We start from the raw sequence: 144,179 nt of genomic DNA on the forward strand, positions 1-144,179 counted from the left end.
AAAGGAGATTTACCAGGATGCTACCTGGTTTGGAGGGTAGGTCTTATGAGGAAAGGTTGAGGGAACTAGGGCAGAGGAGGTTGAGGGGAGACTTAATAGAGGTTTATAAAATGATGAACGGGATAGATAGAGTGAACGTTCAAAGACTATTTCCTCGGGTGGATGGAGCTATTACAAGGGGGCATAACTATAGGTTTCATGGTGGGAGATATAGGAAGGATGTCTGAGGTAGGTTCTTTACTCAGAGAGTGGTTGGGGTGTGGAATGGACTGCCTGCAGTGATAGTGGAGTCAGACACTTTAGGAACATTTAAGCGGTTATTGGATAGGCACATGGAGCACACCAGGATGATAGGGAGTGGGATAGCTTGATCTTGGTTTCAGATAAAGCTCGGCACAACATCGTGGGCCGAAGGGCCTGTTCTGTTCTATGTTCTATGTTCTAGAAGGGGATGTATGCAGACTCTGGAATTGGAAGGGGAAGGGGTGCTGATAGTGTGGCACAAGAGAAATGGGACATTCAGAGACACTGGAGCAGGGAGTGGTTTGGGAGGGTTGTGAGGGGGTAAGGGGGCACGATGGAAGGCAGAGGGGTGAAGCGAGGGAGGAGGACGGGGAATAATGAAAGGCAGAGGGTGGGTGAAGGGGTGGAAAGCTGGAGTCAGACAAGGGTCCATGAAACGTAGACAAACAAAGGGGTCGTTGGGATTACATATCTTTGAATAGAAGGGGATGTATGCAGACTCTGGAATTGGAAGGGGAAGGGGTGTTGATAGTGTGGCACAAGAGAGATGGGACACTTAGAGACACTGGAGCAGGGAGTGGTTTGGGAGGGAACACTTGAGTACTCAGTAAAGCGTAATGGCGAACTCGATGACAGTCCAAGTCCTTAGTCAGGGGCTTGTAGTCAGGAGTCAGAGAATACAGGCAGCAGGGGTTGTGTGGAACAGAGTCATAGAGTACAGGCAGCAGGGACTGTATGGATCTCCTAGTCAGAGAGTACAGGCAGCAGGGGCTGTGTGAATCTCCTAGTCAGAGAGTACAGGCAGCAGGGGCTGTGTGGAACGCAGTCAGAGAGTACAGGCAGCAGGGACTGTGTGGAATGGAGTCAGAGAGTACAGGCAGCAGGGACTGTGTGGAATGGAGTCAGAGAGTACAGGCAGCAGGGACTGTGTGGAATGGAGTCAGAGAGTACAGGCAGCAGGGACTGTGTGGAATGGAGTCAGAGAGTACAGGCAGCAGGGGCTGTGTGAATCTCCTAGTCAGAGAGTACAGGCAGCAGGGACTGTGTGGAATGGAGTCAGAGAGTACAGGCAGCAGGGACTGTGTGGAATGGAGTCAGAGAGTACAGGCAGCAGGGGCTGTGTGAATCTCCTAGTCAGAGAGTACAGGCAGCAGGGACTGTGTGGAACTCATAGTCAGAGAGTACAGGCAGCAGGGGCTGTGTGGAACACAGTCAGAGAGTACAGGCAGCAGGAACTGTATGGATCTCCTAGTCAGAGAGTACAGGCAGCAGGGGCTGTGTGAATCTCCTAGTCAGAGAGTACAGGCAGCAGGGGCTGTGTGGAACACAGTCAGAGAGTACAGGCAGCAGGGGCTGTGTGGAACGCAGTCAGAGAGTACAGGCAGCAGGGACTGTGTGGAACACAGTCAGAGAGTACAGGCAGCAGGGGCTGTGTGGAACGCAGTCAGAGAGTACAGGCAGCAGGAACTGTGTGGATCTCCTAGTCAGAGAGTACAGGCAGCAGGGGCTGTGTGGAACTCCAAGTCAGAGAGTACAGGCAGCAAGGGCTGTGTGGATCTCCTAGTCAGAGAGTACAGGCAGCAGGGGCTGTGTGGAACGCAGTCAGAGAGTACAGGCAGCAGGGACTGTGTGGAATGGAGTCAGAGAGTACAGGCAGCAGGGACTGTGTGGAACTCATAGTCAGAGAGTACAGGCAGCAGGGACTGTGTGGATCTCCTAGTCAGAGAGTACAGGCAGCAGGGACTGTGTGGATCTCCTAGTCAGAGAGTACAGGCAGCAGGGACTGTGTGGATCTCCTAGTCAGAGAGTACAGGCAGCAGGGACTGTATGGATCTCCTAGTCAGAGAGTACAGGCAGCAGGGGCTGTATGGAACACAGTCAGAGAGTACAGGCAGCAGGGACTGTGTGGAACACAGTCAGAGAGTACAGGCAGCAGGGACTGTGTGGAACACAGTCAGAGAGTACAGGCAGCAGGGGCTGTGTGGAACACAGTCAGAGAGTACAGGCAGCAGGGACTGTGTGGAACACAGTCAGAGAGTACAGGCAGCAGGGACTGTGTGGAACACAGTCAGAGAGTACAGGCAGCAGGGACTGTGTGGAACACAGTCAGAGAGTACAGGCAGCAGGGGCTGTGTGGAACACAGTCAGAGAGTACAGGCAGCAGGGACTGTGTGGAACACAGTCAGAGAGTACAGGCAGCAGGGACTGTGTGGAATGGAGTCAGAGAGTACAGGCAGCAGGGACTGTGTGGAACACAGTCAGAGAGTACAGGCAGCAGGGGCTGTGTGGAACACAGTCAGAGAGTACAGGCAGCAGGGACTGTGTGGAACACAGTCAGAGAGTACAGGCAGCAGGGACTGTGTGGATCTCCTAGTCAGAGAGTACAGGCAGCAGGGGCTGTGTGGAACACAGTCAGAGAGTACAGGCAGCAGGGACTGTGTGGAACACAGTCAGAGAGTACAGGCAGCAGGGACTGTGTGGAACACAGTCAGAGAGTACAGGCAGCAGGGGCTGTGTGGAACACAGTCAGAGAGTACAGGCAGCAGGGACTGTGTGGAACACAGTCAGAGAGTACAGGCAGCAGGGACTGTGTGGAACACAGTCAGAGAGTACAGGCAGCAGGGACTGTGTGGATCTCCTAGTCAGAGAGTACAGGCAGCAGGGGCTGTGTGGAACACAGTCAGAGAGTACAGGCAGCAGGGACTGTGTGGAACACAGTCAGAGAGTACAGGCAGCAGGGACTGTGTGGAACACAGTCAGAGAGTACAGGCAGCAGGGACTGTGTGGAACACAGTCAGAGAGTACAGGCAGCAGGGGCTGTGTGGATCTCCTAGTCAGAGATTTGGGACAGTCCAGGAGTATAACAGAGCCAATCATTGGAAACACAGTGTACTCCAGCTGTGGGGTGGGGGAGGGGCCAAGGCTGCGTGTCCAGATGAGAAATGCTCAGCTTTGTGTTCAGGCCTGTCTCACAGTCACTGTTCCTGGGCCTGTCTGTCTCTGCACGGGACTGCAGCTGGAATGGTGATCACAACTGGAGGCACCTTCACATCTTCACCCTGCAAACTGGAAACACATAAAGGAGGTGGGCGGGGGGGTGAGTATGTGAAGCACTCCTGGGCGAGGGGGGATTCACCTCGGTGGGTGCGCATGCACACAGCCTCGAGGTGGTGTAGATACATGGGTACATCACAATAATGGGCTTGCGGTGGAATGGTGGCGGAGTTGTGGGGGTGGAGGGGAATATTAGGAATGTCCATCACAACAACTACAGACAAGATCCAGCAATAATGAGGGAGGCTGGAGAACAAGGGTCGGGAGCTCTATCTTCACGCTGTGAGGTTCCAGGTATGTACCTGGCACACAGACTGTGAGAGAGGGAGTGTTGAATTCTGCTTCAAAGTAATAGTGAAGAACCACCATCTTGCCGTACCGAGGGAATGACACTACCAAGTCAAAAGTCCCAGTGAATCTGATCGAGAGGTCTCTGAGGCAGTGTGGGAGCGGCGCACTGCTGGGCTGGGCATCTCTTTCTGGGAGCGTCCTCTAACTGCTTCGAGAGAAAGGACACAGCCTTCCTTGGGAGGAAAGCCATTGAAAGCCAAAGCCTTTATTGGTGCTGTTAAAGGACTTCTCAGAACTCAGTGGCTTCACATCTCTATCTCTAGAGTAATAAAGAGGGATGAATTGATAATGCAGAATAGTGAAGGAGACACAGTTACATCATATACGCCATTCCATCAATATCAACCAGTCACATGTTCCCCAGGGTTGGTGTTCATACTCAGTAACCACGAGCAACTGATCAGTAATTACCATGCCTGAATAGAGACTGGAGCAGAGAGCTAGGCTGGGTCACTCATCTCATTTACACCTTATCACCCCATACAGGGCTCCAGATGTTACACATCTGGGATGCAATCTCAGTCACCTCGGTGTGTGTGCTAGCATCTCAGGGACAAGGCTGCAGTAGGTGCTATGCAAGCAGGGCAGGAAAAAGCTAGAGACTCTTACAATTGCTATTCTGAACTTCACTTTCTTTACCCTTTAACCATTAATGTCTTCGATGTTTTATTTCGGAAAGGAGGCAAAAGCACAAATTGATCCCGGGCTCAGTGCTGCATTTGTCAGGATCCTAATGTAATGGAGGAGGCGAAGGAAGGGAGGGATGACACTGAGTGCAGCTCCAACTGGAGACCCTGCCTGAGGGATATGCTCGGGGTGAGGAAGCATTCATGCATTAACAGAGGCAGAGCGTTAACGCATTAGCAGGAGGTTCAAGAGGAGAGATCCAGACAACAGAGGTGAATCACCAGACCCATGGTACACCGTAGAAGAGTTTCCTATTTACAAATGAGCGAGAGACAATGCCGGGCACGTCTGCACTTGTTCCAAGTTCTGGGAAATCACTAGTGTCACATCCTTCCTGAAGGTCTTACACCAGATTGAGTTGGAGGCTACCCCCTCCTAGCAGCATTGAAGGTGACCACAGCACTCAATTTCTTTGCCTCTGGGTCTTTCCAGGGATCAACCTGCGACCTGTGCAACATCTTTCAGTCCACAAAACATTGATAAAGAAAGGGACAAATGTCCTTTATAGAAAGGCACATCCGTATGTGCGGTTTGCTCTGAGTGAAGATATGCAGCCTCCTAGATTCACTGGCTTTGTCACCACCTCAGTGGATTCTAAGTTCCCAAAGTGAACACATTTCTAGGGCACCACAGACCAACGTGGAGATCATGGCTTGGCCGATTCATGAGGCCAGAATGTCCAATTCCAGACTTGCTCTCACTGTAGCTGGTTGGACATCCTCCGAGATGTCAGGGAATGGCATTGAGGGCTGGCATGTGGCCAAATGCCCTCCTTCCCTTGGAACCTGTCAGCAATTAAAGTATCAGAGGTATGTCTCACCACCTCTGAGTGTGCCAAGTACAATAGACATGGCAGCAGAACCAAATGTATTTTCACTGCAGTGTCTACCATTCCATCAATGTACAACTGGTGTGTGACCATTGGAATTGTGTACGGTGCCCTGGAAGTTTCCATAACTCCTACACCCAGAATCACCCCCAGTGCCTGAGATTTCCAAGGGGGCAGTACGTCGGCAGGGATGGCTGCTTGGGGATAATGGTACCCACTGAAACACAAGCTGATGACACCAGTGCTTCACCCTCAGAGTCATTCCGTGGAGTGGTACAACACTGCTCACATCTCCACATGGTCCACACCACAGGACTTCTGAAAATGTGCTTCAGATGCTTGGACTGCTCAGGTGACTCACTGCAATACACTCCCGATAGGGTTTCACTCATTATCAGGATGTGTCACACCCTTCATAATCTGGCAATTCAAAGAGGTGATCCTTGCTTGCGGGTGAAATGGAGGAGGGTGAGAGCTCATCAGAGGATGAAGATTCAGAGGCCCAGGAACTGCAGGGGACTGCTGATGGTCAGTGTGAGTGCAACAATGCCATGCAGGAAGGCAGACGCGGGAGACATACCCCTGATACTTTAATTGCTGACAGGTTCCAGGGGAAGGAGGGCATTTGGCCACATCCCAGCCCTCAATGCCATTCCCTGACATCTCGGGGGACGTCCAATCACCTACAGTGAGAGCAAGTCTGGAATTGGACAGTCTGGCCTCATGAATCTGCCAAGCCATGATCTCCGCATGGGTCTGTGGTTCCCTGGAAATGTGTTCACTTTGGGAACTTCGAATCCCCTGAGGAATGACAGAAATGTGAGAGGAGACTTGAAGCTTTGCCACCAGATAATGATGCAAATGGTGCAGCCACTAAGGTGAGGGCATGCCTGGAGATCTCCTCTTCCTGCGTATGTCTTGTCCTCTGCCACTACCATTGAGGAGAGACAAGTGCCGCTAAAATACCAATGATGATAAGCTGTCCTCATGCAATTGTTTTCCATGGGGAAGAAGGTTTAGCAACGCTTACTTCATACACTTCAAATAAAGATTTAAACTCATTTCCCTGATGTCACACAGGGGTGTGGAGACTAGTTCAATTGAGGTTGACATCACATGAATGTTAATCTCACAGTGGGACACTATCACTGTGTGGGAGGGTGGCTAAACATAAGAGGATTCCAATGTAAAAAATCACAACGCCTTCAGTTGATCAAAGCACTCACGGAAGCATCAAATATATTCACAAAAGTGCAATTCTTTACAGTGATAGCACAGCCATGACCCAAAAGTGACATCAAAATTTCTTAACTTTCCGAACCTTCCCTCTATGTCTGGGTATCCACAGCAGAGGTGGAGGCAGCCTGCTGACTGCTACATCCTCATGTTTGTGATGACCTTGGCAGATGTCCTCTGAAGGCCCAAGGACTGGAGGGCCCTGACCTGATCAGGGTCTCCTGCTCTGGGGCAGATGCACCCTTGGCAGTCTGGTCAGCTGGAGTGGATGTGATCACAGGCAGAGGGGACTGTGAGTAACTGGATACCCTTGTAGTATCCTGAGTGGAGGCCCTCGAGGCGTCTGGCTGATATTCATCCGAGGCTGGAATTGAACCCGGGTCCCTGGCGCTGTGAGGCAGCAGTGCTAACCACTGTGCCGTCGAAGAAATTAATGGCCTGACATTTATGCCAGGGAGATGGAGACAACACACTTAGTGTAAAATTCAGCCCAGTGAGACACCAATAATGACTTACATGGCAATACAATTGAGAAGGGCATCCACTCAGGATTTTTACAGTCTGTTATCATCTTTCCTCACAACAATACATAAGCATTATAAACCACTTTTCACTTTATCAATGCCACATCTTTTACTTTAGCCGTCTGATGCCACTTGCCAGGCATTAATCAATTGCTAATCTTCATCTTATTCATACAATCTCATTGCAGGTCAAACTGAAGCACATTTCCCAAGAAAACCAGGGTTTAATCTTGGCTTTAAGTAACTCACCCCTTTATGAGAAGTGGGCTATTGTGCTCATGGAGATGTGTTTTGGTCTTGCTATGAGAGATTGTGAGTTTGGAGGGATAGTCCCAGTGTCAATTCAGGGACAGAACACCTACGCCATTGCCCTGGGATTTCTGTTAAGCAATGTACATGCTGCCACCACATTCTGTCCTTCGTGCCTTAAAGGAGTGAGAGGTACAAAGATTTCCATAGGGGATTCCAGATCCTCTGTCTGGAGTATAGACAGCTGAAGACATGGCTATCAACAGCTTGGAGAAGAAATTGGAGGATACGCAAGAGACCAGAAATAGATGGGCACAGGGTCAGAGGGCAGTACGTACGGAGGAAATTAGAGATAGGGAGGGCTGAGATCACTTTGACTGAGGGGAGTAGCAGGCCTGTCAATACAGTTGAATTTGAATTAAATGATTTACACAAGCTAATTCTAATCTCATTTACTTTCCAATCACAATTGATTTTAAATTGGCATCAAGAGATGGATGCTTTTACTGAAAAGGGAGACAATTTAAGGAAATCACCTTTAAATTAGAAACAGCTTTAAATGGGGAAGAAAGTTGAGTAAATGGAGAATTATATTCGTAAAGGAATTTCAGCTAATCAGGTCAAGAATCTCATTGGCCACCCGTTCACAAGGCCACTCCTGTCAAAGGAAAATAGTCCAACCAATCATAAACTAGGCTTGTTCCCACTGATCTTTCTACCCATCCTGCCAATAATCATAGAATCCCTACAGTGCAGAAGGAGGCCATTCGGCCCATCGAGCCTGCACCGACCACGAACCCACCCAGGCCCTCTTCCCATAACGTCACATATTTATCCTGCTAATCCCCCGACACTAGAGTCAATTTAGCACGGCCAATCAACCTAACCCGCACACCTTTGGACTGTGGGAGGAAACCGGAGCACCCGGAGGAAACCCACGCAGACACGGGGAGAACATGCAAACTCTACACAGACAGTGACCCAAGCCGGGAATCGAACCCGGGCTCCTTGCACTGTGCTAACCACTGTGCCACCGTGCTACCACCCAATGATAGATGTTCTAAAAATCATTTTCATTGCATTCTGAAAAAAGAATTTCTGTCTGCTTTCCAACATTTGGAAGTTAGTAATTTAGCTTTAAGCAATCCAGTGAGAACCAATAAATTTGAGCGAGAAGGAAAAAAGGCAGACAGAAGCTTCCAGAACACATGCAGAACAGGGTTTCCATGGTAACTTGCAGTTGATCCACAGATCATTCCACCACCTCTTTCCTGAAAGCATGAAGTGGAGTTGGTTAGTGGGTTGATGGGAAGATAATATTGATCTTTTATCATAATCCAGAAAATATCGCTGCTTCTCCAAAGTGAAAGCATTGGAAAGGGTGTGTGATTCACAGCAGAAACTACCCTCAGCGAAACTGGTTACACTGAAAATGTGAATCTGCTGTTTTCTTTATGATGCTGATTGGTTGGCTATGTGTTTTGAGCACTTCCTCTATTTTGTTTTAAACTTCCACCATCCCACCCTGCTTATTATCTTGGAAAACCTTAACCACTTTCTATATTATGATGCAGCATAAACTGTTAAAATCATCAGTGGCTCTGCGCACTTATTTAATACAATTTGTATTTTCGAAACATAGGGGCAGAATTTTCCCAAAGTTGCACAGAGTGCTGGATCCGCTGAGGAAAACTGTGTGAGACTCATTGGTTTCACATTTGCCTTTTCCTCTGTGCAATTTCAAAGGGCTGATGAGGATTACAAGCCAGCTGGAGGGGCGGAGCCTAAACTCAGCAGCAGAGCTGGCATTCATAGATCGGGGTGTCCTTTTTAAAGGATGCTCTGATCTCAAAGTCAAGTTAAAGACCCTCTCCCACCCCCAAGGACATTAGGACCCTCTCAGACATGGGGAACATCCCCAACCCTTGCACTTAGAGGAGCAACACTTCCCACACCACCCAAGCATCAGGGTGACCCAATGCCCCCACCCCTCCACTGGCATCAGACCCTGCCCTCACAGTCTCCACCCTCCCACCTCCAATACAGGCACAACCTCTCCCAATCATCCATTACACCCCTACACATAAGGGGAACCACCCCCCCATGGGGCTACCCAGAGAGCCCACCACTGGCACTGTCACTCTGGCAGTGCCAGCTTGGCACTGTTGGCAGTGCCAGGTTGACAGCATGTTGGCAGTGCCAGGGAGCCAGGGGCACTGCCTTTCCATGTCCCTCACCACACAGTGTCTATATTTACCTCCGTGCTCCCAGCGTGATCATCACGACTAGTTTTTGTTTTTGAAAACCGGCAATGATTCCCACTGGCATGGGAGTGGGGGGGGGGGGGAGGGGGGGGAGCAGTGTGGGGAGCATCTAACACTCCCAGAAGCAATGGCGTTAAGCTGTTTAATGATATTTAAATGCTGTCAATTTTATGGAAATCAGAGTCACACTCTGGGGGGCATGAACTTGATTCCATTGCCTGTGGGGCTAAAGAAGATCTCAAACTGAGATCTCGCTGCCACAAACCTATTATGGCCCTCTTCAAGGTGAGGGGGGGCAAGGTTCAACACAGATGTCAGGGGGACGTATTTTACACAGAGGGTGGTGGGGGCCTGGAATGCACTGCCAAGCAAGGTGATTGAGGCGGACACGCTGGGATCGTTTAAGACTTATCTAGATAGCCACATGAACAGACTGGGAATAGAGGGATACAAACGAATGGTCTAGTTGGGCACATGAGTGGCGTAGGCTTGGAGGGCCAAAGGGCCTGTTCCTGTTCTGTATTGTTCTTTGTTCTTTGTTTGTGAGAGTTAGTGACCAAAACAGGATTTGTGCCCACCTTGAGTGGGCCCTGAGAATGGCACCGGTAGAATTTTATTGAGGATGTATATCCATCACGATAAAAAGTGCTCATCAGTAAGTTAACAAGATGGGAAAAATGTGTTGTACAATGCTGCCCCAGTGTGGTATAAAGCAACTGGATCGAAAGCAAGTCAGGCAAATGCAGTTGCAATTATGATTTGGCAGTGCTTAAATTTATTTGTTAGTTGGAAATATAACTCAATCAATAAAAAGGTGAAACTGAAATATTCTATTAGACAAGCCCAACTAATATTAACTCTGTGTGGGGAAACTTAAAAACAAATGCAATTGCATTGGTGTTGATAACAGAGGAAATAATATTGGATACAATCCGGTATTATCATACAATATGCCCTGTTGATCAAACAATTCCTGCTGAAGGCACAATGATTAGAAATAAAGGCTAATGTTATCCAGGGGACATTTTGTTCAAACTCAGATGCTGCTTTATGCTAATGAAATAATTAAACCAGTTTTTGCAGGAAAAATATAAATACATAAATAATAGTCACCCAATCGATGATGTTGTTAGTCAAGGTAGGTAGCTCCTTGTGCTCCTGTTCAGATATACCTAATACTGAAATGTACAACTGAACCAATAATAATGATAAATTAATCGAGCATCCTCATAAAAGGTACCTTACCACACTGAACACATCAACAAGAATATGAGGATCCGATGCTGCTATTGGCATTGTGCAGCAGAATTCAACTGTGGTTTGAACCATACTGAGCACTATAATACTGTGACCAAATCAGGCCACAAATTGATAATGCTGCCCTTCACATCTCTATGCCTCCAGGTAAACTGGAATTATTCACTGTCAGTTTTCCTCTGTGTTTTAAACTGCAGTCCTACTGCTCATTGAAAGAAAAGGTTGAGTTTAAGGGTAGAGATGAAGGTTGTTTTCTTGATAGAGTGATGGAGTATTCATAATGTATATCAACTTGTACATCCATACACTGAATTGTTACTCCAGGATTTGACTACAGAGTCTTCTTCTAAGCCTTTCTCCTATGTAGTTCTTTTACTGGCACCTGTTGAGGGTTCTGAGCATGTGTGAGCTTTGGTGGGCTTTTCAGTCTGTGAGAGAGTATAGGTTTATTTATTAGTGTCACAAGTAGGCTTACATTAACACTGCAATGGAGTCACTGTGAAAATCCCCTCATCGCCACACTTCGGTGCCTGTCTGGGTACACTGAGGGGCAATTTAGTATGATCAATGCACCTAACCAGCACGTCTTTCAGTCTGTGGGAGGAAACAGGAGCTTCTGGACGAAACCCATGTGGACACGGGGAGAATGTGCAGACTCCGCACAGACAATGACCCAAGCTGGGAATCGAACCCAGCTCCCTGACGCTGTGGGACAGCAGTGCTGACCACTGTGCCATTGAAGCGTAAGCAAGACCTGTTTTACCAGTGCTCCTGTTTTCATAGTTGTTACTATTATTAATGTTCTGTTGAGTTACTGTCATTGTTAAACTTTGATATTTATTTATATATAGAAATTCCTTCTTTTAAATAACGCATTCAATAATCTGATTTTATGAACTCACGGCGAGATTTTATGGCCTCGCTTGACCTGAGACCGGAAAATCCCACCCGAGGTCAACAGACATTTCCATTGTCCGTCCCTCACCCACTCCAATTCCGTGGAGGGCGGGCTTGTAAATTTCTGGCACCCAGATCACCACACTTGTCAACCATCAATTATTGTTTTAACCCCTTCTTATTTACTGATTAGCACAATTTCTGCTAAAGCCAAATAAAATTCGGACATTATTTTAATTCAAATTGGAATATCTTACATTAAAATTGGAAAGGCTACGGTTATGAGATGAGAATGGGATGAGAGAAAATGTGGTTCATTCCCATTGGAATAAGCTTTGCAAAGTGTACTGACTTCAATCAGGCCATTGAGGTTGGCCTATTGGAATATGAACTCCCTGATTAAGGAGTCAATTGATGGGCCAATCAGGAAGTCTTTTCCTTGTATATAACCGGGAGTGTCAGTTCCTCTGGCACTCCCGAAGGCTGATTGCTAGCACTCTGCATACTGCTGTTGGAATTGTAAATAAAGGGATTCTGGTGAAGGGACTTCTGTCTCCGAAGACCTATTACACAAAGAAAGGTGGTGGTGTTTAAATCGAGAGGGTTTTTGATTAATTAAATCAGAAATAATTATGTCCAAAAGGCAGTGGTTGAGTAACTGGAGACTATAAATTGAAAGAACAAAGAGAAAGATTAGAGTATTTTTTCACCAGAGGGCTATTAGAAAAAAAACTCACATTTATATAGCGTGTTTCATGACCTCCAACCTTTTCTAAGGACTTTAAAGTTAATGAAGTACTTTCAAGGTCACTTTTGTAATATACGGCAAGGTGATGGCTAATTCACACATAGTGAACTCCCACAAAAAGTAATTAAATTAGTGAACAGATAAAGGCATAGAATTTCCTGAGAACTTGGAAATATTAATGCATCTACATTGTACGCCAATGGAACACAATTTAATTGAGTCGCGTGAATTTTTTGAGGGGAATGCCACACCAAGGTTCCTGTTCAATGGCTAGAATCATAGAATCCTTACAGTGCAGAAGAAGGCCGTTCAGCCCATCGAGTCTGTACCAATCACAATCCCACCCAGGCCCTATTTCCGTAACCCCACACATTTACCCTACTAATCCCCCTGACACTTGGGTCAATTTTAGCATAGCCAATCAACCTAACCCGCACATCTTTGGACTGTTGGAGGAAACTGGAGCATCCAGAGGAAACCCATGCAGACACAGGGAGTAAGTGCAAACCCCACACAGACAACGACCAAGGTCGGAATCGAACCTGGGTCCCTGGCGTTGTGAGGCAGCAGTGCTAACCATTGTGCCACCGTGCCTCCCACAAGTCTAATCTGAGTGTACAAATTCACTTTTACACTATCAAGTAACTTCATTAATTATTTATGAAGCTAATATTTTAAGACTCCAAATTTGCTGAAAAAATAGTGGCACGTGAATGACCCAAACTATTACTAAATGGCTAACAATTTGTGGCATGGAAGAGATAACGTCAAAAATATCAACTCGCATTTCCTGCAACATTATGAGCAAAAAACGTTTGAGCTGATGGGTGGAGGAGCAAATCCGAATAACGGAGCACATGCCATGAAATGTCCCACTCTTCAAGATCTCTCGCAATTAAATTCAGGGTCCGTCGCAGATACCTGGCATTGGATTCTGAGAATAATTACATAAAACCGTGCATTGCCTGCAAGGCATTCAACCCATTCCACTTACTAACAAACCACATAGTTAACAGAAACCTGAAGGGAAATTAATTAAAATCAGGCCAAGGAGAAGGAAGACTGATTGCCACTTTCACTTAACTAATTCACTGGCATAGGAATTGCACAGAATGTGTTCAGAATGTGGAAAGATAAAGTGATCTCAGCCAGGTTCACTTCCTGACAAGACAGACTGCCAGAAGTGTAATTAACCAGACCTTGTGATGTGCAACAATAATGAGCAGCCTTAGTTTTCCACCCTGTCCTGATTTATAAGCAGCAATAATTAACTGCAAAGTAGGAAAGTAGCCACCTCTATTCATTATTATTTATTTCAAAACCATGAGGCGTCTGTACAGAGTAGATCAGGTAAAGCGTTCCCCGAACAGTTGGTGGTGGAAGGATCAAAGGGCAGCAATTTAAGGTAATGGGTAAAGAGGCAACATCAACACAGGGCAAAACATGAAGTACATGGTTAGGATTTGTAACACGCTGCCTGAGTGTGTGGCGGTAGCAGATACAAGCAGGGCTTTCAAAAAGGAATTGGATAAGTATCTAAAGAGAAAAGAACTTGCAGGGAATCATAGAATCCTACAGTGCAGAAGGAGGCCATTCAGCCCATCGAGTCTGCACAATCCCACTCAGCCCCTATCCCCAAAGCCCCCTGCATTTATCGTAGCTAGTCCCCCTGACACTAAGGGGCAATTGAGCATGGCCAATCCACCTAACCCGCACATCTTTGGACTGTGGGAGGAAACCGGAGCACCCGGAGCAAACCCATGCAGACACGGGGAGAACGTGAAAACTCCACACAGACAGTGATCCAAGCCGGGAATCAAACCCTGGAGCTATGAGGCAGCGGTGCTAACCACTGTGCCACTGTGCCACCCCGGCTACGAGGAAAAGGCAGGGGAGTGGAACTGGGTAAGCTGCTCTTGCAGAGAGCTGACACAGCCACAATGGGCCAAATGGCCTCCTTTTGCACAGTAACCATTCCATGAGCATCCCCTCTGGTAAATCCTTTTAATTTATGAAATTGGAATACCTGCATGAATCGTTCCAATTTATTTTTATGGATCAGTTAAATATTTGTCCAGTATATATCATACCTCAGCACTTTAGATGCGTATTGGACATTGGATTCTGGCTCACTGTTCTACTTGCTGCAGTGTCATTAGTTTTCCGGTGAATTTTCACATAGATTTGCCACTGGAGGATCGGGGAGTACAGCAGTCTGGCATTTGTCTTCATGTTGCTGCAGTGTGGCCCAGGTCAATCTGCTCTGAATGCTGTTGGTTGAAGGGTTATTGGCCAGGACACTGGGAGAGCTATGGTACTCTTCTTTGACATAAAGGCAGATGGGATTTTTTTCACATCCACCTGAGACAGCAGACGCAATCTTGGATTAACTTATCTCATCCAATAGTGCAGCACCCTGAGAGTACAAGTGCAGCACCCTGAGAGTACAGTGCAGCACCCTGAGAGTACAGTGCAGCACCCTGAGAGTACAGTGCAGCACCCTGAGAGTACAGTGCAGCACCCTGAGAGTACAGTGCAGCACCCTGAGAGTACAGTGCAGCACCCTGAGAGTATAATGCAGCACCCTGAGAGTACAGTGCAGCACCCTGAGAGTACAGTGCAGCACCCTGAGAGTACAGTGCAGCACCCTGAGAGTACAGTGCAGCACCCTGAGAGTATAATGCAGCACCCTGAGAGTACAGTGCAGCACCCTGAGAGTACAGTGCAGCACCCTGAGAGTATAATGCAGCACCCTGAGAGTACAGTGCAGCACCCTGAGAGTACAGTGCAGCACCCTGAGAGTACAGTGCAGCACCCTGTGAGTACAGTGCAGCACCCTGAGAGTACAGTGCAGCACCCTGAGAGTACAGTGCAGCACCCTGAGAGTATAATGCAGCACCCTGAGAGTACAGTGCAGCACCCTGAGAGTACAGTGCAGCACCCTGAGAGTATAATGCAGCACCCTGAGAGTACAGTGCAGCACCCTGAGAGTACAGTGCAGCACCCTGAGAGTACAGTGCAGCACCCTGAGAGTACAGTGCAGCACCCTGTGAGTACAGTGCAGCACCCTGAGAGTACAGTGCAGCACCCTGAGAGTACAGTGCAGCACCCTGAGAGTACAGTGCAGCACCCTGTGAGTACAGTGCAGCACCCTGAGAGTACAGTGCAGCACCCTGAGAGCACTACACTAAAGTCTCAGCCTACATTATCTGTTCATGTTTCCAGTTTGACACAGCTATCTGGAACAGAGGCAAAAACACTACTAACTGAGTCAGAGCTGATACAAATGGAACCAAAAGAGAAAATGCTGGAAAATCTCAGCAGGTCTGGCATCCACAGTAATTTGCTTTGATGCAAATGGAGATGGGCTTCTTTATCAGAAGTAATAGTGGAAACAAGGTCCTTAATGGTTTTTTAAAGGGGGCCAGACAGATATTTGAAAAGAGAAATTTAAAAGCACTTCGGAAATGCCAGGGAATAGGGCCATCTAGTTCATTCAGACAGCAGGTCCGGACTCAATCAACCAACTGGCCTCCACCTCTTGAATCCAGTTCTGTGGAGATCATTCTAACTTATGCAGACGTGTAAAATGAACAAAACCACGTCATCCGTGTATTGACTCCAATGGAAAGGACAACCAGGTGACGAGTAAAATGGGCCGACAATGGTTGTCACCTGTCTTACATCATGGGTTAAAGTTGAAATTACACCCCCCATGATCCTGGTTGCAATCCTGGTTTAGTTGGAAGTTGTGGTGAATGGAATTAATTCTTCCCAGTAAGTAGTAAACAGGCATTTGTCTGAAGCATATCGTCAATACCAATCTGAGATGAGAGCATCAAACTTTACTGTGGATGCATGTCATAGTCAGTTTTTGGGAATCGTAGGGTCCCTCAACAGGTGAGCGAAACAAAGTGTTTTTATAGTTAATACTGATACCTTAGTGCAATGTTTAGGCATCAGTTAGCAATACATTAATTAAAAACCAGAACCATTGAAAGTATAGCGACCCTAATTCAGTTGAAATGACACAGCTCTGAGTATTATCCATTAAGGATTAATTTTAAAAATTCACATGCCGGTCCCAAATAAAGTGTAAAAAATCAAAAGGGACTTAAATTTAGAACAGATACAAGAATAGACCCTTGGGGTGTTAGATGCATCCTGTTGTGAGGAGAGGGTGGTTGGGGTGTTGGGGAGTCCCCTGGGGGCTTAGGAGTGTGAAGGTAGTCCAACGGGAGTTCAGTCTGGGCCTGTACAATACTTACACAGAAGGTAGAAGTGGTTTTAACTTTTCTAACTTTTTCTGGTTGACTATTGATGTAATCCTGTCAAAACGCTCCAAAATTTGCAATTTAAATTGCATTTTTGGATCGTTCCCAGCGGAGAGCAATTGCCCAAGGGAAGTTTGCACTTCTGGGCAATTTCTGTTCAAACCTGACCTGTGAACATCTGTGAGGGGTTCCCCAGCACACCTTTGGGGTACTTCCCCAATCTGACACTTGCGAGCTTGGTGGTAACAGCCCAATGTATATGTTTGATATAAACATAAAAGACACATTTGCAGTCTGTGCTGGGCAAGCAACCACAAAAGTATTACAGAAAGGTCTTTTTCAAGATCACTTTCTCAACCTCACTTTCCCATCTGCTCCCTGTGCTCCTTGATTCCCTGGGAGATTAAAGATTTGCTTATCTCTGTCTTAGGTACACTCAACAATGGAACATCTGCAACCCTATGGGAGAGACAATTTCAAAGATTCACAACCTTCTGAGGGAAGAAATTTCTCCTCATCTCGGTCCTAAATAATTGACCTTTTATTCTGGGGCTGTGCTGCCTTTGTTTAGAGATTCCCCAGCCAGGGGAACCAATCTCTCAGTGTTTGAGAGGTAAACAGGGTAGACATTGAGAGATTGTTTCCCCTGGCTGGGGAATCTCTGAATATTGTTGATTTTGTATATTTCATTGAAATCACCTCTAAATTCCAGAAAGTATGGACCTGATTTACTCAGCCTCTCATGATAGGACAACCTTCTCATGTCAGGAAGTAACCTATCCTTCACTGTGCCAGCTGCAAGACAAATATATCCTTTCTTAGATATGGGGACCAAAGCTGTGCATAGTACTCGAGGTGTGGTCTCACACCAAAGCTGTGTACAATTGGAGTAAGTCTTCTTATTCTTGTAGTTAAAACCCCTTGCAATAGAGGTAAACATGCCATAAAAACAGAAAATGCTGGAAAATCTCAACAGGTCTGACAGCATCTGTGGGGAGAGAATAGAGACAATGTTTTGAGTCTTGATAACCCTTCAGGTCATCTTCAGAGACTCACCTAGACTCGAAACATTGGCTGTATTCTCTCTCCACGGATGCTATCAGACCTGCTGAGATTTTCCAGCATTTTCTGTTTTTGGTTCAGATTCCAGCATCCGCTGTATTTTGCTTTTATCAAGGTAAACATGCCATTTACCTTCCTAACCACATTCTACACCTGCATGCTAACTTTGTGTGTTCCTTGTATGAGTACAGCCAAGTCTCTCTGTATTTCAACATTGAAAAATTCCAAGCCTTTTAGAAACTTTTCTGTTTTCTGTTCTAACTATCACAGCCTCACCCTTCCCCCACATTATATTCCATCTGCCATCTTGTTGCCTATTCAATCTCCTTGAAGCCTCTTTGTCTTCTCCTCGCAGCTTACATTACCATCAGCAAACTTGGATACATTACTCTCAGTCTCTTCGCCGAAGTCATTAATATAGATTGTAAATGACTGAGGCCCCAGCACTGATCCTTGCGGCACTCCATTAGTTACAACCTGCCAACTTGAAAATGCCTCCTTTATTTCTATTGTTTACTTCCTGTCTGTTAAACCATGTCCACTAGTTCCAGCCTCTCCCACAAGGGGAAACAACCTTTCAGCATCCACCCCGCCAAGTCGTCTCGGGATCTTAGGTTTCAATAAGGTCACCTTCTAAATCTTCTAAACTCCAATGAATACGGGCCCAACCCATCCAACCTTCCTTCATAAGATCATCCATCCCCCCAGATATTTTTAAATTGAACCTTCTCCAAACTGCTTCAAAAGCATTTATATCCCTTCTGAAATAAGGAGACTAAAACTGTACACAGTACACTGAGATGTGACCTCACCAACATGATGTACAACTGCAGCAAAACATTTCCAGTTTTATATTCTATTCCCCATTAAGTAAACAACAGGATTCCCTTTGCCTTCCTAATGAATTGCTGTACCCGTGTACTCACTTTCCTGGTTCATTTACCAGGACACTCAGATCCCTCTGTATCGCAGAGTTTTATGATTGCTCTCAATTTAAATAATACACTGTTTTTCTATTCTTCCTGCTGAAGTTGGACAAGTTCATATTTCTCTGCATTAGATGATGGGGCGGCACGGTAGCACAGTGGTTAGCACTGCTGCTTCACAGCTCCAGGGTCCCGGGTTCGATTCCTGGCTCGGGTCACTGTCTGTGTGGAGTTTGCACATTCTCCTTGTGTCTGCGCGGGTTTCCTCCGGGTGCTCCGGTTTCCTCCCACAGTCCAAAGATGTGCATGTTAGGTTGATTGGCCAGGTTACAAAAAAAAATTGCCCCTTAGAGTCCTGGGATGCGTAGGTTAGAGGGATTAGCGGGTAAAATATGTGGGGGTAGGGCCTGGGTGGGATTGTGGTCGGTGCAGACTCGATGGGCCGAATGGCCTCCTTCTGCACTGTAGGGTTTCTATGATGATGATCTGCCAATTTTTTCCCACAGTCTGCAGTTGCAACACATCACCTGTCCTGAATCTTTATTATATGGTGAATCAGTTTATTTTTAATTAATTTCTAATTCATAAACACTGCTACTTCCAATATCCTTTACTATTTCTAGTGAGTGTTACTAGAACTAATAAAACCTTACAATTACTAATAAATTACACAATACCCGAAGATAAAAGAGCATAATATTCACCCACCATTCACTTATCTGTTTTCCTATGTTATCGTAATTTGATTTTTCTCAAAACACGGCCACTCCATTCTGGAGCCACAGATTGGATTGAATAGTAAATGCTGCTGACTGCCTCTGGGTTCCAGCTGGTTGTTAATATATCCAGCTCTTGTCTTTTTCAATGGAAGGTTTTTCTATTGAAAACTTTGAACCATTTATTTAAATTTTCCCACTGTTTATTTACTGCCAGACCATTCGACTACCGTTTACAACCTTGCCTGAAAACCCAGGTGCTCTCCAACACAGGGAATATGAGGGCCTTGTGTGGTAAGGTCAAAAAGGCAACAGCTTCATCAGCAAAGAGCACAGCTCCATTCAAAACAAAGGCAGAGGGAGGTTATCGCTGACTGCAATAAACAGTTGGGAACTTTATCTTGAGTTGAGGGAGAATACTGTCACCAGGAAGCTCTAGACACCATAGAGAAAGTGGCGGTCATCGAAGAGCTGGATATTGAAGCCACAGTGAAGGAGCCAAGCAGAACAATCGCCTCGCCTGCCATGACGAAGGACAAGGTGATGCTACTATCCTGCCTGAAGCCATCAAGCACAGGAAACCAGCACTGCTGCAGAATCATAGAATCCCTACAGTGCAGAAGGAGGCCATTTGGCCCATCAACTCTGCACCGAAAACAATACCATCCAGGCCCGATCCCAGTAACCCCACGTATTTACCCCACTAATCCCCCTAACCTACACATCTTGGGACAGTAAGGGGCAATTTAGCATTGCCAATTCACCTAACCAGCACATCTTTGGACTGTGGGAGGAAACCGGAACACCTGGAGGCTGGAGAAAACCCATGCAGACACAGGGAGAGCATACAAACTCCACACATACAGTCACCCAAGGCCAGAATTGAACCAGGGTTCCTGTCGCTGTGAGGCAGCAGTGTTAACCACCGCGCCGCCCCAATATGATCATAGAAAACTGGCTATGCATAAAGGAAGGGGCTTGTTCACCTGTTTCTTTCATTGACAACTTAAACGTTTGTACCACACACTCCGCCAGCCCATTTGATGCCAGGTGGTATGGTGCTGACCTCACTTGGCGAATGTCGTTAGACTTAAGAATTGGGCCTGAGCGGATTGTGGCCATTGCAGACACAATGGGCCGAATGGCCTCCTTCTGCACTGTAGGGATTCCATGATATAACACCACCCCCACGCCAGCCAGATTACTGATGGGACTGTTGTGGGAAAAATGCCACTTTGTGAGTCAGGCTTGAAGGTTTCAACAATACAGTTTTATTTAACGAAGCTTCATGGAGAAAAGGCACTAACAAGCAGCAAAACCTTCTCTCAATGAGACAATAGGAGCGGTCCATCTTTATACCCTTTACACAATAGATGGACCGGACATCTAGCCATTATCACATCATTGTAATCAAGTAGGTGATCGATCGTTAAACACATCGTTATAGACAAAAACAGACAGATACAGACATAAGCATGTTAACATCGCATTGTTCTATGAATGGATACATTTCCGACGTCAGTGACTATCAATGACTTTAGTTTCGGTCTATTCATACAGTAGTTTACAGTAATTGGTTTTCCTGCAGTTATGTATTCCCGATCCCACCTGTAGTTAATCTAATTATCTATCCCTATTGTCCTTATCTTTAAGCCCTGGCTGGCTTTCTGTAAGATTTGATTCCTGCATGTTTAATTTTGGATAGCTGTCTGTCCTTTATGTTTTAATCTCAGGTGGCTGTTTGTACTGAAAGTCAGTGTCTGTTTAATGTCTCGTTCCCAGGTGACTGTTTGTGTGCCAGGCCACCATCTTATGTGTACCCATCTGTATATTTTTCCTCCTTCAGGACCTTGTTTAAGAACATGATTGGCCTTGATATTCCCAAATTTAGCAGGGAGGATGGAGGCCAGGCAAGCCTCCCAGAAGGAAAATCACAAGTCAGGAAGGAAAACCAGAATGTTTAAAGTGGAGGATGCCAGTTTGGTTAGAAACTTTGCAGCAGGCTCAGCATAGATAGCTGGTAAAATTGTGGGGAGAACAGGACCGATCTCCTATATCATGGAGGTACAAGGCTGCAGGCTGAGGAAACACGTGGACCACCTATGGAGGAGAACAGTAATGGACACAAGGGATACACAGGCAACACCTGCAGATAGTTTGAGGATGCCAGGTCTGGTTATGGGGATTTTGGTTGATAATGTGGGACTGGATCAATAGATGGTTGTAGAGTTGGAGAAGCCAGAAACTGCCAAAGAGCACTAGATCCTGGATTAATGAGCCTGCCTTTCTCTCTATCTTGTCCGGCCCTTTAAATGTAAACGTAGAAGAGCCTACCACAAAAGCTCTACCAGAGCCCGGACGTCTCCGGACCGATTAAACTTTTGATGAGTTTTCTAATGGTTCTTCCTGATACCCTCTTTACATAAGAGCCTATTGTGTATCTTAGTCCTTTAAGAGAGGATATTTCCCAAGGTCCATGTTATCGGTGAGGACCCTAGGGATCGTCCCGGTGAGAAGCTGAGCCAATCAACAGGAGGGTACGCACCAGGGGTCAAAGAGGTCTCACAGTTGGAGCCAGGGAGTCGAGTAAAGCAGTCGCATTGTAATTTGGTCTGTCCTTGTTGAAAATATATATATAAAAAAAATTTTTTATTTGGCAATAATTTGAATAGAAGGAATACGCTACCCTTGCCAACCCCCCCCCACAACCTGATCGCTGGCGTCCCGAACCTATCCGAGCAAGCCCCGATGTCTCCCCACAACCCCCCACCCCTCCAGCTCCATTCTTCCTGAACTCCCACTCACCCCCAGCAGTCCTAAATCCTCCCCCACCCCGCCGGCAGCCCCAACCCCCCTGACAGACCGACCAACCCCCCCCCCCGACTCAGATGGCCAACCCCAACCACCCCCTTCCCTCCCTCTGCCACCAATCCCTCTGCGGAGTGGCAGCGGTACCAATTGCCCCCCTATAGGCCCCGCTCCAATAGGCCCCACCACCTCTGGCCCCACCCCCTTGGCACTGCTGATGCCCGGTGGACAGTGCCAAGGTGCCCCTTGGACATTGTCAATTTGCCCCTTGGGCAGTGCCAGGGAGCCGGGCTGGCACTGCCAGGCTGTCACTGCCGAGTGCAAACCCACCCTTACCCCCGACCTCCTGCGGGGGCCTCAATGGTCTCTGTTCCCTCCAGTGGGGTCGGCCGCCAGTTCTCCGTTGGTGGGGAGCTGTTGTAAACCCCACTGGAGTGAACCACTCCTGGCGGGGGAGGAGACATTCCATTTCGGAAGTCCGGAGACTTCAGTCCTGGGCCCGCTAATGATATTGAAATCCAAATTTAAATATTTAAATCGGCTTTGCACCGGTTTCCAGCACAAAGCTGATTACTCCAAAAATCTTCATCTGGGAGATGCGTGGAGGCTGTGGCGCCCAGAAGGGAGCCCACTAACCTTCTCCGCTGATGTCTCCCGGCCCATTGCGCTCCTAGAGCAGCACAGCGGACTGGGAGAATCGTGTCTTAGTCTGATGTAGAAGATGTAGGCATTCACCTAGAGCTTTGGTCTAAGTTTAAATATTGACTTTCCATTTGAGGGATTGATCCATCTAGTCGTACTAACCTTTTCTGTTCAAGTATTCAGGTGTGGATTTGATACTTAATAGCCACAGTAGAAAATAAGAGATTGTAAAAATACTTGATAATATTCCAAGGTGGATTACACAGTACAGCAAATTTTCACTGCTTATAGGAGTGTGATTTGCAAACACCTGAATCATGCATCTTGGTCAATTTATTCAAGCTTAAATCAAATCTACATATGTCAAAAAGGTTCCCTTTATCCAATAAAACTGAAATTACAAAAGGAGAACAAACCATGCCGTTACATACTCAGGTTAACTGTGCTCGAGAGAGAGGAACAGCATGAAGTATCAGCACAGAGCATTCTGAGTATCATATAATCCAGGTTAGGTAACATAAAACTCCCTCAACTCTGCTCCAGCAACAGAGTGCTGAATTAGGGGTAGCTTTATGCTGTGGAAATATGATTATCAAAAATTCAATTGAGTCTGCCCAAGCTCATTTCATCTAGGAGCTTTATAGCCAGGAGACAAATATCTGGAATATCTACAGCTCCCTCCTGATCTCCCACTGTAGCCTCGGGAGAAGATCACAGAATTGTTACGCCACAGAAGGAGGCCATTTGGCCCAGCATGTCTGCACCAGCTCTCCAAACGACCATCATGACTTAGTTCCATTCCCCAGACCTTTCCTCGTACCCCAGCATATTCCTTCTATTCAAATTATCTTCTAATACCCTCTTTAATGCCTCAGTTGAACCTGCCTCCACCACAATTCCAGACTTGAACCGCCCGTTGTGTTGGAAGGTTTTTTCTCACATCACAGCAGAAAGCCTGGACAAATAATGTAAAATGGCAGTTTGTGCCAGTACTGCGGGATTCCTGCTGACCTTCCGTCAAAATTATGGTGGAAAATTTGGAAAGACTCTCCCAATAATGTGGGATGTTTCAATATCTTCATTCTGGGATTGTACACTGGTTCCAATGGTGAAAGAACACTTGTCTCACAATCCAGTTCTTCTCTAACTTTATTATCCTTTTGCAGTTTTCAAAATGACATTAGCCATAGACTATTAATCCAGAAACTCAGCTAATGGTCTGGCCACCTGGGTTCAAATCCAGCCGTGGCAGGTGGTGCAACTCGAATTCAACAAAAAATATCTGGAATTAAGAATCTACTGATGACCATGAAATCATTGTCAATTGTCTGAAAAACCCGTCTGGTTCACTAATGCCCTTTAGGGAAGGAAATCTGCCACCCTTACCTGGTCTGGCCTACATGTGACTCCAGAGCCACAGCAAAGTGGTTGACTCTCAACTGCTCTCTGAAATGGCCTAGCAAACCACTCAGTTGTTCAAGAAGGCAGCCTTCTCCGGGCATCAGCCACCACCTTCTCGAGGGCAACTAGGGATGGGCAATAAATGCTGGCCAGCCAGCGACGCCCATGTCCCACGAATGAATAAAAAAAAGTGAAGTGACACAGGTGTTTGTCTTCATTGCTCAAACATTGCTACATTGTACCTTATACATCCCTTGCAAAGGAAGCAGAATAATTGGAAAAAGTTAATATTCAATTGAATTATTAGTTAACGCAAGATGACAAGTTTGTATCAAGTATGACATATATTCAGAAATACATAAACAAGCTGTTTAGTTTGATGTTGAATAAAAATACAGGTACCCTAAGTGCAGATGGAGCATCAGTTGTTACTTTGCTAAGGTTTGTTAAGTTACATAACACATATCTGTTGGAAAGAACTACACACCTTAGGCCTGCACCCATGGTAAACCTTTTAATGGCATCTTGAACTAGATGCCATTGTTTAAGAACTTTTTGCAGCACAACAGGTCAAAGGTGGCACTTGATGTTTATTATATCTGCTTCAAGTTGCTTCAAGCCAGGAAGTGGAAAATTGCCCGGGTATGTCCTGTTCAACAAAGCAGGACTAATCCACTTCAGCATATTACTGCCCTATCAGTCAACTTGCGATCATCAAGAAAGTGATTTGATTTGATTTGATTTATTGTCACATGTATTAGTATACAGTGAAAAGTATTGGTTCTTGCGTGCTATACAGTCAAAGCATACCATACATAGGGAAGGAAAGAAGAGAATGCAGAATGTAGCCTTACAGTCATAGCTAGGGTGTAGAGAAAGATCAGCTTAATGTGAGGTAGGTCCATTCAAAAATCTGATTGCAGCAGGGGAAAAGTTGTTCTTGAGTCAGTTGGTACGTGTCCTCAGACCTTTGTATATCTCTCTCAACAGAAGAAGGTGGAAGAGAATATGTCCGGGGTACGTGGGGTCCTTAATTCTGCTGGTTGCTTTTCCGAGGCAGCGGGAAGTGTAGACAGTGTCAATGGGTGGGAGGCTGGTTTGAGTGATGGACTGGGCTTCGTTCACGACCCTTTGTAGTGTCTTGCGGTCTTGGACAGAGCAGGAGCCATACCAAGCTGTGATACAACCAGAAAGAATGTTTTCTATAGTGCATCTGTAAAAACTGGTGACAGTCGCAGCAGACATGCCAAATTTCTTTAGTCTTCTGAGAAAGTAAAGGCATTGGCGGACTTTCTTAACTATAGCATTGGCATGGGGGGACCAGGACAGGTTGTTGGTGATCTGGAAGCACTGTAAGTGATGGAAGGTGTTGTAGATATCAAGTGGCACTTGCACGGCAATAACTTGTTTAGCAGGGCCACTGGCTTTTTTTAATATTCATTTATGGGACATGGGCATCGCTGGCTGGCCAGAGGGGAAACACTCCACTGGCTGGAGTCTTACCTATCAGAAATGAAGATAGTTGTGACTTTTGAAGGCTGCAGGAGTTTCTCAAGTTAGTGGCCTCAGCCCAGCCATCTTCAGCTGCTTCATCACTGGTTTTACTCCCATCAGAAGACAGAACCTAACCATCTTGCCTTGAAATTCAACAGCATTTTCATCACTGAATCTCTGACTTGGAAACTTAATGTAGAGGCTGAATAGGGTGGCAGAGAAAAAGATTGAGCACAAGTAGCAAGATATAATTTGTTTACAGAAAATATTATTGTAAATTAATGTTATTTAAATGCTATATATTAATTTGATACTGAACACTATTTTTATTGTCAGCATATATATTCTGCATTTTATGTACTAAGATAGAATCATACCTTATATGCATGATGTGGAGTTACCAGCGTTGGACTGGGGTAGGCGCAGTAAATAGTCTCACAACACCAGGTCAAAGTCCAACAGATTTATTTGGTAACACAAGCTTTTGGAGCACTGCTCCTTCATCAGATGAATGATGAAAGTGTGTGAGTGATCACCTGATGAAAAGCTCGTGCTACCAAATAAACCTGTTGGACTTTAACCTGATGTTGTGAGACTTCTTACTGTACCTTATACGCAGTTTATAATGTGATAAGATGGATCTGAACTTGCTTGGAGAAGAATCAGCATTAGATTGCCTCCGTGCTCAATTTCTTACCTTCATCTTTATTTGAGCCCATCTCTCCTGACCTTCTGACACAGGCCGAGGGAGATCTGGGCTGAGCGGAGCTTTCCCAGTGCCTTGTGGTGAAGTGCAGCTGAGTTGAAGGGAAGGAGGCCATTCCCCCTTTATACAGCACCACTGTCATAAACCAGATACGTTTAAAGGTCCATTGACAGGCCAGGGAGAAGATAAGTGCAGAAGTGAGTGGGGAGGATTTGGGGAATCGGGGGTGGTGGGGGTGGGGGTGGGGGTGGGGGTGGGGGGGGGGGGTCTCAGAAGCCAGGGGCGTCGGTGTTCACTGATGGGCAGTGGTCAGATTGGGTGTCAGCTGTTTGGGGGGTCAGAGGTTGGGAGTGTCAGAGATCGGAGGGCAGAGGGCGTCAGAGGTGAGGGAGCTAGCAAGCGGGGGAGAGGATGGTTGGAGAAGGTGGTGGAAGAGCCCCAAAGGCAGTGGGGTTACCCATCACTTTACTGATGATCAGGAGTAGTCTGCTGGGGTAGTAATTGGCTGAGTTTGATTTATCCTGCTTTTTGTGTACAGGACATACCAGGGCAATTTCCCACATTGCTGGCTAGGTGGCAGTGTTGTAGCTGTACTGGAACAGCTTAGAGAGGCGTGCAGCAAGCGATGGAGCACAAGTTCATACCATTGCTGGAATATTGCCATAGCCTTTGCAGTATTCAGTGCCTTCAGCTGTTTCTTGCTATCACATGGAGTGAATCAAATTCACTGAAGACTGACATCTGTGATACTGGGGACCTCAGGAGGAGGCTGAGATGGATCATCCGCTTAGCACTTCTGGCTGAAGGTCGTTCGTAGGTCGTAGAATCCTGCCATGTAGAATCCCTACAGTGCAGAAGGAAGCCCTTCAGCCAATCAAGTCTGCACCGAATCTTTGACTCTCCGACAAAGCATCTTACCCAAGCTCACTCCCTGCCCTATCCCCATAACTTCACACATTTATCCCCCTAATCCCCCTAACCTACACACCTTGGGACACTAAGGGGCAAATGAACATGATCAATCCACCTGACCTGTACATTCTTGGGAGGAAACCAGCGCACCCGGAGGAAAACCACGCAGACACGGGGAGAATGTGCAAACTCCACACAGACAGTCACCCGAGGCTGGAATTGAATCCGAGTCCCTGGCGCTAGGAGGCAGCAGTGCTAAGCACTGTGCCACCCTGGATTAGAATATTTTTCTCTGCAGACTGTAACAGAGTTTTAACAAAAATACCACCTGCCCGGCTTCATTCCCTAAAATCCGGTCCAGTAGCACCCCATCTCTTGTCGGCCTTTCGATGTGCTGGCTCAGGAACGCTCCTGGATGCACTTTTATGTACTCCACCCCCACTAAGCCTTTCAAACTTTGCCCATCCCAATTAACAATGGCGAGCAGGCAGGAAAGTGGAGTTGAGACCAGGATAAGATCAGCCATGATCATATTTGATTTGATTTGATTTATTATTGTCACGTATTAGTATACAGGGAAAAGTATTATTTTCTTGCTTGCTATACAAACAAAACATACTGTTCATACCGGAAAGGGGAGAGTGCAGAATGTAGTGTTACAATCATAGCTGGGGTGTAGAGAAAGATCAACTCAGTGCGAGGTAGGTCCATTCAAAAGTCTGATGGCAGCAGGGAGGAAGCTGTTCTTGAGTCGGTTGGTACATGACCTCAGACTTTTGTATCTTTTTCCCAACGGAAGAAGGTGGAAGAAAGTATGTCCAGGATGTGTGGGGTCCTTAATTATGCTGGCTGCTTTTCCGAGGCAGCAGCAAGTGTAGACAGAGTCAATGGATGGTGAGAGATGGTGACAGTTGTAGCGGACATGCCAAATTTCTTTAGTCTTCTGAGAAAGTAGAGGCATTGGTGGGCTTTAGAACCATAGAACCATAGAAAATTACAGCTCAGAAACAGGCCTTTTGGCCCTTCTTGTCTGTGCCGAACCATTTTTTGCCTAGTCCCACTGACCTGCACTTGGACCATATCCCTCCACACCCCTCTCATCCATGAACCCGTCCAAGTTTTTCTTAAATGTTAAAATAGAACCATCGTTCTATGTTAAAATAGAACCATAGTTAACCAAAGTTAACTTTCTTAACTATAGTGTCGGCATGGGGGGACCAGAACAGGTTTTTGGTGATCTGGACACCTAAAAACTTGAAGCTCTCGACCATTTCTACTTTGTCCCCTTTGATGAAGACAGGGGCATTTTCTCCACCATGCTTCCTGAAGTCGATGACTCCCTCAATGTCAACAAAATGAAGAAGATAGAGATTATTGTCGTTGCACTAGTTCACCAGGTTCGCTATCTCATTCCTGTACTCTGTCCCATCATTGTTTGAGATCCGACCCACTACAGTGGTGTCATCAGCAAACTTGAAAATGGAATGGGAGGGGAATTTGGCCGCAGTCATTGGCGTATAAGGAGTATAGTAAGGGGCTGAGGACACAGCCTTGAGGGGTACCGGTGTTGAGGATGATTGTGGAGGAGGTGTTGTTGCCTATCCTTACTGATTGCAGCCTGTGGGTCAGGAAGTTCAGGATCCAGTTCAGGGGAAGGAGCCGAGCCCCAGGCCACGGAGATTGGAGAAGTTGAAGGGCTGAATTGCCTACTCCTGCTCCTAATTCCTATGTTCCTATCTTTGTCGTTCCTCATTGGACTTTAAGTTGACAGAGAGAGTGCATTAGCTGGTCACTATTGACCAAAGATCAAATGCTAGTGAGTCACATTCAGGTTTTCTCAGTTTGGCTATACGCTGAGCTGACAAGGAATGGTTTGAAAGGCTAGGGGAAATATTTCCAGATGACCTGATTTAACTTTACTCCTCCTGGAACCTGTCAGCTATTAAAGCATCAAGAGCAGATCTCCCACATTTTCCTTCCTCCATTGCATCAGCACATTCATAGTGTCCCTCAGCAGCCCCCTCATGCCTGCCCTTCACTGATGGGACGGTAGATATGACGCACCAATGCCCCATTCACTATTGCCTTCAGTCTCCAAGGCTGTATTCCTACATTATACTCTGCCAATGTTGAGACTTTGATTTGAGGCTGTTGAATTCTGCCTATCCAGTTGACATTGCTAATTGCAATGCTCGGCTCTCAGTTGTTTCTTGGGCAATGAAGTCTCTCTCCTTTGTAACAGACCTGGATCCTGTTCACTGTAGCCTCGCCAACAAATGAGTGTGCAGGCCAAGGAGGAACCCCATAGCCCCGCTTAGATGTCCACCCACACTGCCTCACCACTCCCAAACAGAACCGATCTTACTTTCATTTTTGCATGGACCTATTGTTCAAGGAACCTCAAGATGGAGTTGCTACACCTGCACTACAGGACCGAGTTTGACCCTCCCTCACTGTCTGCATTCCTCTGATTTATGTGGAGTCTCAAGTAGAATTACCCAGTGGTATTCTCCAACCTCCCCCACTAATATTGGATCCCATCATCATGGGCATTCCGGCCTGTGAAACACCTGTGCTCTACATGGATCTGTACTTACCCCATTTGGTGGCTGTGTGCACAGTAATGTACAGAGGTGATCCCCAGCCCATGAGAGCTTCATATACCACACCTACACCCCATATTACATCCTCCCGATCTCCAGACTGGGGATAACCCCAGTGACCATTACCATTCCCTCTACAGCCCAGTGCAGAGCCTGCCCCTCCCTGCAGCTGGGGTGCACCACACTTCCAGTGATCGTTCCTGCTACCTGCCCATTGCACTTCTGCACTGTATCGTATTTCTGACTTCAGACTGAGGTTCACATAGCCTCTGGACTGCCTATCATCTGTGACTCCTTTCCATTTCACTGGAGGAATCTCTGCACTGTGACTCCTGTCTGCCAGCCCCTGAACTAAAATAATTCCCCTTTCCAAAGAGGACTAAGGACAACAGTAACCGTTCCAAACCACATCACCCCCAACTTCTGACTGTTGATGCAAACCATCCATAATGTGCCACACCCACGCCTCCCCCCCCCCGCCCCCCCGGCCCATTCCGGGGTCTGTGTGTATCCCTTTCCAGTTAACAATGTGGTATCCCTTTTACCCTCTTGTTTGTTAGAGTTTCACGTACCCTTGTCAAGATCCAGTTTCCCTCCCCTCAGTTTTCCCTCTGCCTTCCATTGTTTGTCATCCTCCCTGTCCACTCTGTCTTCCATTATGCCCCCTTGCCCTTACCCCCCACCCTTGCACAGCCCTCCTTACCCATTTCCCTCCTATCTGTATCAGCCCCACCCTCACCTTGCACCTCACTCCCGATTAGAATTTGGTTGGTCAAAGTGCAGGGTCCATGAGTCCCGCAACACAGTGCTGTCGATATAGACAACACAGGCATGGAGCTGGAGGGCACAAACCAGTCTGCACCAGCAAAGGCATGGTGGCACACTGGTTAGCACTGCTGCCTCACAGCGCCAGGGACCCAGGTTCAATTCCGGTCTTGGGAGACTGTGTGGAGTTTGTACGTTCGCCCCATGTCTGTGTGGGTTTCCTCCGGGTGCTCTGGTTTCCTCCCACAGCTGTGCTGGTTAGGCTGACTGGCCATGCTAAATTGCCCCTTAGTGACTCAAGATATACAGGTTAGGGGGATTAGCGGGGTAAACACATGGGGTTATGGTGTGAGTCGGTGTAGACTCGAAGGGTCAAATGGCCTCCTTCTGCAGTGTACAAATTCTACGATTCTATGAAAGGGGGTGTTCGGCCCAGCAGGAGTGACGAACACCATAGCAGGTGGGCTATGTTGCACTCACCCTTGAGTGAATTGAGGTCCAACTTGTACACTCTTTTTCAAAAAGAGTTTGAGGGCGACACAATTTCCCGCTGGCGTGTCACAAACTTGGAAAGCATGGGGAGATTCTGGCGAGCAGCTGCTATAATGAGTATTTATGACATGCAAATGAATGTCTTTGGTGTTCACATCACCAGGCAACGGAAAAACCAACTTGCCGTTGGGAGAATTGCAACATGTTTTCACGCTGCTGGGTTTCTGATTTTTTGGCACCCACTGGATTTTCCATAGCCACCTGTCACCAAAGAAGAAGGATGAGAGAATTCCACCCACAAAGTCTGATCCCAAATTGTATGTTTCTAGTGAGGTGAAGTGCTGACAAGGAATGTAAGCTGGGAAATGATGGGGCACAGCTCCAGACTTTTATATATTTCGATCAATGATGGACAAAAAAAATCAGGGGCTGCAACATTGTGATTCACCAAGCAACACTTTGCATGAATGTAAATCTACAATTTGTGGATTGTCACTAGTCAAGAGTATTAAGGATATGGAGCAGCAGGTGGATGGAGTTGGGATACAGGTTAGATGATTTCATTAAATGGCAAAAAAGGCTAAGGTTGTTAAATGGTCTAATTCTTTATGGAGTGCCAATTTAGCAAGCTGCTTGTCTTGGATGATGTTGAGCTTGTTGTGTGTTGTTGGAGCTGTAATCATCCAGGCAAAGGGACAGCATTCCATCACAGTCCTAACTTGTGTCTTGTAGGCTGTGGACAGACTTTGAAGAATCAGGAAATGAATTTCTCTCTGCAGAATTCAGAGTGTCTGACCTGTTTGGGGCGACACAGTAGCACAGTGGTTAGCACTGCTGCTTCACAGCTCCAGGGACCTGGAATCGATTCCCGGCTTGGGTCACTGTCTGTGTGGAGTTTGCACATTGTCTGCGTGGGTTTCCTCCGGGTGCTCTGGTTTTCTCCCACAGTCTAAAGATGTGCGGGTTAGGTTGATTGGCCATGTTAAAATTACCCTTAGTGTCCTGAGATGCGTAGGTTAGAGGGATTAGTGGGTAAATATGTAGGGATATGGAGGTAGGGCCTGGGTGGGATTGTGGTCGGTGCAGACTCGATGGGCCGAATGGCCTCTTTCTGTACTGTAGGGTTTCTATGATTCTATGACCTGCTCTTGTAGTCACAGTATTTACATGGCTGGCCCAGTTACACTTCTGGTCAACGGTATTCCGCAGGATGTTGATAGTAGGAGATTCAGTGATGGTAATGCCATTGAATGTCAAGTGAAGATGGTTAGATTCTCTCTTGTTGGGGATGGTTATTGTCTCTCACTTTTGTTGTGCGAGTGTTACCTGCCACTTATCAGGCCGTGCCAGAATGTTGTCCATGTATTTGGACATGGGCTGCTTCAGCATCTGAGGAATTGTGAAAAGTGCTGAACATTGTGCAATAATCAGCGAACATCCCAATCCATGTCTTTATGAAGGAGGGTAGGTAATTGATGAGGTAACTGAAGATAATTGGACATAGGACACTACCCTGAGGAATTCCTGCAATGATTTCCTGGAGTTGAGATGATTGATTTCCAAATACTACAACCATCTTCTCTTGTTGATAGCAACACTCCAACCAGTGGAATGATTTTCCCAATTTCCATTAATTTTGACAGGGCTCCTCAATGTCAAATTTAGTTAAATGCTGTCTTGACACTAAGGGTAGTCACTCTCACCTCATCTCAAGTTGTTCTTTTGTCCATGTTTGGACCAAGGCTTAAGGAGGTTAGACGTCAAAAGGCCCTGCATCAGTGAGCAGATTAGCACTGTTGACAACACTTTCTATTATTTGCTGATAATTGCAAGGAATCTGATCATCAGCAGGATTGGATTCATCCTACTTCTTGCGGACAGGACACACCTGGACAAATTTCTCCATTACTGGGTGGATACCAATGTTGTAGGTGTACTGGAACAGCTGGGCTCCGAGCACAGCAAGTCTTGGAGAACAAGTCTTCAGTACGAATGCTGGAATGTCAGGGCTGATTGTCTTTGCAGTATCCAGTGTCTTCATCCTTTCTCTTGGTACCACGTGGAGTGTATCGAAGACTGGCATGTGATGCTGGTAGCTTCAGCAGCAGGCTGAAGATGGCTGCGAATGCTTCAGCCTTGCCTTTTGCACTGATGTGCTGGGCTCCCCATCAATGAGGATGCAAAACCTCCTGCTCCTGTTAGTTGTTCAATGGTTCACCACCATTCACCACTGGATGTGACAAACTGCAAAGCTTTGATCTAATCTGGTAGTTGCAGGATCATTTAGCTCTGTCTACCGCATGCGCCATCCATTGTTTACCATGTCAGTAGTCCTGTGTTGTAGCTTCAGCATGTTCTAGATATACCTAGTGCTGTTCCTGGTATGCTCCCCCGCTACTTTCATTGAACCAGGGTCGATCCCTTGATTTAATGGTAAGGTGAAGGATATGTCAGGCCTTAAGATTAAACATTGTGGTTGAATAGAATTCTGCTGTTCTTGATGAACTTATGGATGCCTAGCTGTGAGCTGACAATTCTGAATCTACTCCACTTAGCACCACACCATCACAATGGAGAGTATGCTCCTTTTGAAGACAGGACATGCTGCTTAAACATATGGCTACCATTACTAGTACAAACATTGCATTTGTTCAATCATTCATCATACATGAACAAATATCATTTGTTCTCAAAAAATGAGTAAAATATAGGCCTCAAAAGTCTATCTTCAGTGTGTTAGTATTCTAAGTTTAAGTTTATTTATTAGTGTCACAAGTAGGCTTACATTAACAGTGCAATGAAGTTACTGTGAAAATCCCCTAATCGCCTCACTCCGCGCCTGTTTGGGTACAGAGGGAGAATTTAGCAGGGCCAATGCACTGAAGCAGCATATCTTTCAAACTGTGGGAGGAAACCGGAGCACCCGGAGGAAACCCGCACAGACATGGGGATAAAGTGCAAACTCCACGCAGTCACCCAAGCCAGGAATCAAACCTGGGTCCCTGGCACTATGCCATGATGCCGTCCCCATATGTTCTTGAGAGTGATAACCCTGCCAATCCGCAAGCATATGAAGAGTCAAAGGGAGCTCATTGCACTCTAATAGTAAGCCTCTCCACCATGAGGAATAATGGCACCTGTCATACCAACTAAGATGAATGGATTTCCTAGGAGAGGAGACAAAGCCATGACCCAGCCTGACCCTCCAACTTGCTCCCACACCTGTTGATTGGTAGCCTTCACATGCTGCATCAGAACATTGGCCGATTGTCAGGACAGGTATCTGAAAATACCCAGCCTAGGACTCCCCTCGCCTGGCTACAGCCGTTTTTTCAGCAGTGAACTGTATTTGGGGCAAGCTCCACCTCAAGTAGGACTGCTAGAACTGTGTGGGAAGCCCAGACTCCAAATATCCATCTTACAGCCTAATCTGCAGGCTCTCCTGTCCTCTTGCCAGGGCTGACAATAATATTGTATCCGAAAGGTCACAGAGGTCTGGCCCCACAGTCAGTGAGGAAATCACTTTCACTGAACACCCACAATCTTAAATTGAACTAATTTCTAGTCATTGGCACGAGCATCACTTTCAGTTTGTACCAATTCATCCTTCCGTGAATTTCCACAGAATGGCAAAACATACAACTTGCATTTATGTATTAAAGTTATTTTTTTTCCCCCCCCAAAGTACCATGGAGTCTGACATATGCTATTTATACGGTTAAGCAGATTGTAGAGACTGCGAAAAGGTAGAAGGATCTGATAAGAGAATGAAGGGCGATCTTAATGTGCCAAAATGGAGGTGTGACAGACAGGGTTTGTAAATGGATTGAATCAGGAACAAAGATTAAAAGGCAAATTCGCTGTTCCGACAAACATCCTACTTCCTTGGGAGCATAAACAAGGCATTCAATGTCTGCATTGTAGAAGCGCATTTCAGTGTAAACACATGAGATTCGGATTAATTGTGTTTATTGTAGAAAAATAGGCAGTACAAGTAACAAAATTTGTGATGACAAAATGTGGTCAATTATATACGAATAGGCTTGGTGTTTTCAAATTAAGCATGAAGTGCATTTCAAGACAGTGGTTTTCACAGCACTGAGTATAGTTAACACTTATGTGAGCTGGTGACTGTGGTTATACATTGCATGCTTGCAAAGTTGTAACACTGCGGAATGTAACACAATGGTTCTCAACCATTATCTCCCATCCATATTTGGAATGATACTAGGGCCTCAACAGGGAAGGGTAAGAAATTAACAAGCAGTCCTTAAGCAGAAATTTTTTTTTTAAAGTGCCAGTCTTTATGAAAGCTAATTCTTAATGTGCACTTTAGACTTTGTAAAAATTGTTTCAGTTCTAAAAATGCCTGCCCTGTGTGGCTGCCACCCGGTGAAATGTGAAAACAGGAAGCAGAACCTGTGGCCAAATGATGGCATGACGCAACCACTTGAACCTGCCTTTGTAAATGGCTGGTGAGATGATGGCAATACAGAGGGTAGCATAGCTGACTGTTATTGTCAGAGGCATCACCAGTCCTACGGTGTACGTTCACTGCAGGAGTTCATGAAGCAGGTGGCAGAATTATCCAGAGAGGCTGCCAACAGAACCAGAACCTGCACAGTCACTACTAGACAGCAACTCCTTTGCCTGTAAATGTGAATGAGGTGCTAACAGTAGGCCAGTCTCTGGCAAATCTATTACTCCCATTTCTTCTTCCAAAAGACATGCAGTAAATAATAGGTGGCCGCCACTGCTCAATATCATGGATATACCATCCAGTAATGCCAGAACACTAGGCACACTGACTCTCCGAAAGAGTATTGTACCTAGGCCCACCTCCCTCCCCACCCTAACCATTTACCATGGCCAATCCACCTAAGCTACACATCTTTGGACACGAAGGGGCAATTTGCATTGCCAATCCACCTAAACTACGCATCCTTGGATACTAAGGGGCAATTTACTGTGGCCAATCCACCTAACCTGCACATCTGTGGGAGGAAACCGGAGCATCCGGAGGAAGCCTTCGGAGGAAACTCATGTAGACATGGGGAGAACGTACAAACTCCACACAGACAGTCACCCAAGGCCGGAAGCGAACCCAGGTCCTTGGCTCTGTGAGGCAACAGTGCTAACCACTGTGCCACCGTGCTGCCCACAAAGAGAAGTAAAATATTTAAAACATGGCTGCAAAATGTGATTGCTAACCCTAACCTATGCTGCCTCCCACACAGCCTATTTCGTATGGTCAGGCAATGATTAAACACTACACCAGGATGTTGCGAGGACAATGCAATAACGAACTCAGTCAAATTACCGCAGAGTCCCTCAAAGACGTAGATTGACTCAATTCACAGACAAAGGCATTGTTCCCTGAAAGCAAGATGGCAACTGCGCCTCTGTAAATAACTTTCCAATTTATCATCCCATCATCATAATGACAGGTAAGTGATTGGAGCCAGAAGCTTTAACTGAAAAAGAGCTTTCTAGGAATTAACAAGAATCTGATGGTGAGATCCATTGAAGTACTGTCCATGGCCAGTGTAAATTATTGTAGGTTGATTTTTTTTAGGTTGGCCATTCTCTTTTGAACTCACTATTTTTCTTGAGTTTTAGAGATATTTAATATAAAAAAATACTGATTTTTTTTCTGAATTGACCCAGATTTCTTTGTAAGATTCAATACCTCTGCACTCATTTTCTCTTGTTTTAAGAATTCTATAACTAGAAAGAGAAAAAAACAGGACATTAAATTGGTGTTAAAAAACTGACTGACCTATTGTTGAGTTACACTGAATACCTGCTTTACTTTGTAAATCATGAGATTAAATCTGACCTGGAAATAACTGACTGGGTAACGGAGGTCAAAGATGTTCCATTACCTGATTAGCCCTGTTGAGCATTAAAAATTAATTCAGAAAAATATTAGTATTCTCAAACATTTAAAGCCCTTTCATTATTCGGCAGGTTAATGGTACTCATAATGCACCCAAGGAGTTTCAACCAGTTAAACTATATTCTTCCTGATGCAGTTTACCAGGATAAACTTTGGAAAATCTTTGTTCTGATGGAACTTTTGACATTTCACAATAAATTTTGCATCTATTACCACAAACATTTAAGACTCTTCGGACCAGCATGTGTTAAGAGTTAAACTGTATAGCCTTTCTAATTATAAACCACTTGACAACAGGGGGCACTGCTACACAATCTTTCCTCAGCTGGTTCTCGACAAATACTGATTGTGGTGCGATTGTGGACAGCAATCCTCCCCAGCAAAAACCAAATCATAGATTAATTGCATAATGTGCAGTGCAGGCATCTGTTTATAACAGTAATGGTGTTTTATACAGAAAAAAAACTAGGCTTGCTGTGTACGGGAACCCTGACAACACATTGAACTTTGTCCCAATTCAATCCACGGATGTAATAATTGACATTTCACCGGTCATCCTTTTGCATAAACAATGAAGACAATTTGATCATTTGTTTGAGAACATGCAAAGAATAGGACACAAAAGTTGGCAATTATTCCTGACTGATGGCAAATGACAGGTTTTGCAAAAACTGAATCATCACAATTGTTATGAGATATTCGTCTACAATCTTTAGCTCCAAGACATAAACCGACAGGGAGGGAAGGAATAAAAAATAAGTTAAAAATAGTAGTTCTTCAATCCATTACCAAGCCATAATTATGGTACATGAATTCCTGGAAGACCAAAATAGGCACTATTATTGAAACCCCCTTATGTATGTTTGGCCGCAATATTTAAACATATTCTGTAAAGATCTTGTTTTTAACCAAATACATATCTGTCGCTGAAAATCCTACAAAACATTTGCAACAATCGTGAGGAATGACTTTTCCTGAAAAACTATTTGCACAAACTTAGGGCTTCTGACGGTCACAGTGTCAAGGATCGACATTTTCCACGGGAAGTCAAACGATGGCATATGGATAGTGTCCTTTATAATTAGGGTTACACTTCAAAACAAGCCTTTTTGCCGAGTTTTGGACAAAGTCTTCAGAGAAGAGTTTAAAAATAAACTTAAAAAAATAACATTTTGGACTTGAACATCAATGTTTTGTTGAACATTCCACAATAGTGAAAAAAGCATTATACAAAACCTTTGATATTTTACAGTTCTATGAATTTGGTCTGCATTTATTTTTCCCATAAGAAAGAGTCATCATCTAGTAGCAAAGCCAGTTTTTCATTAAAGGGCCTATAGAAGTTCTCAAGAATCCTCCTGGTTTCCGGCAACATTGGTCCAAGGCTTTTGTCTTTGGGACGCCTGGTATTTGACGCAGGATTGTTTATGATGGCTGCCTCCTGTTGCTCTGTCAAGTTTCCTGTTGAAAAAGTAGCAGTACAGCTTTAGGAAAATACATCTAATAATAGCACGGCAAATTTAAACCTTTCCTTCTGAATTTGGCACCCTTTTTCTTTCCACTTTGTGAGCTGTCTTTTATTTTTTGCTCCTTACCCTGCCATGATTTAAAAGGGGTAAGATATATTTGGTTTACTTTTGTGTCTGCAAGCTGAGGCTGGAAATGGTGGAAGGAAGCTGTGACTCTCTTCTGTGTTAAATGGCATAGCTCAGTATAGTTACCAGAGTGTAATCTCTTAAACTAACACCAAGATATTCATTAACATTCAGCGACCTATTAATCAGCAAGACTATTAATCTGAAGCACATGCTACCTGTGCTTAATAAACTGTCCCTTTTTACAAAAAAAGAGCGAGGCATTAGGTTACCAATTCAGCATTGTACCCATTCCTATTAGCACTAGTAATGTCTTCAGTAGCTTGGTTAGCCTGATGACCAGGAAAGGAGGGTTTGGGAGTTGACCAAAAAAATTCCAAGCAGCTGCAACGTCCAACTGAAAAGCAGGTTCAATTAAAGGCTGGCATGTCATAGAATCTACAGTACAGAAGGAGGCCATTTGGCCCATCGAGCCTGCACTGACAACAATCCCACCCAGATCCTATCCCCGTAACCTCATGCATTTACCTTGCTAATCGCCCTGACATTAAGGGGCAATATCATGGCCAATCAACCTAACCTGCACATCTTTGGAGTGAGGGAGGAAACCAGAGCACCCGGAGGAAACCCACACGGACACAGGGAGAACATGCAAACTCCACACAAATGGTGACCCAAGGCCAGAATCGATCCCGGGCCCCTGGCGCTGTGAGGCAGCAATGCTAATGCTAACCACTGTGCCACCATGCCGCCCTTCTGTGAATCAGCTTAACAAAATTTTGGTTTAATTCTTGAAGTCAATGGAATTTGTGAATTTATTGTGAAGAGGGCACCAAAAGAGTAAGAGGCTACTAGCTAGTAGGCATGCTACCAAGACTGCATTATCATTTGAACCACTTGTAAATTCAGTTAATCCGGTCAAATTAACATTCAGAAGTATTATGGCCATTAATGTCCAACCTCAATTATGCAGAATGGTTCTTGCTTGTCTGAATTTTAGGAGGGAAAGCATTTCAACAACATGACTCTCCAATTAAGGTATTTGCAAAGTTGATTTAAAACTCAGTGTTTATCAACCATACGCTAGCATGGTCCATGCCATACTATCATGAAATTTAGATTAGAAATCTTTTTTCCCCCCAAATAACAATGAAATATTTGATGCTATTGAAGCACCATTGAATCAGATATATTGCTGTTATTTTATCCAGTAGAAATGCATACCAGCTGTTGGGATACTGGGGCCACATTCACTGACTACGCAAACATAAAGATAAACAAAAACTAAAAGGTTATTCAGCTACAACATCCCAGAATTTGACTTCACAGAATCACAGAATATTACAGTGCAGAAGAGACCCTTCGGCCCATCGAGCCTGCACCGACGCATGAAAGGTCCTGACCTGCCCATCTAATCCCACTTGTCAGCACTTGGCCCATAGCCTCGTTATGTTACGACATGCCAAGTACTCATCCAGGTACTTTTTGAAGGATGTGAGGCATCCCGCCTCCACCACCCTCCCAGGCAGCGCATTCCAGACCGTCACCACCCTCTGGGTAAAAAAGTTTTTCTTCAAATCCTCCCTAAACCTCCCGCCCCTCACTTTTAACTTGTGTCCCCTTGTAACTGACCCCTAAACCCTCCCCCACTTTTAACTTGTGTCCCCTTGTAACTGACCCTTCAACTAAGGGAAACAGCTGCTCCTGATCCACCCTGTCCATGCCCGTCATAACCCTGAACACCTCAATCAGGTCGCCCCTCAGTCTTCTCTGTTCCAGAGAAAACAACCCAAGCCTATCCAACCCCTTCTTATAACTTAAATGTTCCCTCCCAGGCAACAGCCTGGTGAATCTCCTCTGCACCCCTTCCAGTGCGATCACATCCTTCCTATAATGCGGCGACCAGAACTCTGTCTCTTCCTACAACTCCATGCCTATCTTTGGAATACTGCTAGGGACTGGATTCCAACTTAGATTTATAGAATTTTTTTTATATAAGTAGCTGAATGTCTCAGTATTGGAACATAGAGAAGTAGTCCATTCAGCCCCTTGAGCCTGTTCTGCCTTTCAGTTTAATCGTGTTTGATTAGAAGGTAAGACAGGGGAAAGGTTTGGTGGCTACAGCTATAACATGAGAAGTGAAAATAACCAAGCATGTACTGTGAAAACAAAGCTCTACTTTTCTCACGTTACCAGCAACAGTGGCCGGACAACCTGAAAGGATTGGTAACCCTGACACCCCTGGTCCGGACTCTCGAAGCAACTCTCTAAAATAAGAGCTTCGTTGCAATATGCAAAATTACATGGGAAAGGTTGCCTTGGAGGGAAAGGGCTGAAGAACAGCCTTCAGCCAGGAGGGCCTTTAAATGACCAATAGATATTAAGGATATTTTGAGTGTTATTATCACGTTACCATTCAAGTAAGATTAGCACCATAGAATCATAGGGCCCGATTTTACCATTTTCATTCTAAGTGCTGAATTTGGGCGCAATTCAGATCCAACTTGGAAAACTGTTCTCAGGCACTTAATACGCACTTAGCCTGAAAAAAAATCGTGAGTCTGAATCACGCTGTGGGCGGGGCTTATCACGCCCGAAATGCTGCAGCTCCGATCGGAGCCTTCAACTGCCCAGGCGCAGTGAAAAAAATTTTGAAAAACGCGCCCCTGTCACATTGCTCCCGGGCCGCAAAAAGCGGATAAAGCGGCTTGGGAGCAAAAAACAGGAGTGATGGCTCCCATAGACACCGCCCCACCCCCACAGCATAAATGTCCCCATTATCCACCCACCACCCCCACTACCCAGACTGATCTCGACCCTCTGCCCCCCTTCCCCCTCACCAATCGCCCGCAGAGTGGCAGCAGTCCCCCCTGCCCCTGCCCCCCCACTCCCTCACCAGAAATCCATCTGGCTTCCCTTTTCCCCTCCACTAGAGAGCGATTGGACCTCCCTGCCCCCCCACCCCCCCCCCCCCCCCCCCCCCAAAACAGAGATACATCTGACCCGCTTTCCTCCTCCCTCCCCCAGAGAACGATCGGGCCTCCCTCCTCCCCAAAGAATAATCTGGCCTGCCTCCACCCCCCCCCCCCATCCCCCCCCCTCCCCCCACCACCGATCTGAGTCAGAGAACCACCGGAAGCTCTGAATTTACCTCTTCAGAAGCTGGAGCGCCCAAAACAGATCTTTGCCGAGCAGGTCTGTTTCATGTCGAACCTGGACGGGCGAACGCGATGGTAAAGGGGGAAATGTGATAAAGTTGGGTGGGAAGCCCATTAATTCAGTTTAAATGCATGCAAATGCATTTAAATTGGCGTTGCGCCCATTTTGGGTGTGGTTCAGATTGTGGCCATTTTTGGGCCTTGGTAAAGTGGGCATCTGCGCGGACTCGGACGCGAATCGCGCTAATCACCTCATGCCCGACTTTGCCAAGTTTTCGTGCCCGCAATGGTAAAATCTGGCCCATAGAATCCCAACAGTGCAAGAGGAAGCCATTCAGCCCATCGAACCTGCACCGACCCTCTGACACAGCATTTTACCCAGGCCCACCCCCCACCACCCCACGCTATCCCCATCACCTCACGTTATCCCCGTAACCCCACACATTTACCCCACTAATGCCCCTAATCTACACATCTTGGGACACTAAGGGGCAATTTAGCACGGCCAATCAACCCAACCTGCACATCATTGGACAGTGAGGGGAAACCGGAGCATCCGGAGGAAACCCATGCAGACATGGGGATAACGTACAAACTTCATGTAGACAGTCACCTGAGACCAGAAGTGAACCCGGGCCCTGGTGCTGAAAGGCAGCAGTGCAAATCATGAGCCGCCACCAGTTCCAAACTATTTCGAAGCAACCTAATCGGGGGGGGGGTTGAATTCTAGGCCCAGTATGCCCAAACTGACTTCAATTTGAGTATTTGCTGAAATGAATCTTAAGTATTGAATTGGCTGATCCCTCGAGTTTCAACAATATATCTTATGAAGAGTACTGCTATCAACTAATGTGCTCTGGAATGATTTTTTTTCAACAAATGCTTTTAGCAGAGGAATGCAGCTTAATCTGAAAACATACCCAAGCTTAGGAATTCGAAGACTCTGTGCATACTCTTTTTCAAATTCGCGGCATGTTCTTCCAGTCGGAGAATGAGGAACTGGTTTTGGTTATAAACTGCGTACCAGTCCCACAAAAAGACCGCATACAATCCAATTTGCAATCTCACCTAAAAGGATAAAGAAAGACAACATTGGCAAAAACACCCTCCTTCATCTGTTTCTTTTGTGGCCAATCACTTTATGTGGCCAATAGTGAGTATTTTAAAAAGGAGTCCGATCAGGTTTGTCCCTTTGGATTACTAGACAAGAATTTTGTTAAGATCAGCGGCACAACACCAGTGCACTGACGCTCTGCACTAGAGGTGAACGGAGGGCCTGTCTTCAGAAACTCCCACGCCAGGAATTCCCGATGGAGAAAACACAGGAGGAAGGAACAAGACAACAAGGGGAACACTTCCATGAGGTTTTCCCAATCTCCTATTGTAACCTCAGCAGAAATCTTAGTGAAATGGTGCGAATAGCAATGTTTAGCCATTAAGTCCCTCAAGAAATTTCCAACATAGCAAGCCGGGTCAACCCGTGCCACCCTTAAAAAAAACTGTTATTGACCAATTGGAAAGAGATAATGACAAGAGGCCAAAGAAGAGATGATCTAACTGTCTTTTTGGTCATGGAATGCTGCAGTTACCATCAAGTTTCAGTATCAGGCGCTGTCAATTGTTGTGAAAACCCATCTGATTCACTAACATCCTTTAGGGAAGGAAATCTGCCATCCTTACCTGGTCTGGCCTACGTGTAACTCCCGATCCACAGTAATGCGGTTGACTCTCAAATGCCCTCTGGAATGGAGGGCAGTTAGGGACGAGCAATAAATGTGGCCCAGCCAGCGACGTTCACGTCCCATAAAGTAATTTAGATAAAGAAATTTTGCTTGATAAAGTGGACGGCAGCATAGCAATCCTGTTGCCACATGAAGATTATCATTTTGCAGAAAAGAGCAAGTAGATTGCAGCCATTCATTCACAACAGCCTGCATTTTAACTCCAATCCCTCCAGGTAGCCCAATGACACAAGGATGAAGATTGTTATGTTCTTGGTTGGATGACCGAGTGGCCGAGTGGCTAAACTTCACTAAGGAATTTCAATTAATTTTGAATATTTTTTCCAATAATTCATATGAACACATTGAAGGTGAAAATATACAGCTCCTTTTTGGCAAGCAAAAGCAAATCAACAGTTACTCATAGCATTTCAAATGATCGATAGTTGGAAAAACTCTACAGGGATAGAAAAAATAATCGAACACAAGCATTAAAAATAATGTGCCATCAATTGTATTGAGTTATGGACAAGACTTAAGTGCTAGTGAAGGAAGAACTTGAACTTATCACTACAGACATGGTCAATTAGGTAGCATTAATGGTCCCTTATATGGAATGCCAATACTTCTATTAACGCAACATTTTATGTAAATTGAGTGGCTGCTGGCAAATGCATTGCACTCTCAATTTTCCATAGTTAGTCTCCAGGTAGATAAGGCAAAAGAGAACTAGCTTTATTCATTGCCATTCCATCTGTGAGACTAAATGGCGGGCAAGGAATTAGAGGAGATCATTACGTGTCGGATCTTGTCTCAATCTAAGTAAACAAATATGCATTTTACTGCAGGAAATACTGGATGTTGATCAGCAGGAACAGAAACTGGAATCTTGCCCTCGCAACAAAAGATGTCTTTACAGTCAGACAGCCAAGCCCAAACTTGTTTACCTCAAGCTCAGTAGCCAACGGGATGAATAAGTACAAAAGGATAGGGAACAATTTCTGTCAAAAATCTGAGGCTGGGCCATTTGGCCAACAGCAAATAGCGTGGGCGGAGGCAAAAACTGACAGATGCTGATAGTCAAGGTTTACGCTGTAGGTACTGATATATTCCAAAGTCATTAGTGGTAGGAAAACAATCAAAGTCATCAGAGCATTTTCATTTTAATATATTCAGATTTTTTTTTACCATATTGTTTGAAAAATTGGGTGAAAATATGTTCTGTTATACAGAACACTGTATATATGTTTTATTTAGGATCTTTAATAGACAGAGAAGGCATACACTCTCTGGGTTGGATTCTAATACATGGCCTAGAACAGTGGTTCCCAAAGGGTGCGGCGCGCCACACTGGTGCGGCAAGAGAGGATGGCAAGTGTGGCGGGAAGATTCAAGGACAATCAAAGAAACATTTAAACATGGATTAGATATTTTTCCAAAGTGATTGTTTTATACTTTCTGGATGTCCCATGATCATATTATAAAGTAGTTGTGTTCTATGTTATGAATCAAGCACTGCTAGGAGTTGTTTTTTTTTTGTTTTTGAATGTATTTCTTATCAATAAAAAATTCGGTGTGGCCCGAGCAAATTTTTATTCCGAAAGTGCGGCCCAGTGAAAAAAGTTTGGGAACCACTGGCCTAGAAGTAGAAAGTGCATTCTAATGCACTGTGTCATTACATCTTCAAAAACTCTTTAAACTGTTCCGGCTGGTTATTCTTCTCTTGCCATCATACATACCTGCTAAAGAATATTTTTAAAGGAAAAGAAATGTTGTTAGATATCAACACAAATGGGTAAGAAAATAATTGCAATGGGTTGGCAAATCCTGCCTTGCCTTCAATGCCTTGAATTATAATATAGCACAGTGGTTAGCACTGCTGCCTCACAGCGCCAGGGACCCAGGTTCGATTCCTGGCTTGGGTCACTGTCTGTGTGGAGTCTGCATGTGTCTGTGTGGGTTTCCTCCGGGTGCTCCTGTTTCCTCCCATTGTCTGAAATACGTGCTGGTTAGGTGCATTGGCCATGCTAAATTCTCCCTCAGTGTACCCCAAACAGGCACTGGATTGTGGCGACTAGGGGACTTTCGCAGTAACTTCACTGCAGTGTTAATGAAAGCCTACTTGTGACACTAATAAATAAACTTTAAAACATCTCAGAAGATTATGAACTAAAGGACTGGATTGCACATAATGACTTAGCAGACATTTGGGCAATGGCCACTGAGCCACCCAAGACTGATGAGCAGACATTTCCTCCCAGGACCATATATTAGGTTCCTAAGTGACGTGACATTTTGCAGTGTCAACTCAGTTTTTAATGGGTTTGTGTCTGCAGTTTTAAACTGTAATATAAAATAATGTAATATTTCTGGACACCAAATCGGTAGACTCTGTGGGCACAGAGCAGTTGCTGGCTCTGTCAAACAGTGATAGAGTCATACAGTATAGAAAAAGTCTTTTGGCCCATCGAGTCTGCATCAACAATATCTACAACTAAAGGTGCTCTATTCCCATTTTCCTCACTTGTCCCATATCCTTGAATATTATGATATTTCAAGGAGTCATCCAAATATGTTTAAAAGGTTGTAAGGTTTCCAGCCTCAACTATCTTCCCAGGCAGCGCAGCATTCCAGGTTCCCACCATACTCTGAGTGAAAAGGTTTTTTCTCAAATCCCCTCTGAATCTCCTGCCCCTTATCCTAAAACTATGGCCTTTCATGATGGGCCCCTCAACCAAGGGAAAAAGCTGTTCCCTACTCACCCTGTCCGTACCCCTCATAATCTTATACACCTTAATCATATCCTCCCTCAGCCTTCTCTGCTTTAAAGAAAACAACCCAAGCCTATCTAGTCTCTCCCTATAGTTCAAGTTCTCCATCCCAGGCAATATCCTGGTGAACCTCCCTGTACCCCTTCTAGTGCTATCACATCCTTGTCATACTGATGCAGTAAGGAGGTCTCCTGAAAGGCTTGAACACACTGGAGAGGGATTTACTTTGCACTTCTCCATTCTATACTTGAGCTACAAGTACACGGTGTTGATAATTGGTACCAAAAATGTTCTATGCACCAGTGCACATTCCTCACTTGAATAAGATCATATGGTTTGCAGTGCACACCCAGATTTTGAAAAACAAAATTTAGTGTACGACTACAAGAATTAAAAATGTTACGTTTAATTTGGTTCTTTGCCAATATAAATTGGATCTCTAAATGTTGGCAGAAAAAAGAGAAATAGAGACTTTTTGATGGCATGAATTATAAATTTGCCTGCCAAATTTTTCAGTTCCAATTTTACCTCTTTTTCTATAGTGTCAACATGCATTTGTACATCAGAACCATTCAGCTTGGGTGATGTTCACATGGTAGTTTCGGCCTTGATCATTTACAGATGAGCATTGAGTGTGTTGGTGAGATTGTACATCGAATCCCTACAGTACAGGAGGAGGCCATTTGGCCCATTGAGTCTGCATCGACTCTCTGGCAGAGCATTTTACTCAGGCCCTATCCCCGGAACTCCACGTATTTACCCCGCTAATCCTCATAACCTACACATCTTGGGACACTAAGGGGCAATTTAGAATGGCCAATCAACCTAACCAGCACATCTTTGGAGTGTAGAGGATACCAGGGCACCCGGAGGAAACCCGTGCAGACACAGGGAGAATGTGCAAACTCCACAAGCAGACAGACACCCAAAGCCGGAATTGAACCCGGGTCCCTAGTGCTGTGAGGTAGCAGTGCTAACCACTGCGCCACCGTGCCGCCATGGCAAGGCTGCACTGTGCGCTCGAGACCCAGAGCTGCGGTTAAGCAAAGGGGGAAAGTAGTCATCCAGGTTCAATGTTTTTCTCCCCGAATCTTCTTTGGGACTTGGAGCCGATTTTCATTTTCATGGCTTTGTTTACGCTGATGTTAACCATTTTCTGGAGCCAGTGGGATGCCGCATGGGGTACGGTACGGTACGGTAGCACGGTGGTTAGCACTGCTGCTTCACAGCTCCAGGGACCTGGGTTCGATTCCCAGCTCGGCTCACTATCTGTGCGGAGTTTGCACATTCTCCCTATGTCTGCGTGGGTTTCTTCCGGGTGCTCCGGTTTCCTCCCACAGTCCAAAGATGTGCGGGTTAGGTTGATTGGCCAAGCTAAATTGCCCCTTAGTGTCGCGGGATGCGTAGATTAGAGGGATTAATGGGGAAATATGAGGTTTAGAAGGATTAGCAGGTAAATATGTAGGGATAGGGGGATAGGGCCAGGGTGGGATTGTTGTCGGTGCAGACTCGATGGGTCGAATGGCCTCTTTCTGCACTGTAGGGTTTCTATGGGTAGTAGTACTAAAGAAATAGTCAGAAAGTATATCCAGTTCTGATGAAAGGTCACTCGACTTGAAACAGTGGGCAGGATTTTCCACGCAACCCGCTGCATGTCTCGCAGTGGTGGAGGTGGCCTGCCGTTAGCCAGTAGGGGGACCTTATAGCCCCACTGCTGTCAACGGGGTTTCCCGTTGAATTCACCCCTCGCTGCTGGGAAACCCGTGGTGAGGGTGCACTGATGGCTGGACCGGAAGATCCCGCCGGCATGATCAGCCGGAAAGTTCCAGCTGTTAACTCTGCTTCTCGCCACAGATGCTGCAGAACCAGCTGACCTTTTCCAGCATGTCACAGAAATATTTGGAGAAAGTTCAGCCTAAGTGTCGTAACAGCGAGAAACATGAGACGAACGGCACCGGTCTCAGGCTCGCCCTGCATCGTAATCCTTCAACAGTCACCTTTTTGGATAGTTGGGAGCTTGACATTAATACTGGCAGTGGGGGGAGGAGGTGGGGGCTTAACACACCAGTGAAACTGGCTTCAGTGCGCTCGGCCGCCAATGCACAGGGTGTCCCAATCTCATGGCACATCGGAGGTCCCCCTCCCACCCCCCACAGCCATCAGACCTCCCCCTTCGTCGGTGGCATGTTCTCCACCCAGCTTGACACGGGTCGCCCACATCGGGACATCAGGGCCCTCCCCATGGGTCTCCTGGCTGACCCCCACCCCGGACATGACCCCCTTCGCAATCCACCCTGGCATGACGCCTCTGTATAGCCGTGCCACCATGGGTGACACAGTGGCAAGCACTGCTGCCTCACAGCGCCAGGGACCCAGGTTCGATTCCCGGCTTGGGTCACTATGTGTGTGGAGTCTACACATTCTCACTGTGTCTGCGTGGGTTTCCCCTGCGTGCTCCAGTTTCCTCCCACGGTCTGAAAGACGTGCTGGCCGTGCTAAATTCTCCCTCAGTGCACCTGAAGAGGCGCCAGAGTGTGGCGACTAGGGGATTTTCCCAGTAACTTCATTGCAGTGTTAATGTAAGCCTACGCGTGACAACAACAATAAATAAATAGAGCCTCCTCCCATCATTGCCCCCACCCAGGCCCCATCCCCCTGGCACACCGGCAGTGCCTGATATCCCCAGCCGGGATGTCTGGTGAGCAGTGCCAGGATGTCTGGTGGGCACTGCCAAGTGGGAACTGCCCAAAGGTCACTGTCCGGCCATGCTCCCGACCACCCACTGGCTTTGATGGTTCCAGGCTCCCTCCCCGGCGTGACCAGCTCATCAGGTCTGCGCTTGTGCAGACCAGTGGTGATTTGTGCTGGTGTGACATCTCGCTGGAGAGGTGGGAAGCATCCGGGAGGGGGAAACATGCATGCTGAACTCACTAATGATATTGAAATCCAGTCAGCCTCATGCTAATTGTGTCCACGCCCTTTCTGGGCATGAAGTGGCTCACGCCACTCGAAAGGGGCCGGAAAAATTGCAAACAGTTTTGTGCCGGACACAATTGGATTTGCAGCTTTGTACACTGTTTTCCCAGCTCGCCACACCCAGGTGGCAAAATCACACTCCATGTGTGAAGAACTGTCAGGACATTATAAATTACAAGGTCTGGACAGAAACGGTCTGAACAGTAGAAACATAAAAAGCCGGTTTTCCTCCCGAACGCTGGTGATTATGTACATTACAGTTCACTCAGGGAGGAGTTGCTGTGGTGACAAGCACTTTATGGTCAGATCCTTAATGCTGTCAAATGCAATGACAGCATGAACAGTTCCAAATTCTAACCAACAAGCTTAGACTCGCAAAGACCCTCCCAGATACGACAATTAACTTAATTGCCAGGCAGCAAAGTGGCTTAAGCACAGTGAGAATTCCCCTTCTTCTGCAGTTCTCTGCCCAAAGGCAGGGCCAACCCAGACTGTCATGATCTCCACCACAGATAGAGCAAGGAGGCAGGCCGCAAATCCACCACAACCTGCATACATTATTCAGATGGCAACAACCAGCTTCTCACTTTTCGCATGGATCGTTCTGACGTAAATGTTGAAATTTTCCAGTCCCGCCAGCCGCGGAATCAAACCCCTTGCTGTTGGTACCAATCTGATTCATACTGCCTGCCCAGCCAACTGAGCCAACACGGTCCAAGTTATTCTTTGTTAATTCCTGTGACATGGGCGTCATGGGATGGGCCCATCTCTAGGTGCCCTCGAGAAAGTGGTGCGCTACCTTCTTAAATACAACTGAGTGGCTTGCTAGGGCATTTCAGAGGGCAGTTGAGAGTCAACCACATTGCTGTGGCTCTGGAGTCACATGTAGGCCAGACCAGGTAGGGGTGGCAGATTTCCTTCCCTAAAGGGCATTAGTGAACCAGACGGGTTTTTCAGACAATCGACAATGCTTTCATGGTCATCAGTAGATTCTTAACCCTCCCAGATACGACAATAAATTTTTTTTATTGAATTCAAATTCCACCATCTTCCATGGCGGGATTCGAACCTGAGTCCCCAGATCATTAGCTGGGTTTCTGGATTATTAGTCTAGCGATAAAACCACTCGGCCATCGCTTCCCCAACATGCACTTTTACAAGCTGTAGTCCAGATCCATAGATAGTAATGTGATGGTAGAGGCTCCAACATTCTATTCATTGTGTAATTGACAAGGAAGCTCTCACGCTGTAACTGCCTGCCGATGGAGGTATCTGCAGTTTGGCCACATTATAAATACACCTTCCTTGGCCATTAAAACCTGGAGTGGGACATGAACCCAGAGATCTTGGTTCAGGGACAGGGATCCAAACCACTGCACCACAAGACCTCCCATAAAAGTGAGATATCCAATGGTATTATTCCCAGGGTAATCCACAATAATACTATTATTCATTCACATCCAGACAGAATTGAGAGACATGACTGTCATGGCTGTTTATATGACCATCACTAAAAGGTACTTACAGGCATGGCAGAGTTCACGGTGCAGTTGTACACACAGGATCTAAGAGAAGAGTGCATCAAACATCCATCGAATATTTGCAGTGAATCTTTTACTTTTTCGTGAAAATCCTCGACAGATTTGTTAGCGCTTATGAAGTACAGGTAGTCAGAATATAGCCTAAAAAAGTGTGAACATATTAGTATCATCCAAGGGCATAAATTGAGTAACTTAATAACAGAACACACCATTTTTACAGAAGCTAGTCTTTTTCCGTGTTACTGCTTTTCTTTAACATGGAGGTTCTTTTGGAACACTTTTTTTTCTACAGTCACAATAATCAATTTTGCGGTTTCAGGATAAAACTCCCCAGATTTCAAATATTAGCGTCAGATTTTAAAGCATAAGTTAGTTATTGCCTTCACTCGACATTGTCATTGTACTTTGTGGGATCAGAGTGAGAAACTAAACTGAAGTTTCACTATTAGTATTGCCTTTAAAATTACGTAACAATGACAAACAACATCCGTTTCTCTAGGATTTGCTGGTTGCTTGAAAAGATTCAAGATGTGTTAAAGACTTGAGAGGAGCTTAACATGGAGGGATATTGATTCTGGTGGCGTGAGGGAATTGAACTAACACAGCTACCTAGCTGAACAACAGAATGGATGAAAAAGAGTAAGTGAGTGCACATTAATACATTTCCTCTCCTTTCAGACTTGGTTGCTCAAGGCCTTAGAATACATCACTTTGAACAAAAGTCTTGAGGGAGAGGATTAATGAAAAGGGATTTTAAAATTAGTCATAATCCTTTACAACTGTTTGACTATAATGGAAAGGTTATAAACCTATGGTAAAGTTTTAAATCTATGGTTAAGTTTAAAACCTATGAACTAATGTCCCTTTCTTTACTCAAACGTTTTAAACTTGATGTTCTTAGCAATTAAGTGTACAAAGTAAAGAAATCAAACAGCACACCAAAGTAGTAGGAAATCCTCCTTTCATCCACACAACATTGCCATTTGCACACTAGTGTGCGTGCAGCATGCGTGCACACTCAGAGTTGGAGGGATCCAAGCCCATTACATAAGGAGAACATACCCATCTACAATGAAAATTGGTTGGCCCTCAGTCATCAGGTGACAGAAGAACAGTCGCCAAGATCACAGTTCTTAGCTATTCAGAACATTATGGGAGGAAGAAAACAAAAGAATGAGGTAAAATAATGGGAGAGACTTTTTAGAATCATCCCGCAAGAATCCTACATGTAAAGAACGAAACAAAAATATTCAAAGGAGGAAGAAACATAAATTGAGAAAGAAATCGGTGGTGTGAGAAAACAAAATGTGGGTGCATTTTCGAGGCATAGGTAACATTGGAATGTAAAGGATCTACTCTGTTCCAAATTGATAACTACTACCTGATCAGCACAAGTACATGCAGATCAGTTTGTAATGTTTCCTTCATCTAGCCCATTAAATGGAAATCCCAATGATTTAGCAGATCCTTGAGCACCTCTACTTTAACTATGTTAAAACCTTCAACCTATGGCCCCAGACTGCCACAAGGCTCAGGACAGTTCAAGGAAGACAAAACATGTAACTTTCTGTAATCTGCGGATCAGGCACAAGTCGAAATTTAAAACATACTAACTATACCTGATGGGCTATCGCCAATAAATACTATAAATGAGTTTTAGTCTGTACCCAGTTCCTAGCAGGGGCAGTCCTACAATTCTGCAGCAACGAACAACTCAACCCCAAACAAAAAGGCAATAAAGATGGCCGGGATGGGAAATAGCGCTGTGCAACTGGAGAGCTTTCTTTAGGTAAAGATTAAGGGACCATGTTGAAGCTGAGCAAAAGAAACTTGATGCCCAGCCACATCATATCTGAGCTGGTAGTACATGACGTTAACAACTGATGTCAAAAGAAGATTCCAGAAAGCTGGCACTGACATCTTCACCTTTGTGAGCACAAATATTCACTACACTATTTAATGTTAATGCCATTCAAGTTAAATGTTAAAACTAAAGAAAAAAACAGACAACATTTGTAATTAACGGTTATTCTGCACAATAATGTAAAATTAGAAGACATTTTGTATCTGTTAAGGATTCCGCCAGTGAGCAATGGTGAGCCGCCTCTGCTGCCACAAGGAGATTAGAAATTCCTGCTCTACGAGTGGAACTGTCAGGACATTGTAATCAACAACATCACTACTGAAATATTGGATCTAGGATTATGTTGTGTTTTCCCTTTTTAGATATGAAATGAATCATAGAATTCATAGAAGCCTACAATGCAGAAGGTGGCCGTTCGGCCCATCGAGTCTACACCAATCACAATCCCACTCAGGCCCTATCCCCATAACCCCATGCATTTACCCTAACTGGTCCGCCTAGGGACACTAAGGGGCAATTTAGCATGGCCAATCCACCTAACCTGCACATCTTTGGACTGTGGGAGGAAACCCCACGCAGACACGGGGAGAACATGCAAACTCTGCACAGTGACCCAAGCTGGGAATCAAACCCAGGTCCCTGGCGCTGTGAGGCAGCAGTGCTAACCACGGTGCCACCGTAAAAGTAAAATGAAACAATCCAAGTTAATTATTTTCGAGAAATTCTTGTCAGCATGGAGTTTTTAAAAATATCAAATAACTGCATTTGTAGTTTAAAATACAGATCCTTGTACTATTACGGCACCTAACCTTGTCAATAATTTTGAATACTGATGGGACTGGGTTGAATGGCTCCTCAGGGCGGCTGTATGAATTTATGGTACAGTTGTTCCGTTCTTTATATCAGATAGCATGGGAATGGGAGAGGTGCATTACACCCTTTTGTTTCACTTATATTGGCCAGGTTACTGCTGACAGACAGTGGCTCCAGTTTCCTCTGAAATCTGTAGTTCCATTGCACGTCACAAAAATACATCAGACTTTGGCTGCCACGTTGGCTGTAGCTGAAACACTAGCAGCGGTGCAGCATCATTTCTGTGCCAAGCCACCGACTTGGATGAATCTCAGAGGGAGCCAGTGCAGGTGTGCCAATTTCAGATTCACACAACATCAGTTCAATGCCAAATTCCTACCACAGTCCTGGCACCGATTCGATGCAAAATTCATAACAGGCTATTACATCTGAAGTACTTCAGCAATAATTGCCATAGCTATCCAAAATGTTTAGCCTTGTTAACTTTCCCAAACCACTGTCAATTTCTCCACATGTCCCTGGCTTTTCCTAGGGTGGAATTCCAAAGATACTTTGCCCAACCTCAGAGAAGCTGGAAAACTGGAGTCAATAAACTGGGGGAGTTAAATAGCAGAGTTCCTTACAACACCTGCGCTACATACACAAATTTAGCAGGATTTACTGGACTTTAATAAGCTAACTCTGCTTGATTTTCCATCCCCACCCTCAAAACAGTGAAATTCACTATAATGGTCCCAGTATACTGCCCTCGCTCAGATCAGTTAGCTTAGAATAGAATCAGACTTTAGGATCTTTCTAGGCTGTAGGATTCAGTGTCATGTCCATAGGTCCATTCATCGACTAACCCTTCCGAATCCCAGCACTTGTAGTTTAAGCAACAAAAGGCCAAGAACAAAAAAGTTACTATTTATCATGTTTTTTTTTGAACAGGCTACTGCTAATAAATTGATTATTTTTCTATTTATTCATTCGTTTGAATTAAGCAGGGTAGATAAACATAAGTGTGAATTTAGTTCTGCAAAAAATGGACTTTGCTAATCAGACTGTAATGTTTTAAAAATGTTTATTATGGGAACATATTTCAGGTTAAATTCATTTCTTCTGATGATTTAAACCAAATTCCCAGTTCAGGAAAGTTGAATCACACATGGAAACGTCAGTGAACCAGAAACATTAAACAGTGTGGGAATTTGAACATTTCTACCAGTCATTCATGCACAGGTGTAACGCTTTGCTGGAATTTACATTTCCTAACAGTTTGGCAAAAAACGCACTGATCAATTAACAGACGCTACAAAACTAACCTCTCAACGGGGTCCCTCAGCATAACAATAAGTTTAGCAGCCGGTAGAACTGCGTGAAGGAAGTCCTGAATTAAATACGGTGGTTCACCATTAACAGTGCGATGATAGAAATTCTGCCAAGCATTATTATCCCACATTGTGGAAGCACTTGCCTCACCTATAAAGAAATAAAATTATTTTTTTTAACTAAAGAGTAGAAAGCAAGCGAGATTCATTTCCCTGCAGGAGATTGAGATATAGGTGAACCTGACCATATTCTTTGGATTTGGCGACAGGACCAAAAAGTGGAAAGGTGCAGCACAGTTTAATACTGGGACACAATATTGGGCAGGATTTCCTGTCCGCGCTTGCCCTGAAACCGGAAAATCCCGCCCGAGGGCAACGGACCTTTCCATGATCCACCCCTCATCCGCTACGATTCCAGTGGTGGGCAGAACAGGAAAAGTTGCCCTATTGGATAGAAGGAAAGGTGCAGCGCAATCTAATACTGGGTCACATTGGATAGGAAGAGGGAAGTCTCAAACTAACAAAGGAACAGGAGCAGGCCATTTAGCCCCTCAAATCTGTCCTTTTGATCTGTGACCTATCTCCATATAAAACACTCCGGAGGCACACTGATATAACTTGGGTTCCTAAACATTGAGCTCGAGTTGAAGCAAACATGAACCATTGCTTCGTAATGAATTCTAGTATCTGCATGCTTTGAGCAAGGAGCACATCACACCACCTCTATAACATAATGCTCGGATACAGGCCACATAAACAATTCACCATTAAACCCTCATCTCTGCCACGAAAATAAGCCTATCCAGAGGGCTGACAATGAATGGTGCAATGTCAGGGTACCAAAAGAGGGGAAAGGGAACTGAATGTACTTTTAAAACAAAACCACGCATGGACAAATTAAATTTTGACAGCTGCTTTTACTTAGAATTACTTTCATGTGGTAATCCAGTAAAAGATCAGCTGCAGGAGCAGGAAGGCTTTCGTGCTTGAAACATGACGGAACTGTTCCTGAAAATTATCAGATTTTCCATCAGGTGAGCTGAAAGCTGAAACTATCTGAATAAATGATCAGTTTAGAAAAACATTTCTGTAAAAACTGTGCCCATTAATTGACATTAACCATACATACATTGACAACCACGTCGCGTGTTCAACTTGGGATTTAGTGTCTCAAATGTTTGGGAGCTGAAGTAATCATTTTAATACAGTTCGGGGGTGGAGGGGAGGGGGGAATAACGGTGTCTCACCAATGACCATGTTGCTTTTAATGAGTTGTTCAGCAGATGAATTGGCTATCTGACTCTGAATCTGATGTGCTGCCAGATCAAAGAGATCCAGATAATCTTCAATTAGATATCGGTCATGGAAGCCATTCCAGGGCTGAATAATACCTGCAAACAAAATCATGCTTTAGTACAGAATTTACATACCGCTCCATTTTAAAATGATCTTCTCGTTAAATTAATGGACCAGGGAACCAATTTAATGTCAAATTTCAAGATTACGCACTCAAAATTCTGTCAAGTGTCCAGAATTGTGTTTTGTTATTGTGGAGAAACCCAACAGATAGCACTGCATGTTTTGAAGCATCAGGAGCTTTGATTTCACCATCCCATCGTAATAAAATGATGGACTAAGAATTGCCTATGCTCCCTATTGGTGATGTGCAATACACCACAGCAAGATATGAAATTCAATTTGATAGAACATTTTTTTATCCATTCATGAATTATCTGGAGTCACATGTAGGCCAGGCTGGGTAAGGACGGCAGATTTCCTTCCCTAAAGGACATTGGCGAACCAGATGGGTTTTTACAACAATCGGCAATGGTTTCATGGTCATCAGTAGATTTTCAATTCTGGATTTTTTGATTGAATTCAAATCTCATCATCTGCCGTGGTGGGATTCAAACCCAGGTCTCCAGAGCATGACCTTGAATCACTAGTCGTGATAATACCACTACGCCACCGCCTCCCCTTCAAACGTACTGTTCAGTTATACAAACCCAACTAGTTCACTAACGTTATCCAGGGAAGGGAAACTTCAGTTATACAGTTTCTGATTGACCTGTGAGATCCTACTGAACTCTATTATTCAGCCAGATTATTCAGTTGTGAACAATCACTGCAAAACACAATAAAAAGTAAAATGTTGAATGAACCAATAACCTAGGTATTAGATGAGGACCATGTCCATACAATTCCACCTTAGTCCACCCTGCAAATCTTTCCTCAAAAATATCCAGGGATTGTTGTGAAGCTTGGCAAACATACAATCACATCTACCAGCTAACACCCTGGCATCTGTACCATCCCTGGGTATACTCTGTCCTACCAGCAGGAGAGTCCCATGAGAGGCGGTTCTGTAGCTGAATGGGCTTGGCACTGCAAGTCCTTAACATCAAGTTCACATGAAGTGTCATGACTTCAGGTCAACATCACATTTTTTGCCTTGGTCCCCTGCAGAGTCCACTGGATTCACAATCTGGTTACCATATGCCACACCTATCAATCAGTGAATAAGTATTCTTAATTACTATGCACCACATAAGAAGAAGAACTGCAGGAAACAAGGGCACAACAGGTAACCTGAACAGAGGACATCAATGTTCACCACCATACAAAGCTCAGTAGTACGACTGCTCACTAAACCGAGCAAGTTCTGAAAGAACTAGCTCAAACTGAGGCTGCAAGAAGAGCCAACACAAGGGAATAATCTTTTTGATCCAATGTTTACCAACTTACCTGTTTTAGATATTTTTGTCTGCAATAGCATTGATGTAAGGATTACTACACAGAAAAGACAGCCCTCATTTCGCAGCAAGGATACTTTGCATCAAGCAGTGTGGCAATGTGACAAACGGAGAATAAATCAAGGACTGCAAAATTGGACATCCATTAGGGACTTTGGTCCTTCAGCACAAGCACTGCATGCTTCTGTTTAAAATTCATTTTGCAGGATGTCGGCGTTGCTAGCTCAGTTAGCATTTTTCCCTAGTTGCCCTTCAGAAGGTGGTGGGTGAGCTGCCTTCTTGAATTGCAAGAAGTCTCACAACACCAGGTTAAAGTCCAACAGGTTTATTTGGTAGCAAATACCGTAAGCTTTCAGAGCGCTGCCCCTTCGTCAGATGGAGTGAAAATCTGATTTTCACTCCATCTGACGAAGGGGCAGCGCTCCGAAAGCTTATGGTATTTGCTACCAAATAAACCTGTTGGACTTTAACCTGGTGTTGTGAGACTTCTTACTGTGCTTACCCCAGTCCAACGCCGGCATCTCCACTTCTTGAATTGCTACAGCCACTGAGGCGTAGGTACACTTACAGTGCTGTTAGGGAGGGAGTTCCAGGATTTTGACCCAGTGACAGTGAAGGGACAGCCATTTATTTCCAAGTCAGGTTGGTGAGAGACTTGAGGGGGAACCTCCAGTTGGTGGTGTTCCCAGGTATCTGTGGCTCTTGTTCTTCTCGATGGTAATGGTCACGGGTTTGGAAGGTGCTGCCTAAGGAACCTTGGTGAGTTCCTGCAATGCATCTTGTAGATGGTACACACGGCTGCCACTGTATGTCTATGGTAAAGGGATTGAATGTTTGTGGAAGGAGTATCAAGCGAGCTGCTGTGTCTTGGATGGTGTCGAGCTTCTTGAGTGTTGTTGGAGCCAGGCAAATGGAGAGGATTCCATTGCACTCTCACAATATTTAGATGGCTGGCCCAGTTCAGCTTCTGGTCATTGGTAACCCCAAGATGTTGATAGTGGGGAATTCAGCAATGGTAATGCCATTGACTGTACATACAAGCTTCATTACTATTAAAGAAAGGATGAAAGCAAATCAAATGCAGTAAATGTACTAGGAGCAGTACTAGATCTACCTCAGAACAAGACACTACAAAACCAAAGGCTATAGATAGAGCCAATCAGTCAGAGCAAAGTTTTGTATTCCAACAATGGCCAGTCGAGAATGACATTCAGATAAGCAATGGGAAGGAGGAAATATAAAAATATCATCAACATGTTAGAGCCCAGCACTTTACATTAATGGTTAGGATATGTTTTATTTTTCTATTTCTTGAAAATATTTCCTAAGACCTTCCACCATCACATCATCATGCCAATTCTCTTCATACACCTAGTGGTGCACTAAGGCAGACTTTTCTTTGTATCCACAGTGAGTTATCCCTGGAACTGCTCACCAGTCTGTCGCCAGAAGCTTACATAGCTTTGACAAAGGGTCATCTGGACTCGAAACGTCAGCTCCTTTCTCTCCTTACAGATGCTGCCAGAGCTGCTGAGATTTTCCAGCATTTTCTCTTTTGGCTTACGTAGCTTGAGGGGCGCAATTCCCCATCGAGCGTGGCTGACCAAGAGTCTCTCCCACTCTTACCGCCAGATATTGGCGTGTTTAGAAGGAATTGCAAGTTGACACTGAACCTGTTTGGTCACATTATGAACGCACCTTCATTGGCCAACAAGTCCTGGGGTGGAACCTGAACTTGGAGATTCTGACTCCGAGGCAGGAGTGCTACCCATTGTGTCCCAAGAACCACATCATCATAGCTGTCAATATCCAAGCAATTTGATTCACATAACATGACATGTTATACATTGGGTGGATATTAGAGGATGGGTGTATCTACGCTGTGTATGGGAATTGCTGACATGCTGTACTTGAGAGAATCTTGATAGGGGGACTCTACACTTTAAACATACTAATTAAAGGAAAGGTGAAACACAAACGTACCCGATAGGAATATAATCAAGGTGAGTGCGCTGCTGAATTTACCCCAGTCGGTAGTGAAATCATACATGATAGCTAGGCTATGCCCTAATTGGACTGCTGTCGGTAATTTTAACACACAATGCTGTGTCTATACTTGCCTGCCAAACATTAAAGCCCTGTTAGCTTCTCAGGAATCAGGGCACACATCCAAATATGGCTCAAAAGCAAAATGTCAAGGATAATAAATCATTTTGCCAATATACAATATGCCATTGTATCCAATTTTGAAGTGTTTGACTGGAGAACCGGGAAAGTAACTTTAGAAAAATCAAAACCAGACTTAACGTTCTGTGAAGCCATCTCAGTCTGTCAGAATCACTCAAAGCATGACATTCACTGACATCAGCTGACATCATGGAGGTACCATTCTACCAAGTGGACTAGCTCTACTGTGAAGGTTACATTCAAGATGGAGCCAAAATGCAGCGCTCCAACACAAATGTTACTGCTTTCGGTGACATGGGAAATTATCCCAAAGCTTACCAACAGCATTAAAAAAAACATAATTATTCAAAAACAACTCTAAACGTAACTCTAAGGCACATGAAAAATGCTATTTTGCTGGAAATGCATTTGGGACTTGAGTATGTATTTTAACGGGTAGAAGTAAATAATATTGTTTTATATCTTTCAGTGAAAAGTAAAAAGGATTAAAGAGGGGTATTAATGTTAAAGGGGCAAGATGGGCGCAATCTTACTAGCCATTTGCTGAAAGCGAGGTGGGAGAATTTGGCATCCAGCCAAATCTCTGTTCACTGCCGCAGCGCCAGAGAATCCTGTCGGCACGAACAGCTGAAAGATTCCGCCCAATGTCTTTTCTAAAGAGCTCTGATGCATGAGTCCCTGAAAAATTTGCTTTGTTACTTTATTTAAGGGGTTTTCTAACCAAGATTGTGCTTGCAATATTTTTGTTTAAAAAGGTATTTGCTTGATTTTATTGTAATTTACTCTACTTATTTATTCTGTTAAAGCTTCTTTTTCTCAACTCTAATATCACCGGAAGGTCTCTGACCTGCTTGCCTAGGACATCTGAGTGTTTAAGTTAAAGTTAGAACATTCTGGTTGATTTCAAACATTTCTCAATTTCCAATCAAAAAAGTGGGAAAAATAAATTCACATTTGGATTTTTAATAGACCATTCCGACCAAACTTCTCCCTTTCGCTCAGGAGCTCTCTCTATCCAACAGTTCAACACATGTCAGAGCCCTCAGTCATTGTAAGTCCTTCAAATTTCACTTCATCCTGGTCACGAAAACATGCGCAGCCACATTACTTGGGAGGGTGCTCTCATCGCTCCCTCAGTTAAACTTGATATGGAGTTGCCGGCATTGGACTGGGGTAGGCACAGTAAGTAGTCTCACAACACCAGGTTAAAGTCCAACGAGCCTTCGGAGTGTTGCCCCTTCATCAGGTGACTCACCTGATGAAGAGGCAACGCTCCGAAGGCTCGTGCTACCAAATAAACCTGTTGGACTTTAACCTGGTGTTGTGAGACTACTTACTCAGTTAAACTTGACAGTCCAACTCATCTTCCCATGTCACAGCACAAACCCGCATTCCTCTTCTGGACAAACCCGCCCACTCAGTCCCTTCGCTCAAGAAAAAAGCCCATCTCCTCTGCCAATCTCCCATTTGACTGGCACTCTCCACCTCCATTCAATTCCAGCTGGATTTGCCTATCCCCCATTCAATGAGATTCTACTTTCCTTCCTGTGCTATCAGTTCATGTTGTGCCTGTTCAGTCTAAAATACCTGCTCAGTTAATGCTGGAAACGCTCCGGCTCTCCCTTCCTCGCTCCTGCCCCCAGTTTCTCTCCTCTCCTCACTGCCAGTCCATGACTCCTTCTACCTCTTGTTGTGTACTGAGGAGTCAATGATACCGCTGAAACAGAGAACTTATTTACAGCTGACCAGGATATGCAACAACTTCATTTCTTAAAAAGAGAACTGTATTCTCAATAGCTTTGTGGTAATAACAGTACTGAAGGAGATCGCCAACCCAATGTACCTGTCCTAGACATCTCTGTTCATGGATATTTATGGCTGGCACCATGGCACAGTGGTTAGCACTGCTGCCTCATTGCACCAGGGATCTGGGTTTGATTCCAGCCTTGGGTCACTGTCTGTGTGGAGTTTGCACATTTTCCCTGTGTCTGCGTGTGTTTCCTCCGGGTGCTCCGGTTTCCTCCCACACTCCAAAAATGTCCGGGTTAGGTGGATTTGCCATGCTAAATTGCCCCTTAGTGTCCCAAGGTGTGTAGGTTAGGGGGATTGGTGGGGTAAATGCGTGCGGTTACGGGGATTGAGCCAGGGTAGAATGCTCTGATGGAGAATCGGTGCAGACGCAATGGGCCAAACGGCCTACTTCTGCACTGTAGGGATTCTACAATTTGCTTATGTTGGTCAAAGCCCCCCCCCCCCCCGCAGTGAATTGAGAAATAAGCAACCAATATAATTTAAAAAACACTTAATATGACATGGAGCCATTTTGCATTTGCACCTCCACAATTCCTCAAAATGGTTAACATTTGTGTGATCACATCAGTGAATATAGCTACTCCAGTCCCATATTTAGGTGCATTTTGTGTTGCTGCTGAAGGAATACAATGTGAAGTTTTAGCACGTCCCTGTTATCACCACAATCATAGGATTACAAATTTTATAAGTTATTTACTGACTCTCAGAATTTTAAACAAATCCTTCTGACAAATGATTGAAATACTGTTTGGAGCTTCGAATAAAGTAGTTGTGGTTATTGTAGGAGCGGCAAAGCCTCACCAGTTCCAGCAGATGACTAAATTATCCAAATTAGAGACTATAGTGCAGAACATCCCACAGCTTGGACATCCATACTTAAAATTCAAATATAGAATAATTTATAGGTTGAAATCTGTAGTAAGGCAATAATCCAAAGGCTCCGATTGTGCTAAACTTTTCAAATGGCTTAACGAGGATGTTTTCTTTGTTTCTCTCTACCCTCCCTCAATCCCAGACCCCTGAACAGACAACAAAAATCTGCGGTCAACCCACTTCCTGGTCCTTTCCAATGTTGCTTTGAGTTGACCATCATGCGCGATATGACTAGGGGAGAACCTCCTCCTGGGCTGAGCATTATTCAGTACCCCTTTATAGTCGAGTGCCTGAGATCGAAACTGACCTGCTGCAGAGGCACATACTGGTGCTTCAAGACCATTGTACTTCCTCATATTCTTCAACATGACTTTCAGATGACCTTTTGAAGTAATAATTGCAACATTGCAAAAACCATTATGAAACAAACAGACAAATAATACGCTATCTTGTGACTGGTAGAAAGGTATGACAGTTTTCTTTGAGATACATAGAATTACATAAAATGTACAGCGCAGGAACAAGTCACTGGGCTCAAATGGTCTTTTCTAAAGTAAACGTTTCACGGGTCTCCTCCTGTTCCAGCTGTTTCATCTCAGCGTTTCCAGATATCTTTCCATTGGCTTTTCTCTTCTGTGCAACCACTTTCTGTGGAAGTGAATTCCATATTCTAACCACTCTCTGAGTGAGGACATTTCTACTTATTTCACTACTGGATTTATTAATATCAACCTTGGGATAAAGCTTCCCCTTTCAGTAACTTGCAGATTCCAGTCCAATTTGTGCCTGCCTTGAAGTGTTTCTTCCCCATGAGTATCCGTTTATATTCAGTTATATGTTGTCAAATGCAAAATCTGTGAACCAATGCAATTAGGTAGTATTTTTAAATGTTTTTTTCTCAGGATATAAATATGAACATACAAAATAGGAGCAGAAGCAGACCACTCAGCCCCTTGAGCCTGCTCTGCCATTCAATCAGATCATGGTTGGTCTTTTTGTGTTTTGAATTCCACATTTCCGTCTCCTTCCTATAACCTTTGATTCCCTTGCCTAACAAGGATCTATCTACCTCTGCCTGACCCCCACCTCCACTGCCCTCTGAGGCAAAGAGTCCCAAATTCACACAACCCTCTGAGAGAGAGAGATTCTCCTCACCTCAAGTGCTACCCCTAATTTTGAAACCGTGTCCCCTGGTTCACCCACAAGAGAAAACATCCTTTCCACGATCACCTTGTCAAACTATTCAGGATCTTTTATACTTCAATTAAGTCACCCCTCACTCATATAAACTCCAGTGAAAACAGGCCCAGTTTTTAAAACCTAGTGTCATAAGACAATCCACTCATTCCTGCCATTAATCTAGTAAACCTCCTCTGAAACGCCGCCACCGCATTTATGTCCTTCCTTGAATAAGGAGACCAAAACTGCACACTGTAATCAAGAAGTGGTCTCACCAATACCCTGCATAACTGAAGCATAACATAAGAACATAAGAACATAAGAAATAGGAGCAGGAGTAGGCCATCTAGCCCCTCGAGCCTGCCCCGCCATTCAATAAGATCATGGCTGATCTGACGTGGATCAGTACCACTTACCCGCCTGATCCCCATAACCCTTAATTCCCTTACCGATCAGGAATCCATCCATCCGCGCTTTAAACATATTCAGCGAGGTAGCCTCCACCACCTCAGTGGGCAGAGAATTCCAGAGATTCACCACCCTCTGGGAGAAGAAGTTCCTCCTCAACTCTGTCTTAAACCGACCCCCCTTTATTTTGAGGGTGTGTCCTCTAGTTTTAACTTCCTTACTAAGTGGAAAGAATCTCTCCGCCTCCACTCTATCCAGCCCCCGCATTATCTTATAAGTCTCCATAAGATCCCCCCTCATCCTTCTAAACTCCAACAAGTACAAACCCAATCTCCTCAGCCTCTCCTCATAATCCAAACGCCTCATCTCCGGTATCAACTCCTCAATTCCTCTTGTCATAATGGATAGCATTCCATTAGCCTTCTTAATTACTTGCTGTACCTGCATACCAACGTTTTGCGACTTATGCACCCAAACACCTAGATCCCTCTGCACCTCAGCATTCTGCAATCATTCTCCATTTAAGTAATACTCTTTTTTTTATTCTACCTTCCAAAGAGAACGACTTCACACTTTCCCACATTATCCATATGCCATCCACTCCATCTGTCAGATTTTTGTCCACTCACTCAACCTATCAATATCCATCTGCCACCTCCATATGTCCTCTTCACAACACTTTCCTACTTATCTTTGTGTCATCTGCATATTTAACTACCACACCTTCTCTCCCCTGATCTAAGTCATTGATATAAATTGTAAAAAGTTGAGGCCCCTGTGAGACTCCACTTGTCACATCCTGCCAATCAAACACAGACCCATCTATGTATACTCTGTTTTCTGCTAGCCAATCTTCTATCCCTGCTATTATGTTATATTAAGCTAACTGGTCTATAGTTTCCTGTATTCTGCTTCCCTCTCTTCTTGAATAGAGCGGTTATATTTGCTACATTCTCATCTGATAAAACATTTTCAGAATCCAGTGAATTTTGGAAAATTAACACTGGTGCATCTACTACCTCATTAGCTACCTCTTTTAAGACCCTTAGATAAGGTCCATCTGGACCAGAGACTTGTCAGCCTGCAGCTCCATCAGTTTGCTTTGTACCATTTCCCTAGTGATTGTAATTTCACCAAGTTCCTCTCTCCTCTCCTGATTTACAGCTATTCTTGGAATGTTTTTGTATTCTCTATAGCAAAGACCGAAGCAAAATATTTGTTAATTTCATCTGCCATTTTCTTATTATCTACTATTAACTCACCATTATCACTCTCTACAGGACCAACACTCAATGTACTTAATCTTTTCCTTTTTAAATAGCTATCCATTTATAAATTTCTAGCCATCTTTCTCTCATACTCCAATTTCTTTCTCCTGATTCACTATTTAGCAATTCTCTGTCATTCTTTAGAATTTCAGCAGTCATTTGACCTTCATGCAGTTATGTGCTTTTTCTTGACGTTTGATCCTTTCCTTAATTTCTTTAGTTAAACACGAATGCTGGATCCTCCTCTGAGAATTTTTCTTTGTAGTAGGAATATACTTCTGCGAATTCTAAAACATTCCCCAAATGTCTGCCATTGCTTCTCTATTGATCTGCCGCCTTGCCTAGTATCCCAGTACACTTGAGCTAGCTCAGCTTTCATGCCCATATTGTTGTCCTTATTTAAATTTACAACACTAGTCTTAGACCTACTCTTCCCCCTTTCAAACTTGATGTAAAATTCATATTGTTAGCTGGTGCCTTCACTGATTAATTATTCCTGTCACATTACACAATACCAAATCTAATATAATCAGTTCTCTGGTTGGTTCCAGAATGTGCTGCTCCAAGAAATTATGTGGAAAGCATTCTATGAAGTCCTCATCCATGCTACCACAGCCAATCTGTTTTTTCCAGCTTCTATGTGGATTAAAGTCACCATTTATTGCCGTCCCTTTATCACAAGCTCCTAATATTTCTCCTTCTATACTTTGTCCTATGTTGTAGTTACTATTAGGGGGCCTGTAGACCAATCACACTCCCCTACTATTCCATCTCCACCCAAACTGATTCCACATCCTGATCTCCTGAACCAAAGTCATCTAGAAATATTGCACCGGCACCATTATTGATCAACAGTCCTACCTCTCCACCTTTACCAAGCTTCCTATTCTTCTTGAATGTCACATTCCCCTCAATATTCAGGATCCATCCCAGTCATCCTCTAGCCACATCACTGTAATGATATTTATTACTTCAATGCGCACTATTAGTTCATTTATTTGTTACAAATTTACTCTAAATATTTTCCATTGTAAGAGATAACAGGGTGAAGATTTTTAAAACAGAAAACAAGTTTATCGAAAAAAAAAGTATTTATACTTGTAGGAAAAGCCAAAACGAGGGACCACGAAGGGCCTGGAATTTATGCTTTATTGCCCTGGTTTTCTCAGCATGATTCAAAAAAATAAATCAATACAGAAGAGTGGAGTATTTTACACATAAATTGCATTCAGTACAACTTGAGTTCCTGCAGTCACTTGTGTTAGTATTAAAGACATTGGGCTTGAAGCAGTCTTCGCTCTCACCCCCAAGGTTATCACCACTGGGCATATCTACTAACTGTATTAATTTGCTGGCCTTCAGGGACGCTTCAAAAATCAAGCGGTTCTTTGGGGCCCAAGGACACTTGACACCACGTTCTATAAGCTGTTAAATACAATTTGTGTGTCAACTCATGAAACAGCTGACTAAATTAACTTCAACATCACGAGAAATTAGCTCTATAGGATTTTTCAAAAGTGAATTTCAGTCATTTAAAACTGAGTTACACAGGTGGTGATTGATTGACACCGATTTTTTTTTAAAAGCACAAGACTGTTTAGCCCGTTCATAATTTAAGACCTCTGTCAAGTCATCTTTAATTCATCGCCTTATCCAAGGAAAAGGGCCTGACCTGTTCAATTTTTCATAATCGCTGTAATCTTTCAGTCCTGCTACCATCCATTGTAATCTTTTGTGTACTTTCCCCAGTGCTGCCATGTTCTTTTTATGGCCTGGAGACCAGAACTCTGCGCAATACTCTGAGTGTGACCAGACTAGAGTCCTATACAAGTTTAACATAACTACTTTTGAATTCCATTATCCCTCGAAATAAATCACAATGCATTGTTAGCATATTCTATTGCTTTCAATAATTTGTTCATCCATATCCTTGGATCCTTTTGCTCTTCCACCCTTCTTAGCTCTTTTCATTTTTCAAGCTGGAAGTGATGATTCTAAGTTTCCTATCAAAAAGCCTCACTTTAACATTTATAAATGTTAAAACCCAATTCCTTGTATGCACTATTCAGTAGCATTGCAAATAATCTGACAATGCCATTGGTATATTTGCCAGTTGGAAACTTGGTGGCATGGCAGCACAGTGGTTAGCACTGCTGCCTCACAGCACCAGGGACCTGGGTTCGATTCCTGGCTTGGGTCACTGTCTGGGAGTTTATACATTCTCCCCGTGTCTGCGTGGGTTTCCTCCGGGTGCTCCGATTTCCTCCCGCAGTCTGAAAGACATGCTGGTTAGGTGCATTGACCATGCTGAACTCTCCCTCAGTGCACCCGGACAGACACTGGAGTGTGGCGACCAGGGGATTTTCACAGTAACTTCATTGCAGTGTTGATGTAAGCCTACTTGTGACACTAATAAATAAACTAAAAAACTTTTTGAAATGTGACAGTTCCTCGTAATACTGGAAATGAATGTCGCCTTTCATTTTCCAACTACAGACGGTCCTGAACGCAGCTTGCCCAGTGTTAAATACCTTTACAGTCACTGTTTCCTTTCATTCACAAAACTGTGGGCTAGTATCCGTCCCGACAGCTCCTCATAGGCGTGTAATCTAAATGATGAGGCCAAGTGACAAGTAGGCTCCATACAATAACCTTTATTTAAAGTTTCTTAGCTCGACAATGGGAGCGAGCAACAAAGCATGCCACTTACCAAATCTTTTTCTTGTCCACCAGTGAGGTTCTTTGACTATGGAAAAACTCACTTCTGGATGAAGTCTAAGTCTGTTGTACAGATCTGTAGTCCCACATTTGGGCTGCCCTATAATGTAGAAATAAGGAAGACAGCGGAGGCGGTAGTGTTCGTTCCCACGGTGTTGCAAGTGTTTCCAAATGACCTTTTTCAAGTAATCAAATATAGTCTGAAAATGCTTCGTGTGTAAAAAATAGGCATTTTTCTTATAAGGGTCCGTGGACGCAGTCCCTGTGTATCTTGTATACCAACAATGGTTCTTCACATTTTGAAGAAACTTTTGTGGAATGACAGAAAATATCTGGAATATAAACATAACAAAAAAGTCAAGGAGGTCAATCCCTAGTTTTCATTCTAAAGCCATCTTGACTCCACATTGTTAGATAGTTAACTGCAAAATGTTATTTATAGAATGGTCAATCAGGTAATTTAGTGCCACATGCCACACAATGCCATTGTGAAACCTTGTAAATCATTCGGAAGCAAAATATCTTAGGTATTACCCAATATTCTGTTCAGCATGATCTTTGCAGCTCCACATGTGAATTATGAAGAATTTAATATTGGCCCAAATCTTTCGATTGCCATTGGAACTGCTGCATCCGATGCTGATCAGACAGCAAACTACTTGGATATGCTTAACAAGCCCAAGTTTCAATCCAGGATACAGAAGAATCTTTATACAGGAATCCACACAAACAGCAGTGAAGATAATCAGTGCAGAAGATCTGCCCCCTTTCTATAGCACTAGCCGCTGTAGGGTATGTTTAAATATCCAGTGTGACTAGGTGAGTGGGAGTGAGTGAATGTGTAGTTGGGAGAGTGGCTAGGTGGTTGAGGAGGCAAGGTTGCAGGTGGGTGAGTGGGTAACGGCGTCAGGGTGTAGCGGAGTCAGAAAGGGGTATCAGTTTGGGGGGGGAGAGGGCAGTCAGGTTGGGAGGGTTAGGCGGGTCAGGAGTGGTAATCAGGCCGGGAGGAGATAGTCAGGTAGAGGGGTGGAATAATCAGGTCGGGAGGGGAAGTAGAGTCAGGTCGGGAGGAGGGCGGTCAGGTCGGGTGGGGGTTAGTCAGGTTGTGGGGGGGGGGGGGGGGGGGGGGGGTGGTGGTGGTGGTGGGTAGTCAGGTCAGGAGGAAGTAGTCACTTTGGGAGGGGTAGTCGGGTCAGGTGGGTAGTCAGGTCGGGGAGTGGTAGTCGGGTTGGGAGGGGTAGTAGGGTGGGGTAGTCGGGTCAGGAAGTTGATGGGGTTTCGGAGGGGTTTTCAGTTCTGTAGTTAACCAGGAGTTGAAAAAAGATTTTTCTAACATTTCCTGGGTAACTATCAAGGTGAATAAATACAAACTGTCCTTCGGATGGACCCGGGAAGCAGGTGAATTTATCCATCAGAAGTTCAAACTTCCTGAGCAATTCCCACAGAGTCAGGACGTTAGGATTTCTGCAGGGTGCGGATCCACGTTTTTAGTTGTACATCCGGTCTCTGATGATCCAGAGACGGGAAGATCAGGGCCATTTTTCTTACCATTCACTTTCAAAAGGTTCTTGGATAGTTCAACACCACAGACACGGGATTTACGAAAACATGAATAAGCGGAACATCACTTGCAAAACAAATCCCAAAAACAAACTTGGATAAAGTGAAGAGAATGAAGACACTGGCTTTGCCTCGAGTCATTACAATTCAAATACCTACAATATTTGTGAATTTCTAAAATAAACTTCCACAAATACACATGCCATCAAGAATATTGCTTAACTAGCCACATTGGGATAGAAATTGGCCATGATCTGTTTTCTGTCACGCACAGTCCACATCCAAATCCAAGGTTCACCCGAAAACAGGTCTTGGATTTCATCTCAGTAATTTGAATGATCTGTTGATATCAGTCAAGCCCAGGGACCCAGCACAGCTAGGTCATAGAATCATAGAATCACGACAGCGCAGAAGGAGGCCATTCAGCGCATCGAGTAGACGGCATGGTGGCACAGTAGTTAGCACTGCTGCCTCACAGCGCCAGGGACCCAGGTTTGATTCCCGGTTTGGGTCATTGTCTGTGCGGAGTTTGCACGTTCTCCCCATGACCGCGTGGGTCTCCTCCAGGTGCTCCGGTTTCCTCCCACAGTCCGAAAGACGTGCTGGTTAGGTGCATTGGCCCGAACAGGCGCCGGACTGTGGTGACTAGGGGAATTTCACAGTAACTTCATTGCAGTGTTAATGTAAGCCTTACTTGTGACTAATAAATAAACTTTAACTTTACTTGAGTCTGCACCAACCACAATCCCACCCAGGCCCTATCCCCACAACCCTACTTATTTACCTTACTAACCCCTGACACTAAGGGACAATTTACTCATGGCCAATCCGCATAACCCGCATATCTTTGGACAGTGGGACGAAACCGGGGCACCCGGAGGAAACCCACACAGACACAAGGGGAATGTGCAAACACCGCACAGACAGTGACCCAAGCCGGGGATCGAACTGGAATCCCTGGCGCTGTGAGGCAGCAGTGCTAACCACTGTGCCACCATGCTGCCCCAATATGATTTTTTTTTTCCTCAGTGGAAATAAGAATCAAGAGAGATGTAAATAGGCTGTTCATTTGCTATCATCCATTTTTTTAGCGTGACTTAAAATGAAACAGGCTCTAAGGAGCAAAATGTGGAATCAATGTGGGTGGAGATAAGGAATAGTAAGGGGAAGAAGTCACTGGTGGGCGTAGTCTATAGGCCCCCAAATAATAACTTCAAGGTGGGGCGGGCCATAAACAAACAAATAACAGATGCATGTAAAAATGGAACAGCAATAATCATGGGGGATTTTAACCTCCATATTGATTGGTCAACTCAAGTCGGATGCGGTGGACTTGAGGAAGAGTTCTTAGAATGCTGTCGTGATAGTTTCCTTGAACAGTATGTTACAGAAGCTACGAAGGAGCAAGCTATCTTGGATCTGGTCCTGTGTAATGAGACAGGTAAAATTAATGATCTCCTTGTGAGGGATCCTCTTGGAATGAGTGATCACAATATGGTTGAATTTCTAATACAGATGGAGGGTGAGAAAGTAGGGCCCAAATCAGTGTCCTCTGCTTGAACGAGGGGGATTACAATAGGATGAGGGCGGAGTTGGCTAATGTAGACTGGGAACACAGACTAATTGGTGGGACAGTTGAGGAACAGTGGAGGATTTTTAAGGAGCTTTTTCTCAGTACTCAGCAAAAATATATTCCAGTGAAAAAGAAGGAATGTAAGAAAAAGGATAACCAGCCATGGATAACTAAGGAAATAAAGGAGAGTATCAAATTAAAAACCAATGCATACAGAGTGGCCAAAAGTAGTGGGGAACTAGAAGATTGGGAAGGCTTTAAAAAACAACAAAGAACTACTAAGAAAGCAATAAAGAAAGGAAAGATAGATTATGAAAGTAAACTAGCACAAAATATAAAAACTGATAGCAAAAGTTTTTACAAATATATAAAACGGAAAAGAGTAGCTAAAGTAAATGTTGGTCCCTCAGAAGATGAGAAGGGGGTTTTAATAATAGGAAACGAGGAAATGGCCGAGGCCTGAAACAAGTTTTTTGTGTCGGTCTTCACAGTGGAGGGCACAAATAGCTTACCAATAATTGACGGTCACGGGACTGTAGGGGGTGAGGGCCTTAAAATGATCACTATTACTAAAGAGGTAGTGCTGGGTAGGCTAATGGGACAAAAGGTAGACAAGTCCCCTGGTCCGGATGGAATGCATCCTAGAGTACTAAAAGAAATGGCAGAAGTGATAGCAGATGCATTAGTTGTAATTTATCAAAATTCACTGGACTCTGGGGAGGTGCCAGCTGATTGGAAAACAGCTAATGTAACGCCACTGTTTAAAAAAGGAGGTAGACAAAAGGCAGGTAACTACAGGCCGGTTAGCTTAACATCCGTAGTTGAGAAAATGCTGGAATCTATCATTAAGGAAGAAATAGCAGGACACCTGGAAAAGAATGGTTCAATCAAGCAGACGCAGCATGGATTCATGAAGGGAAAGTCATGTTTGACTAATTTACTGGAATTTTTTGAGGATATAACGAGTGCGGTTGACAGAGGGGAACCGGTGCATGTGGTGTATTTAGATTTCCAGAAGGCATTCGATAAGGTGCCTCACAAAGGGTTGCTGCATAAGATAAAGGTACACGGAGTTGGGGGTAGTGTTAGCGTGGATTGAGGATTAGCTATCTAACAGAAAGCAGAGAGTCGGAATAAATGGGTGCTTTTCCGGTTGGCAATCAGTGACTAGTGGCGTGCCGCAGGGATCGGTGCTGGGGCCTCAACTATTTACCATATACATAGGTGATCTGGAGGAGGGGACCGAGTGTAGGGTAACAAACTTTGCGGATGACACAAAGATGAGTGGGAAAGCAAATTGCGTGGAGGACACAGAGTCTGCAGAGAGATTTGGATAGGCTAAGTGAGTGGGCAAGGATCTGGCAGATGGAGTATAACGTTGGTAAGTGTGAGGTTATGCACTTTGGAAGGAATAATAGTAAAATGGACTATTATTTAAATGGTGAAAAATTACTACATGCTACTGTGCAGAGGGATCTGGGGGTCCTTGTGCATGAATCACAAAAACTCAGTTTGCAGGTGCAGCAGGTAATCAAGAAGGCAAATGGAATGTTGGCCTTTATCGCGAGAGGGATGGAGTATAAAAGCAGGGAGGCCATGCTGCAACTGTACAGGGTACTGGTGAGGCCACACCTAGGGTACTGTGTACAATTTTGGTCCCCTTATTTAAGAAAGGATATATTAGCTTTGGAGGGGGTACAGAGAAGGTTCACCAGGTTGATTCCGGAGATGATGGGGTTAGCTTATGAGGAGAGATTGAGTAAACTGGACCTGTACTCATTGGAGTTTAGAAGGTTGAGGGGAGATCTTATAGAGACATATAAGATAATGAAGGGGCTAGACAGGGTAGAAGCAGCGAGGTTATTTCCACTTACAATGGAAACAAGAACTAGGGGGCATAGCCTCAAAATACGGGGGAGCCAATTTAGAACAGAGTTGAGGAGGAATTTCTTCTCCCAGAGGGTAGTGAATCTTTGGAATTCTCTGCCCGATGAAGCAGTAGAGGCTACCTCATTAAATGTGTTTAAGTCACAGATAGATAGATTTTTAAACATTAAGGGAATTAAGAGTTATGGGGAGCAGACGGGTAAGTGGAACTGAACCCACTATCAGATCAGCCATGATCTTAATGAATGGCGGAGCAGGCTTGAGGGGCTAGATGGCCTACTCCTGCTCCTATTTCTTATGTTATGTTCTTATGAAAACAAGCCCCAAGTGTTTACAACAACGTAACCTTCAATCTGCAGACAGTGGAACTTTGAGAGTTCAGCTGGGTCAGCAGTTCTCCTGGTTTTTACTCCCAATGAGCTAAACAATTGTCTAGTTGTGCTGGCTCACCAGGCATGAGAGGTGCCAACTGCTCATCCAAATGACTGAAATGAGAGCCAAGACCCAATTTTGGGTGAACCTCAGGTTTGGTGATGTGCCGTGTGCACATTGTTTTTTTACCTGAGAGAAAAGAGATCATGGCCAATTTCTATACCAACGTGACTCGGGGTGGCAGCGTCTTACCAACAATCCCGAATATCTGTGGGTTCAAATTTCACCAAAAATTGTTATAACCGAAGTTGCTTTATACAGAAATCTGGAAGAACTTCCAGGGAACTGAGTTCACTGAAATCTGTATTTTGGAGAGGCACAGTGGCACAGTGGTTAGCACTGCTGCCTCACAGCGCCAGGAACCCGGGTTCGATTCCCGGCTTGAGTCACTGGCTGTGTAGAGTCTGCACATTCTCCCCGTGTCCGCGTGGATTTCCTCCGGGTGCTCTGGTTTCCTCCCACAGTCCACCTATTGGTCAGGTGCATTGACCATGCAAAATTGTCCCTCAGTATACCCAAAGAGGCGTCGGAGTGTGGCGACTAGGGGATTTTCACAGTAACTTCATTGCATTGTCAATGTAAGCCTAATTGTGACATTAATAAATAAACTTTGCTCGTTTTGATTGTAGTTTAGCATTAAGAATCGCCAGGAACAAGTTGAAGAGCCAGGAATACACATCGGGTGTTCTGGCCAACGTTCCTCCAACAAACAATACCACACGTAAAAAAAGAGTTTAACCGGTCACTTGTCTCAATGCCATTTGTGGGACCTTGCTTATAAAAAAACTGCCGAATTTACCCACCTAACAATAAGAATGACACAAAATAATTAATTCAGTGTGAAGTGTTTTGAGACGTTACTGGGAGATGTGCTAGGTCACCATATAAATGGAAATTCTACCTTAAAAAAAAATTAACTTCTTCACAATTCTTTTTCAGATGCTCAAAGTAAACAAATCCATCAATGGAACCTTGAGAGTTGTGCTGCCTCTTGGCAATCACTAAAAGCTTAGTATTTTGGGTTATTCTCAAAGGATTTATGTGAAAACTAAGATGCACTTTGCATCTTTCCAGTTTAAAGCATATTTAGTTTTATAAATCTCAAGATACAGCATACAGGAACTAAAAGAATGGTTTTTGAACCCTGTTTATGTGAATTGCGCAATCCTCACTGAAGGTTACAGCAATAAGTATAGACATGGATAAACGAACACTTCATTCCAGGCTGCTGGGCCAAGGTGTTTTACTGAACAATAGCCCAGATTGAATAGTGCAGATATGATATGATTGATGGGTGCTCTGGAACTTTGTTTGTCACTGGGCGAGTGAATTATGTTGCATTTGTGTATAATTTGACAATGCCATGATTAAATGGATGGGCTTGGAACCATAAAATGGTCGGCAATACTAAGTTTATAAAAGAAGCATGATTATAGGCCAAAGAGACTTTCGCATTTCATGCATTTGTATGTGATTATGTAAAGTGAGAAAGGCTTAGCACAGCTTTCTTATCCGTTCAACACTAAGATTAAACAGTGCAGCATAAATCAAAGATTGAACTTGGAACCTTCCTTTCTGCCTTCATGTCATGCCATACAGCACTGAATCATCAGGGCAGCCAACTAAGAACTGTATTAATACTCTAAATCCAATAATCATCCTTAACTAAGTGAATAATAGAATCCCTACAGTGCAGAAGGAGGCCATTAGGCCCGTTGAGTCTGTACCAACTCTCTGACAGAGCATCTTATCCAGGTTCCCCACCCTATCCCTGTACCCCTACGCATTTACCCCACTCACCCCCCTTAACCTATACATCTTGGGTCATTAAGGGGCAATCACCCCACCTCAGTACTAATGAATAATTTTAAAAGCAAAATCACTCCCAATATTGGATTCGCCACAAGGTAAATACACTGCATTTCAGCATTTCATAGTAGTTGGTTGGCATACCAGTGAAAGATGTTTTTCAAAGTCAGGAACAGATGATCTTAGTACTGACTGTATTCCAGGAAAGTGAGTCTCACCTATTAGCTACATGCAGCAACTTGTAAAGTTAGTCTAGACTGCGGCACAGAGTGAGATCCGTAAAAAGTGATGGCAATAATTTAACTACGAATAAATACACTAAGTGGAAAATTGTTGCGTGCTATATACTTTTAGCTTAATAACCCATCTGAATGTTGCAGGAATGCTTAAGTATTGTTTTCTGAAGACGTCGTGGAAGACATTGCAACAGATATATTATAGAAGAATATGCTTCGACTCACATGTGCTTCTTGCTTTACAAGATCCTCCCTCCCTGGCAGTCGTCTTGGCATGAGCTGAGGTTTGGAATCACTCGTTTCAGTGAAGAGTTCTGGTGTTGCGTAGCTGATTCTTTCCAACCAATTAAACGGCGAGGAATCAGCGTCGCCCTCAATTTCTGCAGAGTCCAATTCTGGAGATTCTTCATTATTTGTGGTTGTACTGTACTGGAATGGGGATGGAGTCAGCAGCAATTTCTGTTGGTCTCTGGTTAAAATATAAGACGCCATAACTAGGCAGAGTATTATGACTCCCAAAAACAGGGTGCCATGTTTGGCTTTCCATGTGAAAATGTACCCACTCCACCCAAACCTGCGCTCCGCCTTGATCTCCAGTGTTGCCAGCAGTTTCATTGGCTGACGCTGTGCTTCATGAAATAGTGGCGGCAGTTTTTGGTAGCCTTTGTTGCAAGTGAATGAGGCGAGCTTATTTTCTATACGATCAGACCCTGGATGCATGTTACTCGGTCATGTACCTTGTAATCGTGAAGCAAAGGTACACTGCAATTGTACATTAAGTAACTACATCTTCAACTGATGTCCTGGACTAATTCTCTTGTCACCCTGACATTGAAAATAGTCAACCTCAGTCGTTAAGTGGTTTGGCACAATCTTGTTCGTAAGTTGAGAAGACACTTGCCCGATGTCAAGTCAGTGGATCAGACTACCTTTAAATATATCTGCCAAAAGAGAGAAAAATATGCAATAAATATAAAGATATACTTTCTTTCACTTACTGAAAAATACCAATAACCATCTTACACACACAATGTAGGGCAGCACGGTGGCATTAACACTGCTGCCTCACAGCGCCAGGAACCCGGATTCGATTCCGGCCTCGGGTGACTGTCTGTGTGGAGTTTGCCCATTCTCCCCGTGACTGCGTGGATTTCCTCCGGGTGCTCTGGTTTCCTCCCACACTCCAAAGGTGTGCGAGTTAGGTTGATTGGTCATGGTATATTGTCCCTTAGTATCCCAAGATGTGCAGGTTAGCGGGATTAGCAGAGTAAATGCGTGGGGTTAAGAATATGGGGCAGGGGGGTGGGCCAGGGTAAGATGCTCTGCCGGAGAGTCATTGCAGAATGGGCCGAATGGTCTCCTTCTGCGCAGTAGGGATTTTATGATTCTATGAAATGTCAGATAAGGATGGGGGGGCGGCTAGTGAATCTTCCCCGAGTCCATTGGCCATTGCCAAAGGCCATCGCGCTCTTTAACCCGGTCCCCTATTCACCCTCTATGCCGAGACCCCCTGATCCTGGATTTTACCTGGGCTCCTTGACATGGTGGGTCAGGCTGCAGTCCCAGCAGTGGCCACTGTACCTGGATGGCGCTGCTGGCCATCCAAACACATCATTGATGAGAATGGGGATTAAAAACCTCTTAAAACCAACAGCTTATGTGCAACAGCTCAATTGGCTGGTCTCTCTCTCTCGGCGGGATTTCCTCCCTAGAAAAGGGCGTACGTCTTGCTTCAATACAATTGATACTGCTTCTAGAGTTAAACTGCTGCAGAGAAGCCATCAGGATTGTGGGATACCTCCCCATCACCGTCTTTTCTGCTGAGGAGGGCAAGGTGTGGAGCAGGCACTGTGGTGCCTTGAAAACCCAGCCTAATTTTTTAGGTCATTGGCCTTTCATCAGATCTGGCAAAGTTAGAGATCAACGTCAACAACTTCAACCATTGGGTGCAATTTAATTTAATACCCCCCAACCTGGAGGCTGATTTAGAGGTGATGGGGCGGGGTACCCCCTTTCTGGGCACTCACTGCCCAACAAAGCCGCTCACTGATGAAAAGGGACTTGGAGTAAGACCCCACCCATCATCTCTACCCTTCAAATTGACCAACCTCCTGAGCCTCACTAGGGCCTGCTTGTATGACCCGGTGAATACCCCCATTCTCCTGTTTCCTTGGACTCCACTGGTCAGTTTTGGTATAGGCCCCAGTCTACACTGGCAATGGTCAAATGTCCAAGCAGCACTGCTGGTGCTTAAAGCTGCCGGCCTCCAATGGGCTGGAAGCTCTCAGGGTTTGGGATATGGCACCATACCAGGGTGTCCAGGGGGAACGTTGCCTCACAGAAGACAAGAAGCCTAATGGGAGCAGGTAAGTGCACCAATGGGACACAATCCCATCATGCCTACTGAAAATGGCAGCAAGGGGGTTGTCACAGGTGGACAGGCCTCTTGCCATGATCATTAAATTACACACATTGATTCTGTTTCTTTCTCCATAGATGCTACATGTCATGTTGCGCATTTGCAGCTTTTTCTGTTTTTATTTCAGACTTCCAGCTTTTGCAATGTTTTGCTTTTGATGTGGAAGTATGAGACAGAAGGTATAATCATATACAAAGTTTTCATAATATTCCAGAAGGTGATCTCCTGTCTCTCTCTGTTCTCAGTGAGTGGTTGTGTTGTTTCATAAGGGAAGGAACATTATAGCTGCAAAACACAATGTACTGTTGTGGTGCTTACGTACAGGCATGTCTCTAATTATCAAATAGTAGTTAAGCAGACACTGACTGGATAAAAGCAAATTACTGCTGAAGCTGGAATCTGAAACCAAAAGAGAAAATGTTGGAAAATCTCAGCAGGCCTGGCAGCATCTGTAAGGAGAGAAAAGAGCTGATGTTTCGAGTCCAGATGACCCTTTGTCAAAGCAGCTTTGACAAAGAGTCATCTGGACTCAAAACCTCAACTCTTTTCTCTCCTTACAGATGCTGCCAGGCCTGCCGAGACGCTGACTGGAGTTCATTCAGAAGTTTGTTGTTACTTAGGGCGGAGATCAGAACCTTGTTTACAGTAAAAGTCAATTCAGAAAGTGTAGACAGCGTGGTTGAATCTTACTGCCTTCCTCTCTGGTGGAGCAACAGGACTATTTTTAGACCGTGAACCCGACCTCCAAAAAGGCAGGTCTTCCAATCGCTCTTTATCAAAGCAAACCTATTAAGAAGCTACCTCCCAACTCCCTGACGAATTAGAGAGGGTGGACAGGATGAAGTGACCATTTGGTCAGAGGAAGGCTTTCTCTTTAGAGAGCCCATGGCAAGTTTCCCAAAAACACAGCAACACTCGGGACTTTTTGTGCTACAGCATCCACAGGATGAGGAGGATTGCCTCCTGGTTCTCTTGCTTCTACCCAGAGATCCAGCAGTGAAGTGAGCTTTCCCGAGGACAGAACAAAGAGGACAACCTTGCCAACCTTGCCAACCTGGTTGGAAGTGGCCAATAAAATCAGCAGACCAAGTATGTTCCTTTCAATCAAGGACCCAGGACCTCAGGAAGGCAAGACAGATGAGTGGTGTAATACCTCACACTCGCTGAGTTTTTTGCACAGTAAGCCTCAGTTCAACACATCTTGCAGCATTTGGGGGCGAGGCGGGGGGTTTGGGGGTGAGGCGGGGGGGTTGGGGGCGAGGTGGGGGGGTTGGGGGTGAGGCGGGGGGGTTGGGGGCGAGGCGGGGGGGTTGGGGGCGAGGCGGGGGGGTTGGGGCGAGGCGGGGGGGTTGGGGTAAGGCGGGGGGGTTAGGGGCGAGGCGGGGGGGTTAGGGGCGAGGCGGGGGGGGTTGGGGTGAGGCAGGGGGATTGGGGGCGAGGCGGGGGGGTTGGGGTGAGGCGGGTGTGTTGGTGGTGAGGCAGGGGGGTTGGGGTGAGGCGGGGGGCCGCAGTGCTGCAAGGCAAGTTTTTTTGGGGGGCGACCAGAGTTTCGTGGGGATGGCATGGCGGGGCAGTCGGGGGGAGGTCCCTGGTGAGGGGCTGTTGTGTGGGGCAGGGTTTCAACTTTTATTCAGTTACATCAGGGGGCCCTTTAAAAGTTTGAAAACCTATGTTGCTGGCAGGGCAGCAGCACCTCTCAAGAGCAATGAGGGATGGGCAATAAACGCAGGCCAGCCAGCGACGCCCATGTCCCACGAATGAATACAAACAATGTTGTGGGACCCGCTCCTTTATTTCTTTTTGGTGAAGTGTTTAAAATAGAGCGGAAAAACCCGGCGGCACAGCTAGCGGCCTCTACCCTCCGGTTTTCCCAACCCAGGTGACACTTTGCCAAAAACTGTCAAAATTCTGCCCAAGAGGTGCATGTCTATGTAAACTTGGTGCGAGAGGCATTGAGTGAGCGTGAGAGGGATGATATGGAAGAGATAGATCTCTAACTGGTCTATAGTGACCCAGTTGGCCACAAGGAATACAATGGTGGCCTTCGCAAAATTTCACATGTTGTTCCAGAGCATGAAGATAGCCATGGATAACACCACCGGAGATACGCAAGTTTCATTGAACAAAATGAATCTACGGAGTCACTATCCACACCTGATCGCTGATCACAAAATATTTACATGAACCTGGCAAAAAATGTGATTGTCAAACTACGACCATAAACAATGGGAGAGAATATTTTCTCATCCCATCAGAAAAAAAGGCAAAGTAGCCGGTTAGGGTAACTGTGCTAGCAGCCACTCAAAATAATGAGAAGTTAATGCCAATGAATTCAAAATGGCAAAAAAATTTAAACAGCTTCGTAAACACGGGGCGATATGTTCTTGGTTCCAGTGGAGGGGATGGAAAATAATAGGCTTTTAAAACAGAAAGAATACCTTTGTGTTAAAAAAAATATTGTTTTGGTGCTCCGACAAGTTACATCAACTGCTGTGGAAAATTTTATTTCTATGTCTCAAGAGTTGCCACATGTCCAATTTATGTAGGCGCACTTTAAAGAAAACACCAGCATTCATGCAAACTTCAACCAAAACACCAGCAGCCCATTGAATGCTTTCCACGGCTTTGCTTCTGCATTGAAAAACAATGCCGTGTTTGTCCTGCTTCGTCGTAGTTCACAACCTTTAAATCAGCTTACTGTTTCATAAACCTCAAATAAATTTTATTTTAAGGACAGGAGCATTGCCACTGAATTGAAATATCTGACTCAGCAACCTTCTTTTTAATCATACTTCTGAACTGAGATGGATCTTAAAACCATCACCTCAACATGAACTAAGTATATGTCTCAGCATTTTGTCTGACCCAAATCCTTTCATGGAGATGCTGATGTTACACTGCAGAAAGGAGGAATTGAATGACCTATTTTTAATACAGTCACCCTTTTATTTGACATCATTTAACGTCTGCAAATCGATGAATCAGGCTCAATAATTGAGGATGGAAAATCAGAGGGGGCGTGTATAATATTTCAGGATTTTTAAATCTGATAAGATGCGACAATGTGACATAAGGACTGGTATTTTGCCACTTCGCTCAGGCGAGGCTTGTAAAAGCCTGCCCAAGGCCAATGGAGAATTCCGTCCAGCGAGCCGCGGCTGCCCCGATTCCGGGGCGACTGTGGTGGTAAAACTCCGGCCAAGGTGTTTGGTATGAACTTCCTGAGAGGGTGTTGGAGGCAGGCTCAGTCGAGGTATCCCAAATGGAATTAGATTGCTGGCTGAAAAGAAAGAATGTGCAAGATTCGGGGATAAGGCAGGAGAGTCTGGTTAGATGGAGTGTTCTTTCAGTGAGCCAGTGGAGATTTGATGGGCTGAATGGCCTCCTGAACTGTAAAGAATCTGTGATTCCGTGCAATATCATGTGATCTTCCCTTTCTCTTCAATATCATATCCAGAACACTTACCCGTTCATTTCTTTCCATGTTTCAAGAGTTGCCACATGTCCAATTCATGTAGACGCAGTTTAAAGAAAACACCAGCATTCATGCAAACTTCAACCAAAACACCAGCAACCCACTGAATGCTTTCCAAAGCGGGCGGCACAGTGGCACAGTGGTTAGCACTGCTATCTCACAGCACCAGGGACCTGGGTTCAATCCCAACCTCGGGTCACTGTCTGCGTGGAGTTTGCACGTTCTCCCCGTGTCTGCATGGGTTTCCTCCGGGTGCTCCGGTTTCCTCCCACAGTCCAAAGAAGTGCGGGTTAGGTTGATTGGCCATGCTAAATTGACCCTAGTGTCAGGGGATTAGCAGGGTAGGTATGTGGGGTTGCAGGAGTGGGGCCTGGGTGGGTTTGTGGTCAGTGTGGACTTGATGGGCCGAATGGCCTCCTTCTGCATTGTAGGGATTCTATAATTGGCAAGCAAGCAGTGAAGACTCTTCAAATCAGTTAGAAAGTGACGGGGCAGGCCTGTGATTTTAAAATTCTCATGCTTGTTGTCAAATCCCTCCATAGCCTCATGTCTCCATAACTCTGTAATCTCCTCCTGCCCAACAGCCCTCAGTGTTCATCCAACTCTGGCCCCTTGAGCATTCCCAATGTTAACCACTTGAACACCGGTGGCTGTATCTTCAGTCGCTTAGGCCCCAAATTCTGGAATTTTCTTCCTGTACCTTTCCCGCCTCTCTAACTTGTTCTTCCACTTTTAAAACACTCCTTACAATTTGCCTTCGGTGAACATGTTTTTTGGTCACTTTACCCAATTTCTCATTATGTGGCTTGGTGGCATATTTTGTTTCAGATTGTTCCTGGGAAGCACCTTGGGACAAAGGCCGTACATAAGTAGTTGTCACTGTCCTGAAAGCTGAGCTGCCGGATGGTTGGTAACTATTCTTCCTCTTCCACATGGAATCACCACATTCCAGTGTGGATAATCTCATGCTGTGTTCAAACTAGATTGTGATTCGATCTCAAGTCTGCTGGAAAACAGATTCTCATCACTTATCTAAATGATACAGTACTGCTCAGAAAGAAGATGAATACATGTGGCAATCTTCCAAACTAGGCTTGAGCTTACCCTTGGATTTTAGCTCATGAAATATTTACATCATAAGTACCCTTAGCTCTGGCAGAATGATTTGATCACCAGACAATTCAATGCCTCACTCCTGGTAAAACAAGATACAGTTCAATAAGTTTTTTCCAACACCCTACTCCCAGAAAAAGAGCAACCAAATGCCTGTGCTTTGTTCAAATGATACCCCAAGACAGACAGGTTTTATACACATTCAGACCTTTCTACCTCCTGGCTGAATAGGACATGTATATTCACATTGTGGATCCTGGGCATTTAGACCAAGATGTGGAGATGCCGGCGTTGGAGTCGATATGCGCGATCTTCTTGGAGATCCTCTCCACTTGGAGCTGACAGTTCAACATTTCAACCATTATGTTGTAAATTGAGTTTGTTTCTTTATATGCCTTGTTTGTGAACTGAAATCCCACTCACCTGATGAAGGAGCAGCGCTCCGAAAGCTAGTGGCTTTTGCTACCAAATAAACCTGTTGGACTTTAACCTGGTGTTGTGAGACTTCTTACTGCATTTAGACCAAGTCAGAGAATCAAACAGAATCCCCAAACAAATAAAGAAAAACTTACATTTATATCACACCTATTATGATCTCTCAAGGTTACAGGCAATAAAGTAAAAAGTGTGCTCTATAATTAAGGCCACATAAACAACAATGGAATAAATGACTAGATAATTTGTTTCCAGGGTGTTGCTTGAGGGAAGTTTGGAAGTTCAGACGAGCAATTCTCGGAGTTAGAGTTGGAGGTTTTGGACAGTGCCACGGTACTTACCTGGATAGTTACCCTGGAAATCACAGAGAAAAATCCTAGCCCTGCTCTTGAGTAACGAGAGAGCTGACTCTCCCACAATCACTCACATTCATCAACCAGCCACCCACCCCTCCCCCCAGCTCCACACCACAAACCCTCCCAACCCAGCCCCACCTCTGAACTGACTGGATCAACCTCCGACCTAACCCAACTACCCCTCCCAACCACGCTAACCCCAACCATCCCACTACTCCCTCCCACCCGACCTGACTAACCCCCACCACTCGACTAATCCTTACCCACTAACACCCTGCAAACCAGACCAGACCTAACCACCCCTTCTGACCCGACCTGACTATCACCCGAACCAAACGGACCATCCCTCAACCAATATTTCTCTAACCCAACCACCCGACTACCGGACCCCTCCCAACCACAATAACCCCTGGCCACCCGACTACCCATGGCCACCAGATCCCTCCCAACCTCACTAACCCCTGGCCACTCGACTACCCCTGGCCACCGGACCCCTCCCAACCACACTAACCCCTGGCCACCCGTCTACCCCCTGACTACTGGACAACCCCGACCACCAAAATATCCCCAACTACCCAGCTAGACTAACCCCCACCTCCCGTACCCAACTATCCTTCCTGAGCTGACCCAACTACTGCCCAGCCCACCTGCCACTCCGCCCAAATGTCTCCCTGCCTACCTTCCACCTTGCACACTTACCCATTTACCTACTGAACCAACACGCTTTCCATTCATTTATTCATCCACTCACCCATTCACTAACATTCATTCCGGGATTTTAGTGCTGTAAAAAGCAGGTATGGCTTGTCCTGCCTCCAATGCTACATTGCCATAATGGAGATTTTCGTTGGACTGTACGCTTTGCATTTCTGGAGATGTCCAGTTCCGAAGACTCAGCCAGAAATGCAGAGCACCTTTGGGGAGTAGGGGCGTTTGAGTGGAGCTGCAATCCAATGATGAATAGCACTTTATTGATGATCTGGGCCATTGTTACACAATATCAGACTAGGGAACTGTCACTACAACAAGCTTAACCCTTTGGGTCAGAAGCTAATGTTGTTGCTACCTTTCCTGCTGGGGACAGTTCGCAGTACAGCAGACACTACCACCTGATGCATCAGAAACTCTGGAATTTGGTGTTCCAATTTTGATTCAACTGTAGGGAGAAAGAAAACACAAGGAAGGCAGAATTTGATGTGTGGTTACAAAACAGTGTGCAGTTTCGGTCTTCTTATCTAAGAAAGGATACACTTGCCACAGCGAAGGTTCACCAGACTGATTGCTGGGATGGCAGGTGTGGTGGACCTCAGTTGTGCCTTTGTCCTATATGGACCACCGTTGTGTGTGTTTGTCATACCTGGACACATCCCCTTCCAGTTTGGTTCCTCCCCTCAGCACCTAGTATAAAGGTGGCTGTCTCCTCCCCCTTGTTCAGTCCAGGTCGGTTAATTGTTGGGATCTGCTCCTGATTCTGTTGTGAATAAAAGCCTACACTTATATTGGCATATCGGTAGTCTTTCGCCTTATTGATAGTGCATCAGCAGGACTGTCCAATGAGGAGAAATTAGATCGAATGGACATTTATTCACTGGAAATTAGAAGGAGAGGGTATCTAACTGAAACGTATAAAATTCTGACATGATTGGACAGACTAGATGCAGGGATGAAGTTTCCTTTGGTTGGGGCGTCTAGAACACGGGGTCATGGTCTCAGGGTTCAGGGTAGGCCACTTAGGACTGAGATGAGGAGGAATTTCTTCACTCAGTGGGTGGCGAACTTCTGGAATTCTCTACCACAGTTAGGCTCTGGAGGCCAAATCAGTGGATATTTTTAAGAAGAAGAAAATAGATAGATTCCTATGCTCTAAAGGTGTCAAGGGGAGACAGTTGGAGTATGGTGTTGAGATACAGGATCAGCCATGATCATGTTGAATGGCGGAACAGGCTCCAGTGGCCAAATGGCTTACTCCTGCTCCTATTTTCTTTGGTTTTGTGTTTCTATAATTGACTCTTCTATGTGCAAGTAAGGTCAACATTCCTTTAGTGGTGTAAAATGACCTAAAGATTCTGAGATTATCCCTGAAAATCTGCAGCCTCTTGAATGTAAGCCTCTCCAATCAACAAATCCATAAAACCACATTCTTTGGCAATTACATAATCCAAAGGTTTAGCTCCACAAGTCACTGGTAGTGGATTATAATTATAGAATAGGCAGTACTGATGAGGGACTTGCAAAATTACATCCTTTATATTACATGGTGGTCGCCAATAGCAACAGTGGTGTTAGAAAGTGAGAAATAAAGGAAAATCTTGCATTTTGGAACTATCTCTGTGGACCATTGGGAGACCATCATCTTGCTGAATTCCTTTGACAATAGTACCACCTTCCATTGCCGACATCACCAGCTTGACACCAACTTCTGATCTCTCATCTCACCAATACAGTTCAGCAGCATTGCGTCTGGATATGAACCATATACAGATCCTCTACATATATACAGTTTTCCCATTATGCAAAGTATGTGCATTTATGTAGTATCTTTCGCAACCCCCAGGACATCCGAAACTGCCTCACAACCAATGAAGCATTTTTCAAACGTCAATTATGTTGTGAGGTAAATGGGGCAGCCACAAACTAGCAAATGCCTCTCCGTGTCCCACAGTGTAAAGAGAACAAGTTAGGAATATAGAAACATAGAAGACAGGAGCAGGAACAGGCCATTTGGCCCTTCGAGCCTGCTCCACCATTCATCACCATCATAGCTGATCGTCCAACTCAATGGCCTAATCCTGCTTTCTCCCCATAGTCTTTGATCCCATTCGTGCCAAGTGCTATATCCAGCTGCCTCTTGAACACATTCAATGTTTTGGCATCAACTACTTCCTATGGTAATGAATTCCACAGGCTCACCACTCTTTGAGTGAAGAAATGTCTCCTCACTTCCGTCCTAAATGGTCTACCCCGAATCCTCAGACTGTGACCCCTGGTTCTGGACTCCCCCACCATTGGGAACATCCTCCCTGCATCTACCCTGTCTAATCCTGTTAGAATTTTACAAGTCTCTATGAGATCCTCCCTCATTCGTCTGAAGTCCAGTGAAAACAATCCTAACCTGGTCAATCCCTCCCCATACATCAGTCCCGCCATCCCTGGAATCAGCCTGGTAAACCTTCGCTGCACTCCCTCAAAAGCAAGAACATCCTTCCTCAGAAAAGGAGACCAATGAGAATGAGAATCAACTTGACTATTAAGCTGATTCAGTCATGTCAAACTAGCATGAGTGAGCAGAGGACAGTGGAGAGAACAGTAGTTGAGTTGGAGTAGGACATTTCAAAGTGGCAGTGTTCCTGAGAGGGAAGGGGGTTTGCCATTTTTATTCAAATATGAATGAGAAAAAATTCATCTAAGACTGACTTAAAATAACAATGTAGATACTCTCTATTCACTGTATATAAATTCCCCAATCTCTGTCCAATACAGTTCCTTCTGACTGTTAAAAGGAGTTTCCAGTTTCTGCAGCAGTTATGTTTTGTTTCTTAAGTTCTCTCTGATACGGGCATTCATGTCGAAATTTGCAGCTGTTTATTGACATTTTGCTGCATATGGGATCTTTGCTGTTGCATTTCCACTTAAAAGATACTACACGTCACAAGTTAATCAGGGTTCTTTGAGACATTTGGACACATTCCAGCAATAATAGTGGAGGCTTCTGCTCCAGATCGAGCCATGTCCCTGGTCAAGCTGTTCTACTACAGCGACAATACTGGCAGATACGGGCAATATGGAAAAATGGCCAGTTGGTCTTGTGCACAAAAGGGATAAATCCAACCCCAGCTATTACAGCCCCGTCAGTCTACTCTCAATCTTCAGCCAAGTGGTGGAAAGTGTCATGGGCAGCACTTGCTCAGCAATAAGCTGCACACTGACGCTCAAGGCAGCATTTTGACCGAGTGTGGCATCAAGAAGCCATAGCAAAACTAAAGTCAATTGAAACTGGGAGAAAACGCTCCACTGGTTGCAATCATACCTGGCTCAAAGGAAGATGGTTGTGGTTGTTGGATGTCAATCATCTCAGTTCCAGGACATCGCTAGAGGGCTTCCTCAGAGTAGTGTGCTCGGCCCAACCATCTTCAGGGGTTCCATCAATGACTTTTCCTCCATTGTAAGGTTAGAAATGGGGATGATTGTACAATGTTCAGCCCCATTTACACCTCCTCAGATACGATAGCAGTTTGTGCTCATAGCAAGAACTGGACAATATTCAGGTTTGGGCTAATATGACAGATAACATTTGTGCCACACAAGTACCAGGCAGTGACCGTCTCCAACAAGAGAGAATTCAGCCATTTCCCCTTGAAATTCATCAACATTCTGGAGGTTACCAATCTTCCAGAAACTGAACTGGACTGACCATATAAATACTGTGGCTATAAGAGCAGGTCAGAGGCTGGGAATTCTGTGGAAAGTAACTCATCTCCTGACTCTCCAAAGCCTGTTCACAATCAACTAGGCACAAGTCAAGAGTGTGATCAATTACTCTCCACTTGTTTTGATGAGTGCAGCTCTAATAACACTCAAGAAGCTCGACAACATCCTGGACAAAGCAGCCAGCTTGACTGGTCACTCTGTCTCCTTGTGTACTTCCCCTTCTGTGTCCCAATTCGCCTGTCATTTTTATCATTTGTATAGCCAGGGAAAGTTTTTGTATTCATTTTTATGTTAGCTACCAGTCTCTTCTCATGCCCTCTCTTTGTTTCTCTTATTTCTTCTTTCACATACCCAAATTTTTTTGTATTGAGCCTGGCTCTCTCTTGTACTATCCATCTGACATGTGTCATATGAACTCCTTTTTCTGCTTCTACTTACTCTCTCTCTTTTGTCATCCGTGGAGCTCTGGCTCGGTCCTATTTTTCCTCCTAGTGAGAATGTATCTCGACTGTCCTAAACTCCCGCCTCTTTAAAGACAGCTCAGTGTTCAGTTACAGGTTTGCCTGCCAATCTTTGATTCCAATTTATCCGGACCCAGATCCATTCTCACTGCACTGAAGTTGGCCGTCCCCTAATTAAATACTTTTACTCTAGATTTACTCTGCCCTTTTCCATAGCTAACTAAATTTATGATGCAATGATTTAGTCTGCAGCAATTTCTACATTGCAGCAGTTGGAAAGCAATATGCGACTTTGAATATTGCCGAATATTCAAAGCTGAATACTGTTTTCCAACTACTGCTGTCATGGTAATAGATAAATTAAGCTCCATTAACAAAGAAAAGTACTTGAAATATTATTTCTAATTTCTATAAAAAAAGTACTTAAGTTACAGTGAGGCACAAAAATGTAGATTCTGAGATGTGAAATGTATCAATACACTTTCTGAAGCATTGCTAATGGTTATAACATATAATCAAAGCATGTAAGATAGTAAAGTTGCTACAAATGTATAAATAGTACGACAAAATTCTTGCTGTATCCAATTTCATCCATATTTAAGTATTCTCTGCTGTGCACTTACTTATGCTTCAGTATCACATTTAGCATCTGTTAAGAATATTTTTAAATCATTGGCTATCTAGTTTCCCGTTTTCAATTAGCAGCTAAAACTGCACTAACAGGTGCCTCGAAATCCAAAATCACAATCCACTATTAAAACAGATGCCCTTTTGCAAAATGTACATAAGATTACGACTGTAAAACTAGTTTTTAAATTGCTATGCATTTGGCTTTCCTTTGTGTGAGAGTCACATTATAACCCTGTACAAACAACTCACCTACTGAATTCTATCTCTACCAAACTGATTTCCGATTGATTTTACTTGTGTTTCTCTGACGTTGGTAGTGCTCACTATTAGTGCCCTGTAACAAATGTTTTAATATTCTTTCATGGGATGTGAGTGTTGCTGGCAAGGCCAGCATTTGTTGTCCATCCCTAATTTCCCTTGAGAGCTGTGAAGAGACACCCAGATTGCTCTGGGTCTGGAGCCAGACCAGGGATGAACGGTAGATTTCCTTCTCTATAGGACATTAGTGAACCAGATGGGGGTTTTTTTTTACAACATTTGATGATGTTTCATGGTCACTGCAACCAATTACTTTCAATTAATTAACTGAATTTAAATTCCACCAGCTGCCATGGGTGGGATATGAACTCATGTCCCCAGTGGATTAGCCTGAGCCTTTCTATAGTGACATTACCCACAGTGACACCATCTCCCCTAATCTGCACACTACTCATTGTTGGAGTCAGTGACATGTTTCTCCATCAGATCATTTAAATGTTAATTACCTAATGTACCAATCTGAAAAGCAAATGGAAAGTTTGTGTAAAAGAATTAATTTCTCCACTGCAGTTAATGTACTGAGGGCAGAAGCTAGGACCATGATAAGAGACAATCTACACACTTCAAACTGAAAGTTGCACTCAGAAAAATAAACAATATGCATGAAAGTAACTTCCATTCTATACATAATATTCGATGAGAAATTGGACTACCAACGCATAGTGGCAGTAAGAACATATGAAGTAGGAGCAGAAGTGGACCATACGGCCCATCGAGCCTGCTCCGGCATTCAACATAATCGTGGTAGATCTTGGGCTTCAACTCCATTTTCCCACTTGCTCCCTTAACTCCCTGACACACCAAAAATCTGTCCATCCCAGCATAAAATGTATTCAATTATGGAGGAGCACCCACAATCTCTCCATACAAGGTGGATACCACTTACAAGATTTACTGCAGCAAGTCATCAAACCTTCTTTGACAGCACCTTGCAAACCTGCAAGCTCTACAACCTAAAAGGACAAGGGCAGCAGGTGCATGGCAACACTTAGAAGTTCCCTTCCAAGCCACACACCATCCTGACTTGGAACCACATCGCCGCTGTCCCTTCACTGTCACTGGGTCAAAATCCTGGTAGTCCCTCCCTAACAGCACTGTGGTTCTTCCTGCACCACATGGACTGCAGAGCTTCAAGGCAGCAGCTCATCACCACCTTCTCAAGGACAATTATGGATGGGCAATAAAAATGCTGGCCCTAGCCAGAGACACCCACGTCCCGTGAAAGAATAAAAAAAGATAAGAGATGGAAAAGGAAACCTCTTAGTAACTGGCTTTCATTATAAGCTCATAGAATTCAACAGAGAAGGAAGTCATTTTGTTTATTGCTCCCGTGTCAACTGTGAATAGCTATCCAATTATTTCATTGGGAAGGAACAAGAAAAGTGGGGCTAATTCAATTTTTCCTTTGATGGTCCGCTGTATTCATTCCGTAATTTTATTTTATGATTTCTCCAAACTCTTTTGAAATATTCACTTCGCTTTTGAAAGGTTGTTCTGAATTTTGTCTATTCCATTGTTTGTGGTAAGCTGTCTCACACCCAAACCGTCCTTTGTATATATTTTTTTCTTGTCGATTTGTTTTTTTTATTTTGTTCGTCTTCAATCGGGTCCCTTTAGTTACTGACTGGCTAAGTGAAATTTCTTTTCCAGTTCGCCTCATCAAACCTCTCGTCAAAATGCGAATGCCCCGATTATCATTCCTCTCAATAGACGGGAGGTTAATAGGTGTTTTTCCTGTGTGAGGTGTTTCGGTCATTGTCAATGTTACTTTTTAAGTCAGAACAGCTACGTTTTGTAAAATCTACCTGACACTCCTTTTGGTTGGCATGATGGAGTGCACAACAGTGGGGTAGTTAACCCAGCTAATGCTGCCAGTTCCTGCTCCTGCTGAATGGAAAGTTAATGCAAAACAATAAAGCTTCATTTTGGAGATGGTGTCATGCGTCGTGATGTACGCTGCTCTTTGTAGTAATCAAAGTAGACATGGAGCGGATGCTTCCTCTTGTGGGGAATTCTAGGACGAGAGGTCATCATCTTAGGATAAGGGATAGCAAATTTAAAACAGAGTTGAGGAAAAACTATTTCTCCCAAAGGGTTGTGAATCTGTGGAATTCACTACCCCAAAGTGCGGTGGATGCTGGGACAGTGAGTAAATTTAAGGAGGAGCTAGACAGATTTTTAATTGGTAATGGGTTGAAGGGTTATACAGAGAAGACAGGAAAATGGGGACGAGGAGCATATCAGCCATGGTCGAATGGCGGAGCAGACTCGACGGGCCGAATGGCCTAATTCTGCTCCTATATCTTATGAACTAATTCAGCTTTCTGAGCACTTGGTATAATTGCTGCAACTTTAAATGCAATCATGAAATCATACCTTTTCCCTGTTTGGAGAGCTTATTTGGTGCCACAGAAATAACTTTTATAGAATCATAGAATCCCGACAGTGCAGAAGGAATTAATTTTAATTAATAAATTCGCACTCAACCAAATCTCTGTTCACTGCAGGACCAGAAAACCCTACCGGCGTGAATGGCTGGAGAATCCCACCCCTCAGGAGATATTAATTATTAAAAATAATTCCTTCTCAGCTGAGCTTGTCCGAAGAGAAAGATTTTTATGGAGTGTCTGAAAGGGGGAAAGTGAATTAGAGAGGGTGTCGGGAGGGTTATCCAGAGCTTACGGTTCAGCCAACTGGCAGCAGAGTCACCGATAGTGGGGCAATTCAAATTGTGGGTGTTCAAGATTTGGAGGGATGCAGCAATCCTGGAGGGTTTCAGGGCTACAGGAGATTAGAGGTAAGAAGGGGCAAAGCCATGGAAGGATTTGAAAATTTTACAATTAAGGGATTGTTTAACTGGGAACAAGTGTAGGTCAGTGAGCACAGGGGTGATGGGTCAATCAAACTCGTGTTAGAATTTTGTGTCTGCGTTCACCACAAGCAACGACGTGGGTGCAAAATTTCATGACAAGAATGTCGCCGGCAAGATCTTGTTTTTGATTCTCCCCGCCCCGCTGGTGATGTAATGAAGTTTCCCCACCTAGGAAGGTCGGGAACCTCATTTCAATACATTTTAATATAATTAGCGGCGTTCCCTGCTAACTTGTCCCCCCACATTTGGAAATCCCCTCACTGACCTAACGCCACATTGGCGAGGATTACAACTGCTTTTTGAATATGGGAACCAAACAAAGGGAATCCGTAGGGGCACACAGGTAAGTACAGCCCCTGGGGTGAGAGGGACATACCTGGGCAGTACCCTGACACTGCAGTGGCACTCTGGCATTGTTTCTTGACAGTGCCACTAAACAGTAGGCACAGCCCCTGGACACTGCCCCTAGGTGACCTATGGGGAGCTCCACCGGGGGTCTTCCCCTTATCGATTTGGGGGTGTTTTCCCCTTGTGCTTGTGTGTGTGGAGGATCGCCTTGTGTGTCCTGGCTTGGGGGGGGCTGGCTGTGTCTGTGGGGATGTTTCCTTTGTTTTGTGTCAGAGATTGGGGCGTCCTTTAAAAGCTTTGCCCCGTCCTGCCCCACCGGGTCAGTGTGACAGCATGGCCCACTTGGTACCTCCACGGGTGGCACCAAACCAGCAGGTTTTTCGGACAATGGGAGGAAACCGGAGCACCCAGAGGAAACCCACGGGGAGAACGTGCAAACTCCGCACAGACAGTGACCCACGCCGGGAACTGAACCTGGGTCCCTGGCGCCGTGAGGCAGCAGTGCTAAGCACTGTGCCACCATGCCAGTAAGGGGAATGCCCAATCTGCATGGTTTTGCAAATAATATTAGGGGATATCCTGCAGGATCACTTTAATGCATGTTGTTTTGAATAATATTTTGAAAGAAGATGCATGAGTATGACCTGAGGACCACTAGCTCTCCCTGTGCAAATACATGCCACCACTTTACATAACGCCACAGATATAATTGAGAACTCAATGGTATGGATGGTTAAACCAGTTTGCCACCATTCCATGAGACTCCATCCCCTCCTGTTTTGTGTAAAGCGTATAGTGGACATTTCGAAGAAAGTTCATGACTTGTAAGCAGTAAGGTAAGTTTGTGAAAAATCAGCTATTATTTGCTTTCAAACCATAGGGTGTTTTCCACTCTCTACATCTGGACAGTATTTCTTGATTTTTTTTTCCTATCTTCTAATATGTCATTTCTCTTGTGGTTGGAAACATGTCCAGTCGATCTTGATCACTGACTTCCATCTATTGTGACATCAAGTAAAGTTTACTTTTTAGTTGCTAGGTAAAACCGTAAAATGGAAACCTTTATTCAAGTGAGGCATTAATCACGAGCTATCAATCTTGGTCTCTTCCTAGACCAGTCTGAACAGCTCCAACAGTTGAAGTATTAGTTTGAAACTTTATGTAAATGGGGTGGCCTGAAACAGCACAATCTCCTAACCAGGCGATCAGAGGCTGTGAGTCTCCACTCTAATGTCTTGACTTAGAACAAAAGTACAACAGTCAGCAATTCAATGAAGCTCCATTAAAAAAAATCACTGAGTCTTTGCATGAATGTGCGATCATTTAAAGTTTTGTGAATACCTTAAGGCTGTGTTAACTGTTGGAATGAACTGCACAGTTTTAACAATGGAAGTATCACGGAACAAACCACAAGTTTGGTTTTCACAATTTGAGATCTGAAAGGTTTACGACTGATGGCTAAATATTGTTCTTTAACTCTCTATCGACTTTAATCAGTGACTTGTTAAATTGGCACGAACCAAATCGAAGAAAACGACTTCTCCAGGTGGTGAAAAAAAAAACATGGCATAAGAGAAACAGTCGATGTCCCACTCAGGAAACCGCAAAAGCTGTCCTGAATTCTTGCTGTGTGTCTGCCGTGAGGCTGAAGATCTAAAGAAGAAAAGACTATTCTGCACTGAGTTAGCCTGGAGAGCAAAATGCTGCTGGGGCTGATGTAACGTTTCCTGTTATTGTTGGCTTTAAGAAAGAACTAGGTAACCCTGATTGTGTTAGCGGGCTATTACTGCAGTAACCGCTGAATAGAAACTAAACACTCTGTTTGAGGTGTCAAGTGGCTTTATGCAATGATGTCAGTATTTGAAACATTCACTTATTTCACCATTATGTGTATTAATAGTGAGACCCCAGTAGCAGATTTGTTAGCTGTAAAGAAAGAAGCCAATTCTGAGTTGTTGCATCACATGAAGAGCATTTTAAAAATGTGATTTTAGTCTCCTTTACTTTTTTGAAGCCATTGGCTAGTGCTGATGTTGGGTTGTTTAGGTGCTAGGTCCTCTATGGTATTTGGTCCAAAGATGTGCAGGTTAGGTGGGTTAGTCATGTTAAATTGCCCCTTCGTGTCCCAAGATGTGTAGGTTAGATGGATTGGCCATGGTAAATGTGGGGGTTACGGGGATAGGGCCTGGATAAGATTCTCTGCCAGAGAGTCGATGCAGACTAGATGGACTAAATGCACTGTAAGGATTCCATGATTTGTTCTAGATGTCTATTCTTTATGTGCATAAGGCATTAAATGTTCACATGTACGAGACAATGATGATTATAAGATTCCACTGGACATACAGCTACATGCTATACAATTGATATTCTTTGCCGGGAATCAGGACTTCTCTTAGCCACCCCGCCCCCTAACGCTGGGGAACAGCCATGAGATGTGAAATTGTAACCTGGAAAATCAAGAATTGACGCTGAAACATTCTTGGTTGTATACACACAGCATCATTTCAAGGGATACTAACTAGCTGTTGAATGAGGCTGACAAATAAATGTATATGAATGTGGGCAGAATGTCAATTTAACATTTGAGGTTATGGACAGTTCAGGAGAATATGCTTCCCATCCTGAGTTTTGTCACAGTACACAATTACAATTAGTCAGCATGGGTCTTCATTCACTGCGCGATACTAATTATCGTGACATTGTATGTTTGTCACAAGGAAGGGCGGAGAGGAGAGATTTAAGTCAAAGGCCTGGATTTTCACTCAGTTGTATTGAGTTGGGAACTCTTTCAAAAATGATGCCAGGATCTGATTTTGGGATTCCTGACCCCATTTCCTGGGGTTTCTGATTTTCACCAGAGGCTTTTAAGGGCGTGGACTGGTTCAGGTCTAAAGCCCACACCCTGCACTCCTGACCTGTGGAGATAGGCATGCCCTAGTCCCCCGCAATTTTCACAAAGTTGGGTCTGGTTTTCAAAGAGTCCTGGTTCATGGCCCCTCAGAGGAATTCCTCCCTCAGAGGAATTGTGAACCATAGTCTGAATGAGGGAACCTTTTAAAAGGTAAGTTGAAAAGGTGCTCTTCATGCCCTCCCATGCCAAGACATGTCCCCCTCCCAAACCACCCCGATGCCCCCTCATATCCCGTCTTCTAAGGTGTGTCCCTCTTCCCACCCTCATGCCCTATTCCCCCATGCCAATCTTTATCCTTCCACCCACACTCCCAAGGCCCCTCATAAATCTCCATTCCAAGCTATGCCCCCAAAAGAACCCCTTAAGACCTCTGACCCCCTCCCCAGTAAAGCTATAGCACTTGCATGCTCATTCACTCATTACACTGTATAGAAATAATGAGCCCTATAGTGACAGTAGGATGTGTTTCATTGATAACATACTGAGTCTTGGCTGAGAGCCCAGAAATCCATTCGATTATTGAAATGTGGGGCCATATATGGTGGCTGTGGGGGAATTGCTTGGCTTGGAGGCATGAGGGGCTCTTGAGAGTCAGTGGAGGGCATGATGGCATGGGTGAGTCATGGGTTGTGCCTGAGAGGTGAGGGTTGGACAGGGCCTTGCTGTTTTTATTTTAATTGGGACAATGTCCCACAGCATCGAGGCGGTTTTTTTTAAACAGCCTGCCTTGGCACCCGGCAGGCCCTGTGGTTGCCTCCAAACTTGTTCCAAAGGTTGGTTGGCCTGACTGCAGCCGCACCCTCCCCCCAACACACAATGGGAACCCTGTGCTTGCGAGCACCTCTTCTTAGACAGGCATGTTGAGCAGCGAACTTTCACAACTCCCACTTAAGGGTGAGAATTCATGCCAAAGTGTAAAAGTTATATTTTTGTGGTAGATGCATTGATAAGTCACCTAAAGTAAGGGTGGCACGATGGCACAGTGATTAGCACTGCTTCGTCACAGCGCCAGGGACCCGGGTTCAATTCCGGCTTCGGGCGACTGTGTGGAGTTTGCACGTTCTCAACTTTTTGTTTCATTACTTCCAACTATTACTTTACCCTCCGTAGAGGTCGTCACTAATCTTCCTTCAGAGAATCAATTAAAAGATTACGAAAGAGAGATTTTTGGTTCTACTGTCTCGGGGACAGCTTAATCATCATTTAGGCCAAACATTACACTCCCAGTAACTTGCTGCATGTTAAAAGAATTTGGTGGGATAGATAAAGAGAAACTATTCTCTCTGAGGCGTCGGGGATCACAAACAAGAGGAGTTGATCTTCGAGTTGGAGCCAAGCTGTGCAGTAGCAAAATCTGGAAGCACTTCTTCAACACGAAGTGCAACTGAAATCTGGAATCTTCTCTTCCAGAAGGCGGTAAATGTTAAGTCAGTCGGGGCTTTCAAACTGACAGTATAGGTTGCTGAAAAGTAAGGATATCAAGGGATTGACAGCAAAGGTGGGAAAATGGGGCTGAGTCTCAAATCATCCAGGAATGAATTGGATATTGGAGCTGACTCAAAGCCGTGCATAGCCTACTCCAGTTTCCATGTCTTATGCCTATGTCAAGTTTTCTTGTGAAATTGAAGTCAATGTGAATGGGGAAACACTCCCACTTGCTGGAGTCAAGGGAGAACAATTGTCCAATTACATCTACTGCAAGGACATCACTGCGGGAGTGCCTTAGGGAGGTGTCCTCAGTCCAGCCATCTTCAGCTGATTCATCAATGACCTTCCCTCCATCATCACCAATGATGTTTGCTGGTTATTACAGTGTTCTGTTCCATTCGCAGTCCCTCACACGGTGAAGCAGCCCCGTGACTACATACAGCAAAACCTAGATGTGATGACTTCAGCCAGGCTATTGAGGTTGGCTTGCTAGAGTATGAACTACCTGATGAATCTTGTATCAAAAGAAATACCTGATGAACCTTAATTGATAGTTAAATCAGGGAGCCTCATGGTCCCTATTTAAAGCAGGTGTGTCAGACTCCCAGCTTGCATTCAACAGGAAGCAACTGGAGAGCTAGCTGTGTACAGATGTATGGTGTAAATAAAGTAACTTGGTGACGGGACTTTTGCCTCCGAGGAGTTATTTCACTAGACAATATTCAGGCTCAGACAGAGAAGTGACAGGTAGAATTTATGCCACACAGCTGCAAGACAATGAGCACATGAACATAGGACTTAGGAGTAGAAGGAGGCCATTTTGCCCTTCGAGTTTGCTCTGACATTCGATAAGATCATGGCAGAGCAGTCTCCAATCCACTTTCCTGTCTGGCCCCTCCTCCTTAGTGCTTTACTCCCATGTCTGTCAAATATCTTTCAAACTTTGCCTTGAACAAACTCAATGATCCAGTCTCTACTGCCTTCTGGGGAAGAGAATTCCTCATTCTAATGACCCTCAGGGAAAAATCTCTCCTCATTTCTGTCTTAAATGAGAGACCTTTCATTCTTAATCTGTGACACCATGTTCCACTCTCTCCCACACGAGGAAACACCTCCCTGGTTTCCACCTTCTCAAGTCCCCTCAGGATCTTCTATGTTTCAATACGATTACCTCACATTCTCCTAAACACCTCGGCCTACCTACTCAGCTTTTCTTCATAAGATAAGCCCTTCAGCCCATGAATGAGTGAACCTTCTCTGAACTGCTTCTAACACAATTATATCCTTTTTCAAATAAGGAGACCAAAACTGTACACAGTGTTCAAGATGTGGTCTCATCAGTGCCCTATATAGCTGCAGCAAAACTTCCCACTTTTATATTCCACTCCTCTTGCAATAAATGCCAACATTCAATTTGCCATAAAACACAAGATTGAGAACATCTTCAATTACAGAGTCTAAACAACGTGGCCTGGACAATTAACAGCATTCCCATCACTAAATTCCCTACTATCAACATCCTGAAGGGTTTAGCATTGACCAGACACTGAACTGGAGCTGGCACACAAATAGTGTGGTTACAAAAGCAGTTCAGAAACTGGATATTCTAAAGCGAGTGATTCAACGCCTAACTCCCCAAAGCCATTCCTTCATTTAACAGGCCCAAGGCAAAAATGTGCTGGAATAGACTCCAATTGTCTGGGTGAGTGCAGCTCCAAAAACTCTGAAGATGCTCTCAACACAATCCAAAACAAAGCAGCCAGCTGGGTTGGCACACCATCCACCATCTTGGCTTCTACCCTGACCACCGATGCACAGTAGCAGCAGTTGCATTACCAGCTACAGGATGCAGAATTACACTGTAGCAACTCACCAAGGCGTCTTTGACAGCACCTCCCAAACCCACAACTTCTACCAGCTGGAAGAGCAAAGGCAGCAGGCACAAGGGGAGACCACCACCTCCTCGAAATCACACTCCATCCTGATATCTTTCATCGCTGCTGGGTCAAGATCCTGGAACACCCTCCCTTACAACGGTGGACGTACCAACACCACATGGACTCCAGCACCACCCACTCTCAATGGCGAGTAGGGAAGGGTAATAAATGCTGGATTTCCCATCAATGCCCACATCCTGAATGTTAATATAAAAATCGTAGCTTATGGCTTTAATGCAATAACCTCAAAGGTGAAATCCACATTTATGCCTTAGTTCCTCAAAGTATTAACGATTGTAGATTAACTGGCTAAAGTTACACTTTCAGAATGTTTAAATTGACAGTAATTATAGGGCAATCTGCCAAAGACAGCGCAGAGGTTCTGCACAGTTGTTTACAAGGACGATGCCGGGGACACAAATTAATTTACTTAATCTTAGCCTGGCTCCATTTTCTAAAATGAATTAGAGTATTTCTAACCTTAGATTTCAATGAGATTCAATCCTTAATCTGTGAAATTACTTTGCTGGTGAGTGATCAGGCTGACTTTCAGAATGACAGGACTGTATGAATCCCTGAAGGACAGCCAGTAGCAGCTCGTGTATATCGACAAGCTGATGGCAGCTGAAACAATAGCCAGAATTCTCCAGCCCTGCCTGCAGCTGGGATTTTCCAGTCCCGCTGCAGTGAACGGAGATTTGGCTGAGCTCCAAATTCTGGCGTGAAGAACCGGAGAATTCCGGTCAATATTTCACAACTGGAGGAGAGGTAGATATATGTCTACCTGTCATATATAATACAGTATTACACCTTCGAATTACTTGGAAGGAATACTCAAGAAGCTGCTACAAAGAAACTAAAAATTAACTAAATGCCCTTGCTAAGATAAGGTATCCTGAAGAAGGAAGATCATCGGTGATCGCTGCATTGCTGACACCAGCCAGTTTTCTCATCATCACCATTATCATAAATAAAATGATGAATCCTCATACCTTGCTAGCTTCATCTACCACAAAGTGAAAAACAAGGGCAACTCACTCCAGAGTCATCACATTCCACATCTTTACATTACATGTAGATAAAATGCTGAGATGGTTATCTGATGATTCACATTAGCAATTTATGTTACACCTCTTGATTTCAAGCAGACTGCATATTGTGCAGAATTTCGGGCATGCCTGCCCGAGCTTCGTACAATCACGCCCAAGGCCAACAGAGAATGCCATTTTCCGAGCCCCGCGCCCACCCCCGGAATTGGGGGCGAGCGTGCCGGTAAAATTCTGGCCATTGTGTTCTACTCAAATGTGGCAACTTATTTTAAATCTCACTCGGGGCTTTTACACAGGAACGGGGGTAGGCCATTTAGTCCCGCTGGCCTGTTCCACCACTCAGAGAGATCATGGCTGGTCTGCAGCCTAACTCCATATACCATCTTTCCCCAAATCTCTTAATAGCGTTGGTTAACAAAGTTCTGTCAATCTGAGATTTAAAATTATGAATTGACCTAGCATCAGATGCGGTCGGTGAGTCTCAAACCTCTATCATCCTTTACATGTAAGACGTCTCACAGCACCAGGCGGGACGTCTTACTGTGCCCACCCCAGTCCAACGCCGGCATCCCCACATCATCCTTCCCATGTAGAAATGTTTCTGAAATTCACTGCTGAAAATCTGATGGTCTGCCTCTCATTCTTTTGCCTCTGTCCCCTAATTCTAGACTCGCCCAACCAGGAAAAAATAGTTCCTCCCAATCTTCGTACTAATATCTTGAAATATTTGTTTAAATAACCTTTTAACTTTCAAAATTCCAGGGAAAACCACCTTAAGTTTGTGTAATACCACTTTATAACTGAACCTTTGAAGTCCAGGTGCCTTTGTGGTAAATCTACACTCTACAAGGTTAACATAACCTTTCTCTGGTGTGGTTCCCAGAACTGAACAAATTACTCCAAGTGTGGTTTTAAATAGGGTTTTATGGAGGCACACCTGTGCTGAATTGATGTGCCTTGTTGTTACAATGTTAAGGGACGGCATGGTGGCACAGTGGTTAGCACTGCTGCCTCACAGAACCAGGGACCCAGGTTCAATTCCAGCCTTGGGCTACTGTCTGTGCGGAGTCTGCATGTTCTCCCCACGTCTGCGTGGGTTTCTTCTGGGTGTTTCGGTTTCCTCCCATAGTCCAAAGTTGTGCGGGTTAGGTTGATTAGCCATGCTAAATTGCCCCTTAATGTTTGGGGGACTAGCAGGGTAAATACATGGGGTTAAGGGGATTATGGCCTCGGTGGGATTGTGGTCGGTGCAGACTCGATGGGCCAATTGGCCTCCTTCTGCCCTGTAGGGATTATATGATTCTATGTGAAGTCTTTCCAAAATAAACACATTGGCCGGGATCCTCCAACCTCATCCGTGGTTGGGATTCTCTGATCCCGCAGCAGTGAATGGAGATTTGGCTGGCGGGCCAAATTCTGTTGTTGCATAAGTCCATAGATGCATTTGATTTTATTGTGTAAACAGTATGTGAAATCTATTCACATGTGCATAGCCAGTCCATTGACCATTGTCCATTAGAGAAGGCATTAGAGTGGTGAAGAAGGCATTCGGCATGCTTGGTTTCATTGGTCAGAACATTGAATACAGGAGTTGGGACGTCTTGTTGAAGTTGTACAAGACATTGGTAAGGCCACACTTGGAATACTGTGTGCAATTCTGGTCACCCTACTATAGAAAGAGTGCAGAAAAGATTTACTAGGATGCTACCGGGACTTGATGGATTGAGTTATAAGGAGAGGCTGGGTAGATTGGGACTTTTCTCTCTGGAACGTAGGAGGCTGAGGGGTGATCTTATAGAGGTCTATAAAATAATGAGGGGCACAGATCAGCTAAATAGTCAATATCTTTTCCCAAAGGTAGGGGCGTCTAAAACTAGAGGGCATAGGTTTAAGGTGAGAGAGGAGAGATACAAAAATGTCCAGGGGGCAATTTTTTCACACAGAGGATGGTGAGTGTTTGGAACAAGCTGCCAGAGGTAGTAGTAGAGGTGGGTACAATTTTATCTTTTAAAAAGCATTTAGATAGTTACATGGGTATGATGGGTATAGAGGGATATGGGCCAAATGCAGGCAATTGGGATTAGCTTAGGGGTTTTAAAAAAAAGGGCGGCATGGACAAGTTGGGCTGAAGGGCCTGTTTCCATGCTGTAAACCTCTATGACTCTATGACCGTTTTGCAAACCTTTTTCGGGGCTGAACACAAAGATGAGGATTTGTATCTAAACATTTGAGGAAAATGTCAATGTGTGCAAACATTGTTCGACAAAATGTTGAAGTCACATCTAAAGCTAATTTAGCCATGATCCCAGCAGTGGACATCCTGCAACACATAAGATGGAGAAGCAAAGAAACTTTTCAAATGTTCTACAACAAGCCTATTAAAGACAATGCAAATATGTTTGCATCGGCACTCTTGCAGGACTTGAACACACACTGGTGCTCACTACTTGTGAGAATAGTGTTGGTGGAGAATTAAAGATTTTGAATTGGGATTAACTCCAAAAATGTGCGGGTTAGGTTGATTGGCCATGCTTAATTTTCCCTCAGTGTCAGGGAGATTAACGGGGTGCATGCGAGTGGCTACGGAGAAAAAGGGCCGGGATGGGTGCTCAGGTTTCCTCCCACAGTCCAAAGGTGTGCAGGTTAGGTTGATTGGCCATACTAAATTGCTCTAGTGTCAGGGGGATTAGCAGGCTAAGTGTGTGGGGTTACGGGGATAGGGTGGAATTGTGGTTGGTGCAGACTCGATGGGCTGAATGGCCTCCTTCTGCACTGTAGGGATTCTACGATTCTATATATTCCTTTACTATTACATATGCCACTCTTCATTGCCAAGGTCAATAGTTGGCACTGACAAGAGTTCACAAACTCTGTCCTCACTTTTAAGACCTCCTGTGCATGTGCTAATGAGGTTTCACGTTATGGTCGGGATTTTATGCCTCCCCGCTCCCCTCACTTATGGTGTGTTTTCCAGCAGCAGAGGCAGCTCGCCATTGGCCACCAAAGCCAATTTGCATTGCTCCCTGGCCACGAGGGATCACCTTCAGTGGAACCAGAAGATCCAACCTGCGGGAAGGGCCAGAAAATCCCACTTAATGGGTGGAATTTGCCAACCGCGCTTGCCCCAAAACCACAAAATCCTGCCCAAGGTCAATGGACCTTGGCATGATCCTGTTCCGCCCACTACAATTCCCATGGCAGGTGGGATGGGAAAATTCGGCCTCACTCAACCTCCCTTATAAAATGAATGTTAAACATCAAACAAGTAAGTTCTCATTTAAACTTTCCATTGTCACAATCCAATGAAGTGTACCCCGGGTGCTTACAGATATAACTTCACTCGAGGTAACCATGCAGGACCACTTCTAGCTAACACAGCTGCAGTCACACTTTACCAAACATGTGACATTGTGTTCTGTTACATACACTTTAAAGCCGCACTTCAAGTGTTCATTGAAGTAAATATTCCAAAAACATTTAGTGAGGTTTTGTCTATTCTATGGGAATATTGAAATAATAATTTAGCATAGATTTCAGTCACAGCAGCCCTGCTGTTGTTGGTGAATTAGTCATAACATTCAATATGTCAATGTCACTTTAATGGAGTGGTCAGGACTCCAATAGTCAATTGATTTTTAAACCAGGGGATGAAACTGCACATTGAGATATTCATGTCTGCAGCTATAATCTTGTGTGACACTGCAGAAAATGATCTTATCTGCTCTAGTTTTTCTAAGCATCTGTAATCTCTCCGCTGCACCTCGTTCACTCTTTTTTTCAGAGCTGTGACCACACTGACAGCTTGACGCCTTTGGCGGAGCTCATACCAACTCTGCTTTTAGCTCCCAAAAGGTATAAATACCTGAGTCAGCACATAGCAATCTTCGTTAGGTCAGTACAGATCCTTGATCCAATTATCTAGCGCACTTCTTGTACAGGAATGTCCCCTGTCCAACTTAGTGGGAGATTGGCAGACTTTACGTTGGCTGCCCTGAGACTTTATAGTCCGATAAAGTCTGATTTTTCATCACCAGGAAAAACATCAGAACTCAAGCCAGAATTCCACCTGCCCTTGTTCTGGTCCAGTCTTCAGCTTGGCAGGGAAGTTGCTAATTGTTCCCTTCTGTGCCTCTACACCAACAGTTTATTTATTTCACTAAATAACATCCTATCAAAGGCAGCATTTTGAGGTCTGGCATTGTAAGTTTAAAGATAATGAAATGACGATGTTTCAGGAATAAATAAGGACATTTTTTGGAGTGTCTGACCAAATTTGGATAAGTTGTGGCATAAACTCCTAGTAAGATTGCTTAACGCGAGGTTGAAGAGCTGATTTGTTTTGGGAAGAATGAACAAATAACTTTGGCTGAAACTACTGATTTGTTTCTAAAAAAAATCTTAAAGGTCCCACTGCTGTTATGCCTGAGTGCCTGTGCACAATGAAAGAACAATTCTACAAACGCATTGTCCATTAGGAAAGGCATATCACAAAATGTTTTTGCTGCACAGAATGAGGCCATTAGGTCCTAATGAGCCTTGTGCAGCTTAAACATCAACATGAGTCAACATATCCTGGTATTCTTTTCTCCCTCATATGCTTAGCTACCTTCCCCAAGAGCGCATCGATTGATAATTGCCTCAACCCTCCCTGGGGGACAGCAAGTTCCACATTCTTACCACTCTGAGTAAAAGAAATGTATCCTGAATTTCCAATTGGATTTAGTAAATGACTATTTCATATTTATGGCCCTTAAAAGAAAGGTTCATGCAACTGAATTAATTGATGCTGAAAAACATCTTTTGCCAAAACAGAAACATACCATTTCCAAAATGGTTCATCGTCTAGCCTATTTACACAGAGTAGTGTTCATCCAACAGAAGGAATTTTTCAGTTGCAAGCAATAAAATAAATTTACTCCAGAAAGCAAATCAAAGAAAAAGGTTTAATTAAAGCAACTTCATTACTCCCACACTTGAGGCCAGACCCTGGGCCATACAAGCTCACAATTCCCATCTGCTTCTTATTTATACTGGGTCAGCTGACCACCACATCATTTTGTCATTGGTTACATTGTCTACCGGGTCAGCTGGCCCTCACAGCTTGTTACCATTGGTTACTATCATAGATCATAGAAACCCTACAGTGCAGAAGGAGGCCATTCGGCCCATCGAGTCTGCACCGACCACAATCCCACCCAGGCCCCATCCCCACATATTTACCCGCTAATCCCTCTAACCTACGTATCCCAGGACTCTAAGGGGCAATTTTTAACCTGGCCAATCAACCTAACCCGCACATCTTTGGACTGTGGGAGGAAACCGGAGCACCCGGAGGAAACCCACGCAGACACGAGGAGAATGTGCAAACTCCACACAGACAGTGACCCGAGCTGGGAATCGAACCCGGGACCCTGGAGCTGTGAAGCAGCAGTGCTAACCACTGTGCTACCGTGCCGCCCTATACCTGTTACACTATAACAGATCCAATGTTATCATTGGTCACATTCCATCAAGTAGCATGACAATCACAATGTAGATGTAGCGCATCTGGAGACAAAAACATCTGTATTGCAATGGGGTCTTCTCAGTGTTTCCGATTTTTTTTGCAGATGTTTCAGAAGTATGAATCAAATGTTCCTCCAGCAACTTTAGAATAGGGGGTTGTAGTTCAGGTAACACAGTGCACATTACCGAGCAATGTTCAGTCACTAGACTGCGGAAGAAAAATGCTTCTGGAATTTAATTTTTCATGTTTGACTTTCTCATTAATCAGGAGTGATGCAATGAAGCAGGTAATTATGGAAATGAACCTGCCAGTGCACAAAATAAATTCGAAACATGAGGAGAAAGAAGGAATAAAAGAAAATAAGGTCCAGCCTGGGCTGAAGGGCACAGTCCAAGAGATTTTTCACAGGCTGCAACTAACTGTAAGAAAACTTGACATTTTTACTTGTCGCTAAAGTCTTTCTGCTTAAAGTCATATCCACAAAAAAGTTTGACCAAAAGTCATTTCTTAACATACATAATAAAGTACACATTGAAACCACAAGCTGTACAAAGCATCATTCTTCCTCCACCCACCCCACCCCCACCAAGCCCCTGCTTCCAAAGAATTCTCTGCAGCGACTTTCCATATCCACAAAGGTGCTTCAACAGCCGGTATTCACATCAGTGATTTTTCACACCAAGTTACTGTTAGGGGTGATGGTGATCATATTCAGCTCCTCAGGAAAGAATGGAAGTGGGGGGGGGGGGGGGGGCAACACGCGGATAAATCATTTCAACCCACCCTGGTACGCATTAACCAGGTCAAACAAAATTAATGACATTCTGTGGACTGAAGGGCACGTGGATTTTTCACAAGCTGTGTCGTTAAGTGGAAGAAAATGTTACATTTTGTTTTGCCTGCGTCAAGAGGATTCTGGGGAAAAGGCTGAACAACACATCAAGTGGGTCAAGAACAGAGAGTCATAACTGATTTATTAATGTCTTTGCACTTCACCTCCACAAATCACACCACAGGAAACTGCTGTACGGTGGGCGGCTCTTTGTTTAATTTGAAGCTGCTGAGAACACATCGGAAGCAGAGCATACTGATGTTGTGGTGTAACTCCAGTTTCACTCTATCTGGGTAACTAACTGGGCATTAGCACTTCAACTTCCATCACAGTCAAACCTTTGTAAAGAAAAGGAAAGGCAATCTCTGACTAATTGCAAAGATACTTACAGATCAGAAGGTGAGCATGAGAAGCAATGAGAATGCAAAAAGAGAATGGAAAGGAAGCAGGTCAAAGATCAATTTGTCTTGAAAAATATGAGCTCGGTGTTACATAGGGTACTGCCACTTAGGGTTGAACTTCAGCTCCAGTAGGGGGTGCCATATCTACAAAGACTGTTGACAGTCATTCTCCCAAAGTACAGATTTAAAAAGTAATGAAGGATGAATAATTCCCTCGCCACAGCTCTGTATGTGCTCGAGTAACAAAGTGGTAATGATAACTTTGGCTTTTCGGAGCTGGCTGTTCCCTCCATGGACTACTGATGGATGATAAGTGTATCAATTGTCCTTACAAGAAGCCCATCCGCACTAAATTGAATAGACAAGTAGCAATGGAAAATGAGATATGCCATAAATTATTTCCAGGGAAAGGGGTTAAAGGAGTTGTGAAAACTGAAGTTGGCAGTCCTCAGAGAAATTGGATTGAAAAGAAGCAGGCTAGAGTGGAAGTGAAAGTCCTGCAATATTGATGCAACTTCTCAATGGGAGAGTGGGTGTGCTGTTGAGAGGAAATCTAGGTCAGAGAGGTTATCTAATCATGATGCTGCAAGAGGTGCAAGTACATGGCATACATCACTTATCCTGTGCCTCCGATTCTCCTCTTCCGGGAGCACAGAGACTCCTGCCATGATACAGTGCGGCAGCTGCAGTCAATCACTTGGTACCAAGCCAAAGTGACCAGAATGCATGTTTAAAGCAAAGAGGAATAAAGAGACTGGATTTAGGGACAAAAGAAAATGATAAACAGAAAGGGGGAATAAAAAGATAAAGGAAGAAAAAAAGTGTGGTGGAGGCAAATTCGATCTAGGCATTCAACAGGGAAAAAGGAGCAGTAAGCAGGGTTACAGGGAGAAGGCAGAGAAAAGGCACTAAGTGAATTACTTATTCAGAGAGCCAGTGCAGAGACCATGGGCCAAAAGGCCTCCTTCTCTGCTATAATAATTTGGTGATTCTGTGAAAAGGACCTTATAGTTCAGCTGTGTTCAGCAATTGCTATATTGTTCTTTGAGAGGTTGGTGAGTGAATGACAGAGTAGGTATGTAAAATGTACCAATGATGTCGCTCCTGAAGCACAAAACTCATATGGAACCCTCGCTAAGAATGCCACTTCTCTACTTTCACACCAACATGGGACTTTCTCGATTAAAAAGAAACACCATGACCTATCCAGTTTATCTTCCCCCATTCTGGCGGCCCGCAATGAAATGACAATGTAATTGTTGATTGATCAGGGCTATCAATCCCCATCCACTAATTTAAAACACAACACAATGAAAATCTAAGCAATGAAGAGGTTTGGGAATCATAGCTCAAAACTCACCTCCCTCCCAAACAATCACATTTAGCACACTACCTACTGCATTGCATGGTTTTCATTCAGAAAATATTATCTATTTGGCATCTGAAAGCATGATCCTTTTCTGAATGTCAAAGCAGTTTCGTGTCCTGAAAATTATTACCTTCTGGCACTTCCAGGAATGTGGATGAGAGTGTCCTGGCATAAAGAAATAATAAAAAACTTCCGGGAACAATTCACTACTAACTGGAATGAGACTCCATAGTTTCATTGGTCCCTTTTGGGCCAGCAGGGCCGAATGTCTTCGGGGGGGCCATTACTAGGGTCCTCTTATCAGTTCAGAAGGACAATAGTGGAAATAATTCATAATGTCATAAGTCAAGGAATGTCACAATCACACTGTTCAATGCGAGATCAAAGCTCACGGCTGAATGGTTCAAATTGCATGGCAACTTGCATAGAATCCAAACTCATGGCTCGTCTCTTTTACTGTATAAATTGCTGGTTATTTTATAAATAATGGTAAACAACATTGATGTGTCATTCTAATGCTGCACCTTCCTGGCAATCTTTAGCCTTTAGTTTGCTGTTGAGTTGGCATCGTCGCCATCCCCCTGATAACCTCCTTGCGTTGGCACCCTCTACAGTTTGAGGATCTCTGACTTAGATACTGTCAATTTAAAAATACATGTCTATTTCCAAAACCAACAAGATCAAACTGATTCTATGTCGCAACAATGTTCAAACGTCTGGTGATTCAGACTACAGAGCCACATCCCGAAGACTCGAGGAACCAGAAGCAAAATTAGTGAAATAACATGGTGAAGCTTAAAGTACTTTACAGAAAAGAGTTGAGTTTTTTTCCTTCATTTGGATGAAAAAGAGATCAATTATTGAAGCTCGCGTTCATTATCAGAATGATCATGTCAGTCAGAATGTATTTACCCTTACCCTTCAAACCTAACATGTCAAACTTTGACGCAAATTTAAATTCTTCCAATTGCTACCATTTCTTATTTACACAACAGTGACCCTATTATCATACCCAAATACAGAATCAAAATAGAAAAAAAACTTGTGTTGCATTTATCTACCACTAACTGTCGACAGTAAGCCTCTGTTACTGCAAATTTAAATGTAGAGAAACTTGATTAGCAGTCAACACCCAGGCAGTTATTCTTAAATAGGGATGCTGAACGGTGCATGGATTTTGAATGTAGCTCAGTCAAGATTTATTCTCAGGACGCATGTGGTAGTCTTTAATTAGCATACCAAGTAAATCACTATGCCCATGCCATCCACATCAGAACCATCCTCACTCAGTCCAATGCACCACTTTAAAGAAACACAGTATGCTATTAAAGTTTTACAGTTAACCCCTGTGGCTATACTTTCACAGCAGCACTGTAGCATTTGTGGCTTAACTTACTAATATGATTCTTTCTTCTGCATTTATACAATTATTTAATCTTTAACATGATAAACTATTTACGTCAAAATGCCTTGAGTAAATGGGGGAAGAAGTGGGTCCAAGCCCACGATTTTTCACACAGTGATTTTCCACTTTTAGCTGCATCCGCCATGTAATCCTGCACAGGCAGAGAGGATTAATGAGGACACTCACTCGAGGCAATTCTCATCAATCGCCCAGCAGTCATAAAGAAATGTTAATAAATGTCCAGCCATAATTTCCCCTCCTGTACCCCCTGGTAAAATGAATGAATGATGCAACATGACCTAAAAGGATTGAGATGAAGGCAAGAATGTATTAGATTCCTGACTGCACTCTATTTTATGTCCTAAGAGACAAAGTAAAATTATATCCTAGAAATCTTGGAAATGTAATTGGTCAAATATTCAAAATTACAATGTAAATGATTGATTATCACTTAGTGACAAAGGTTCTTTATTAAAACCTATCTTTTAGATTTTCTTCAGTCTCCAGTATATTGCAGTAATAAGGTACAGCTACAAAATTCTTAAGTGTCTACGAGAAATGGTCCAAGTACCTCTCCCTCACCATTTAACTGAACTCAATCCCAACCCTTGATCTTGTCCCAAGGCTACAGCAGACTGACAGCTCCAAGGTCCACCCTTCCAGCAGCAGAGTGAAGCCCAGGAATTACTGAACCATTAACATCTACTGATCTTAGATTCTAGACAAGGCATCAGCTTCAGCTCCTATACCAGGCTCCTAATCCATCGGCAGCCCATTACCTTAGGTTGGTTACACTTGGCAGACATAATGAACCTGAAATGGGAATGAGGTTCTGCAGCTCAGTCCTGCGATTTTGCGATGGATTTACACTTTTATAGCTGGAAATTCTGCATGAATGATCACAATACATCGGCATTATTGGCAGGAAACTTTCACGCACTAGTTCAAAATTAGTTCATTGACTTTCACTTAAATTAACCTCTGTACGGCGGAGATGTCTGTACGGCAGCATTTTAAGATTTGTTTTGTTGCATTTTGTTTGCATCAAAGTAGCTTAAAATTTGTTGTGACAACCTCCAACACAGATACATCCCCAACCATAAATCAATCAAAGAGTTGCTGTTATACAAGAATAAATGGATATTTACAACAGTGTCAAAAAATGGCATTAAATCTGTTTGAAAAGTTGGGAGCTTAGAGGTAACTTCTCCATGCCTGTTCTCTAAACTATACTGAACAGCTGCCGTCAGGTTAGGGTAGCAGAGGAATTGGTACAATTGACTAGAATCTCAATAGGATGAAGAAAACTAACAGGATTCCTGCTCCTGATCACTGTATAGCTACTCCTTACTGCAGCTACACATCAAGGATGGATTGTTCTGATGTAATGGCCTCTACATGTAAGAAGGTGAGGCAGCATTCAAGTAAATATTCACAAATTACATTGAATGTATTGCACAGAATTAGGCCATTTGGCCCAACCAGTACTTACACTCCACTTGACCCAATTACCATCCCTCCTCATCTAATTCTATCAGCACAACCCTCTAATCCCTTCTTCTATGTATGCTTACTTAGCTTCCCCTTAATGCTATTCATGTGAACTACTCCCGTTCCTACTAGTTCCTGGGTAAAGAATTTTCTTTAGAATTCCCTATATGATTTCTTACTGACCATCTTGCTCAAGCAATGGGAGCAGGAGTAGGCCAATCGGCTCCATGACCCTGCTCCACCATTCAATAAAACTACAGCTGATCTGACCATAACTTCATCCTGTCTGTCTGCTCTCTCAAAACCCTCAACTGCCCTGCAGATCAACAATCTATCCAACGCGACACTAAATATATTCAGTGACAGCTTCCTCAGTCCCTCAAGTCCTTGAGTTCTGCTTTTCCCCACAAGTGGACAGAGTAAGTGTGAATGTGTGTTTGTGAGAGAGTGCGAGAGTGTGAGTGAGAGTGTGTGTGTGTGAGAGTGTGTGTGTGTGAGAGTGTGTGTGAGTGCGAGAATGTGTGAGTGCGAGAGTGTGTGTGAGTGCGAGAGTGTGTGTGTGTGTGTGTGAAAATGTGTTTGAGTGCGAGAATGTTCGTGTGTGAGTGCGTGTGTGAGAGCATGTGAGTGCGTGCGAGTGCGTGAGAGAGGGTGAGACAGGATGAGACAGGATGAGACAGAGTGTGTGGGTGTGTGCGTGTGTGAGTATGTGCAGGTGTGTCGACTATAGTACAGGAAACTTTAGAAATTTAGAATTTTTAAGAGGAAAACCAAGCCTATTCATACTTTCCCAATAGGTATAAGTGTGTATGAATAATTGCCATGGCAGCTATGCCAAATGGCAACTGACATTCATGGGACTGTAAGAGTTTTAACAACACCAGGTTAAAGTCCAACAGGTTTATTTGGTAGCAAATACCATTAGCTTTCGGAGCGCTGCTTCTTGTGGAAAAGGAGCAGCGCTCCGAAAGCTAATGGTATTTGCTACCAAATAAACCTGTTGGACTTTAACCTGGTGTTGTTAAAACTCTTACTGTGTTTACCCCAGTCCAACGCCGGCATCTCCACATCATTCATGGGACTGCCCAGCAAGAAAGGAGAGGAGCAAACCAAAATTAAAATAGGAGCTCTACAAAAAAAGCATGGTTGGAGCACTTCCATCAAACCAAAGCAGGTTAAACCTAGTCTACCCAAAGACTCATGTTTGAAAAGGATGAAATGTGTACTTGATTTGGAGAAGAAACCACATTTTTGGTAGATAATTAATTGCTGCTGAGAAAGTTATCTCAATTAACTAGACTCCATTAGTAATTATACAGACTCCATTTTCAAGCCTTTCTCAACATGAATAATCTTCACCTTACTGTGGATCTTTCTCCAAAAACAGGAAAAGAAATCTGTTATGACACAGTCACGGATTCAGCTTAAGTAAATCCATTGACTTGGGCCCAGAGTCTTTCATCTTTATTTGGACTTGGACGTTTTTTACACAGAGGGTAGTGGGGGCCTGGAATGCGCTGCCAAGTAGGGTGGTGGGGGCAGGCACGCTGACATCGTTTAAGACTTACCTGGATAGTCACATGAGCAGCCTGGGAATGGAGGGATACAAACGATTGGTCTAGTTGGACCAAGGAGCGGCACAGGCTTGGAGGGCCGAAGGGCCTGTTTCCTGTGCTGTACTGTTCTTTGTTCTTTGTGTGTTATGACTTTAACACTGAGTAAAGTACAGCACTTAAATTTGGTAAAGAAATTATATTTATTACTTCCTGTATTATGTCTAAAAAGAAACCAAAGCCCAATGTTGAATGATGCTACCATGGATTGTCAATATTAAAAACAGGGCAGCATGTCCTATCAAAAAGAAATCACAGGCTACATTCTCACATTGCCCGTCACTCCCTCCTGCTCGCCCTGGTTGGGTGAGTTTTATCAGTTTTAGAAAAGGTTACTTGATGAAGACTATGAAAGAAAGAAAACTTTGATTTTCAGAAGAGCTGTAGTGTCGTACATGACATCGCTGGCCAGATTTCCAAATCACAAAAGCCCTGTCATTAATGACCCTTATGAAGAAGTGCACAATCCAAATATCCAACGTTTCCTATTGGAAGGCATTGCAACTAGCTCCATAACTCCATGGAAATACATACGGTGGCACAGTGGCTAGCATTGATGCCTCACAGCGCCAAGGACCTGGGTTCAATTTCTGGCTTGGGTCACTGTCTGTGCGGGGTCTGCACATTCTCCCGTGTCTGCCTGGGTTTTCTCCGGGTGCTCTGGATTCCTTCCACAGTCTGAAAGACATGCTGGTTAAGGGCATTGGCCATGCTAAATTCTCCTTCAGTGTGCCTGAATAGGCACCGGAGTGTGGCGACTAGGGGATTTTCACAGTAACTTCATTGCAGTGTTAATGTAAGCTGACTTGTGACACTAATAAATAAACTTTAAATACTGTGAGAGTGGAGGGGAGGGGGGGCGGTGTACACAGGGTGCTGACTAATATCTGTCCCGGAAATATTACACGCAAAATTATGAACGGACACTGCCTCCGTGAAGAATGTAGCATAGCTTTTTTGCTGATTTACACTGTGACATACTCTAGATGTCGATGCATTGGTCAACCAAAAAATCTCTCCAAAAACAGGGGTCGACTTATACTCCGAGTATAAAAGTGAACTATCAGCATGGGTGTGGGTGCTCACCATCCTTGTCATTCCCCATATGGGGTCTGCTCTGTGCCAACATACCTTAAACTCCCACACATCTTTGAAATACATCCGGTATCGCCTGCTTGATCAATAGCACCTAGCTGTAAGGTACAGATTTTGATCTGATTTGATTCATTATTGTCACATGTATTAGTATACAGTAAAAAGTATTGTTCCTTGCGCGCTACACAGACAAAGCATACCGTACATTGGGAAAGAAAGGAGAGAGTACAGAATATAGTGTTATAATCATGGCTAGGGTGTGGAGAAAGATCAACTGAATATAAGGTAAGTCCATTCAAAAGTCTGATGGCAGCAGGGAAGAAGCTGTTCTTGAGTGGGTTGGGACGTGACCTCAGACTTTTGTATCTTTTTCCCGACGGAAGAAGGCGGAAGAGAGAATGTCCGAAGTAAAGCATGTATGTGAAGGGTGAAAAATTGAAGCTGGTTGCCAATGCGAGTATAGCATGGCGTGGCTGAAAGCAGGAGTCAACTTATACACTGAACATATGCAAAATGTGATTTATTTTGGGGGCCAGAAAAATGAGTCGTCTAGCACACTGCATCGACTTATACACCATGATCTACAGTGAATCATACTGAAACTCCTGGCTGCCTCACTCGCATGTGACTTTATTGCAACAAAATCGCCCTAACTTTCCTCACTTTTCAAAATTACTTTCTATAGGTCTTTTAGTCGAATCAAGATATTCCCTAATCGGCAAAGTTATTACTTACAGAATGAATAATATTTGGCTAGCTTACTGAGCAAAAACAGACTCCTTTAACTTTCAAACATTTTAGATTGTCATATACATTCCCTCAAAGAAACTTTACCGTTCCTTTATTAATCTCCTGCATCTGTTTACTCTTGAATGGGAACAGTAAAAATGGAGCTCCACAGAGTTCCAGCCAGTGTTACACCAGATATTCAATAGAGGTTACATCTATGGGGACAAAACGGGGATCAACAAAAATGTAAATTATACAGTGCCTTTAACAGAACAAATTTCCCAGACAGTTGTGGGGAAAATGAATGCTGAGCCATGAAGGGAGAGAATTAGGGTGGGTGCTAAAAGCACGATTGTAAGATTAGATAGGAGGAGCAAGAGAAACAGAGCGTCCTAGGGAGGCTTCAGAGGTTAGAGCTAAGTTATGAATTAGCTGAAGGCTCTGCCACCAATTGAAGGGGCAGGGGGTTAAGGGCAATGGAAGAGATCAAGAGGAAAAGAACATTCAGGGGAAGATGTAGAGTTGAAGGAGTTTGCAGGCAGAATGATGCAAGACAAGACTGAGGTTACTAGCTCTGTTGCACTATATTGTTGCATCATATGACCTCCTGCATCCAATCGCCTTGCCCCCAAATGCCTATCATTGGTCACCCACACATTGCTCCTTGCAGCTGATGGTCAATAATGACAGCTATGATACCGGCAACTTTTTGGATCTCAGAAACTGCTCCATCCGTGGTGTGGTTTATATCAGTTACAGCACTCATGCTGCAGACCAACATTGAATCCAAAGCACTACATGGTCTTGCTATGAGTATGCTTAGTGCAAAACAGAAGAAGAAAATAACCGTGCTTGGGGAAATGTCTGGGTCAGTAATTCCAGGAGCAATCCAGGAGAATTGTCAATCCTAAGCAAGGCTGTGGTGAGATATTTAAACAATGGCACTGCTTGTGAATGTAATGAAATGTGAAATGCAGAGTTAGTGGGCGAGTGGGTCATACTGCGAGGAAGGGTAAGCACAGCAGGGTTCAGACAAATTGGAATTAATGAAGACTGGGAAGGCAGCAAGAGGACAATAAAGTCATCATATCTGGAGGTGACAGAGCATGAGTAAGAGTTACATCAGTGGAGGAGCTGAGTAGGATAATGGTGCAGGCTGATTAAAGTTCACCACATATTCTCTGAAGCAAATAGATTGAATTCCAACTAGAACCTGCCACAATTATCATTTGTATCAAACATTGAGGAAAGAAAAGCATTTAAAAGAACACATTTTTAAAAAGTATTGACCTGAGATGAGAACAACTAACCAGATTGACTATGGTAACTAAATGAAGTTTTATACTGGTGTAGGCCTATAATACAGAGAGCAGGTTTGTAGTTCACGTTTCTTAATTTACTTAGTTTACCCAACTATAGGCTGGAGAAACTCTCCACTTGTTGCTTGATTAATGCAGATATTGGGTGCCCAAAATTAAAACTGTTCTAATACCAGCACTTACATCAGTTAACTTGAGGAACACAAAATTCACTTAAGAACAGTTCATATATTTTGCCAGCCCCAAAACTCTCACTGTTAATACTTGACTGTGAAAAATGGACAGGAAAAAAAGACTCAGAATATATTGTTGGACCAGATGTGTCACTGGAAAATTTTTTTTTTTTGACATAGCAAAAATTGCATTTTACTTTACTGGCTTACCATACTTAGATACAGGAATACACAGACTGCTTAATGCTACAGGCACAGGAGGCTGAAGTGGCACTGTGTTTCTCAGTTACCTTAGCACAGATCTTTTACTACCCTGAGAGACAGTTCAAGTGTATTATTCGGCATAACATATAGAAATTCCTTAACTTTATTCCATACATATTTCACAGTTTTCAATTTTTTTTGAAGGAGAAGTGAGAAAGATACCATGGCAGCTTCCATGTATGATCCAAATGATCAGAGCTGAACTGTGATTATCAATCAGACTCTGGGCCAAGCACAGGGTGAAGGCATTAGGTGGGAGTTCAGGTGTTTCTCGTCTGTGGGGCAGACTTGATGGGCTGAAAGGCCTCTTCTGCACTGTATGATTCTATGAATCGCTTTATTGTCTAACATATTTAGAATGCAAATAATAAAAGATATTCACTTCACTCCTAGTATAACATTTTCTTATCGTTTTTACACACCACCTCTATATGTTAAAAACCGATTAATCGACGCTGCATTTTAAAAGTGACATACCTAGTTATTTTTCTTTAATAAAATATCACACTTTTTAATTAACAAATGGCAACTACTTTGCACTTGGATGCAATTGCCCACTTTATGTTAGAGATTGCACGCAAACGGCAAGAGCACAAATTGGCAGGACATCTTTGGAGAGAGGAACACAAACATGGAGAACCGAATGGGAAAATGAACACCATCTAGCTAGGTATTCCAGACACATGAAAAGTCCTGAGAAGCGGAAAGGCTCCAATGCATGGCAATCATAAGTGTCTTTATGAGATGCAAACGTTTAAACAAAATTATTCGACGGCGACATAATAAGATCCAAGGTAGTTAAATAGCAGTCAAATCCAATTTAAAAGCGAAACTGAAAAAATGCAGAAAGGTCAAAGTAAGAATGCTTACTTGCCTGTTTCAACATCAACCTGCATCGTGAAACAAAGTAAGGGTTCACGTTATGGTAAGAGATACATCTTGATCAGCAGTAAAAATAGAGGCAACTATTTGACACCATAAAACTCTGATAGAATACCGTATGTTAAAAAAAAGTAGTTTCCCTTAACTGCAACCTTCCCAGCAACTCAGGAAGTTTAAATAAAGGTAAAAAAAAAGGAAACGAGGTGGCGGGGGGAATGCAATCGCTGGATTCTGGAAACAATTTGCAAATCATTTTTGTGTTTTGTTCTTTACGTTTATCACGGTGATTTCCTGTCAACTGCCTGGATCACAGCTTGTGTGATGTGGTCCCAGACAGGCACTCACTCGCTGCAGAGTCGCAGCACACAGGGCGCGTCAGGAGAATTCAGCAAGTAAGAAATCCAAAGGATAACTTCTGATTCACACCGTGATGAACAAGAAAGGTGGAGACAGATCATAAGAAGGTGGACAGGGAAAGGACCCCCTCCCCATTATCCCCACATTGCCCCTTCCCCTCATACTGACACTCAGCAATCTCTCATGCCTATAACCAATGTTTCAGAGGGGGAAAGGGGTTGGTTTTTGCTGGGATGAAGTGTCTCGGGGTTGAGGCGGGTGAAGGGTTTGTGTTGTGGGGAGTAGCGCTGGGACTCAGGCTGGGGACTGTCAGGACAAAGCGGTGGGGAGCCACCGAGAGCAACACTGAGCAGCCCGGCTCTGTGCAGCCCACTCCCCCGGGCACTGAGACACCCCCCCCCCCCCAGCCCCGGGCACTGAGACCCCCCCAGCCCCGGGCACTAAGAACCCCCTCAGCCCCGGGCACTGAGACCCCCTCGGCCCCGGGCACTGAGACCCTCAGCCCCGGGCACTGAGACCCTCAGCCCCGGGCACTGAGACCCTCAGCCCCGGGCACTGAGACCCCTCCAGCCCCGGGCACTGAGACCTCCTCCCCCCTCCCGAGACCCCCCCAGCCCCGGGCACTGAGACCCTCAGCCCCTGGCACTGAGACCCTCAGCCCCGGGCACTGAGACCCCCCCAGCCCCGGGCACTGAGACCCCCCCAGCCCCGGGCACTGAGACCCCCCCAGCCCCGGGCACTGAGACCCCCCCAGCCCCGGGCACTGAGACCCCCCCAGCCCCGGGCACTGAGACCCCCCCAGCCCCGGGCACTGAGACCCCCCCAGCCCCGGGCACTGAGACCCCCCCAGCCCCGGGCACTGAGACCCCCCCAGCCCCGGGCACTGAGACCCCCCCAGCCCCGGGCACTGAGACCCTCCAGCCCCGGGCACTGAGACCCCCCCAGCCCCGGGCACTGAGACCCTCCAGCCCCGGGCACTGAGACCCTCCAGCTCCAGTCCCTAGTTTCCGAAGCAGTTTCCCGAGCTGCCCGGTAACAACTTGTAAAGTCAGTCCAAGTCAGCACATCCACATTGCCACTTACCCCTTTCCAATCTTTTAACACCGTCTCTCCATTCAACACATTGCCAGCTCCCGGTAAAGGCTCCTCACCTCCGGGCTTTGGAACTCATCACCGCCCCAAATCCCGCTGCACAAAGGACAAAGTCGCTGCTTCTCTTCTGATCTCCCCGTCCTTTCTGCATAAACTTCCCGTGAAGGTTCTTCCTCCGCTTCTGAATGAGAAACAGAGTATCCGGCCACTGTGCACCCAGCACCCGGCTCAGGCACCACCGACTCAGCAGCCCTACTCACACACACTCAGCAGCAAACCCACAGGCGACAGAGCTGCAGCTCAACAGTAACCAGTCAGATCATAATCTCTCCTCCCACCTCACAGTGCAGGAGCAGACAGCCCGCCTCACAGTCCTCCAGACACCACTGTACAACAGACAGACGCTTCACAGTCATCCAGACGCAGTCCTCCAGACACCACTGTACAACAGGCAGATGCTTCACAGTCATCCAGACGCAGTCCCCCAGACACCACTGTACAACAGGCAGATGCTTCACAGCCCTCCAGACAGTCCTCCAGACACCACTGTACAACAGACAGAAGGCTCACAGTCTTCCAGACACCTCTCTAAAGCTTACTCACAGTCCTCCCCACAGCATTGTACAATGGTCAGACCACTCTCAATCCTCTAGACACCACTATACAGTCCTCCAGATGATTGTACAACAGATGGCCAGCTTTCATTCTTCTGGACACTGGTGTACAGTCACCCACAGTTCTACTGACACCACTTCACAGCAGTCAGCAGACTCACACACAGTCCTTCAGACACTGCTTTCACAGCCTGGATACTGCTCAATAGCAGACAGACAGCTCATAGTCCTCCAGACACCACAGTATATTTGGTTTGGCTCCCAGTCCTCCAGATATCACTGCACGCTCATCTCACAATGTTGCAGACACCACTCTACACTCCACTCACAGTCCTCCAGACACCTCTATACACTCCATCCACAGTCCTCCAGACACCACTATACACTCCACTCAGTCCTCCAGACACCACTCTACACTCCACTCACAGTCCTCTAGACACCACTCTACACTCCACCCACAGTCCTCTAGACACCACTCTACACTCCACTCACAGTCCTCTAGACACCACTGTACTGTCCACTCACAGTCCTCTAGACACCACTGTACTGTCCACTCACAGTCCTCTAGACACCACTGTACTGTCCACTCACAGTCCTCTGGACACCACTCTACACTCCACTCACAGTCCTCCAGGCACTATTCCGGCAACTAAATCACAGTTTCTCCACCCTATAGATAAATAGCCAGCTCACCGTCCAGCAGCCACTGTTTACCCTCTTTAAGCCTGTTAGCACTCATGCAACAAATTGGTAGACGACTAAAACCTCATTTTCAAACTGCCACACAAATACGCTTGAGATCGGTTTGCATTAGCTATCAACCCAATCAGGTTTTAATTCAGCTTGGTAGAAAGTTAAGTCATGGAATCATTTTAGATTGATAATTAATGGCAGTAAACCCAGCTCGAGACCTCAAAATAATCATGTTCACTCTTGAAAGTCTGGAGAATTAGAAATATGCTGAGGTTGGAGTTGAAGTCTTTTAGTTCAAATGTATGGTGCCTACAAGGGTTGGTTATGAGTAAAGTTTTGAAAATGTACACATCATTCCACTTGTGATACAGTAATCTCCTGCCATTTGGAACAGGTTGGGCGTAATTTTTCCAAAAGGTTTCTAAGTGTCATGCCTTCATAACGAGAGGATTTGAGTATAGGGATAGGGACGTTTTGCTGCAATTGTATAGGGTGTTGGTGAGGCCACACCTGGAATATTGTGTGCAGTTTTGGTGTCCTTATCCAAGAAAGGACGTCCTTGTTATAGAAGGAGCACAGCGAAGGTTTACCAGACTGATTCCGGGAATGTCATATGAGGAGAGACTAAACCAGTTAGGATTGTATTCATTGGAGTTTAGAAGAGTGAGAGGGGATCCCATAGAAACTTATACAGTTCTAACAGGGTTAGACAGGGTAGATTCAGAAAGAATATTCCCGATGGTGGGGGAGTCCAGAACAAGGGGGTCATAGTTTGAGGATAAGGGGTAAACCTTTTAGAACTGAGGTGAGGAGAAATTTTTTCACAAAGAGAGTGGTGAATGTGTGGAAAGTAGGTGAGACTAAAACATTGTCTGATTTCAACAATAAATTAGATATAGCTCTAAGGACTAAAGGGATCAAGGGATGTGGGGGAGGGGGGATCAGGACTTTGAATTTGATGATCAGCCATGGTCAAAATGAGTAGTGGAGCAGGATCGAAGGGCTGAGTGGTCTACTTCTACTTCTAGTTTCTATATTTCTATAATAGCGTGGCACGAAGTTTCATAACACCAGATTAAAGTCCAACAGGTTTATTTGGTAGCATGAGCTTTCGGAGCACTGCCCCTTCATCAGGTGTCGATATGCACGATCTTCTTGGAGATCCTCTCCACTTTGAGCCGGCGGTTTGCAGTGTCGGTGGTAGCCATGATGTGGAGATGCCGGCGTTGGACTGGGGTGGGCACAGTAAGTAGTCTCACAACACCAGGTTAAAGTCCAACAGGTTTATTTGGTAGCACGAGCTTTCAGAGCGCTGCTCCTTCATCAGGTGACTCACTGTGCCCACCCCAGTCCAACGGCAGCATCTCCACACCACATCTATAATAGCGTGTAAACAGGAATCCTCCACGCCAGTCATTGGGGCAAGCTCAGCACTGCAATCTTCTGGCACGAATCTGCCGGTGCACCGAGAGACCTCTTCTCAACCCCCCCACCCCCAACAGACATTGGATCCCCACCAACATATCGGTGACATGGTCACTCCCCACCCCACACCAACACAGGTCATTGGCATTGGGACATCAGGAACCCCCTGATGAGTCCCCTGGTGGACCCCCGATATGCCCCCCCCATCATGACCCGCTCCATGACCTACTCCTGCATGGCACCCCACCCCCGCATTAATCCCCTCCTTGCAGAGAAACCCCCTTTGTATGATCCCCCCACAGAGAACCCCACTTGCACGACCACCCCCTTGTAGTCCCCCCTTGAACAACCCCCTTGCAGAGATCCCCCCTTGCGCAACCACCCCCCCATTGCATAACCTCCCCGTCATAGCCCCACCCCAGTCATGCCCCACCCCCTTGACACTACCTTGGCACACTTATGGTGCTAGGTCAGCACTGCCGTCCATGCCCCCAATCACTCGGGTTTCAATGGCCTCTGATCCCCCGGCGTAGCTATGGTGCCTGGTCCACGCAACTGCTGAACAGTAATGATTCTCGCCAGCGTGATGTCTCGCCAGCGAGGTGGGAAGCATCCAGGAGCGTGGAAGCAGCCATGCCGGACCCAGTAATGTATTGCATTGAAATATAGTCAATTCCATGTAAGTAGGCTTTGCACCCAGAAAGGGCACAAACCTGTTCTCGCCAGCAAAGCATGGCCGGGAAGACAGCAATCCAATTGATACCCGGAGCAAACCGTATTTTTGGCCTCCCATGCTATCCCTCCGGGTTGCCATGTTGATCAACCGGCATGGTGAGCCGATAGGATCGCGCCCGTTAATGTGGATGTCCCAATTCTTGCTCTCGCAACTCAAAACTATTCCCCTTGCCCAACTCTCTCCAGTAATATGTCGGTTGATATCTTGGAAAATACATTAAATTATTCCTCAACCATCCTTGTGGCAAAGCATTCCAAAACCCACAACCCTATATAAATAACTGCCTCCAAAGCCTTTCTCTTCACTCTTAGTGATAACTTTAAATCAATAATTAAACATAACAGCAGTCTATCAAAACTCCTCATTTTTAAAGCCTTCCTTAATCTTAGTCTTCCATATTCCAGGAAAAATTCACAACTCCTGAAAGGACTCTGGGGGCAATTTTTGCCAAGTGTATTCGGTGCTAAAAAATCTCTGAGGTGGTCAGGTTGGCGTCTTAAATTAGAACATTGGTTCAGTGCAAGGCGTTATCTTGATAAAGGAGGTTCGTTAAGAACTGACTGCCGCTTAAATCACCCACCAGTACTCATTAACTAAACCGCATGACATTTTGGTGAATAACGCTTGACTTGACGCTGTCTCCTAACAGCGACCACCTGATTGGGAGTAAAAGAAATGTTGTTGAGCATTTTGAATGCTACTGAAAGGCATATTCACCTCTTACTGTTTACTGACTGCTGGAGGTTTGAAAAGGACTTTTGAAATGCATCGGATGGCTTTCTGGGGCAGTTTGTCATGATTTCACTAACACACTATTGGCGATTATTCTGGAAATTCATAGAATCATAGAACCCCTACAGTACAGAAGGAGGCCATTTGGCCCATCGAGCCTACACCGACTACAATCCCACCCAAGCCCTACCCCCATAACCCCATGTATTTACCCTGCTAACCACCCCCCCCCCTCCCTGACACTAAGGGTCAATTTAGCATGGCCAATCAATCTAACCTGCACATCTTTAGAGTGTGCGAGGTAACCAGAGCACCCAGAGGAAACCCATGCAGACACTGGGAAACGTGCAAACTCCACACAGTCACCCGAGGCCGGAATTGAACCTGGGTCCATGGAGTTGTGAGGCAGCAGTGCTAACCACTGTGCCACCGTGCCGCCCACAAATTCCCTGAGCACCTCTCCCAAAAGCAGTAAGTGATGTGCCATTCTTACAAGACCATAAGACATAGGGGCAGAATTAGGCCACTCAGCCCATCGAGTCTGCTTCACCATTCAATCATGACTGATATTTTTCTCATCCCCATTCTCCTGCCTTTTCCCCATAACTCTTGATCCCCTTAATAACCAAGAACCTATCTATCTCTGTTTTAAAGACACTCAATGATCTGGCCTCCACAGCCTTCTGCGGCAAAGAGTTCCACAGATTCACCACTCTCTGGCTTAAATTCCTCCTCATCTCTGTTTTAAAGTATCGTCCCTTTAGCCTGAGCTTGTGCCCTCTGGTTCTAATTTTTCCTACTAGTGGAAACATCCTCTCCACATCCACTCTATCCTGTAAGTTTCAATAAGATCCCCCCTCATCCTTCTAAACTCCAACGAGTACAGACCCAGAGTCCTCAACCGTTCCTCATATGACAAGCTCTTCATTCCAGGGATCATTCTTGTGAACCTCCTCTGGACCCTTTCCAAGGCCAATAAATTCTTCCTTAGGTATGGGGCCCAAAACTGCTCACAATACTCTAAATGAGGTCTGACCAGAGCCTTATACAGCCACAGAAATACATCCCTGCTCTTATATTCTAGCCCTCTCGACATGAATGCTAACATTGCATTTGCCTTCCTAACTGCCGACTGAACCTGCACATTAGCCTTAAGGATTCATCAGGAAAAAGGGAGTGCTTGGCCGCAAGCATCTTGCTAATGGTCCCTCATGGTCTGCAGGGGAATGGGAGGAGAACATGAAGCCAGCCAGAGCAGCGCCAGCTGTCAAGGGGGGGGCGGTGAAAGCAAGGCGGACTCCTTTTTCCCTGCAGATACACACATCCCTTCTCAACCAGGAGCTCCTGTGTACCCTTCCGTTCAATCCTCCTGGCAGTTTGAAACCTGCCATATTGTGTGTCAAGCAGCACATTCTGCACCTTTAATAAACGTGTGAGTGATGCCCAATATACTGCTCCACAGCAATCGCATCGGAACAGCACCTGAATGCTAAACAGATGTCTGTTTTAACACCTCCAGGCAAGTTCAAAATTATGGTTATCAGCAAATAGGATAAAATTATTTGCTAAAAGCAGACTCTCAAACAGGTGTATTTTGGCACAGTGACTATTTAGCCCTTATTTTCACCCTTTCACCAAAATACCCTTCACTCCACAGTTCCAGAGTAAAATTCTCCATTATGATCCTATCTAAAATACATGCTGGCTGTTGACTGCTGAATGCAGAAATATGTGTCAACATTGTATTCTGCTGTAACTGGGCCACAGACTGCAGTGCAAGTTATTCATATTAGAAAGAATAAAGTCATTCATCGCACAGGATAGCCTCTATTGTACGACATAGTGCCATGTTGTACATCATCATCACCCTGTTGCATCAAAGCATGTACTACTGTACGTTATGTATCCAGCATTGAGTTTCAGCAAGGTTAACCTGGTGTCACATCCAAAGCCATACACCTACAGATGTATTCACACCTTCTATTCTCTCTATCGGCTGCCATTAGCACTTCTTAGCCTTTCCCTCGTTTTGTGGCTATGACTCATCTTTCGTTCCCTCACCCTACAGTATGAATAGCTCACACTTTCTATGCCTTTTAGCTTTGACAAAGGGTCATGTGGACTCGAAACGTCAGCTCTTTCCTCTCCTCACAGAAGCAGCCAGACCTGCTGAGATTTTCCAGCATTTTCTCTTTTGGTTTCAGTGCACCTACAGGATGTAGTACTGACTCAAACACAGCCTGACGCCATGTATCGAAAATATTTTGAGGGCTAGGGGAGGTGGTGGGACTAGTTAAACAGCTCTTTTGAAGAGCTGGCACAGACACAATGGGCCATTGAGTATTCTGTGTGATTGTGAGCCTGCACACAGCGCTGAGGTGAAAGTGAATCCGAAGATTGGGAAGTGAAACCCACTGTTTAAACCTGAGGATTGATATTCCATTTGATCGTCAGCAATGGCGGTTATACATTGTGGCAAAGCAACTCTTATTAAGCAATGTCAAGTTAACCGTCCTTTACGTGATGTTATTTGTTTCAAAGCTTATTCTGACACCTCAACAATGTTCTGTTAAATCAAGCAAGATGTCGGTCTGTATCAGCTCTCATGAATTGGGGAACCTGTGAAATGAAGTTCACCTCAGAAAGCAAATCATTTCCACATTTAGATTAGAAAGGAATTGACCTCTCTAACTTTACAGAACAAATACAACATCTTACAGTCCATCCGACATTCAGATGGAAACCTTACAATAGTTCCACGATCAAATGTACGTAGTTCGAGGGACATGCAGGCTTCATGTTATTAGTATACTTCACTGGTCACTTTCAAAGATCTCACCTCATAATTCTCTTCAAACGTCACTCCAACAATCTCAATGACAGCCCTGACTGTAGTGACTCTCAGTGACTCACCTGACGAAGGAGCAATGCTCTGAAACTCATGATTCCAAAATGCATTGAATTTAATAACCATTTCTTTATCCTCATGTTGCTGAGTGAGTAAAATAACTCTTGCCAAATCATTAAAGAAGAAAGCAGACCACAAGTCATGGAGTAAACACCATTTATTGATTACAAATCAAATCTTAAAGTTAAAGTTGGGTACATGAACACCTCATAGACTTCCAAACAACTACTCAGTAATCTGAGCAGTTGAGTGGAAAATCATTAATGGAGAGAGTTACTTTATGAAACAAGTGACAAAGGTTACAGAGGCAATTCAGTGTATTGTTGTAAATCAGCATTAATGGATGTAAAGCAGTAGATAAAACAATAACTTTGAGATTATCAGTTGCTTTAGGAATAATTCCTTGCACAGGTGACAAGTGAACAGATTTGAATAGTTCATTTATTAAATATCTCATGTCTATGCGTGTTTGCAAATGTGTGGAGCTTACACAGCCCTATTCTCAATGCAGCGTGGGCCCTATTCTCAATGCAGTGTGGGCCCTATTCTCAATGCAGCATGGGCCCTATTCTCAATGCAGCATGGGCCCTATTCTCAATGCAGCATGGGCCCTATTCTCAATGCAGTGTGGGCCCTATTCTCAATGCAGCATGGGCCCTATTCTCAATGCAGCATGGGCCCTATTCTCAATGCAGTGTGGGCCCTATTCTCAATGCAGCATGGGCCCTATTCTCAATGCAGCATGGGCCCTATTCTCAATGCAGTGTGGGCCCTATTCTCAATGCAGCGTGGGCCCTATTCTCAATGTAGCATGGGCCCTATTCTCAATGCAGTGTGGGCCCTATTCTCAATGCAGCGTGGGCCCTATTCTCAATGCAGCGTGGGCCCTATTCACAATGCAGCGTGGGCCCTATTCTCAATGCAGCTTGGGCCCTATTCTCAATGCAGCGTGGGCCCTATTCTCAATGCAGCTTGGCCCCATTCTCAATGCAGCGTGGGCCCTATTCTCAATGCAGCGTGGGCCCTATTCACAATGCAGCATGGGCCCTATTCTCAATGCAGCTTGGGCCCTATTCTCAATGCAGCTTGGGCCCTATTCTCAATGCAGCGTGGGCCCTATTCTCAATGCAGTGTGGGCCTTATACTCAATGCAGTGTGGGCCCTATTCACAATGCAGTGTGGGCCCTATTCTCAATGCAGTGTGGGCCCTACTCTCAATGCAGCGTGGGCTCTATTTTCAATGCAGTGTGGGCCCTATTCTCAATGCAGTGTGGGCTCTATTTTCAATGCAGCGTGGGCCCTATTCTCAATGCAGTCTGGGCCCTATTCTCAATGCAGTGTGGGCCTTATTCTCAATGTAGCATGGGCCCTATTCTCAATGCAGCGTGAGCCCTATTCTCAATGCAGTGTGGGCCCTATTCTCAATGCAGCGTGGGCCCTATTCTCAATGCAGCGTGGGCCCTATTCTCAATGCAGTGTGGGCCCTATTTTCAATGCAGCGTGGGCCCTATGTGGTAAACCACTGTTAAGCTTATTGCTGTGTGTGTGTGTGACATGCCTGAGCATGTCCCTGCCTGCCCTGCCTGAGACTCCTCCCCCCCTGGTCCAGGTATAAAGGTGACTGCTCCCAACCCCCCTGCCTCAGACTCTGGACCAGTTCATCAGCATGGGTGTGCTCCAAGTCTTTTGCGAATAAAAGCCTATTTGTTCTTGCATACAAACTAGTCTTTGCTTGATTGATAGTGCATCAATTTTATTCGCAAAAAGTTTTGGGATGGAGCAGATACCAAAACCCGATAGATTAGAATTGGATCCTCAAGCCATAGGAGCCTCTAACAGCTTCGATCTTTGGCTGCGATGTTTCAAAACCTTCATCACCTCCTCCGCCTCCGTCGTCCGGACCAAAACCGACAAGCTACACGTGCTCCACGCCCGGGTAAGCGATCAAGTATTCTTGATGATTTGTGATGCTGAAACTTACGAGGATGCGATCGAACTTTTAAAAGGCCAGTATAACAAACAGACTAATGTAATCTGTGCCAGACATCTTCTGGCTACTCGCAGACAACAGCCAGGAGAATCGAGCGACCAGTTCCTGCGTGCATTGCCAGCACTTGGCAGGGCCTGCAACTGCAAGGCCATAACAGCCGCCCAAAACACTGAGGACTTAATCAGAGATGCCTATGTCATGGGTATTAGGTCAAACTATATCCGACAACGACTGCTGGAACAGGGTGGGCTGAATCTAAAAAAGACTGTAGCGCTTGCCGACTCATTAGAGGTGGCCTTCCCTAATCTCGAGGCCTACACCCCCGACCACGGGGGCGCATCGTGGACGCTGCAGTCGCCGCCACCTCTGTATTTGGTAGGGCCGCAGGCCTATGCCACACCACGTCCCACCAATGACCTGACCGCTGCGGCAGTCTCTGGAGGCCCGAAATGCTACTTCTGCGGCCTGTGGAAGCACCCCTGACAACACTGCCCGGCGAAGGATGCGATCTGCTCCGGGTGTGGAAAGAAGGGCCATTACGTGAAGGTATGCAGGGTGAAGTCGACCTCCAAGCCCAGTAGCGCCACATGTGACCCACGGGGGCTGCCATCTTGGGTGCCGGTAGCCACGCGTGAGCCGTGCAGGCCGCCATCTTGGATGCATTCAGCCGCGTGTGGGCCGCCATCTTGGATGCCGTCAGCCGCGTCGCAAAATCCAACGGTGGCTTCGGTTACGCTGGGCCAATCCAGGCCTCACCAACTCGCCAGGTCCATGATGGATATCGAGGTAAACGGTCGCACTACAAACTGTTTATTTGACTGTGGGAGTACGGAGAGCTTTATTCACCCTAACACAGTGAGTCGCTACGCCCTTTCAGTACTGCCAGTGAAGCAAACGATCTCCATGGCTTCAAAGTCCCACTCAGTGGATGTCCTCGGGTACTGCGTGGCGACCCTGACTGTACGGGGCACAGTGTACAAAAACTTCAGGCTCCTCGTGCTGCCACAACTCTGTGCTGCCGCACTCCTGGGGCTAGATTTCCTGTGCCACTTTAAGAGTGTCACCACGGAGTATAATGGGCCTTTCCCCCCACTCTCAGTTTGCAATCACCAGTTCTTAGATCACCCACCGCACACCACCTGCAGCCTCTCGACCCTTAAAGTCGCCCCTCTCTCACTGTTTGAAAATCTCACCCCCGACTGCAAGCCCATCGCCACCAAGAGCAGGCGGTACAGTGCTGGAGACAGGGCTTTTATCAGGTCCGAAGTACAACGGCTCCTAGGGGAGGGGATCATCGAGGCCAGTACCAGCCCCTGGAGAGCCCAAGTAGTAGTTGTTAAGACTGGGGAGAAACATTGCATGGTCATTGACTACAGTCAGACCATTAACCGCTACACACAGCTGGACGCGTACCCCCTTCCCCGCATATCTGACATGGTTAATCAGATTGCGCAATATCAGGTGTTCTCCACCATCGACTTAAAATCTGCATACCACCAGCTCCCTATCCGCCCGGAAGACCGTCAATATACTGCCTTCGAGGCGGATGGCCGCCTCTATCACTTCCTTAGGGTCCCCTTCGGCGTCACCAATGGGGTCTCGGTTTTCCAGCGTGAGATGGACCGAATGGTAGACCAGAAAGGGCTGCGGGCCACCTTCCCGTACCTGGATAACGTCACCATCTGCGGCCATGATCAGCAGGACCACGACGCCAACCTCCACAAATTCCTCCACACCGCCACACTCCTAAATCTGACTGATAATAAGGAGAAGTGCGTATTCCACACATGCCGCCTCACCATCCTTGGTTGTGTTGTGGAAAACGGGTCATCGGTCCCGATCCCGACCACATGCGTCCCCTCCTGGAACTTCCCCTCCCCACCAGCCTCAAAGCACTGAGGAGATGCCTGGACTTCTTCTCGTATTACGCCCAGTGGGTCCCCAATTATGCAGATAAAGCCCGTCCGCTCATCAAATCCACCTCTTTTCCCCTGATGGCAGAGGCCCGCCTGGCCTTCGACCGCATTAAAGCAGACATCGCGAAGGCCACGATGCACGCTGTAGATGAATCCATCCCGTTCCAGGTGGAGAGCGATGCGTCTGACTTCGCCCTAGCCACCACCCTTAACCAGGCGGGCAGACCCATAGCCTTCTTCTCACGAACCCTCCAAGGCCCTGAAATTCGACACTCCTCTGTCGAGAAGGAGGCCCAAGCCTTAGTGGAAGCTGTACGGCACTGGCGCCACAACTTAGCTGGTAAACGATTCACCCTACTCACGAACCAACGGTCAGTTGCATTCATGTTTAACAACACGCAGCAGGGCAAGAACAGAAATGATAAAATATTGAGGTGGAGAATCGAGCTTTCTACCTACAATTACGACATCTTATACCGGTCCGGGAAGCTCAATGAGCCCCCAGAGGCCCTGTCCCGGGGAGTATGTGCCAGCGCACAAATAGACCAATTGCAGACTCTCCACAACGACCTCTGCCACCCGGGGGTCACCAGGTTTTTTCACTTCATTAAAGCCCGTAACCTGCTCTACTCCATTGAAGAAGTCAGGTCTATAACCAGACACTGCCAGGTCTGCGCAGAGTGCAAGCCGCACTTCTATCGGCCGGACAGAGCACACCTCATAAAGGCCACCCGCCCTTTCGAACGCCTAAGCATCGACTTCAAAGGCCCCCTCCCCTCTTCTGACCGCAACATATACTTCCTCAACGTCATTGACGAATATTCACGTTTCCCCTTCGCTATTCCCTGCCCGGATATGACCTCGGCCACGGTCATCAGGGCCCTGCACAGCCTCTTCACCCTGTTCGGTTTCCCTAGCTATATCCATAGCAACCGGGGATCCTCCTTTATGAGTGATGAGCTGTGACAGTACCTGCTCTCCAAAGGCATAGTCTCGAGTAGGACCACCAGCTACAACCCCAGGGGGAACGGACAGGTAGAGAGGGAGAACGCGACAGTCTGGAAGGCCATTTTACTAGCTCTGAGGTCTAAAGGTCTTCCAGTCACCTGCTGGCAAGAGGTCCTCCCTGATGCACTACACTCGATTAGATCACTCCTTTGCACAGCTACCAATGCTACCCCTCATGAAAGAATGTTTGTTTTCCCCAGGAAGTCCTCCTCGGGATCCTCACTACCGTCATGGCTGACGTCCCCAGGCCCTGTCCTGCTCCAGAAGCACGTGAGGACCCATAAGTTGGACCCTCTGGTCGAAAGGGTCCAGCTCCTCCACGCCAACCCCCAATACGCCTATGTGGTGTACCCCGACGGGCGGGAGGACACGGTCTCTATTCGAGACCTGGCACCTGCAGGTGCCCCAGGGGTCATGACGACCCACAACCCCACACCCCCAACCCCTGTATACAGCACGCCTGAGCCCCAGAAGCCGCCACCACGCACCCGACAATCGGAAGGGACTACAGACGACTCGAGCGACTACGGCCTGGCGCCTGAACCAACACCGCGGCCACCGGAACCGACACCACAACCGGCACTACGGCGGTCGCAGCGGCAGATCAAGCCCCCAGAGAAACTGAATTTGTAAATTTGTAATTCTGCAAATATCGTTCCACCCACCTCACCCCCGCCGGGCTCTTTTTTAAAAGCAGGGGGTGAATGTGTAAACCACTGTTAAGCTTATTGCCTGTGTGTGTGTGTGACATGCCTGGGCATGCCCCTGCTGGCCCTGCCTGAGACTCCTCCCCCCTGGTCCAGGTATAAAGGTGACTGCTCCCAACCCCCCTGCCTCAGTCTCTGGGCCAGTTCATCAGCATGGGTGTGCTCCAAGTCTTTTGCGAATAAAAGCCTATTTGTTCTTGCATACAAACTAGTCTTTCCTTGATTGATAGTGCATCACCCTATTCTCAATGCAGCATGGGCCCTATTCTCAATGCAGTGTGGGCCCTATTCTCAATGCAGTGTGGGCCCTATTCTCAATGCAGCATGGGCCCTATTCTCAATGCAGCGTGGGCCCTATTCTCAATGCAGCATGGGCCCTATTCTCAATGCAGCGTGGGCCCTATTCTCAATGCAGTGTGGGCCCTATTCTCAATGCAGTGTGGGCCCTATTCTCAATGCAGCATGGGCCCTATTCTCAATGCAGCGTGGGCCCTATTCTCAATGCAGTGTGGGCCCTATTCTCAATGCAGTGTGGGCCCTATTCTCAATGCAGCATGGGCCCTATTCACAATGCAGCGTGGGCCCTATTCTCAATGCAGTGTGGGCCCTATTCTCAATGCAGTGTGGGCCCTATTCTCAATGCAGTGTGGGCCCTATTCTCAATGCAGCATGGGCCCTATTCTCAATGCAGCGTGGGCCCTATTCTCAATGCAGCATGGGCCCTATTCTCAATGCAGCATGGGCCCTATTCTCAATGCAGCATGGGCCCTATTCTCAATGCAGTGTGGGCCCTATTCTCAATGCAGCGTGAGCCCTATTCTCAATGCAGTGTGGGCCCTATTCTCAATGCAGCGTGGGCCCCATTCACAATGCAGTGTGGGCCCTATTCACAATGCAGCATGGGCCCTATTCTCAATGCAATATGGGCCCTATTCTCAATGCAGCGTGGGCTCTATTCTCAGTGCAGCATGGGACCTATTCTCAATGTAGCATGTTAGAGCCACTCTTCCTTCCAAGCATTCTGTGGTTTCTGGAGTGTTGAGTCTTTGAAGCCGCTTTCACAGCATGTCCTTTGGTTCCAGTTGAATCCACCATCTGATCAAGTCACAATATCTGAGGTGGTTTCACTCTCACTTTTCTCTAACCTTGGGGACTTATAAAGTTCTGGAACATCTTTCTCTACCTGCACTTGGTATTCTAGTTCATGTTTAATTGCACTGTACCTTAAGATAGTTGCCTACATTTATTATGTAAAGTTCCTTGCCGAACACAGGGAACCTAAATGAATGAACAGTGACTGCTACGAGTAAAACTGATCAACTTGAGAGATATAAAACTTTCTATTTTAAAACCTTAGCTTTAAAGCAAGGTATCCCTGCACAGTGAACCTTTCAGGATGATTCTGGAGTCAGAAGGCTTCACCGTATTCTGCCATCAAACCTGGAATCTTGGTGCTATACTGCATCCCTGATGCATGGCCTCTCCCCCAACAGGAAAGCCTTTTTATCTCCCATGTTTATGCCTCCACACTGATCTCGGATTTCTTCAAGAGTTTTTTTTAACACCAATAAATGGGACCAAATAACACCTTTCTTTAAAATTTGTACTCCATTCTTAATGTTACAAAGCCAATGTTCAGAGTGGACCTGGCAGACCCAATCCATTCCTTGCTTTCTCCAAAAAAAACAAATTCAAATTGAATCCAATTCATGGCCCCCACAAGAGAGACAAACAAGATCTGAGCTGACAAGATAAGGCATTGCACCCGATCTTGGGCTTGACCCCGATGCTTGATCTTAGTCAAAAGACCAAGAAGAGATCACAGATACTACACTTGACCTTTACCAAAAGGCCAAGATCTTTATGTGCTACTAGCTGTTACCCATTGTGGTGAACCATTGTTGGTTCCCACCAGGTAGTGCTGAGCCATGGTCTGGCCAGTACTATGAGTCTGTAGATATGTTACTGTTGGGGTTAGGGTTGGGCTGTTCTACCTGTTAATATAGTCCTTATGGTACACCCCAGTCGGCTCCGCCTCCTGGGAGAGGTATAAAGGTCACTGCTCTGCCTGGTGACCCTTTAGTCTGGGATCGTATACTGTATATGGTAGCTCTGTTATTGTTGGCAATAAAAGCCTTTATTTCCCGAGTACATCAAGCCTCTCGTGTGTTATATCGCGCATCACCCATATGGTTTACATAGACTTCTCATACTGGTAAGGGACGCATGCAGTATAAATACAGCATTTCCTGGTGCAATCAATCTGGAGATTTTATTGCTTTATTTCATTTATGGCCGTTAGCTGAGAATTTCTTTTAGCTAAATTATCTGAGAAAATTCATGGCTAAAATTCTGGATGACTGGGTGACGAGCTGAGACCTTCAGCTAAATGCCTTTTCCCAGCATTCAGTGCAACAGGTGACCTCCAAGTTATGTGGTCAACTTTCAAGCTAAAATTCCATTTTAGGTACATCATCAGGCATTTCCTCCAAAAACCTCAAAGGCATGCTTTGGTAATTTACCAGGTCTTTGTCCTTGTGATGCATTGTTGTAGAGAGAGTTCAGATGTGCTCCCACAACCCTTGCTGTTCATTATACTCTCAAAAGGTAAATGAAAGTACTTCGGTTTTCAATAATATTGAAGCTAATCTGTTAATATATAGTCTCTTTCTGTCCTTATTATTTGCTTTTATAGTTTGCCCCTGTAATGTTTGTATTCTAGTGAATTATGAACTTAACATTTATCATAAGCCTCCTCTCTAACTTTAGTCATCCAGGAAACTCTGGCTTAGAAAGTGCTTTCTGTCTCCCTCTTGGGAACATGTCTAGTCTGTACCTGAACTATCTGTTCCTTCAAGGCTTCATTTACTGTTTTGTCTGCCAACTTCCAATTCCAATGAACCTGAGCCAGAATCCTTTCCATAAACACAAAATACTGCGGATGCTGGAATCTGAAACAAAACAGAAAAATGCTGGAAAATCTCAGTGAGTCTGACAGCATCTGTAGAGAGAGAATAGAGCCAACATGTCGAATCTAGATGACCCTTCGTCATTCTCTTTTCCAGCATTTTTCTGCAGAATTCTTTCCAACTCACTGAAATGAGCTGTTGTCCGGTTGAATATTTACATGTTTGATTTTCTTCTTGCCCTTTACCATAAATACTCTAAACTTAATGGGTGGGACTTTATGGCCCCTTCGTGGTGGGGGCAGGGCCAGGAAAACATGGTGACCAATTGTCAATATTGACAATAAGTCCATTGACTTAGGCGCAACTGGAAAATCTTGTTGATAGGAGAACTGTGCAATCCGAGGGGCCTGGACAGTGTAACTACAGTGGAAGGAATGCAGAAAATCTACTTAAATAGCTCTTGTGCTGAATATATTGTGGACATTGGTAGGATCTTTACATGATACATGGGGGGATCTTCTGCTCTCGCTTTTTTGGGGGGGAAGGGAGGTGGGAATGGAACAGGAGGCAGAGAATAACACGGGAGCCCCAAAACGGCTTTTACAGCGGATTTCCCCAACTCCTGCCAATGACATGACAGGAATCTTGACTTGAAAAATCAGGAACCCTATTTGCATCAATTTAAATCTCATTACCAGGCCTTCATGTCTCATAGTGCTCCCCTCCCCAATGTTAAATTGCCCGTTCACATTGGCATTAGAGCACACCAGCTTGAATCATGACAGGACCCCTACGATGTGCACCTGCAGAGCAGAGCCCATTGGCACAGGTGAGTACAGCCCCAGGGGAGAGAGGATCATGTCTGGGTAGTTCCAGTGTACTGTCTAGGCACTTCCCCCAGCAATGCCCAGGGACTGCCTGATGCACTATCAATCACGACACGAAGACTCCAGTGAGTGAGGGAAACTAATAGGCTTTTATTCACAGAGAACAGGAGCACACCCTTGTAGCTGACCTGGTCCAGACTGAGGCAAGGAGGAGGGACCATCACCTTTATACCCCACTCTGGGTGGAAAGGGAGGAGTCTCAGGTGGAAAGGGAGGAGTCTCGGGCCAGGTGCAGCATGGGTGTGTCCAGGCACATACATGTAGTAACAGTGGTTCACCACACTGCCCTGGCACAGAGTGGGGGAGGGAAATCCGACCATCACCTTCTTAAAGGTTACAGGGAGAAAGCAGGATTAATCTATTGAATTGGATGATCAGCCATGATCGTGATGAATGGTGGAGCAGGCTCGAAGGGACTCCTGTGCTATTCCCCACCTCCTCTGCCATTCCCACCTCCCTTTCCCCCAAAAAAGCGAGAGCGGAAGAATCCCCCCCCACCCCACCCCCACCGTATTACTGCAGAGACCTTCCCAATGACCCCAATAATTTCAGCACAAGAGCTATTAAAGTAGATTTTCTGTAGAACTCCTCCTGCTCCTATCTTCTATGTTTCTATGTCTATGTTTCTGCCCCCACCACGAAGGGGCCATAAGTTTAGAGTATTTATGGTAAAGGGCAAGAAGAAAATCAAACATGTAAATATTCAACTGAACAACAGCTTATTTGAGTGAGTTGGAAAGGATTCTGCAGAAAAATGCTGGAAAAGAGAATGACGAAGGGTCATCTAGATTCGACATGATGGCTCTATTCTCTCTCCACAGATGCTGTCAGACTCACTGAGATTTTCCAGCATTTTTCAGTTTTTGTTTCAGATTCCAGCATCCGCAGTATTTTGTGTTTATGGAAAGGATTCTGGCTCAGGTTCATCGGAATTGGAGGTTGGAGGTTAAGGCCACTTTACTTTCTCAGAAGACTAAGGAAATTTGGCATGTCAGCTATGACTCTCACCAACTTTTACAGATGCACCATAGAAAGCATTCTTTCTGGTTGTATCACAGCTTGGTATGGCTCCTGCTCTGCCCAAGACCGCAAGGAACTACAAAAGGTTGTGAATGTAGCCCAATCCATCACGCAAACCAACCTCCCATCCATTGACTCTGTCTATACTTCCCGCTGCCTCTGCAAAGCAGCCAGCATAATTAAGGACCCCACGCACCCCGGATATTCTCTCTTCCACCTTCTTCCGTCGGGAAAAAGATACAAAAGTCTGAGGTCAAGTACCAACTGACTCAAGAACAGCTTCTTCTCTGCTGCTGTCAGACTTTTGAATGGACCTACCTTGCATTAAGTTGATCTATCACTACACCCTAGCTATGACTGTTACACTACATTCTGCGCACTCTAATTTCCTTCTCTATGAACGGTATGATTTGTCTGTATTGCGTGCAAGAAACGATACTTTTCACTGTATGCTAATACATGTGACAATAATAAATCAAATCAAATCAAATCAAATGGAGCATATTATGGTTGCTGGGGGCTTTGTTTAACATCGGTCAGCTCATTTCTTCTGGAGCAGGAGTAAGCAGTACCCATCCTGTAAAATTCAACCCCAGGTTCACAAACCTACACAAGTTGCATCAGTCTAACTATAGAATTGGTGATGAGAAAGGTTTTGCAGTGGACATTAATTACGTAGACAATGAACGCTGAATCACATAGAATCAAAAGATGGGTAATTAAAAGTTGAGCGGTTTTAATTTTATTCATTCACAGAACGAGGGTATCACAGACAAGGCTGCGCTTATTGCCCACCACTAATTTCCCTTAAATGAGAGGCTAGCTCCGTCACTGCAGAGGGATAATTCAGAATCAACCGCATTGCTTTGGTCTCGAGTCATATATAGGCCAGACTAGGTAAGGACATCAGATTCCATATATTATTATAATATTATTCCACGAGGAAATATAGAGAACCAGCCAGGACTTTTCTTTCTAAACAACAGTTCAGCATTTTTCATGATCACCATTACTGATACCAGCTTTTTCTTCCAGATTTTCATCAATCCATAGCTGCGTTTGGGGGATTTGAGCTCTTGTTTCCACCACATTAGTCCAGCTCTCTGGTTTACTAGTCTACTAACATAGCCACTATGCAACCAATCACCACACATCGTTAACAAAACTCTGGAAATCGAGTTTCCGGATAATTTGTCAATAGTGGAAACAGAAATACAATTTTAACTCATCTGTACAAACATTTTTGAGACCCGTCAGTAACCTTTCACCATGTCACTTTTAACAAAAAGGACATTTATGAAACAAAAAGAATATGAGTCATTTCATCCGACTTTCCCTCCATCTTTAATTGGGCGGTACGATGGCACAGTGGTTCGCACTGCTGCCTCGCAGTGCTAGGGACCCGGGTTCAATTCCAGCCTTGGGTCACTGTCTGTGTGGAGTTTGCACATTCTCCCCGTGTCTGCATGGGTTTCTTCCGGGTGCTCTGGTTTCCTCCCACAGTCCAAAGATGCGCGGGTTAGGTGCATTGGCCATGCTCAATTGCCCCTTTGTGTCAGGGATAAATGCAGGGTGAATATGTGGGGTTACGGGGATAGGGCCTGGGTGGGATTGTTGTTGGCGCAGGCTTGATGGGTCGAATGGTCTCCTTCTGAACTGTAGGGATTCAATGATTCTATGGATCTGAAGAAGGGCAACTAGCACCTAAAGTGATTTCGGGAAGGCATATCAATTAGATCTTGAAACCATAAACTAGCACAACAGGTTACATACTTAAATTTTAGCAGAAAAATAATAACTTGTGCATTTCAATATCATTAACATATTGACATAGAAACTAGAAGTAGGAGTAGGCCATTCGGCCCTTCGAGCCTGCTCTGCCTTTCATTTTGATCATGACTGATCATCAAATTCAATATCCTGATCCCCCCTTCCCCCCATATCCCTTGATCCCTACAACCCCAAGAGCTATATCTAATTTCTTCTTGAAATCAGACAACGTTTCGGCCTCAGCTACTTTCCGTGGTAGTGAATTCCACACATCCACCACTTTCTGGGTGAAGAAATTTCTCCTCACCTCAGATATAAAAGGTTTACCCCTTATCCTCAAACTATGACCCCTAGTTCTGGACTCCGCCACCTTCCTTGGTAACATTCTTTCTGAATCTACCCCGACTAACCCTGTTAGAATGTTATAAGTTTCTATGAGATCCAATGTTCTGTGGAAGATCTAAAATGACGTGGAGATTGTATTATTGGTGCAAGTGAGCATGGGGCAAGGGGAGGAGAAAAAAATCAAATTGCTGCAATAATGCATGACTTAGTATTTTCTGGTCAGACAGCTTTGAGAGTAAGGTTTCCAGGTCGCATTGCAGAGCATCAATTGCACAACAGTTTTGCTGCAAGACTATATAAATAGACATAAAGCACCAGGTGACAAATGTGGTCAGGGGAAGGACTGGCTGGTATTCTTAAAACTGTATGTTCCATCATGTTTGTCAATCATTCAGAACTTTCCAAATTACTATTATTGCAACATTTTAGATGCATTTTATCTGCAGTTCAGTTTGATCTTGTGATTCAAGGTGATTTGGAGCTGGCCCTTCAACCAATGTTTTCCTAGTCTTTATTTGCTATTTAAACATATTTTCTGTTACACAGAATGGCCCGGATCTTCCGTTCCCCTGAGGCACCCAGGAAAATGGACCAGGGGACCCCTCGGAAGTCCCAATGCAAAGACTGTATGGGAATTGCCCAGGAAGTTTCAACGTCTGTTGGATGCCTGAAACTCTCCAAGACCCCAACTTGGAGACTTTGGGTGGTTCCAGCTCTCTTAGCAAAATAGGTTCTGAGGAAAAGTTAGGATTCTACTTCCTTGGTGACATCCAAACACATCAAAAGGAGAAGGAGTAGGCCATTCAGCCCCTCAAGCCATTCCGCAATTTAAGTAGATCATGGCTGATCTCATTTTAGCCTCAACTTCACATTCCTGCCTACCCCCAATAACCTTTCACCCCTTGCTTATCAAGAATCTGTCTACTTTTTCCTCAAAGACATTCAAAGACTCAGCCTCAACTGCCTTTTCAGGAACAGAATTCTAGGGCAGACTTTTCCCAAAAAATGACTTTCCATCTGAATCCCGCTGGCCCCAGCAGTGCAATCTGGATTGCAATCTTTAGACACTTTGAAAAAAATATTTTTCCCCACGTGAAAATGCCGGCTCTATCCCGAGATCTCTCAGAACTCTGCGAGTGATGAGAGACAGAGAGAGAGCGAGAGAGAGCGAGACAGTCAGGTTGGTATTCCAGCTGGTCACTTTCAGACCCTCCCGACACCCCTTGTCCTCCTGGTCGTGGAAGCAGATGCAGTTTGGACACTTGCAAGTCCCACTCTAAGCTGAGTGGAGGCCCACAGATTGCAGGTCAAGGATTAATGCCCTCAAATTTTCTGTCTTCCGCATCAGCCGTGTGCCTTTCTTTCCTGAAGAAGGTGGTGAGGTGCTGACTGAATCATGAGTCTTGTATTTTCCATGCTATCAGTCGCTGTGCCTCCCAAACAAGGGTGCAAGAGCAAGCAGCAAGGAGGTGGTTATAGGTGGAAACCTTTAGGCCCGACTGTAAACCATGCAATCTGAAAAGTTCATTAGCACAAGACAGTCAATATTTGTGAATAACATTAGAACGAGAAAAGAAGTCTGTGAAACTGAGACAACATACTGTGTGTGAGTATATAGTTGGTTGAGGTGAAAGTGCTAGTTGCTGCTAACTGATGCCCAAGCCACTCGGCAGGCTTCTTCAAATTGTTGAATCGATTTCCTACTTCTAGTTCAAAGATATTGTGGTGAACCATCGTTGGTTCACCACTGGGGTTGTTATTGTGTTACTGTTGGGCTAGGGTGTTGTTGTTATGGGGGTTGTACTATGTTGTTGGGATAGGGTGTTTACCTGTCCTAAGTGTTATCATGGCACACTCCAGTGGGGTCCCGCCTCCGGTGGCAGGGTATAAGACCCCCTGCTCCGGCAGGACCCCTTCAGTCTGAACGGGTGAATTTGTGTTAGTAGTTTCATTGTTAATGTATTAAAGCCTTCAGTACTAAAGCCTTGTTTCCGGGTGCTCATTGAGGTGCATCAATTTAATACATTAACTGAGAATATGGAGCAGATCCTAAAACCGGATCGTCTGACACTGGACCCACGTGCGGTCGGTGCAGCTAACACGTTCGAACATTGGTGGAAGTGCTTCGAGGACTACCTGGCAGCCTCGGTAGCTATCACTACGGACAGTGATAGACTCCAGGTCCTCCACGCAAGGGTAAGCGACACGATTTACCTGGCCATTCGTGCAGCTTCCACTTACCAGGGTGCCGTCGAGCTCCTAAAGAATAGGTACATTACGCCACCCAACGAGATTCACGCTCGTTATCTCCTCGCTACACGACGTCGGCAGTCGGGCGAGACCATAGAAGACTACGCCAATGAACTCCTGCAGCTTGCCAGGGCTTGTGACTGTAAGGACGTCTCCGCCGAGCAGTACATGCACGACCTCGCCCGAGACGCGTTCGTAGCAGGGGTAGGGTCCTCGTATATCAGACTTAAATTACTAGAAAAGGGGAAACTCAACTTGACCCAGGCAATGGGGATGGCCGTGAGGTTGGAGGCGGCGTCGAAGAGCTTGGCGCTGTACCCCGAGGACCACGTGCAGTCAACGTGGTTGGAGCAAGCTCTGCTCCCTCCTCGCCCCGCGAACCCGCGCTCCCAGATCGATTCGACGACGGCGGCAGCTCCAGGGGGCCAGCGATGCTATTTTTGCGGTGGGGCTAAGCATCCACGGCAGCAGTGTCCGGCAAGAACGGCAATCTGCAGCCAGTGCGGTAAAAAAGGCCACTACAGCAAAGTCTGCAGGTCCAAACCTAAAAACGGCAGTGCAGCTTGTAACCCTCCAGAACGGAGACCATCTCCTTCGGCGCTGCAGTACCCACGAGGTCCGACCACGTGCGACCTCAGGACGGCGCCATCGTGGCAAACAGAGGAGGAGGAAGACCACCAGGAGTCGCTGCGCTTGGCGCCCTCGCCGATGTGCGATTCATGGGGGCGGCCATCATGGTCCACGACGACTAGGAGCGACCAGCAGGGGTCCTCAGCATCCACATCGGCAGCATGCAGTGACGCCCAGGGGCCAACGGTGGCGTCGATCTCTCTGGATCAGACCAGGCATTTCAGACTGGAACATTCTATGATGGAGGTAAAGGTTAGTGGCAGAACTGTAAATTGTCTGTTTGACAGTGGGAGCACCGAAAGTTTCATACACCCTGAAACTGCTAAAAGGTGTGGACTCCGGGTTCTCCCTGCCAAGCAGACCATTTCCATGGCATCACAGTCCCGGTCTGTACCGATCCAAGGACGATGTATGGTAACTCTTGAGGTACAGGGCACAGTCTACGAGCAATACAGGCTCCTTGTGTTACCTCACCTTTGCGCGCCAATTCTCCTCGGACTAAATTTTATGGTCCACATGAAGAGTGTGATCCTACAGTACGGTGGGCCACTCCCTTCACTGGCCGTAGGGAACCAGCCGCAGCCTCCAAATTGCCCAAAACGCCCCGCGTGCAATCTATCCACCCTGAAGATCACGACACCATCCCTTTTTAAAAATCTGGTACCTGGCTGCAAGCCCATCGCTACTAAAAGTAGGCGTTACAGCGCTGAGGACCGGATCTTTATTAGATCTGAGGTTCAGCGGCTCCTCAAGGAAGGGATCATACAGGCCAGTGCTAGTCCGTGGAGAGCGCAGGTCGTGGTAGTCAAAAGCGGGAACAAACCTCGGATGGTCATCGACTATAGTCAGACCATTAATAGATACACGCAGCTGGATGCGTATCCTCTCCCGCGCATTTCTGATATGGTCAATCAGATTGCGCAGTACCGAGTGTTTTCTACCATAGACCTTAAGTCCGCCTACCATCAACTCCCCATCCGCCCAGAGGACCGACAAAATACGGCCTTTGAGGCGGATGGTCGTCTATACCAATTCCTCAGGGTTCCATTTGGTGTCACCAATGGGGTCTCGGTCTTCCAGCGTGCTATGGACCGAATGGTGGACCAGAACGGTTGCGGGCTACCTTCCCGTACCTGGATAACGTCACCATCTGCGGCCATGACCAGCAGGACCATGACACGAATCTCCAACACTTTCTGCGCACTGCATCTCGCCTGAATCTGACCTATAACAGGGAGAAGTGCGTATTCCGTACGCGTAAGTTAGCCATCCTCGGATACGTGGTGGAAAACGGGGTCATTGGCCCTGATCCAGACCGTATGCGACCACTCACTGAACTTCCCTTGCCCGCTAGCACGAAAGCACTCAGGAGATGCCTCGGGTTCTTTTCGTACTATGCACAGTGGGTCCCCAACTATGCGGACAAAGCTCGTCCGCTCATTAAGTCCACGACCTTCCCACTTACGCCGGAGGCCCAATTGGCCTTCAAGGTTTTGAAAAGCGACATTTCGAAAGCCACGATGCACGCGGTGGATGAATCCATCCCCTTCCAGGTGGAGAGTGATGCATCTGATTTCGCCCTAGCCGCCACACTAAACCAGGCAGGCAGGCCCGTCGCGTTTTTTTCCCGCACCCTTCAAGGCCCCGAAATTCGGCACTCAGCGGTGGAGAAGGAGGCTCAGGCCATTGTGGAGGCAGTCAGACACTGGCGCCATTACCTGGCAGGTAAGCGGTTCACCCTGATCACGGATCAACGATCCGTGGCGTTTATGTTTAGTAACATGCAGAGGGGCAAGATCAAGAACGATAAGATCTTGCGGTGGAGAATTGAGCTCTCCACCTATAATTACGATATTATGTATCGTCCAGGGAAGCTCAATGAGCCCTCGGATGCCCTCTCGCGCGGAACATGCGCCATCATGCAGGAGGACCGCTTGAAGGCTCTCCACAATGATCTGTGTCATCCTGGAGTCACCAGACTCTACCACTTCATAAAAGCCCGCAACCTACCCTACTCGGTGGAGGAGGTCAGGTCAGTTACTAGAAGTTGTCGGATTTGCGCAGAATGCAAACCACACTTTTATCGACCAGACCGGGCACATTTGGTCAAGGCCACTTGCCCTTTTGAGAGGCTGAGTGTAGATTTTAAGGGCCCCCTTCCCTCAACGGATCGGAATGTCTATTTTCTTAACATAATAGACGAATTTTCCCGGTTTCCGTTTGTTTTCCCCTGTGCGGACACGTCGACTGCCACCGTCATCAAGGCATTCAGTGAGCTTTTTACCCTGTTCGGGTACCCCTGCTATATTCATAGCGACAGGGGCTCGTCGTTCATGAGCAACGACTTGAGGCAATTCCTGCTCTCATTCGGGATTGCCTCTAGTAGAACCACGAGCTACAACCCTAGGGGTAACGGACAGGTGGAAAGGGAGAATGCTACAGTCTGGAAGGCTGTCCTACTGGCACTGAAATCCAAGGGCCTTCCAGTCTCCCGGTGGCAGGAGGTCCTTCCAAATGCGCTCCATTCTATCCGCTCCCTCCTGTGTACGGCAACCAATGCTACTCCCCACGAGAGGATGTTCTCATTCCCTCGGAAGTCGTCCTCGGGGACCTCATTGCCAGCCTGGTTGACGTACCCAGGACCCGTCCTTCTGCGGCGCCATGTGAGGGCTCGCAAGTCCGACCCCTTGGTCGAACCGGTCCAACTCCTCCACGCCAACCCTCAGTATGCCTATGTGGCATATCCTGACGGGCGAGAGGACACTGTCTCCATTAGAGACCTGGCGCCCGCAGGGGACGTAGCAACTCCTGTTGCTCCTATTCCCCCAGTCACAGATCCACTACTCCTCATTACTTCCCCAGACGTGGCGCGGTCAGCACCGGGACCAGTGCATAACACTTTTACTCCCATGTACAGCTTGCCTGAGACTCGGAGATCGGCGCCACCATCATCACCACCACCACCACCACCAAACGTTCCAGGATCCCCTGCACCATCGCCTCATCAGGGCCGGCCGGCCCGGGAGTCTTTGAGGGGACAGCCAGATGTTGCTTTGAGAGAGCCACCGCAAGCACCTGCTCCGGTTTCGCAACCGGTGTTGAGAAGATCGCAGCGTCGGTGTGGTCCTCCAGACCGTCTGGACTTGTGAATCCTGTTATTTTTTTTTGTCATTGTCTGTTTTCATCCACCCCGCCACCTTTGGTTCCTAAAGGAGGGGTGAATGTGGTGAACCATCGTTGGTTCACCACTGGGGTTGTTATTGTGTTACTGTTGGGCTAGGGTGTTGTTGTTATGGGGGTTGTACTATGTTGTTGGGATAGGGTGTTTACCTGTCCTAAGTGTTATCGTGGCACACTCCAGTGGGGTCCCGCCTCCGGTGGCAGGGTATAAGACCCCCTGCTCCGGCAGGACCCCTTCAGTCTGAACGGGTGAATTTGTGTTAGT

General features: G+C 45.3%; 1 protein-coding gene across 2 annotated transcripts; it reads right to left on the bottom strand.

The window, feature by feature from the left end:
- Positions 1–35,094: 35,094 nt before the first annotated feature.
- Positions 35,095–118,480, bottom strand: LOC144500447 (carbohydrate sulfotransferase 15-like). 2 transcript variants are annotated; one of them, XM_078223380.1, is made up of 8 exons: positions 118,254–118,480; positions 75,709–76,424; positions 67,979–68,318; positions 56,036–56,179; positions 54,783–54,939; positions 50,786–50,942; positions 42,713–42,860; positions 35,095–38,500 (listed from the first exon to the last, which is right to left on the bottom strand). In XM_078223380.1, exons 2-8 carry the CDS (start codon positions 76,201–76,203, stop codon positions 38,313–38,315), a joined length of 1,629 nt encoding a protein of 542 aa, XP_078079506.1. In that variant the 5' UTR covers positions 76,204–76,424; positions 118,254–118,480; the 3' UTR covers positions 35,095–38,312. The 2 variants fall into 2 exon arrangements, with proteins under 2 accessions (XP_078079506.1, XP_078079505.1); XM_078223379.1 differs by having other exon boundaries at positions 118,186–118,462.
- Between the last annotated feature and the right edge of the window lie 25,699 nt (positions 118,481–144,179).

This window comes from Mustelus asterias, chromosome 11, assembly GCF_964213995.1.
Source record: "Mustelus asterias chromosome 11, sMusAst1.hap1.1, whole genome shotgun sequence".
NCBI lineage: Eukaryota > Metazoa > Chordata > Chondrichthyes > Carcharhiniformes > Triakidae > Mustelus > Mustelus asterias.

Coding starts and splice junctions, on each gene's coding strand:
- LOC144500447 (XM_078223380.1), bottom strand. CDS start 76,203: ATGCATCCAGGGTCTGATCGTATAGAAAATAAGCTCGCCTCATTCACT. Junction 68,319..75,708: donor TTGTAAAGCAAGAAGCACAT/GTGAGTCGAAGC, acceptor TTTATATTCCAG/ATATTTTCTGTCATTCCACA. Junction 38,501..42,712: donor CTTCGAATTCCTAAGCTTGG/GTATGTTTTCAG, acceptor CTTTTTCAACAG/GAAACTTGACAGAGCAACAG.